At 35.5% G+C, this 144,179-nt stretch overlaps 6 protein-coding genes across 25 annotated transcripts; 4 read left to right on the top strand and 2 right to left on the bottom strand.

The window, feature by feature from the left end:
* Window positions 1–55,285: 55,285 nt before the first annotated feature.
* On the top strand, window positions 55,286–66,819 carry LOC118267657 (uncharacterized). The gene is made up of 6 exons (XM_035581765.2): window positions 55,286–55,467; window positions 62,073–62,227; window positions 63,124–63,340; window positions 63,844–63,971; window positions 65,038–65,218; window positions 65,489–66,819. The coding sequence occupies exons 1-6, from the start codon at window positions 55,425–55,427 to the stop codon at window positions 65,539–65,541; spliced, it is 777 nt and encodes a 258-aa protein (XP_035437658.2). The 5' UTR covers window positions 55,286–55,424; the 3' UTR covers window positions 65,542–66,819.
* Window positions 66,820–70,871: 4,052 nt separating this feature from the next.
* Window positions 70,872–93,473, bottom strand: LOC118267656 (F-actin-monooxygenase MICAL3). 2 transcript variants are annotated; one of them, XM_035581763.2, is made up of 22 exons: window positions 93,239–93,473; window positions 92,745–92,856; window positions 91,333–91,480; window positions 87,275–87,725; window positions 86,597–86,810; window positions 85,859–86,163; window positions 83,636–83,828; window positions 82,368–83,319; window positions 82,018–82,195; window positions 81,429–81,586; window positions 80,674–80,850; window positions 79,959–80,059; window positions 79,242–79,416; window positions 78,454–78,559; window positions 78,032–78,103; window positions 77,846–77,915; window positions 77,401–77,534; window positions 76,614–76,771; window positions 75,961–76,095; window positions 75,163–75,310; window positions 74,620–74,684; window positions 70,872–74,213 (listed from the first exon to the last, which is right to left on the bottom strand). In XM_035581763.2, the coding sequence occupies exons 1-22, from the start codon at window positions 93,297–93,299 to the stop codon at window positions 74,127–74,129; spliced, it is 4,200 nt and encodes a 1,399-aa protein (XP_035437656.2). In that variant the 5' UTR covers window positions 93,300–93,473; the 3' UTR covers window positions 70,872–74,126. The 2 variants fall into 2 exon arrangements, with proteins under 2 accessions (XP_035437656.2, XP_035437657.2); XM_035581764.2 differs by lacking the exon at window positions 75,961–76,095 and having other exon boundaries at window positions 70,873–74,213.
* A 379-nt stretch (window positions 93,474–93,852) lies between these two features.
* LOC118267800 (26S proteasome non-ATPase regulatory subunit 8-like) lies at window positions 93,853–95,745 on the top strand. The gene is made up of 5 exons (XM_035581993.2): window positions 93,853–94,040; window positions 94,125–94,300; window positions 94,597–94,804; window positions 95,143–95,313; window positions 95,547–95,745. Exons 1-5 carry the CDS (start codon window positions 93,933–93,935, stop codon window positions 95,688–95,690), a joined length of 807 nt encoding a protein of 268 aa, XP_035437886.1. The 5' UTR covers window positions 93,853–93,932; the 3' UTR covers window positions 95,691–95,745.
* Window positions 95,746–96,633: 888 nt separating this feature from the next.
* LOC118267429 (uncharacterized) lies at window positions 96,634–116,802 on the bottom strand. Of its 16 annotated transcripts, none has more exons than XM_035581412.2 (22): window positions 116,645–116,802; window positions 114,249–114,676; window positions 113,888–114,000; window positions 113,763–113,807; window positions 113,002–113,109; window positions 111,637–111,696; window positions 110,915–111,019; window positions 110,082–110,099; window positions 109,049–109,120; window positions 108,515–108,718; window positions 107,984–108,128; window positions 106,950–107,115; window positions 105,504–105,575; window positions 105,071–105,166; window positions 104,429–104,663; window positions 103,912–104,035; window positions 103,069–103,285; window positions 102,482–102,680; window positions 101,777–101,949; window positions 101,165–101,365; window positions 96,907–97,022; window positions 96,634–96,821 (listed from the first exon to the last, which is right to left on the bottom strand). In XM_035581412.2, the coding sequence occupies exons 2-22, from the start codon at window positions 114,419–114,421 to the stop codon at window positions 96,710–96,712; spliced, it is 2,754 nt and encodes a 917-aa protein (XP_035437305.2). In that variant the 5' UTR covers window positions 114,422–114,676; window positions 116,645–116,802; the 3' UTR covers window positions 96,634–96,709. The 16 variants fall into 16 exon arrangements, with proteins under 16 accessions (XP_035437305.2, XP_050550012.1, XP_050550011.1 ...); XM_050694055.1 differs by lacking the exon at window positions 116,645–116,802 and adding an exon at window positions 116,366–116,381; XM_050694054.1 differs by lacking the exon at window positions 116,645–116,802 and adding an exon at window positions 115,745–116,069.
* On the top strand, window positions 97,098–100,104 carry LOC118267430 (nuclear valosin-containing protein-like). The gene has a single exon (XM_035581424.2). The coding sequence runs from the start codon at window positions 97,207–97,209 to the stop codon at window positions 99,802–99,804; it is 2,598 nt and encodes an 865-aa protein (XP_035437317.1). The 5' UTR covers window positions 97,098–97,206; the 3' UTR covers window positions 99,805–100,104.
* Window positions 116,803–119,505: 2,703 nt separating the features above from the next.
* On the top strand, window positions 119,506–134,726 carry LOC118267515 (insulin-like receptor). 4 transcript variants are annotated; one of them, XM_035581556.2, is made up of 8 exons: window positions 119,506–119,672; window positions 123,886–124,098; window positions 127,550–127,772; window positions 128,060–128,200; window positions 130,335–130,555; window positions 131,577–131,723; window positions 132,064–132,232; window positions 132,509–134,726. In XM_035581556.2, exons 2-8 carry the CDS (start codon window positions 124,079–124,081, stop codon window positions 134,342–134,344), a joined length of 2,757 nt encoding a protein of 918 aa, XP_035437449.2. In that variant the 5' UTR covers window positions 119,506–119,672; window positions 123,886–124,078; the 3' UTR covers window positions 134,345–134,726. The 4 variants fall into 4 exon arrangements, with proteins under 4 accessions (XP_035437449.2, XP_035437453.2, XP_035437450.2 ...); XM_035581560.2 differs by having other exon boundaries at window positions 119,524–119,597; XM_035581557.2 differs by having other exon boundaries at window positions 119,630–119,793.
* The last annotated feature ends 9,453 nt before the right edge of the window (window positions 134,727–144,179 follow it).

Raw genomic sequence — 144,179 nt, 5'->3', positions numbered from 1 at the left:
CGTGCGCTTGTGAAACTTGATAACTTTTGTGGTATTGCTTGTTGGATTGTCAACTATTTTAATTAATTCGCACCGGATTGAATTAATTACTATGTGCAGATTTGTGTTGCGTTGTTTATTACGAGTACACAGCATTACGACTTTCATCCCCGAAGGGTAAAGAGTTTGTTGTTTTGGGTCTGGGTGCGATGTGTATGTGAAATTATGGGTTTATAATCGAACCCCTGACGCAAGAGTCTTAGGGTGCTTTTCTACCAGAGATGTGCTATGTAACTATGCTACAAAGATGTAATAGCTAAGCTGTGAAACTATGTGATCTTTTTCACTGATACTTAGCTATGTAGCTATGCGAGCGATGCCCAGCTCGAGTATACGATGTGTCGATAGTAGGAAAGTCATCCATAGCACACATCTTTCCATATAAAAAACATAGCTAAATCCGTTTCCACCAGTGCTAAGCTATGTGTACCAATAAATATGATTGGTGGAAACCAAACGCATCCACAGCAACGTAGCATAGCACATCTGGTGGAAAAGCACCCCCAAATGTGGAGCCACATTTTTTATGAAGTATTTTTCGGTTAAGTATAATATATAATAAATCATCTTAATTAAGGAATACTTAAACAGATCGTTTCAGTATAAAAATAATAGTTCATTCTACTCTGTTTACTATTAATAGGTCAGCAATATAGTTTACTAGCAACTAAGTTTATTGTAGCAACTGTACAACAAATAAAAATGAAACTAAACACTACTCGTAAGTGGTGCAATTCTTTCTCCAGAGAAAATATATTAAGAATGCAAGGAAAATATGAAAACAGATATCTCAAGTTACAACAACTCTATACAGTAAATAAAGATGTATTTTCATTACTTTATAATGTTGTATTGTAATTTTACGCCTTTATATGCCTCGAAAAGATAGTGTTTTATAAGTAGGTAGGGTACAACTGCGTAAAGTACGTAACACAATATTCACTTTTTTAACATAAGTAATTTTACTAACTAAAAATCACGGTACATTATTGGATAAATCTCTACTACTTTCGAGCCACAGAAGGACTCTTCAGTTCCGTATATGAGCAAATCGAGAGTAATTTTTAGTTAATTTTGACATTTTTACCAGTTATGAGTCCTATGCAATAGTTGGAAAATGTACTTCAATATATCGAACACATTTTCTAGGGATTAAAAAAAATTGGAATGCTGAAATCCATAGCACAATGCTTGAAATTTTTATCTCTCCACGGAAAAGTCAGTTAATGCGCAAAAACCCAAAATACGCTTTCAACCAATAACATGAAAAGTATTTTTGTTGGAACCTTCAAAAACTCTTGTAGCAAGTTCCTTATATTTTTATCTAATAGGTCACGTATCTGATAACGAAGGACCAATACTGTGATGTAAGAATTAAAGTGGATGTGGCAATATTGAAGTTTCTAAGCTTCCATAATACAGAAAAAAAACATCAAAGATTAATTATTTTACTTTAACTAGTAATGTAGCATAATTATCTTGCCTGTTGATGTTTAGAGAAGGATAGAGCTGTTTGTCGTTGGTTAAAATGAATACTGTATAGTAGTAACATTAATTCATAACTAGACGTGGACGGATAAAAATAGCCAGCTCTGCGATTTGTAGAACTATACGGTGTGTTGCATAGCTCAAACATTTAATTTAAACATATTATAGAAGCAATTATTTTTCAAATGAAACCTTTCCAAATCTGTTTAACATATCTCCATCAGTTCCCTAATCCATGACTTTATAGAGATATTGACTCACGTATGTCGCGGGCTTGACCGAGTTCCCTTTTGGCCCCTTGATGGATTTACGCACGTTTGTCTGTTGAGAGCGTCGATTTAAAACGTTTTTAGTATTCGTTACTGGCTGAGTTACGAGTTTCGACCCATAGCTTATGAACGAATGGCCATGCTATTCTGAAAATGGTATATATTCATCTCGCAAATCAGACTTTAAAAACATTTACAAAATGACAATATTACAATGCCCAAAAATATCAAAATTCTGGAGTTCTGTTTGAGAACAAATGAGCAAATATTCGCTAGATTACCTCATCTTACCTCTTACCTCATCATCATCATCAGCCGAGAGACGTCCACTGCTGAACAAAGGCCTCCCTTAGTCCTCCACGTAGAACGTTACTTTAGACTTCCTCCACGGAGAGACGTCTACTGGCCAAAGGCCTTTAATTCTTAAATTTATCCACGTAAAACGTCAAGAAATACGCCATCCTACATTTCCGCTAGGTTTCCATAAATTACATACCGGACGTGAATTCTAGTCACTTTTGTTGCATTACCTGGTGGCGCTAAAAACCAGTGAAAACCCAACAAATAACTTATTAATAAAAAAATGTAATCTCACCGCGTATTCAGATGCGATTTGACAAATTAAGCACTCGCAAGAATCAGAATAGCACGACTGGTACACATTTCGTACGTTACACAGTCAATCAATCAATTGCTTTACATTTATTCGCTGAAAGAATAGGTTTTTGGTCTTGTGTCACGTAAACACAGATGTGTTTTGAATATTTTATTTGTTTTCGATTCAAAAAGTAATTGTTTACTTTTTACAAGTTTCGAGCAAGCGACTTGTTTGGTTGGCGAATCAGAAAACTGTTGAAGGCAAATCCTCCGCTAACGTCGGTACACTGTTTGACCACCATTGATATTATTTTTTTCAATGTGTTAAGTAATCAAATTAATGGCTCTAAATGCTGAAGTTACTCTTTAAAATTCTTAGCAATAACATAATCTTTGGGATTTACCTAGATATTACATGGGACTAATAATATATAAAGTACAATAGGTCAAAACCAGACCAATGGGTCTGGTTAAGTGCTGTAGTTGCCGAACCATTGATCGCACTCTTCTTAATGGGCCTAAAACAACGAACCACAACAACAAGGTTTCATGAAACCAAATCACGGTATTATTTCCTTGGAAATATAATTCGTGGCTGCGTTGTTGTGTGAAGTAACAAGCAGCCAGTCAACACGAACATTAATCATCCCTAACGATTATACGTCACTGATACTAAACCTATGGAGGTTGTATGTCAGGGTCGTGCTGTGATTACTGTTTTGGCCATGGTGTACTTAGATTATAAAATCTGAAATTAATTTTTATTTACACAGTACTATTTTTATTAAAAGCTGTAACACATTTGAGAGTGCAAACGAATATGAACCATAAAATCGCTCCATATAACATTATTACCTTTTTAAGAATACGTTCAGTCATGACCAAACCAAAAGTTAGCTATCCGATAAGTTATGAAAGGTCAACTTATCAGAGGCCCACTTTTAAAACTAAAGTAACTAGCAGCTAACATACAGCAGCACCAATCCCATAGAACAGTTTTTTAAGTTCTGTGATTACTTTACTTTTACATCATCAAAATCATCCATTGTCTTCTCCCGGTTTGGGCGAAGAACGTCAAGGCAGTATCAGACTCTTACTGACTAAAAACCACCCCGTTAATTTCGAGCCGAAGCGCCGGTAAACCCGCTAGGCAGTCCGTAGCTTCGGATCAGGCATCAGACCTACTGGGCCCCATCTATGGTGGTCTGATGACTCCTTGAGGCAGCGCGGAACGCAACAAGCCGTGGTGCACGGGTATTTAAGCTTACACTAGGTAACAGACAAATGAATAATATCAAAATAGCACGATATTTACAAAAGTATACGTCCTCCAATTTTTACATCATCGAGAGAAACAAAGATAAGTCACTACAAATTAGTGTTCATAAATAAAATGAATAAACGAACAACATATAATCACTCATAATAATACTGTTAACAGACAAACACAAAGGAAATTCCCGAGCACTGTGTAACTAGCAGTCAAAAGTAACATTAATCATAACTAACGCTTACTCGTTTGTAACAACTTAGTAGTTTTAGTGAAACTCCCTGAGAACTTGGATATGTTAGCAGATGACGGATTATTTCGTTAGTGTAACACCTACTTTTTGTGCGCGTCTTGTGTTACTTTGGAACCTTCGAGAATATTCGAGAGTTGTTTTTTCTTTTGTTTTGTCTTAACTCGGACTTTTCTTATGGGGTTGCTTACTGTTCGAAGGATTGAAGGAGTAGTGTGATATTTTTACCCGACTGCGCCAGAAGGAGGGTTATGTTTTTCGAAAGTATGTATGTATGTATGTATGTATGTATGTATGTACATGTATGTATGTATGTATGTATGTATGTATGTATGTATGTATGTATAATTGTTTGGCACGCCCTGCAGCCTAAACGGCTTGATGGATTTTGGCTTGAGAGGTGTCGTTAGATTCGTATTTACTGTGAGAGTGACACTGGATATATCAAAATAATAAAAAAACAAAATGGCGGATTTTTGGCGCCAAATTCAAATATTTCTCACTCTCTAGCCTGAACGACTCGATGGATTTCTCGCTTGATAGGGGTCGTTTGATTCGTATTTACTGTGAGAGTGACACTAGATATGTATCAAAATATAAAAATAATAAAACTAAAAGACCATAAAATACTAAAAAGGTAATTTAAAAAACTAATAAACCCGACAACGTTTCTTTATAATATTTAAATGAAAAATCCCGAAAACAAGAAAGTCATCGTAATCATAACTGAACGCACTCGTTTGTACCAACTTATTCTAGAAAGCCAGCCCTCACTAAGTCTTCATATTTAGAATCGGTCCCGTTACTGCTAACAATTTTTGTGCGATGACTTTGGAACCTTCGAGAATATTCGAGAGTTGATTTTTCATTTAAATATTATAACTCGAAACGCTTATGGGGTTGCTTACTGTTTTAAATTGAAGGAGTTATTAGATAAGAGTTATGAATATTTTTGTTCTATCATCTATTTATGTATTGTTTTTATCTCAAGCTTCCATGGTCATCATAACCTCCTCTATATAAAGAGTTTTGAAAGATACAGATACAGATTTTCTATATATATTAGTTCTCCAGGGCCTTTAAGTCCGTGCCCTTGTCATACATTTGCCAATAAATATTTATAATATACCTGTTTACAATGAATGATACTTTCTGATTGATTGATTGATTTGTAATCTCTAACTATTCCGTAGATACCATGTGCCATTTTTTTACATACGTAATCGACACACGCTTTTTCTCATGAAGCCTTTAGGCAGAAACCACACAGTCTCAGTACAATCATCATTTAGTTAGATACGACAAAATATGTATAAACTTCCTACATCTTTAAACCTACGAGACTAGCTTAGGTCCAATCTAGGATAGTGGTCAGAGCGGCTCTTGTTAAAAATACATTTAATAGAGAAGGAATGAATGATTACAATAGTATCACGGTGCTTTCCCCCACTCAATGTGTTCAAGCTGGCAATATCTTAACATTTCATATCTGATCTCTGGATAGTACAGACAAATATACAGAAGGACCACTAGAAGAAATACACTACAAAAAAAACACTAGAAAATTTAAGCTATCGAAACAATGTAACCAAGAATTGTATTGTGAATCTGATTGAAAAAGTACTACCTATAGAGTTTTTTGGTCGTTCTTGAATCTACACTTTGGAACGATCAAATAGCTTCACTAGAGGACTGACCGACAGACCAATTTTGAGTTTGATTTTGAATAGAAGTTGGGTACTTTAACGAGTAACCAGTCAGTGCTTATTATATGTCCTGTCTATTTAGAAGCGATCCGTAAAAGATATAAGGTCATCCTTTGAGTGTATTTAAGAATTTGCTAATAAGAATTTACGAACAAAATACATATATTCGAACTAATACCAACATTATATGTACTACGAGATGAAAATAGGACATAATAGAGATTAACAAAAATGTATCTTATTTATATCTGACATATGGTTGACATTTACATACCTGTTTATTAATAATTACATTGGTAATTACAATTTTATTGTGCGTCAAAAATTAACACTTTTTATAAAAGCATATTTTCTATCTTACGTAGAATCACAAGCACACAAAAGAAAATACCTATTCAATACTCACATTTTCATTATTACTTTTCCACGAACTATCCCACCAATAGTATTAATAAATACTGTAAACATTACATGTCTGATATTATAAAAACCCGTAATATCACATCAAAGTTGAGGTTCCCCGAAAACAGAATTAATCATTCCTCTTTCTATCTGCGTCATTTGTATTACAATTTACAAGACCCCTATAATTGCCTTTGAAGATGAAAACCCAAAGACACTCACAACAGCAGCACTTATAACCACTTTTACTCATTTCCTTCCCAAAACAAACATAGTGCAAATAGACAAACACAGTCATGCATATCCATAACCTCATGCATAATCGTGCAAAACCATCATCATTTGCCGACTTGCACGCCGCCGCCGCTGTCGCCGCCATGACACATTTGTGTCACAAAATTCCGTGAAATCTCAACAAAACCTTTGCCACGTGTCCCGTTTGCATCATTATGTACCCTTAAGCACGTATAAGCTGCCCATTGTGTGGCTTCTACTAAAACTTCTGTTTCTCCATTTTTTAGTCAACTCTCTGTGAGACGAAAAGCGTTTAGTTTTTGAATTTCAACAGTACTGTTCTGTATTCTAGGGAACAATCTTTTTGCAAGATTGCCATTCATTGTGCGACTGTTTTACTGCCCCTGCATTCTTTATCCGGTGTTCTTGTATTAAAGTCTGGCTTTGTATTTGGATAGATGCACTGAGTATTGTGATGAATTCTGCATTGAAACTCGCTCGTCAAAATTGTGTAGTGGTTTTATTTTTTGTGTAGATAGATATATATGATATGATCGCATTTTTTAAACAATTTATTTTGATTAGATAATAGAAGTTAGTTACCACAAAGTTTACTACAACAGGCGACACGAGGTCTTTGGTTAGCAGTGGCCACTTATAAGCTGTTAATAATAACTACAAACTTTAAGAATTCATCACCTTACTTCAGCTAAATTATGTCTATGCTCACAAAATATGCAATGCCATCAATTATCCGGCCGTAATGGACCGGCTCGACCGGAGTGATACCACGGCCTCACAGAAAACTGACGTGAAACAACGCTTGCGTTGCGTTTCGTTGTATGAGTGAGGTTACCGAAGGCCCAATTATCCCCCTTCCCAATCCCCGATTCCCCAACAACCTTTAAATTCCTAACCCTCAAAAGGCGCAAAAAAAATATGTAAACACATATCTGTCTGTGTATGTGTATACATACACATATCTGTCACATTTCGACGAAATCTACACCGAACCAGTCTCACCACGAGCAGGCAGCTTTAAGCCATCTTGCTTCCGTCTCGAAATAATGAAGGCGCTTCATACAAACTGTTTTCTTATAAACACTGTGACAAACATTGTTGTGGAAAAATGGATTTTTTAAACTACCCCTGCCATAGCCCGTTGTCCTAAGATACTTATGAAATGGAAGCTGGGAAGCTGAATCTAGAAAGGCACTTGGAAAATGAGAAGTAAAGGGCTGTCCTCGTGGAATTGTAATTGAAAAATGTAACAAAGAAAGTTGGTGTTTCCTCATTATGTTATTGTTTGAGACGAAATGTCTGAGGCGACTTCCTCGAGCATTTCGTGGAATTTTTGCTTTCAACGTGCTTATGTTTACAAAAAGTCGAGTAAAAGATAAAGTAATGGTATTTTAAATGTTTACTCGTGGATTTTGGAGAATAGTGGCTAAATAAATATTAGATCCATTTTTATAATAACTATCGTGAGACATATTAAGTTAACTAAATAATCACGGTTTATGTGAGAACAGTTTTACAAGCAGAGTAGGCACGATGTCGCTGCGTCTGTGGACGCTGCTCATGATGAAGAGTTCCTCTGTGACTCGAAACTAGTAGAACATGAATGTACGTGAAAAAACCGATATTTTTTAGTTAATTTGATCCATTATTGAAAAATAATACGGATAAAAAATTTCGATGTTACTAAAACTTGTTACTATTCAGATTTTAACAAAAACATTGTAACGAAACAAATGCCAAAGACAATCTCATTAAAACGATTAAGATTTCATCAAGACTAATTCCTCCCAGTATTACCTATTGCTATTAGTAAACGAAGGAATCTTCTAAGAACCTAGAAATAGAAAATCATTGTTCATTCAAAAACAAATTTCGTTTCTGAAATTCGATATCCGTTTTTGCAAAAAGTCGTCTGTCTACTAAAAAGCGTTGTCTTATTTCATTTCATTGAAGGTCGTACAATCAATCATAGAGAAGAAAAAATTAAGACAGTAAGTATAAGATTATTTATATTACTTTTCCACAGACTAGCTTTGATATTGAATTGAATATGACAGCAGGAAAAAAATGAGATTCGAACTAAATTACATTCAAACTCAATATGACTATCGAATTGTTATCAATCATGTAAAATGTTCGTGAGGATTTACGATTTTTGCAATAACTATTATTTTGGAGTGACTCATAAGTGGCATAAGTGGTGATAACCGAGTGCTTTTACCCAAGACAGGACAGACGTACATTCATAATATTTTTTTCAGGACTCCCTCTGTTAATAAATTTCTTAAGTGACGTAACAATTTCATTTTACGATAATATTATTTACGTGTTGTTTCAAACAATAATTTGCCTCTGATCCTAATTGCATCCCGATCCATTCAGCCGTTTTAACGTAATTTAGTAAAAAACATACACGCAAGCACACATCATACTACTATTATACAAACGAAAGTTTAACGTCTAACAAGTTCTTCGAACACTGTAATTTAATTCTGGATTCTCCAATAACTCTAGTCAGGGATCAAGGTGAAGACGTTGGAAGCTGAGGTGCACTATTAATGCATGCAGCAAACATATTCGGCTTAGACAATCTGGTTCTGAGAAATACCTAGAATTTACTCAACAATTATTCTGCTACTGGTTGTTAACACACACATATACATTTGAGCTTGGGGCATAAGGAGGAAATATATCAAGTGTTTGTCAGTTAAATATACGGTGAATTTAATAAAATATTTTATTTTCCAATTACAAATATATTGAGGTGTAAAATTCTCAATTTTCGAGGACCGATAACCGACAGACGGACATTTTTTTTAAATATTATATTATGCAAATACTATATAAACGACGTTATTACGATTTGACGTTCAAAAGTGTTTTCCCAGTCTATTTGAAATAATTTTGTCTTTGACTTTGCTCGTAGTAGATTTTTCGTAAAAAATAAAAGTGATATAAAAATTTCTTCCCTGTGGGCGACCCTTGAAAATCCTTATTCCGTAACAGAAATCATAATACATTGTATGTAAGTACAATTCATTGACAAAGGAAATATCTTGCAAACTCACGACCGGTAGTGCCACTAAACATACACAATATCCCATTGCGGTTCCCCTTTACCACAAAATAATGCGACGACGATACAAATCTTTGATCAATACCTATTATATACCTACCACTCTTCAAAGACCTACCTCCCCTCCACACAACAGATGGGATTTGATAGCTTCAGTGGTAGGAGACAGGTCAAGTTATAACGGCAAGGTATAAAAGCCAGATTTCCTTTTTCAAGGGGGGCAGTAGATTGGGAACGAAATGTCCGGGACCAGATTTGACACTCACCCTACATCGTCACATTACACCCTTTTTACTTTTGAGGCTCGAAAGTGTGAAGCACGCTTTTTAGTACGTATGTGGAATATTTTTTGGACTTAAAATCTGAAAGGATTCTGGATCTAAATATAGAACTGAAAGTGTTTTACCTTTCTATATTCATTTGCATACGTAAAATGACGCTTGTTTTTCCAGAAAAGGATGAGTATTTTCATTTTTCCAGCCACGTTATTATTTTCTCTAGTACCTATTGGAAATTAAATTCTGTTTTACAAACATTTGAAACTTGTAGCCTTTTACCATTTTTTCAATATATATTTATTTAAAGTAGCATAACTACATTAGACCACTGATCGAACTCAAAAGTAAGTGGACAATCTATGGAGTAACAATCGTCAGCAGCGACGAAAAGACTAAAGACCTGAGCGCTTACTCAATTTCAAAACTATACAATCCCAAACATAGGTGTTAAAATAGCATTCAGACTATAAAGCTAAACTTAATACCATTTACTTCATTCAATATCCACGCAATACAGCTGCAATGGGCGCTAGTGTTGCAACTCAAGAGTACGAAATTTTACAATAACAATGTCAATCGATCGGAATTGGATTCAAGAATAAGCCCTCTGATTTTCAATATGCAATTTCTGATAGAGTGGTCTCAAATGCGACTTCCAAGCAGTAAAATTAATTACGTTATTCATTGTCACACATAGCAATATGTTGAAAAAGAACTGTCTATTACTTTCTTTTATATTATTTCACTCCATCCAAACACAACAGAACTAAGATGATAATAATCATCTTGCAAAGCTACTCTAACATCTATGTTCCACGACCTCAAGGGAAATCAGATATTTGCCATACAATATTTACTTTTGTATAAGATTGTCTGTATTACTAGTATTGTTATAATATGTTAACTTTTACTCTATACTGTCAGTTGAATAATGAAGTTTGAGTAAGAATTGAAGGCCAAGTACATTACTTTGATGGTATACTATAAAAGTGCAGTCAATGTAGGGATAAATAAGTGTTCATAAAAAAAGTATTTTTAACCCCCTCGTACACATACAAGTTCACGTACACGTGACACCCAGGCTATAAGCAACAATTTGTGGATCACACAAAGCGGTAATCGAAACCGCTACCCGTTGCACGGCAGCTAACAGCCCGTTGCACCCAAACACCACGTCAAGCATATATTAATATACCATTTTTTTATATTTCTGTTTGTTACTTAGTATTTACACTTAAAACAATAGCAACAAACATATCTTCTGATAGTAAGTGCTCAACTTAACATGTGTACAACATGCAACACCAGAGAATCATTCTAACCTTAAAAAGCACCATTTGACAGCTGTGACGTCACAAGATGGCGTCGTCCGTTAACATTCGAATCTCATTCTACGACAAGCTATCAATACACCATTAAAGAAGAGTAATTTATATAAAAAAATAAAATAAAAAAGACGTATTTACAGCCACAAAACTGTATATCAAGAGTCGTAGCGTGTACAAACGAAAAGTAAAAGCTATTTAATTAACAAACGAGAAACATTGTTAGCGAGAACTCTTTGTGTGTATAATGGAACGGAGCAGCACTATTGTCCGGTGTCCGACATGATTTATTTAGCTTACTACATGTCCTGACGTACGACAACGAAATAAAGGGTTCTTTTTACTACATTTTGTTGTTTTTTACGCGAATTTAACAACGTATTGAACGCTTTTTTGTTGTATTTTTTAGTGAAACGTGTGAGGCGATGCGAGTGGGACCCATTTTGCTAGGTTAATACATTTATGTAGTGTAAATACAATATAATAGAATAATGTACACATGAAAATGTATTTGCGAACAAAAAAATGAAACAAACAATACAAACTGGTAAAACATTTTTTGCTGTAGAAATAAAATAAGTTGTATTATCTTGATGTCAGAAAAAAATTAGACTAATACATTTTTATTATAACTATCGTGAGACATATTGAATTACCTAAAAATCACGGTTTACTAGAGACAGGTTGCGCTACGTCGCCGCGTCTGCGCACGCTACTCATGATGAAGAATCCCTCTGTGACTCGAAACTAGTAGAGCTTTTCTTCATTAATTTACTTGAGTAAATCGTGTTTTTTTTAATTTGATTAATACGCCTAAATATTAATTATTTGTTTTATAATTAGGGAAATGACGTTTGCGAAATATTTTACAATATCATTAGAACTTAAAACGTGATATTTACCATTTTTATTAGTTTTGTAAAAAAAAGTGTCTTACGTTATTTTTAATACAAATTACGCAACATTATGTAACTTAACTGGACTTCTAACTTTAAACACTATTTAATAAAAAATGATATTTTCCTAAAAAAAAACACCCAAGGTGATAAAACATTTGCACACTGTTGCTCAATATTTACAGAACGAAGCACGCACCAAGTCAAAACTGTGTACTATAAAAACAAAGTATAAAAATAAATTTGATATAAAGGAAACAAAAACATGATTGACGGAAAATGGAGTCACTTTAAAAACAAAAACACATCTTGTGTTTGCTCTTCTTTGGAAATAAAAACAATAATTGTCTAGTAATTTATTTCAATGAAACTTTTGGACGACAGAATATTGTTAATATTGTACAAAAAAAATACAATATTTCAGCTGCTTGTGGCTTTGCACGTGTTATAGATTTTTAGTTTCAGTGAGAGATTAGATTATAAGTAAATTAATTTGCTTAATTTACACATTGATATAATCAGCATTCAATAGCTAAAATACTTGTTTTTTTTCGGATATTCATGAGAATATTTACAAATAAGTTCATGCCTATTTGTAAAATTTTAAAACCCATTCAGTAGTTAATGACCATTCATCAAAAACAGAATTTTCCTCTTTATCACACTAGATAGACGAACCATATTAACCCTCAAAAGCCCACTCCATAATAACAACACAGAGGCTCTGCTTGTCGCCGTTGAAAAATCGACAGGTGCATGTGATAGCATTTTACCATCGCTATTCGCTTATTTATCGAACACCCTCTGTCGAGGCGAAGGCGGAAAAAGACAAGGCAGATATTGGAGGGACCTTTTCACACCAATTATACCGTGGATTCTGTTGGATTCGGCTAACAATTTACTGTGATGTAGGTCGGAGATCAAGTTCGATACAGTTGTCCCTTCAACTTGTTGGAAATATGATATGCGCTTTTTTGTTGGTTTTCTCTATATTTTTGTTAGGTTTGAGTTTGAAAATTTATTTTAACAAGGTCTAGGTTGATTAGGTATATTCTATATGTCGTTTAGTAATGCCCAGTTCGGCTTACTAATTTTGAATGAGTTACGCCATAGTTTTATGTATGTTTTTCTGCCTATCCATTTCTTGAGACATACTAGAACTAACGGTTTAGGTTGTGATGAAAATCTTAGGATCACAAAAACTATCGCAGTGGATATTATATCGATATTTTTTTCCAGAATCCAGAAACAGAAAAACATGGTATGTAGTGTGTAGGTACATAGGCATCATAGAAGCTTTTTAGTATCAAAACGGCAATTTTTAGTTCAACAAGGAAAAATACCAGGAATCCACGTTACCGGCAGTTACGTCCGCTATTTGAACGAAACACAAGTTTCAGACAAAAATACACAAACAAATACCTACGTAGGAGGAGAAATAAAAAGTATTTTTTGCTGTTGACATTTCTAGTTTCCATTTCAGAACCCAAACTAAACTTAGGTACCAAATAACAAACGAAAAAAGTCATACCGAAAATAAATCACACAATCCTGACTGCAATAACAAAATAAAAGGTAGAATTTTAACAACCGAAAATATTCGAGGAATTTATTTCCCATCAAAATACACGGGACCCTTATCAATACTGTCCTACATATCCAAATTGGGGAACAAAATACAAAATTGAGATTGACGGTAGGCAATTCTGCCATTTTTAATTAGTTACGTCAATGAAGACTCGCCTGAAATCCGAATCGTGTTTGCTTTCCGAAAACATTTATTTTTGTTGCTTAAAATATTGCCGGCCAGACAGGTCGGCTAGACTGCGCTAACAATGATCAAATGTCGAGTAAAATAATTAAATTAATGCCAATTCTGGCGCCTAGTGTAGCGTATTTAATTTTAATTGGTAAATAAATATATTTTGAATTTGTATTTTCATGGTGTGAAAACTCACACCAAATGGGAAAGATGGGAAAATCATTCCATAGTCCAGTTAAATAAGGTTAAATTAGGTAAGAATCTCGGAATGCGAGATATCCAGCTGTAATTTTGTATATACTTGTATATTGACCCCTAAAACTTGTCTCAAAACCTACATATGGTAGGGTGTAAGCAACCCTTAAAATTCAGGGTCAAAGGGCCCAAAAATCGATTTTTTGCGGTTTTTTCGAAATATCGTCATTTCCTATGGGTTTTTGGTAGTTGTATTCAATAGCAATATTGTGGCATACAAAATTAATACAACTTTTGTATAAACTTTTTTTATACGGTGAACCGTTTTCGAGATAGAGCGCGCGGTCACTGCATCTCTTCAAAAATTTTTTTTCGTCTCAATATCCGTGATGGTTGTCTATGGATAGGACATTAAAAAATACGTCATGGTTCCTAAAACCATTTTTCGTCAATATCAATCGTTTGAAAGATAGACGCTTCCAAAGTGGAAATATGAAGTCTATAGAATGTGTCCTGCCCTCTAACTTTTAAAATAAGTGAGTAAGAAAACTAAAAAAATATATGCGTAGATTTTAATGGAAACTTTCAATGAAAATTGGTTTGAACGAGATATCATAATTAGTTTTTAAGAATTGATTAAAAGAATTGAGAAAGTGGAAAATTAGGTGTGTTTTTATTAAAAATGTATCAATTCTTAAAAACTAATTATGATATCTCGTTCAAACTAAGTTTCGTTGAAAGTTTTCATTAAAATCTACAGCATATATTTTTTTAGTTTTCTTACTAACTTATTTTAAAAGTTAGGGGGCAGAACATTTTCGATAGACCTAATTTTTCCACTTTGGAAGCGTCTATCTTTCAAACGACTGATTTTGACGAAAAATAGTTTTAGAAACCATGACGTATTTTTTTATGTCCTATACATAGACAAAATCACGGATAGGTTAGACGAAAAAAAATTTTTTGAAGAGATGCAGTGACCGCGCGCTCTCCCCCTCTATCTCAAAACGGTTCACCGTATAAAAAAAAGTTTACACAAAAGTTGTAGAGAATTTTGTATGCCACAATATTGCTATTGAATACAACTACCAAAAACCCATAGGAAATGAGATATTTCGAAAAAACCGTAAAAAAAACGATTTTTGGGCCCTTTGACCCTGAATTTTAAGGGTTGCTTACACCCTACCAATGTAGGTTTTGAGACAAGTTTTAGGGGGTCAATATACAACTATATACAAAATTACAGCTGGGTATTAGAATCGAATTCCGAGGTGAATTCCTAAATTGACTGGACTATCCAAGACTTCTCCTGCCTTGAAGGAGGCGAGATGAAGTGTTAGACTCTTATTGACTAAAATCACCCCGTTCCTACTCCTGCATTTTGCCGGAACCTCGGTAACCCGCTAGGCAGTCCGCAGTTTGGCTATGTCGTTAATAAAGAGTTCAGCATTTTTTAATTAGAAACGTTCAGTCATAGAGTTCAATTTAGTATTTGTAATCATACTTATTGTATATTGGTTATAATATTACTTATCTATGAAAATTGATTATGATTAGAGTAAAACAAGCGTTAAGTAATATTATGTAAACACCGAGAGAGTAGAGGGAACAATATATAAAAGAAATGAAACAGTTGATTTGTTGGATAGGAGCAAAAGTAATTTTATCATAAACCATTTGCTTGACAACTGACAACTAGTACGCAACATAGACCAATCAAGCACCTTCGGCACAGCCTAGCTCAATTCCTTTGAACTAATTTTAGCGACAGCGTTCGTTAATCAAGTCCATTGTTAAAATTGTTACTGTAAAGCTTATTTGGCAATAAATTAACGGCACAGACGTGTAGCCGTCAGTCTCTTGTCTTGTCAACCCTGAAATGCTCGAAATAGGGAGTCCATTGTGCAGTACTAGCTATAGATACACAGCATCATCAATTATACTGAGTGGAATTGCGTTCTTTCGTTTCCTACTAAGATAATTCGGAAATTCTTAAGCAGTTTCAATTTCCGCGTTTATTTTAAGATTTCCGTTGTCTTTTTGTTTCGTTTTAGTACTTAATGTGTTTTTCTTTTTAAGAATAGGTACTACACTTTGTGTTGGGTTTTCCTCCTATGAAAAAGCAGTCGGATCATTAGTTCCTAAGTTAGATCAAGAAATAGAATTGAAACAATAATTAGTTGATCTTGGCACCATTAACTAATGAGGTAGTTCTAACTGAAATTCTATTCATAACAACAGATACGTACATAAATACACTACATCTTTTCCGATGCTGATACAAAACCAAACAATTTACCTCAAAAAAATAAATACCCTACTTTAGCAGCCATCATAATTGTCTTGTAGACAATCTAATCCACCCTTTAAAAGGTCCCAAAATAATAAGAAAAGGAAAGCAAAACCAACGAATTGAATCCTAAAGGTGCCCACAAATTGACAACAAGGAGCCTTTTCGGCTACATTGAGGACCCTAAACGCTAGCCTTTCTCAATAAGGGTCAGGCTATCTTTACGGGGCCCGAATGTGTAAACATAGCCTTTCAAATATACGACCGAATATTATTTGTAGATTTTGTTTGTCGTATAAATAGTTTTACCTTATTTCTTGTAGCTGAGTTGTTTGTGTTCTATTTGTGGTAATTCAAGGATAACAAATTGTAGTAATACCATTATATTAGTTTATTGGTTGTATAATGGTTTTTACATACATACATACAAATTTCAAGCCTTTAATCCCCGAAGGGGTAGGCATAGGTACTGGCACGTAATTCTGTATACACCCATTTTTCAAATTTATGTTGTAAGTCCCATGTAATAGGTGGTATGGTAAATACTATTCCGAAGATGCTTATGGTATATTTGGCTGCGATTATTAGGTTCGTCAAATTTTAAGTCTAAATTCTCCGTATTAGCACGGGGTCAAGACTAGTGGTATGGGTATAGGAATAGCGTTAAGTAACTCTTGTCTTCAATAGCAATGCAATGTAATGCCATGTTATAGACTTCTACTTTTGACTACAATGAAGAATACAGAAAACTTTTGAAGAATACCTACACCGCGTACAGAACCGCCTTCCCTCCAAACATTTGAATCCCTCCATCGTAAACTGCATTATCACTGATCGTTACGCGTCAATTGTACAATATATCATACTAACCCCTATCTCATAACGACCTCCTTGTTTCCTGATGTACCAAACTCAGCATAATGACTTTAACAACACCATTTTAACTTGACACGCGCCAAAAAAAGTAACTAACCTAAAAGTTACACAAATTTGACAGCTGTCACAACGACCAACGCCGCCATGACAGTTCAAGATATGTTTGGTAAAATGTAAACATGAAAAAAAAAACAGATTTTAAATGAACCACTTTACTTGTAAAATGTATGAATTTAAAAACGATAAAATGGGTGGAATTGCTTTTAGAAAGAATCTATTAGCAGTTAGGATAGCTCGCTGAAGCTACAGTACGGGTGCTCCAAGTAGGGTGGCCATCTTAAATAGATCTCATTACTGCGATCTGTTACAGCGATATATTCTGGCACGCCTCTTAAAAAGATAATAAAATTGAGTAAGAGATTGAAATTAGGACATTAGGCAACATTTATAGAAACGATATTTGATACTGTGTTAAATAACATGAAATTGTATTCTGCGTACCATTCTTATTTAAAGTTCATAATAATGTTTTTATAAAAAATCTTTGTTATGTATGTTAACTATTTCCTATGTCATTAAATATTGTGTCTTTTCTGACTTAAAACTAAATTGAATACATGTGTAACTAATTTAAGGCACATTTTTGTGTCTTTTCGCATTTTAGATTTCAATATTTAATAAAGCAGGTTTTAAAAAACCCATTAAAGTGATAAAATCGCATTTATAAAACCATATTATGTAAATGCAAATTAAAATTTCCAACAGCATGAAAAAGTAAATTAAAATAAAAACGGAAAGAATAAAACGGGACCAGCATTAACTGTAACTTAGTTCGAGATTACGATCAGAATATTCATGTATGGACCAAAAGCAGTTGCATCTAAAATGTCCCTCGCAGCTTCCCAGTACAGACACCCCACGTAGCCAAGATAAGCGTTATTTAATGAAGATTTATCTCGCTCAGTGCACACTGGATTTACTTCACCAATGAATATTCTACTCTCACTGATATCCCACTGATAAAATTGGCAGTTTAAACCGAATGCAATAAAATAAAACATTGAATATTAAATTGATAAGGCTTATTTATTATAGGGAAAGGGTGTTATATGTTTTACATGTTTTTATAAGTTAGGGGAAAGATAAGTGTGTTTGAAGGTTTTATTGTATTGCGTAGAGTACGGTTAAGGGTGAGATTTTAACTTGTTCAGGGCCGTATTTATTGTAAAACGTTGAGTCACTAACTGATAGAAAAACTTGTTTAAAACGATTTTGTAGTGCATAGTTTTTTTTTTTTGAGGTGGGAAAATCATCTCAAGACTTCTTCCACCTTGGGTGAGGCGAAATGAAGTGTCGGACTCTTACTGACTACAAACCACACTATTTCTACTCCTGCTTTTAGAGCCGGAGCCCTGGTAAACTCACTATGTAGATAGCAGCTTCAAAGTTGATAGTTAAATATGGCAACAATGCAACATGTATAATTTAAATTTATTTACCTTAAATTTATTGTTTTCTCTCTTTAGTCACCAAAACTCAACACATAGAACCAAACCAAACCCATTGAAACACGTCTTCATTTTATTACAAACTCACAAACATACGAACTAACTTTTACTCGTTCCATTTAAAAAATCGTTTCCCAACTACCTACGAAAAAACTTCACGTACCCGAATCCGTGAAAACTTCAACTTGGTGAGTAAAAAAGGGGTAAAAACGTTGGTAAAAAAGTGGTAAAACAAGGAAGGGGTAATAAGGTTAGGGAGCGTTCAAACTGTGTTACCGGCATCACGGTAACGAGCATAGAGTTTGTCTACGTACATGAACCCAATCTGACAGGAGTTTGAAAAATAGTTTTTTAGTTACCGGAATTCTGTGGAACTTTTATAACAGGTAACTGAGTAGTGAGTACGTTTGGCAAAACAAGTTGAACATCACGCCAACTTCTGTCGGTATGTGAAACTTTTTGAACATTTTTCGGGAGTTCTTTTTGCACCTGATTTTTCCTCGAAAGCCGCTAGTAGTGTCGTAAGGCCACTTTATATTGAGTTTGTTTATTAATTGTATTATAAGTTTAGTCTAGGTAAGTGCACGGTTGGTGCGGTGGCTGGGCAACTGGCTGCCGCGCAACGTGTAGCGGGTTCGATTCCCGCACGGAGCAACTCTTTGTGTGATCCACAAATTGTTGTTTCGGGTCTGGGTGACATGTGTATGTGAACTTATATATTTGTAAACGCACCCACGACACAGGAGAAAATCCTAATGTCGCAAAAAAAAAAAAATCTGTTAGTAGTACTTCTTTATATTATTGCGATAAAATGTAATTTTGATAATAATAATTTGGAACGACACTGATTAGACTTTTGTTTTGGAAACCCGCACACATTGCGTTTTTCCTTTTTGAATATGTCGAACACGGCGTCTGTAGCTGCTCGCACCCGGCACTGCTATTGACGAAGCCTGTCGTGCACAACGCACGCTTTCCACTAAATCGATGGTTTTAGCGAGAGTTAATTCTTAAGCAATAATAATAATCTTCAGCTTCAAATTTATTTACTTATTTTTTTTAATATAACGGGACAAAAACCAATTACACTTCTTAATAGTTATACATATGTATATAAGGTTGGCGGTATATTGCTTACCACCTACCTCAGATTTAATAAATAATTTTGTTTAAGATTTGTGACATTGACTTCTTAACATTCAGTGGGTGTTGTGGGTAAGTACTGAGTAGAATGAATACTTATTTTACACGTAATTTATTTTAATTCTTACTGTTCCGTGTTTACGGTTCAATTTACCTTGAACAAATTTTTATTCGTTATTTCTAGGACAGGTGAAATATTAAAATACTTCTATCATAACAAGACAGTATCTCCGAAGAACTTAGAATACCAAACTTATATAGGTAGGTACTTACAATCCTTGACCATTTATAAACACCTACTCCCGAAACTAAAATTAAACCCTTCCCAGTCTAATCACTAGGTACTAAATAATTAACTGGAGAGTCTTATCTTGATTCCATTCAACACCCACGCAGGCCACTCCTACATCCCTGTTCCAACATGTATTCTCAACAGAACATGGAAAATCAATCAGACTTGAATGCATCCTCGGGTTTACGTCACTGGAAATAGATACTAACTATACCTCTACTATGAGTTTAAAGCAATAGTATACTAGCTTAAGCCAACGGCTTGGTCTATGTTCCTATGAGATAAAATGTAGCCTATGTTTTAAGCCAGAGCATAATCGACCTTTCAACTGTTTTCACGTGATTAAGGAACAAACATACAAACAAACTCACTCACAAACTTTCGCATATTGGTGAGATTTGTCGATACCCGATAGCGACCACATATTTTGTTTTTGTATGGTAAAATTTGACAGCGCCTCTAGCGGTCACTCACGGAACTAAAACTTGTCGAACAAAAAATTTACGTCGTCACTATCGAGTATCGACAAATATTCTACTGTTGTATACCCATAGTAGAGGTAGTGGATATCTTGCAGAGAATAGCCGTTACAAGCCCTGCCTTAAGAGGTTTATTTCTGATATAATTATTTAAATGAAGACTGATGGTGGAAAGCTTTGTAGGAGGAATTGCTTGGGTGTTTCTGTAGTGCATCTATTTGAGAAGTAAGTCCTTTAGAATTCTTGGAAAATTTTCCAACTGTACTTAGCTTTACATAATAATAGATAGATATACACAGTTACATAATAATAGATAAATAATGATAGAATGATTGACTTCTAAGGATCGTCCTACGTGTTTAATTGTATGTAGGTGGATACCTATGAAGTGAGCATAATGCAGTTAATTTGATTCAATCTTTTAACGCAAAAAGATAATTCCGATATAATAGGGATGATATCGGGGTATGAAAATTAAAAATCTGATTAGTCAGTAACGTAATGAAAAAATATCTGATAAAACGAATCAAGTTTAGGGGTGGGAGGAAATACGTCAATTTAACGTAAAAAACGTACCTAAAAGTGATGTCACGCGAAATTTCGAATCAATATATCTCCGAAAGTATTTGTTTCCGTAAAAAAATCCTGTCTAGTGTTTTAAAATAAATGATCTACAAGACGGACATTAATTAAAAAAATAGACATCTACCTACCTTATTACAAGATTATTCTTAATATCGATAATATAATATTAACGTCACAAAAACAACAAAACCATTTAAAAACATGACCCTCCTTCTGGCGGGTAAAAAGGATTGTCTTCAAACCATTAGAATAAAAACTCAAATCATCATCAGTCCTCATCACCATACCAGCCACTGCTAAATATAGGCCTCCTCCATTAAGAAGCTTAAAGCAATCAGAGAATTGCTATCGGACTAAAGCAGAATGTTCCCATTCTAATATCAGCCAGACAACACAGATCTAACGGAGAGGTATCAGCTAAAATTAACTTCGAACCAATGAAGGGTGCGCTTTAGGTGTCTCCATTCGGTCGGACCGATAAACTGATTTCCATACTAGGCACCAATTTATACTAGAATATAGGCTAATCTTTGTCTAGTTCGATAAACATTCGGTTAAATAGGTTAGGTTACTATTTTACTTCTGTCTGAAAAAATATGTAGGTATAATAAAGATATTAATATATTTGCAGATACTTATCAATCAATTAATACTTTTCTAAATAACTAAGAATATAGTTTCACTTGTTCAACTTGACTGAACTTCAACTTGACTGCACGGTTGCTGCGGTGGCTGGGCAACTGGCTGCCGCGCAACGTGTAGCGGGTTCGATTCCCGCACGGAGCAACTTTTTGTGTGATCCACAAATTGTTGTTACGGGTCTGAGTGTGATGTACGTGTGAACTTGTATGTTTGTAAACGCACCCACGACACAGGAGGAAGTCCTAACGTAGGGCAACGTTTTTTCAAAAAGAAAAAGAAAGAAAAAATAATTAACCACTTTCAACTCACACAAAAACTAGTTAGACAACTCGTTACGAAAGCTACATTTAGATTTGACGAGGAACTATCGACACTGGATATCCATTTCATAGTTTATTAAAGACTTCATACGCTCGATCTAATCCAGTGACGTATCTAGACCAATATATTCTCGGGCAACCGTATTTATATACGAGGCTGGACAAAGTCGATAGATGGACGGACGTAGGACGGACAGACACTCAATGCAAATTCGTAAAGCGATGCTTTTAAGCAAACAACTAATATTGATACGTCATCAAATATTTGATACTCGTCCGTTGTAAATGGGAAATCAACTCGAATGGAGGTAGATGAAATGATTGATATTATTTGGATGCTATTTGCTTCGTGGATTGAGTGGTTGCGAATGCGAATTTGAAATGTGAGATTTCAATTCTGTTGCGTATTTTTGGATATTTTGTATTTATTTTGAGTTGGTAAGTGAATGCTCCGTTTTTCATAAACCTTCGGGGGTAAGGAAAGTAGAACTAAATATTTAAGTGGTAGGTCAGTACCTACCGGAGCTGCAGACTACCTAGCGGGTTTACCATGGTCCCGGCTTGAAAAGCAAGAGTAGGAACGGGGTGGTGTCAGTAAGTCTCACACTCCCTCTTGGCTCACCTAAGGCGGGAAAAGAGATTAGATGGCATTCCCCCTTAAAAAGGTCGGTACCGAGGTAACATGATTCTTCCCTAATAGATTGATAAGACATTTCTCTGATGTCTTCCTTTAAACATGTCACACCTCCGAGGCAGCACAAGCTAATTGGCCGCTTGATGGAAAATAGTCACCGAAGCCTTTAGCCATCTGCTACACATTAACATTATGATTTACTAAATATTGCAACTAGTAAAGCACATCCCACACATGATATCCCACACATCGTAATACCTAAATATAATTTCCAAAACATAGATTATGTATTTTGGTGCACAATAAGTTTTATATTTAGTTTACTATCACACTTATTCCATGCATTGTCGTAGGCGTAGTACACCTACCTCATTTCTCCCATTGTTATAGGTGGAGTATCTACTCCTACGTATCATGTAAAGGTATTAGGTTTACCTATAAAAGCGTATGTCATATACTAACATTTCCGCACGGATACACTCTTGCTCTGTTCTCTGTATGTCATAGCGTACATTAGGTAATCTATAACATTCTAGTAGAAATGCTACCGCACACTTTCACATTCAAAGAATGTTGGAATAGACTCACCCCTACAAATGGTGAAAAGTGGGTGTACATTGTATAGCGGCATTACGTGCCGTTTTGTGCACCACTGCCTACCCCTTCGGGGATAAAAGTCGTGAAGTTGTTTTCTTTACAACAATACAAGTGCCACATATAATTTGAAGTCTAACCTAAAAATTAACACAAAACACAATTTTCTTCTACATTTTCCCCTCAAATAAACAAGTGACTGCTATTAGGGCGACGACATACGTAATTATGTATCTAGGGCACACGTTATCAATATATCACATCATCAAAATACATCACACACGCTTCATGAAGACCTTTATAACAAAAACGTACTATTAAAACATTTGCCGATAAAAATGTGAAATAAGTTACTGTAAAGAAAGTACAGAAGGTTCTTTAACAAGTGTGGGAGAGACATGCTTCGGCACGAATGGGCCGGCTCGACCGGAGTGATACCATGGCCTCACCGAAAACCTTTGTGTTTCGTTGTATGAGTGAGGTTACCGGAGACCCAATTCCCACCTTCCCAATCTTCCCAATGACCGATTCCCCAACAACCCTTAAATTCCTAACCCCCAAAAGGCTGGTACGCACTTGTAACGCCTCTGGTGTTCCAAGCGTCCATGGACGGAGGCGATTCCTTACCATCAGATGATATGTATGCTCGATTAACGGCATGTTCCATAAAAAAAAAAAAACGTGTAGTATCAAATCTCCACAGTGGAAAGCAGCCAATTACTAATACATGTTTTTTTGATTGATGTTTATAAGTTTCCTGTCTAAGCAGTCTGGTCTGAAGAATGGTATGCCACTGAGATCCAACTCAAACGAATATGTCAAAGACATACAATACAGAACAGAGCAATAGATACTTCCGCAGTTTCAATGCAATGAGCCTTCTCAATTTCTTTCCTGGTCTCTTATGCCCCATGTCGCATGAAACGACTCCCGGCCGGCGCTCCTTTGATTTATTCCATACATTTGTCAGCGTTGATGTAGATATATATCATAATGTATGCATGTGGCTACTACATTTATTTTTTGCCAAAGAAAAATGTGATGGACTGTTTTATAGCACTTCAGTAATAGAGGTCAAGTTAGAATGATTGGCCTAAAAGATTTATTGACCGAAATTATTTTTGTTTGCCGTCCAATTATTTGATGGTTGAAGTGGTACTATTTTTTTGAAGTTTATGTATGTGAGGATATTTTTCTTAGGAGGCTTTGCTTTGTTTTAGAATGGAGAGGAGGGGTGGATTAATCGTGGCTTATGTATGCTCATGACTATGACTTATGACCGTAAGGGTTTTATCGCGGTCATACCCTTAAAAAAACTGTGTTCAAAATAAACAATATTCGTATAGCTTGACTTGTGCAGGATACCTCATATTGAAACAGCCATTTGCATTTTTATGCTCTATGATCTGACACACGTTACGCAATATTTTAAACGACAAAGTCCAAAACACACTCCTACCACCCCTTTAGACAATAAAAGACACAACCATTATTATCATTTCATCATTTGCAATCTCCTCACAATAAATACTATGCCTATAATACATACTCTTGATAAACCAACGTCCATCACAAACCACTACTCGAACAAGGAAACAAATACAAAAATACAGCCATAAAAACACTCTGAACTATAAAAAGAAATATCCTAACAACATAAGTGTACCTTATTGACCTTAGTAAAACAATTTTCAGTACAACCGTCTAATTAAGTAGATGTTAAAAAGTTTGGCGAAGCTCAAGGGCTTCCAAATTCCATAGCCCTGAGTCACGAGTTTTGGAAAAGCCACGCTTGTGTCGTGAGAATGGAACATTAAACCAAAAACAGGTTGTTTCTAACATTTTACACGCTAGCTGTATTCAATATGGAATAGCAAGCCGATTACTCATCAAATCTTTATGGAAGAGCTTGTTTGAAAAGTTTTTTAGCGCTTACCTTAACGCTTTAGTTATTTTTATTATACTAGAATATCAAGTTTTCATGTTACTTTTGGGGATATTTTTGTAGTATTTTTTTAAGTTGATAACGAAATCTTAACTGTTTTAAGTAAACTACTTAACTATTTAACACGAATTCTTAAGGATCGTAAATGTTTTAAAAGCCGGGTTTCGTGTTAGACAGTTTAAAAACACATTCAATAATAAGCGTACTTAGAATGCTTGCTGCTGAGTTATTTTCAATGTAGGTTAAGAGGCGAATATAACATGAGAATAGTGAAATGGTTGCATAATGTATCCTGTACAATAAATTAGATACATTTACCTATTCATATTAAAACCATCAATCCTACAAAACACTTTAAAAACCAAAAAAATTAAAAACAAATACCACATCCAGCCAACTAACTCTACAATCCCACATTCATATGCGAACCCCCGAATTCTTTTCCACAATGAAGTCACATACAAATGCTGATTCACTAATGCTTCCCATTTTCTCCTTTTAATTGGCCAAAGAACCATTATAAGGAACGGAATAGGAAATGAAACATTAGGAGGGCTAAGTATTGTGGCGAGTGGAACTGTGGAACTGAGGGCGTATTATGAGTTTGTTTTATGTTTAACGCGATCGACACGTGTGTGTCGTTCGGCGCTCTGATTGGTCTGCTCCAATGGGTTCTACCGTTTTTTGTACATCAGATAGTGCTAATTTAGCAAAAGGACAGTTTGTCCAATGACTGTAACTATAAAAAAATTATGACCAATATTGACTCTAGCTAATTCCCTCTTGGGGCTCCGGAGCAGGTCTACTAAGAGGACTTCGTGTTTGTGCTACCGTCAATACCTGTAGTATTGACGGTAACCACTACGGTGGTTTTAATGAAATAAAAATACCACACTCCCATAATAATCCAGTCATTTATCCCCAAAAAGCTACGGATTTTTGAAGATTTGCTCTCGTCACCAAAAAAGCTAATTCCCTATTGGACGAAAGAACGGAGAGATTTACACTAGTTCCAATAACTGAGCAAAACACAGTAACCCCCATTAAACAACCAATCAGAAATCGAAACGTAGTAACATTTCGATCGATTTTCGACAAGTACTAGGCCCTCAGAACTGAAGGTAGTCCCTAATTGACACGGATGATTTGTATGTTCCTTTGAACGCTGATGTGGGGATGATAAGAGGTTAATCTGTTAATATGATGGATTTTACCTGTGTGTGTGAAGCGTGTGTGGTGAATGGATAGAGGGGCGGACTTTGTATTGGATTTTATTGAGGTAGTGGGTGTATACTTATAGTGATGTGTTTTAAGGTGTTCGTTTTTAATGCGCTGTTGGAATTATACAGTGTGTTCGATTGCTTTTAAATTCGGTCATCATAGTTCATAGTTTTGTTTAAACTTAATATTTAAATGAACCCTGAATGTTGATTACTTTCTAGTACATACATTCATAACCTCATGCCTGTGTCCCATAGGGGTAGGCAGAGACAATGAAACGTTAATTGCTACGAATCTTACATACATCTTTTGAGTACTATAAAACAATTCATTAACTGCAAATAGAACAACCATAATACAAAATCAGCAGTCTGGATCTATTTCGAGATTCACCAAATACCTTTCTGACCTATTTAAAGACAGACATTACTCAATAACTTTCTCTGTCTATACGAAACTCCCACTCATCAACGCAAAGTAAACGTAAAACAACACAGACGAAATAATCTGTGAGTAGACACTAGTCTAGTTTCATACCCTTGAGGAGTACATGAGAAGGTTGTACATACATTAGACTTGATCTTATTACTCATGACCATTTGACTACTTACGAGTCCAATGTAATAAGATAATCGAACTTATCTTACTTGCCAAACAACCAACAATCCTTAAATTCCTAACCCCCAAAAGACCGGCAACGCACTTGTAACGCCTCTGGTGTTTCAAGTGTCCATGGGCGGCAGCGATTGCTTACCATCAGGTGATACGTCTGCTCGTTTCATAAAAAAAACAAACAGTATTCCAAAATACCACCAAAAAAATCTAATAACAAAACAAAACACAACCAAGATTACGCCTTGCATATTAGAAAAAAAAAACAAACAAACATCCACAGATAACCGCAACACCTAGTTTTTATTTCCCGCGCAAACAAAATGGCGCGGACGGCTCATATTCGACACTATTTCCCTCAGGATCGCGTTAGCTCCGTAAATATTGGCTCCCTGCCATCAGGAGAAACGTTGTACTGTATTCTTGTATATTTTACGCACTTTTACCTCAGTTATTCCTTAAGGTATACACTTGTATTATCGACTTGCATTATTGCAGTTGAATTAAATATTGAGTAGAGTGAAATGGGAGCGAATTTAGGGAGAAGCATTTAGCGTTTTGTGGATTAGGTATTGGCTATGTTAGGGGTTGTTATTTATTCAGAGGCAGAGATAGGCTCGGTGTTGTATTGTAGCTGCGCCGGACGAAGCTGTGTTAATACATGAATCATTAAAACTAGTTTCTGCAGTGCTATAATGCATATTGTTTATTAGTTTGCAAAGCTTATGTATCTACTAGCAACTATATTTTATGAACTGAATTGATTTAAGAGTAGATACCTTATTTAGGTATCTTAAAATTCTCAGTAATTAATATTAGTTTGGAATTTTCCTGAATTATACATAGGACTTATAACTCTGAAATAAATAAGTTAGTCATCACTATACCCACCTCTGCATAACCCTTAAAGAATAGTAATAATTGGCTAAACATACAAGTTTGCGTTCGCAAATAGGACCCTATATCCAACTAATATATTTATATTAGTATATACCTATATTCTTTACAGAAAGTTATCAATGTTAATTTTGATGCTGAATCATCGCTTTATAAAAAGCATTACATTAATAATTTTAACTTAACATCAATAAAAAATTATAATATATATATACGCTTAACAATAAAAACAAATATTGTATTACCGAAACTAACATATTCTGAGTTTCAAGTACCGCAGAGCGGTTTGCAAACAGCTTAGTTGCTTGTATGCAGCTTAGGTTCCCAAGTATACACAATGTACGTAGCTAACTTGGTTTTCGGACTGGTAAATACACTTCAATATCACCTCTGTGTGATGCTAACCATTAAAAAAGATAGTAAGAAGAGAAAGAAACATAGTGTATTGGAAATTACGAATTCATTTGCCTTTTTTTAATGTTTGGTCAACTCGACGATGTCATTAAATATTAGGTTGGGTAAGTTTACAAAACATCACAATATATAATTCATTTTCTATGAAAGTCAGAAGATGTGAATTTATGTTCTTCACGATTTGTCGATTTGCTATAGATCTAAAACCTATCAGGATGACGGTAATGGTCCTTTTGGCAACTAATGTGCACAATACTAAGTTTTTTTCTAGACCGACCTAGAACAATAAGTCGACTGTCTCGGAATAACAAATCATCGTAAAGTAGAAAGCCTCAGAAAAAAAAACAGCACAAAGTCTAATAAAGGATATAAAACATCTACTTAAACGACCCTTTTTAAATTAATCTTTATCTCCTAAACAAGCACTTAGTCGAAGCAGACGTGCAACTTAAAGTTGCCGTAATAGGCGATTTAGTTGCTATGTGGTAGCTACATATTGATCTCATTAAGCCGGTCAGAGTTCAACCAAGCTTAGTGGCGTACTGGATGGGCACGTTTTAAAAGCTCAATTGGTTTTGCTTATTACTGAATTTTAAGATTTCTATGTTCAATTTAATCATCATGGATTTGCATACTGTGTTGATAATCAACATGAAAAGCAAATGTTCTGTTACTGCAAACCTTCAATAGCCATACCATAGGTTTGGCGTTAGTTAAAAAAACTTTTTTCTTTATGAAAACAAATAACTTAAAAATAAAACGTTTTTCTCAAGTTACGTAATGTCCCTAAAACCTTCTCCTTAGTCTGGAAATACTGTGCTAAAAACCGCTTCAAAATAGTTGCAGCCAAACGAGCAATTATCACGCACAAACATACTTACGTACAGGTCAAACTGAGAACCTGCTTTTTTAAAGTCAGTAAAAAGCAACCGTACAATACATATTGACAATTGCTGTTTCAAGTTGCTCGTCTGCTTGAGACCTTAAAGTCATAATATTTAAGAGACATTTAAAATAGGTAGCGCACTCTTAATGAATCCGTACGCACGGTGCTCAAAACATTGGACGTAAAATACTTAATTGCGCATAAAAAATCCGGGGTTTACAGAATAAGTGGGAGCAGGTTCGTAGAAGAGATACTTAATTTTAGGTAAAAAATAGCACTAATAAATTGTGAAACAATGAAAATTAGCTTCTGCTAGCGGCTTTGCCTTCGTTTCTGCGGGAGAGAAAGTATCCTTTCACTCAAATCAAATCATACCCTGTTTGTATTCAATCAAAATCAAATCACTATAATGCATGCATACTGCATATGTATAGTGTGATCTACAATTTTAATACAGCAAAATGTCCTAATCCGTTTGTGTTGTCATCACAATTTCAGTGTGACTGACGGACAAACATCCAAAGAAAGAAAATTTCACATTAAATTTATAATATTAAGTGTGATAATTTATTCGTAGATACCATTTGTAGCTACAACTAATACTAAATACTTGACGTTTATTTACATCATACAAAGATTTAAATCTTCGCCATTATGAATTATAACACTATAGGTACTAAAATATTAAATTAAATCTGAGAACATCAAAGTGTTTCTAAGGGCGTAAAACTTGACGTTCTATATTTTTTTAATCTTTTACAAGGGTGCTTGGCGAGATTAAAATGCCTACGTAACAAAATTAGATACGGAATCTCCTCATCTAAAGATTGCCCAGAGAATTTTACCATGTACCTATATTAAAAGCTTATTGTTCATAATTAACAGTGTTTAGAATGGTATTGTGGCGACACATGAAAAGAGACAGATGACAAAAGTCGAACATAGACAATCGATAAACAGATTAACAGATGACGTTATGAAGCAAATGTGATATTTATTAGCGTCTGGTCAGAGGATCCTCCTTTTCTTAAAGAACTTTACCATCTGTTCTTCTACACTCTTACCTCTTTTGAAATTCTGAACTAAACGGAAAAGCAAGAGCCCTAGTTATGGTCTAGACTGACAAATTTCAATAAATAAGACAGTATTGCAGTCGTAGTGCAATCTTGATCCTAAATCCATGGATCAAACATATTTTTAGGCAGATTGGGGAATAATCATATATTTTACCTTATAAATGTGACTTTATTTTATGTCTATTAATAGCTGCACTAATTACTATAATATACATTCTATACCAACCAATATTTGTGCCACTTAAAAATAGTCCCTAACATTTATATACGCGGTTACAAAACGAGAGGAATTCTTAATAGAAGGCAAATGGTATGTGAAATGAAAAACAATAATACTCGTACTAGTAACTAAAGTCACGGAAACCAACAATCTTAATTAGAGAACCACAACGAAATAAACAAAACCATACATACATAATTATTGTACAGGGTGTAACGGAAACCATAGTTGTATTCTTAAGCATTAAAGAGCATGACTGATTGTACAAGGTTTCAAAATAAAATACATACTCTTAAAATTTTGTCATAACCGTCTTGGAAGATGGACTGATGTCCTGATACAAGATTCACTAGATTTAAATCAGTTCCAACTGGTCGATCTAGAAGTCCTTTGGGGAGGAAGATTACCTAATTGGGATCAGAGCAGTGGATGTCCAATGACTGACTAGATATTCCTGCTCAGTTTCAGCCGCTGCTCGGCTCCTATTGGTCACGGCGAGATATTTTATATCATATAACCTTCCTCAATAAATCCACTACCCAACACAAAAGTACTGTAACTATTCAAATCGGACCAGTACTTTTGAAGTACTTTGACCAGTACTTTTCATTGATTGAAAGGCTATTTCATTACCTGCCCTTGGTACAACGTACACCTTGTATATAATATAAAAACCTTCTGCAAATAAATAACACATTATCGCCGACAATTACATGTTTGTTGCGTGCGAATACAAATTGCGCTATGTTATTCAAATAAGGACCTTACGCCTTATGGCCCGTAAAATACGCCGTCATACATTAACATACATATAGGTGTAGCAACTGACTTAATTTTACGGTACTTATATGGCTTGTAGTTGGACGTGAAACCTTCAGTTTAATGAGTGGCCAATTTCATTTATACAAACCATTTGTTTTGCTCCTTTTGATGAAAGTGAAAGTCAACTAATACATCGTTGATCGAGTGGTCATAAGTGCGACTGCCGGGAAAGGGGTTTCAGATTCGATTCCTAGGTCGGGAATGGAATATTACTGGGCTTTTTTCAGTTTTTCGAAAATTTCTCATAAGTAGCACAAACCCTGGAATAGTGTCCAGTACATGGCAATAGGCTCACCCCCTATTACATGGAACTTAAAACACAAATGGTGAAAACTGGGTGTGCATTGTACAGGGGCATTACTGCCGTAATATGCACCTCTGCCTCCCATTTTTGTCACGTGTGTCAAAAGACCAGTGTGGAGCAAAGTTTAAAAATGCATGTTTTAGAAAACACTCACTAGGTATATATTTTCACCAGTCACTCTTTTACGTAATACACAGTGAAATCAAACGAAACGAGAGTCAGTACTCCAGCTCCACGACCTTCGCTTTATGATTGACAGCATTTCCAATTTCCACAACCAACGAGTCCGTCCATTGTTCCATTTTCCCTTCGAAATGTATTAATTTCTGTGGCATCCGTTTTTACATGACGAACAAAGGAATTTTATTTTTAAACTTTTATTTTATGTTTATCACATAAATTGACCATTACCTACATTTATGATTTATATTTTTGTGCTTTCATCTTTCGTGGGTGGATAAATTAAGTTAACTTCTGATGAATATCAGTCAAAATATATATGTTTATCAGTATATATGTATGATTGTATGTATTGTATGTATAGGGAAACTATATAGTCGGTCTCTTAGAATTATGAGGGAAAAAACTAGAGTTTCTATTTTAATTCATCACTAGTAGGTGATTGATCCGGGAATTGACATTAAACTTAGATACTACATTATATTTCCTGTGTGTTATTCCAGACCATAATCTACACCTGTTCCATGCTTCATTCCGATCCCCTCAGCCATTTTGACTCACAAACATCTAATGAGAAAAATCATCCAATGACTTCTCTCGCCAGGGCAAGGCGAGAGGGAGTGTCAGACTCTAACTGACTAAAAACCACCCCGTTCCTACTCCTGCTTGTCAAGCCGGAGCCCCGGTAAGCCCGCTAGGTAGTCCGCAGCTCCGAATAATTAAATGTATTATAGTGAATCAATATTACATTTTAGGCTAGTCTTGTACCTACAATAGCGACACACCTGTTTCAGACCTGTGTAGGTCTGAAATCCCGTTAATCCTTTCGGTCCTGATTGTAATAGAAACTAATAAGACTAACTGCCGTACGCAGAGACATTTAATGATTACTTAAACTATTCCTTAGCAACGATTTTATTCCCCAAACAATTACTAAGGACTGGGTTAAGTAACAATTAAATGACTCTGAGTACGGCGGTAAGGATTCAAACAGTACATGCCACTTTTAGAGTTTAAAAAATTTCCTACTATTTCATTATACTTATTTCATTATATCAGTTAATAATTTCGGGATATTTTAATTAATTACCAGCTTTCAGGTCGAATAGGGGAGCCCTCTTATATGGAATTTTCTATTTAGAAATCACGCAAGAAAGCACTCAATTTTTTGTTGTTGTATGTATCGTATGTTTTTTCATATGCATGTAGTAAAAAGCTGGACTGCGCGGTTGGCGTACTGGCTGGGCAACTGGCTGCCGTGCAACGTGTAGCGGGTTCGATTCCCGCACGGAGTAACTCTTTGTATGGCCCATAAGTGTCATGTACTTGTGAACTTATATACTTAGGTATTTGTAAACGCACCCAAGATGCAGGAGAAATTCCTATTGTGGGGAAATGTTAAAAATAAAATAATAGCAAGTATTTCAATACTACAAACAAACACACACTTATTATCCTAGATTAGTCTAGATTAAAGAATTAATTAAAGACTTGTCATCATATTAAGTGAATTTTCTAGTAAATGTATCTTTGTGCAAAGTCTTACAAATTAAAGCTATTTAGTTTTGCTTAATAAACTCTTTGTGTAGAATTAGATTGATGTCTGCAACACGTAAATTCAAAGCGAGTGGCTCACAGAGATGTTAATATGTGCAGTCGTGTACAGAAGTCACATCTGGACACTATTAAATTAATCTTTAATTATTTCATTTAACTATCTTGTATTAACTTTTTTTATTTACTTCATAACTTTAAATATTTGTAGTCTCCTGTCTCTGCCAAATAAACGTATTTTCTTTATTTATTTTTTTATACCACGACTGTGGCAATCAATATACATGGTCCACCTGATGGTAAGTGGTTACCGTGGCTTATAATTGGCTAATATTTGCTGGTAGTTGCTGGTAGTTGGTATGGCTTATGAATTTATTATATTTTTGTAATTTAACTAAACATAAATTGACATTACATCAGGAGTGGATAAATCCATAAAGATCTTTAGAAACTTCTTTAGCTACGTTCATCCATTATCTTCTACAAAAAAATCACCATATCGAGCATCAGATCTTAATTACGTTTTACGGGTTATTCGCGTATCCATTTGACTTGACTAGTTTCAAGCCACGCCCGGGTCTCATAGTCTAGGTGATTTTTTATAGAACATTGATTATACAATAAACGACGACGTGGGCGTAGCGTATCGCAAAATACTGCTTAATTATTCTTATTTAATTTCTAACGAATGTAAACTGTAATATCGAAACAAACTAATTTAAAAAGTCTATCAAAAGGACCCTTAAGACAAACAACGTCACCATTTGCTCTCGAACTCACTTATTAACACAACGCCCCCACAGCGAGATCATAATTTAACCAAAACCAAGAAACTTTACAAGCCTTTATTTTACGATTGGCATTGCCCATAATACAGGGTGAAGCTAGCACGAGCCACCTAAAATTAGAAACTTCGCTTAAATATTAACAGAGCAACAGTCTCCTTGGGGGTAATTGATAATTATTGCATTGGTAAATAATGGTGGGGGGAAACCGGTTTACCCCAATTTACCCCCAAGAGTTGACGAGGTTTATTATGACGTGGCCGGGGTAAAGGTTTGTATCACCTTGATGACGTCATTACGCCAGGTGTGAACGTAGATGGCAATTGCTTCCTGCAAATAAGTTTGAGTCGTTTGTTTTGAAATTATTGTTATTCTGTGTACTTAGTTTATGAGATTGTTATTAAGTGTATTATTATTGATAAGTTTTAAGTTACGTTATTGTTTGAAGTGATTTTGAAAAGTAACTTTTTTGTTGTAATTTTGTTAAACAATAATTGTTTTATTTGAGAAAATCAGATGTTAAAATGCTAAAAGTATTTTAATAGACAAAACGTTTTTAGACTAAAACCATAAAATCCAATATTCTCTGCCCCTAGTATTAATTAAAGTTCAATTGTTCATTATAATGAACAGCTAGCAATAACTTCGCCTATTACGTGGCTATGTCATTCCAGGAAAATAAAAAACCAACATTAATTTCACACCGACTTTTATTTGTTAAAAACAACACACAAATTATGTCATAAAATAAAAATAAAAAAGCAATCGTAAAAACATCACACTGTATATTATAAAGGCATATACACACTATCGTTAGAAAAAAAACATAAACTAAAAACTAAAGAAAATTAAAAAAAGGAATATCAGACTAATTATCGTGCGTATTTAAAATGGAGTCTACGATTTGTCGCTGCGACTGTACTTTGCGGATTTATGGGCGCGCGCCTTCCACCCGCAGTAACATTTTCATTTTATGTTTTTGCCGAGTAAAATAATGCTGGTTATACGTGTTGGCTGTTAATGTGCAATTGACACGAGAGCTATAGTGAGTCTTTACCTTTTTTGTTGGTTTACTAACCTCTTTTGTCTTTAATGAATTGTGTGATAACGGAATTACATTACTGCAATCTTTGATGCTAAGCAATGTGTCTGGAGTTCATTTCCAAAGTCAGGTAAAGTATATAGTAATGATAGGTAAAAGCACCCTTAACCGACCAGCATGCATGAAAAGACTAAAGACTGTCGATGAAGGTATGTAAGATTCTGTCAACCCCCGTGAGAGACAGGCGTGAGGTTGTGTATGTATAGATTTTGTTTTTTTCTTAAACTATCAGTAACGTACCAACCTACAAACAATTTTTCATTTCTTTATAATTAATATTAAAATTATATTTTTTTATCTTACATACTACACTAACGAATAAAAATATAATAAGCATACCTATATAAATAAAATAAAGCTGCAGTAATGCCCTATTTACAGAAATCACAGAAATGGAAATCAGGTGGCAACAAAATGTTCTAAAGTTAGTGTTATTTATTACACCAAAACTTTCCATGGCTGACATAATGAAAAATGAACCTATTATCATTATTAGTAAGTTATAAAATTGATAATCCAGTAAACGGAAATTAAACTCGTTAATCAATATTCACAATCTTGTTAAAAACAAGTTTACTAAGTTATTTATAGCACAAACAACACAATATAATGTCACGCCTCTTGGTTCCCTAAGGGGTAGGCAGAGTTCCACATTACAAGTACAATAAAAATTTAGAAAGCATGTAACATATTTACTTTTACGAAATTGTTATTATTCAGTACAAGAATTAATTGTTATTATTCAGTACAAGAACAAGCAATATCTAATTTGTTCTTAGATGTTAAGTTAACATCTAACATACAAGAATTCTTAGATGTTAAGTTAACATAACTTTTTGAGAATTTAATAATTTAAATTATTTCTAAAATGTTGCATTCAGGTAAAATGTACGAGAGACTTAAAATTTTTGTATCACCTAATAATCTGTACCTACATTCTTTGCAAATAAAGTATTCTATTCTATTATAATCTCCACTTTTCATCAGTTAAACCATGAGTTTCATGTAATAAGGTTGAATTTAGAACCATATTCTATTCATTACAGAATTTGTAGTGTTATTATAAGTTTTTTGAAAGAATGAATTACTTAACCAAACCCTAGTATAGACTTTTTTTTTGAGGGGGAAAATCACCCAATGACTTCTCCAGCCTTGGGCGAGGCGAGAGGGAGTGTCAGGCTCTTACTGACTAAAAACCACCCCGTTCCTACTCTTGCTTTTCGAGCCGGAGCCCCGGTAAACCCGCTAGGTAGTCCGCAGCTCCGGATCAGGCATCAGCCCTACTGGGCACCATCTGTGGTGGTCTGATGGCTCTTTGAGGCGCGCGCAGAACGCGACGCGCCGCACGCACGGGTATTATAGATACCCTTATAACCTAAATGGAACTCATATCATAACTAGTAATAAGTGAACGGGTGGAAGGCTAAGAATATCCAAAATGTTTAACAAAAATTTTAGCCCAAATCTTCTAAAACTAAACTAAGCCACATGCATTAGTTTCTGTGCGGAAAATTGAAATCTATTATTATTATAAACAACGCCAGTATTGTTCGTGTAGAATTAAATAAAATGCAGCCTACATTTTATGTGGGCCGTAAATATATGTGTCGTATGGAAAATCTGTGCTCCGAAACGCAAATGGGTCTCGTTGAAATATGTTTTAAAAATATTTCACACGGTCGTTTATAGTTTTCGAAAGTCATTTTGGTACTGGTATGACAAGTGATAGGTATTTGTCACCACTCCTAGTCTTTCTGCGGGTCTCGTAAAGTAAAGGTCAACTAAGGGACTACATATTCGACTTAAGGAGGGATAATCATCCAATGACTTCTTTCGCCTTGGGCGAGGCGAGAAGGCGTGTCAGACTCTTACTGACTAAAAACAACCCCGTTCCTACTCCTACTTTTTGAGCCGGAGCCCTGGTAAACCTGCTAAGCAGTCCGTGGGAGGGACTACACATATTCGACTTGCAACTTTGAAATTGGAATGTCTGTTTGTAATAACCGCTTTTTACTACATGCATAATTATGAATATAGATACGATACATATACCATTGTCTGTCTGTCCGTTTGTCTAATCTCTGAAATGGTTGGACCAATATTGGCAGGTAGCTGATGAACTAAGGATTAACTTAGGCTACTTTTATTTTAAATAATGAAGCCACAAAGTCAGCTGCTGTCATTCACGCCAAGCTGCGGGCATCAGGTAGTAAACCAATAAATTTAACAAAAAATATCTTAACAACAAAATGCCACCGACTTTCTTAATCTGCTGGTTAAATACGGGTATGTGTGAAAGTAGGTTAGTAGTTTAACTTACATTGTCTTCCTCCTTGCTCGCTTTCATCCTGTATTTATTGGCTTTTGCAATCAATGGATGTTATGGGTTTGTTCCCCCTAATTCGGGGATAAATAACTTAAACCCGACTCTGTACACCGATTAGTTATTCATTATATTAAAGTGTTGTTGCTAAAATAGAACGTTACATGTGTAACAGAGTAGACAATAATAGATGCTTCGGTAATGAAATCTATAATAGAAGCTAGCAGCTATAATTATGTTGCCATCATGCTCCTTTGTCGTGTCCAGGACATAAACTCTTAGAGCCACTTAAACAATATTTAGACTTAAACACATATCTAACTTAGTTTAATGGTAAACCAATTGGCTTGGTGTAATTAAAGGCAAATATTCTTGATCATCCTGCTAAAACCTAAACTTATTTAAAGTGCATCACAACGTGGCGCCGTCGATGGTTTAAAAAGCATGCAGAAATCTCTTTTATTATTGTGATAATTATTCTGATATTATGTTTTACGGCTTACTTACGTAATTGTCTGACGAGGAACACTAGAATGCTGCTCATGAATATGAGCCTCTAGAATGGCTTAAAAGTAGTTGAGTTCCTCGTTAAATATTACGTGAGTAACATCTCACGACAGTTATAACATAAACATTATTCAAATATATTAGAATTTTCGATAACCACAACTTACATAGTCACAAGAAAACCTCCAAAAAAATCATTATCATCAACCGGAAAACGTCCACTGCTAAACAAAAGCCTCTCCCTTAGTCCTCCACGTATAACGACAAATTATGATATAAAAAATCATATCATAACTTAATATTATATCCACAAAAAGAAAACAAGATTAAAATCGCATCGCAAACTTCTCAGCCAATTTAAAACATGGTACATCTTTATAACAAGGCTAAGTTTTTGCTTCAGACTTACCCTTGGGGTTGAACCGTGATAAAGTTTAACGTGCAAAGATCTCATTACCGTGCTTTGTTCATTACCGTTCCTGTGTACGTGATGGGCCGAGTTAGCAACTTAACATGACAAGGAAATCACTGTACACGTCGTGCGTCAAATTTTCTTCGTGATACTATTTTTTTGGAGTGTTTAGCATGATGATTTGTGTTTTATTTCATTTTTGTAAATAATCTGTCGCTTTATAAGATTTAAAAGAACTTGTAGCTACTATTTCTAGATTAAGTACTACAAGTCTACAAGTCACCATACAATTTTAATTCCACCAAGAAAGCTAAAGTAACGTTGATTATATTTGGAAGTAAATTTTAAGTTGACTACAGGGTTGGCGCAGTGGCAGGGCAGTCGGCTGCCACGCAACGTGTAGTCTGTTTCCCGCACGGCTCTTTGTGTGATCCACAAATTGATCTTTCGAGTCTGGGTGTCATGGGTATGTGAAAGTGTATGTTTGTAAACGCATCCACAGTACAGGGGAAAATACTATGTGGGGCAACGTATTTAAAAAAATGCACACTTTCCTATCATTTATACCATATATTATATTCATCTTTAAACTCAACTCGCATTTTAAACTATCCATATATCCGCATAAAGCTGCAGACTGCACGCCACCTTAATCTCGAATACCAAATCTCATTTCCTGCATTTTTCCTCGGACTACTTAAGTTTGCTTCCTTAACTTCTCGAGTCGTTTCGTTCAAAATCCCGAGGAATCGGAAAATCGATAGGATTGCCGTCTTAATTTTGCCTTTCCTTTACCGCAAAGAAACGTTTATCTTGAGAATTCAATTTTATTAGATCACGTAAGTAATCGCTAAGAATAGATTATACCGGATTTAAAAGTAACTTTTTCCCAACACCTGCCCCGATAGGCAGTTGCCACTTTAGAAGGGAAATGGACGAAGAAATAGGACGGTACCGAGATAAACCATTTTGACTCTCTAGGAAAGACTGGACTATAAATATTCTTTTTATCTTATACTATACCTAGCTTAAGAGTTTTGTGTTCTTAGTTTAGTGATTGTACGAGACTGTTTAGGCTTTATGTATCTAGTTCAACCCGAAATATGTCAACAAACGATAAAATTAATTAAGCTGTTTAAGCAGGTGTTAAAAAATAAATTGATATAACGTAGTAATAAATAATATTCTACCACAAAAAAAAGTAACATGAGTTCAAAAATAAATGTGGATTTATAAATAATTTCATAAACTCTATTCTTACATAGGTTAGGTTGGAAATAGCATGGTTATATTAATAGATAGTATGTAGGAGTTCTATCCTTTACAATATGACGTCAATTTTATCACAAATAGTCACTATGATAAAATGGGACCAAACAATTTGTCATAATGTGTCAGAATGAGGGTTCTGGATTTTCCGCTTGAGTTAACTCTATTTGGCTATTCTCATTTCTTATTATTAACTAGTAGAGATTAGAATAGAATTGAAAGTAATTTGAAAATGTTTAAGTAACGTTAAAGGGGATGTAGATACTAATATAAATAAACAAATAAATAAATCAATCAAATTATTTCTACAATGCAATTCACAAAATGGGAGATGAAAAGTTGGTTATAAGTAAAAGTAAAAACACCCTTGTTTACTCCTTTGGGTCAAAAAAGCATAGTGTTATGTATTATCAAAGTCTCGAAGGTGCTAAAAATGAAAATATCTTCCGAACTAGCACCGCAAAAGGGTCGTCATCCAATCAATATTCTCAAAAGGGACCTGTCCCAAAGTGGGCGATTACCGAAAAATACTAAACATTTCTTGGTAGTTCCTTTGTGCGTCCAACGAAAACATATAAAAGGCGTCCAAGACTTAATCTGAACGAATTTATTCTCGGCTCTTCGGGGATAAATCACTGTAGTTCTGGTCAAAGAAGTCTATGAGACGTAAAAGTGTGAAAGGCGAAGGGTGCCTCATTCTTTCGACAGAAAGGGCCCACCCGGCCTCAAACCGGAAAATTAACGTAGCATTTACTTTTGTTCGTTTATCGGCACCTAGAGTTTCATTTATACGCTTCTCTTTATTATTTTATCTTGAAAAATAGAGATAAACAGCCACCCTGAATGGAACTTTGCACCGTTCTTAATATTTGAAAGAGGATTTTTTCGAGATTTACAATTGCGCTTTCAAAAAAGATTATTTCGAAAATATTGCGTTGTAATTCTCATTTTTTGGCTTTAATTTTGGCTTTTGAAAGCGGTTTTTTCTTATTTGAATTTAATATACAATGAGATATGGAACGGTTTAACGAGTCTTTTGATAAAACTTAACAATGTGCTTAATTGCATCTGAAAATAAAATAGATTATATCAACACCATAATGAGGCTTATACCGCACCATTTTCCCCGTATAGATAAGCAGGGATCTACATCCCTGCACTGTAAACCAATGCACAGTATTTTGTATACAATTACAATTTTCAATATATCTTAAAAATTATACTGGCTCACAACCTGTATTAGTTTACAAAAGAGGAATGTCAGTAGAATTTCACGGGAAGATTAATTAGAGAGAGTTTGTCAATAACGTAAATGTCAGTACCTACAGGTTGAATGCTTTTAATGCACTGTCCAACGTGGGCTTGTAAAATACACATTTAATTAGGCCGATTGGGCGATAACACTCGACTATTAAAAATGCGAACAAATGAGAATCAATGAATAATAGGTATATTCAAAGCTGAAGCAAAGATTGTAGTAATTTTAAAGGTTTCATTATTATACCTAATTGGTAAGCCTATTTGAAAACCAACGACTAAATAAGTTGAAAACTGGTAATAGGCTATATTTCAGGATTTGAGAAACGATTCCAAAATCGAATAAGATTTTTTAAGCCCGACAACATATAAATTCGGTTTTGTATTGAAAAAATATATTCCATAAATAAAATTTAAAAATAAATGTATTCGCTCCAAGATAAAATTGGTCGCTGTCTTCTTAGAACAGCTAAAACCCAAAACGTAAAACTAATATCATAGAAGTCAAATACAGAAATAAGATACCGATTTATAAAAATATATTTTCTGCCTACAGCAGCTGTGCCTGACATTACCAAGTAAGCTCCTTACATACTCAACATACATCGTATTACATTCATATTAAATAATCATACGTATCACGTTTTCATTCCAAAAATCCTCGACATAGCGAACGTTTCATTAAAGCAATCTCGGATCCCCGATAGAAGTTCATAATCTCACACGCTTAGTACATAAAACAAAAAAGAGATGGCGCTGTTCTAATTTTTTTTTTAATACTACAAAGTTCGTTCGCAAAGGGGATCCTGTTCGAAAATCTCCTTATTCGAGTAAGGAGCTTACAGCTTAGGGTAAGTCTTTGACAATCGAATACGACGGTTCGGTCCCTGCCGTTGGAGCGTCGCAGTAAATTTAAATTTCCGCCGAAAATACCCGAGCAGACGTGGACGAATTAAAATGAGACTAAGTATGTAAATCTGACACCTTCGGAGTCTTGCTGAGACAGTTGTTCTGTCTAATTGTATTCGCATACTTACACTCTGCTTTATGGTGATAATATGCGTGATTAAGCAGATTGGTCCTGCAATGACAAGGATGATACGGGAATGATTCGGCATTCTGTTAAACCCGATTATCGTAAGTTGTCATATAGAAATTCTGATGGGACTTATATAACGTAATGGCACCAATGATCGACAAGCTCCAATGATCGACAACTTTTTTCTCTAATTAGAGAAAATAAGAGTTATAATACGATTTTTTAATATGGCTATACTGTGGCTCAGACAATACGCTTCCTGCTGTCATCCAGTGAGATTTGAAAGAAATCTTTTTTTTTACAAATGGCCGTGTGAGAACTTAGTTCGGCTAGTGTTCCTCATAAAATAACGGCATTTCTAAGCGGATTCTGTAAGAACGTAAGTACAAAATATGTTCATTATTTTCATATATTGAAACTTATATTAATTTGATGGTTTTTAAGCCGTATTATGGGAATGATAAGATCGATTTATGTTATAAAAAAAGTTAGGAGGTTATTTTTTTAACCTAAATTGCCGGTGTCGATTACTGGTCCTCAGAAATTGACTTGCTCCAATCATCGACGAGTGTCGATAATAATTTTATTAAAATTATTTTTGTGTAACCACGGAATATGGTTCTCTTTTCTTTGCAGAATTGTTAGATATTTAAATTAGGTTGATCAAAGTAGAGTTACCAGTATTCGACACGATGTCGATTAATGGGATTGAAATGTGTCCATAATTGGTTCATACAGATGTCTCCAAGAAAAAAACTACATTTAATAATGAACATACATTTTATAAACTAAATTTAGTAGGTATTTTATACATTAAATATATTACACTGATAATATTTTTTTCTGTTATAAAAATAAAATTTGTTTAACTGTGAAATAAATTATTTTTGGATTTGAATTTAAAATAATTGCTTAATTTTTTATGACTTAAGTACTTATATTGAATTTAAGTCAAAGGTCATGAATACTAGGTAAATACTTATCCATTTCGACACATTGCAATTCCATTAATTATTTGTTACATTTGACAAGAGAATACGGTGACCGACGGTCATCTTTTCTTTGCCGAATTGGTAGATATTTAAGTTACCAGTAATAGGTAATTGATTCTTACAGATGGCTCCGAGAAAAAACTACACTCTCGACCAGATTGAAAAAGCCGTTGAAGCTGTTAAGAATGGAGAAAAGATAGCGTTTTCGGAGTACCAAGAATTACTCTTCATGACGAAATAACACGAAGAACTTCCATTGGTTGTAGTATGGGGCCAAGTACTAAATAAAATTAATTAATTTTAATAAATATAACTACATATTGTTGATTTCCCTAATTTAATCTTATCAGAGTGTATAGTTTTATCAAAATAAAACAGTATTCAAGATTAAAGCTTATTTTGGTGAAGATTTTTAAAGTTTGTAGTCAGTGTTGTTAGACTTGACTTTATAAAAACAATGTATGCCTAAACATAAAAGAAAATAAATATACTTTAATTGTTCCTTTTGATACGGTCTAACTAATGTATCGAATAGTCTACTGTCTCATTGCGGGTAATAGTCGATAACTGGGTGTCGATAACTGGTAATTGTCGATAACTGGGTGTTGATTATTGGAGTTCTAGTGTCGAATATTGGGGATTTTATTAATATTTATTATTTTTGGTTTTAATACTAGTCCACATCATATTTAAAAATGAAAATATAGCCTATTCATATCTCCATGACATATTTTATCGTATACAACGTCACTTTTATTTTAAAACATAATAAAATACTCGTAATCTTAGAAACAAACACACCACCTTCTAAAACTGTCGATCATTGGTGCCATTACGTTACATGGTGAAAAGTAGGTGTACATTGGCATTATGTGCCGTAATGTGCAGGTGCACCTCTGCCTACCCCTTCGGGGATAAAAGGCGTAACGTTGTGTGTGTGTGTGTGTGTGTATGTGTAATATAGAATTTCCTACTGTGACATATAAGCTGAACCTTCATTTAAAAACAAAAAAATATTCCGTTAATAAAGTGTAGCAATTTTAAATGAAAAAGAAAGTTAATACAGGTTAAACGCGTTTAGTTCGGGCATAGGTCTAATTTGCATATTTCAACAATCATTTTGCCACCCAACTTTCACTAGCTTAAAACGTTTGCCTACATTTGCCTAGAAATAGTATTTTAGGTACCTTATTCGATACCTAGACTTGTTAGAATCGCCCTTAATTCTCAACAGAATATTCATAACAGACCTTCAATGGACATTGTTTTGGAATACAAAATACTAAAGCCTGCTACTCACTGCGAATAAAAATTGGGCCGTTCAGTTTTCTTGAGTCTGTACCTAAAGCTTGAAAAATTACATGTGACTTATTTTTTTAAACTTGGCACTATATAGTATTTTTTCCTGCGTCCTAGGTGCAAATAAATAATTCACAAACGATTACAGCCAGATTTGGAACAATAATTTGTTGATCGTTGCCCAGCCAGATGTCCAGCGAGTGCGCCAACCCTGCGTTCCTAAATAAAACTTGCGAAAACCTAATGTTCACCTGGGGCCATTTGCTACTTCGAGAAATAAAAAGTATCATTTTATTTTTATCACGTGATCCGACTGCTGGTTTGTCGGCCCATCCTATAAAAAAACCTGCCTATTTTTAGGTTGTGGGATAATCCAAATTCTATAGGCTATATACTAGGCTTATTATGCTATATGCTAGGCTTACTAGGCTATATTACTATGTGAGATATTCCAAATTCTATTGGCATATAAATACTTAGGTGCACTTCGTATAATGCGGGCTATAACAAATTATACATAGAAAATTAAGTGCACCATTTAATATCTAATAATAAATGCACCTCCTTTTACAGAATAACATCTGATACTCCTCAATACACCCATAACATTCACAATGGAAACAAAATTTCTCTTCACGTCTTTAAACATACATACAAACGCATATAAATACCAACAAAACAATCTCGAAGCACGTCTGATTGTCCTGACTAGTATCCGGAATCTATTTTATACTTCAAAAGCAACAAGTAAGCTTTGTACCATAACAATGACGGCATGTTCTGAATCTCAAATCTCCACAAAGGTAAACAAGGCACGCACTTCCCGTCAGAACAAGAAATAGTGCTCTAATAGTCTTGTAAAACTCCTGTTATGACTCATTAAGAGACTTGAACAGGAATTTATTGGCAGTGTCGGTTTTGTCTTCGGTTTTCGAGAAATTGTTTGAATTTCTACTTAGAAGAACGTAGGTATGTCCGTATGTTGTTTCTCGATGGGTATTGTGTAAATTGTGTTCTTCCAGTGGCTGTGGCTACTTAGTGGAGTATTTAGTAGCTCTCTCTCGCTTCGATTTTGGGGCAGTAGTGCGAACAAGGCATTGCATTTCTTGTATTAGATTTTTAGTTACCTGTATTTGTAGTGCTAATTAAAAGTATTGTCAAATTGGTATCAGGCACTATTACGATAATAAAAGTTCAACCGACAACTTCTACAAATCGTACTTGTTTAATGCACATTGATAAACAGAAAAAGGTATATAAATTTGTCTCTACCTAATAATGAACCACATAGGTGTTATCTTACATAACATATTATTATACATAGTGCTAGGTAACCACAAAGTAGTGGCAGTCGTTAGCTGACATTCTAAGGCTAAATAGCGTAAGCGATTTGAAAAGTATACATATGTTCAGAAGTGAATGAAAACAGTGCCCTTACTACAAGTTTGCGGTCTAATTGGCTGGCGCAAATGAATCAACCAATGAGACCGCCGAACGCGTTCGCGTTTCGCTTTCGATCAACATAAAGCAAAGTCGTACTAAGGGTACAGAACAAATAACTATAAAGACATCTCAATTCACCCCACGTGTATAACATTCCAATATTAAATGTACATTATATTCACTATTATACCTGTATGTAACCGAATTCACGGCTACAATAAATTACGTCAATATACGTCATAGTCACACACTTTCAATTTATGCTAACACCTACGCAAAATGCGTGGATCCTGCCACCGAACGATATAAAGAACATATCCTATCATTCTTCCGTCCCCTGCCGTTCACAATACAAACACAAATGGACGAAAATAAATCTATGTTTAAGTATATCGAGCAAAAATGTACCATGTGATTATAGTGCTTCGTTTTATTTTTCAACTAGCTCGCTTCTGTTAGTGGTTTCGCCTGTATTAACGGAAAAATTATCACATGTATTAATCCAAACTATATAGTATATGTCTTCACCAAGTTTCGTCCAAATCAGTCCAATAGTTATTTCATTAACTATTTAACCGCCTGTATCGCATATATGCGACATTTCCATGTTCCTGGCGCTTATGTAATGTACAGAGAACATGCATGATGATGTTCTCCCCTCAAAAAAAAAAAACACAAAAATAGCGTTTAAATGGTTAAAAAGTAACAAACATACATCCATAACATCCTCACAAAATTACGCATTATTAATAATATTAGGTAGTAGGATTATATTAAAACAGCGTGGGTGATTCCGATCGTACGATATCTTCTTTATTTTCGTGTGTTCATAAATCAGATGAGTAGGTTTCAGGTTGAAATGTTAAGGATTCTGTAATGCGAGGCTTTGAAAATGTGTGCAGGATCTGTGACCTTTGGGATATTGAGATTTTATATAGGTAAATACCTTTCCTCGAAAGGACTTGGACCCACTTGCGTATTAATTCATCAAGTTTCACATTTTTTCCTGGTAGCAAAAAGCATACGGCTCAAATGATGGTAAGTGGTGACCGTGACCTATGAACGCTTGCAACATTTAATTGAATTTGATCCGGAGGTGCAGACCTATAACTAGCGGGTTTACCAGGACTCCGTCCCGAAAAGCAGGAGTGCTCTATTGCCTCGCCCAAGGCGGGAGAAGGCATTAGATGATACTCCCCTCACAGTTGTAGGAACAACTACTGCTTCCAGACTTTATCTAGACGTCTTGACCAAATTTTTTTTAAAAAATAAGTTAATTTGTAGTGAACTTCTTCAAATATATTATTATATACCTACTTCAGTACAAATACCTGTCGTACAAATAACTACTTAAGTACGTGGAAGTCAGAATCTACAGTCGATACAACCATGAAAACACCGGAACACTGTCGACAACTGTCTTGTCGACAACGAAAGTTAACATAGAAACCATTCCTCATAGTAATTCCCTCATTTATTTCTATAGTAAACCGAATTACTAGTAATATACCAAACGACATACCAGTACCTATTATATACCAAGTATATAAGTATCTATCCTCGTCCTAATATCCGCTACAGACTAATCTGTGATACTTAATTCAATGACAGAAAATCCGTTGACTCGGCTCAGCGGATTAGAAGCTTCTATGTGATATATTCGTACTAAATAATCGAATATATAACGTGGCTTATGTACTATTTAGGTGCTCGTGTACCTAAGATAACGTATATAATGTTATATTACATTGTATATGAATTGTACTGGATTATAGTAGAGCGTTGTCGTTCATTTATTAATCGTAGATTTACCTAGTATTGGAACTCGTTTACTTCTAGTTCTAATACTAGTGTTCGAGTTCTAATACTAGTGTAAATGACCATGTCAGTTTAAAAACTTATATACCTAGTATTGTGTTTCGTTTCCATAGTTTTTCTCAACAGCCTGTGATATCTATTGCTGGAATATGTGCCTCCTATGCGTAAGAACCAGGTCCAGGTTTATCAGAGAGCGTTGCCGGTGCTGTCCGATCTCCGTCAAATGTACAGTCCATTAGTAAATTTTTACTAGTCCCAAGAGATGGCATGAAAGTGTTACTCTGCTGACTTGATGATCTTTAAATAACTTTTAAATCCTAAAATTACTCAATTAGGCAATATCCCACAAGTCATACCTAACTGCTAAAAGTTTGGGAAAATATTATATTGTACATATCTATAAAACAGTTATGCTGTACCCAGTACTTTTGCTTTGAAACCTTTGTCATATGATATAAACCCATTATACAAAGATTATAATTCAGTGTAATAAAAAAGTTCTTTAAGAATAATGCCGTACCAATTTCAACCCTAAAAACTAAGATTTCTTCTAAAACAAATACCTACTAAAGTATACATTAACCTACTTCCAAGTGACATTAAAATGATTTTCACACACGTATAGTGCTCATCGTTCAAAGATAGGCACCTTTTAGCTTTGAACGCGAAAGAGACTAGACTAGATGGAAAGTTATTACGACATCAAAGCCCTAAGAGACCTATGGCTCTGCAGCTAATCTCCTATAGGAATTTTCTTCCATAGACTTAGTTTACTGGAAGTGCGGAAAACAATCATTCAAAGTACCGTAATATTTCTGCTATGCTACTATTCCTTATAGATATTATAAATTAAAGCAAAGTTAATATCTTAAATTAAAAAAAGGCGCCACCTTCAGCATTTTGGAGCCTGTCTCATCGTCACGCCTTTTTATCCCCGAAGGGGTAAGCAGTAGCATTACTGCGCGTAATGCCACTGTACAATGTACACACTATTGTATGAATATGTGTGTTATAAGTATCACTTTTCACTATTTGTATTATAAGTCCCATGTACTTACGCCTTATGTAAATAATTTTGGAGCCTATACCCCCTAAGTAAATATTATTATTACCGACTCCCGAAAGAAATGGTAATTGGTATTAATTACCAGAAATGGTAATTGGTATTCAATGGATTTCAAATCTTATACACATACACATAAAAACTTTTTCAACCCGACAGCAATAGATAGATCACAACAACTACACCTATTTTCACACAACAGCCACATCCAGCAAAACTAACCCCACACCCATTCTACATACGTTTCACAAAGATTTTTCAATCGTCGTCGGATTTCCTTGGACTCTGAAGCATGAGGAATCTATTTTACCTTTTGCCTAGCTTCAGATGGAAATTGAGATTTCTATGAAATGAAAGGGTTGACTGAACATTCTGGTCTGTATTAGGGATGGTTTCACTTTGTGTTTTTTTTCTAAGAAAACTGATATATTCAATTCCGTCGCGTCAAATAGCCGTGGGATTCTTTTATTTCACGCTTGCTTATTTTTTTTTTTTTAGTCAATGTATTTTTTGTTTGAGACGTACAAACATGTTTTTTGAACTGGAATTTGTGTTTTTGTTATTGAATTAGTTTTTGTATTGAGTTATTTTTTGCAGTTTATTTGGAGCTGTTTCTTTGTGAAATGAGCCAACGATGGTAAGCGGTCAACGCTGCCTATGAATATTTAGCAACGTCACTGGATTTGAGCATAGTACCTTCGGCATTCCCACTCGTAAATACGACGAAACATAATGCGAGCGTTGTTTCACGCACGGTTTTCTGTGATGTCATCGTATCACTCCGGTTCAGCCCGTCAATTCGAAGAGAAGCATGGCTCTCCCAGGTGTTTTATACATTATCACACATCACATCAACAGCCTATAAGTGGCCACTGCTGACCAATGGCTTCTTCTAGCACGGAGAAGGTTTGAGCATTAATCACCACGCTTGCTCAATGCGGGTTGGCGATTTCAAACTTATAATTACAAATTATTAGCTCAGGTTTCATTACGTTGTTTTCCTCCACAGTTCCTCAGTGGTGTCTAAATAATGTTAGAAACTACATGTAACAAAAAAAAGTCACGCTGTTACTTGCCGTTGGTAGGTTTCGAACCCACATCTTCGTGCAAGAGAAGCGAGCGTCTTAAACCACCGGGCCAACACGACCTATATATACATTATACCTAAACTCCTACAAAATCGGTCAAAGTAGGAACTTACTCACCCAAAGTCTTGAAAAAAGTGCTAGTCTTCCTTATCTATTCCATCAACCAGTTTACAATAAAGATGTTAATGTTCTTTAAACGAAAGAAGCTTTAGGTCAGCCAAAACGCGAAGGCTTAAAACATTTTATGTAAATCTGTGTTCATTAAACCTAACGAACGTAACAGTTGGAGGATTACGCTTGGCTCATACACATCTATCCCTTTGCCTCAATTTTTCTTTTTTTTATAAATAAATTCTACAAATAAACGTGTTGTGTTCGGATATTCGTCTAAAACGAATGGCGTTCGAATTTCAAATACGTTTGGATTTTGCTTACGGAATTCGTTTTTTGAATGCGTGTCGAAAACAAAAGAATGGCAATTAGTATTTTTAGATTTTTTTTTTTTTTTGTTTTTCGTTGTAAGAATATGAATGAAGATTTTTTTACTAAAATCGTGATGCATAGTACGTATTCATAGCTGCCATATTGCTTTTTAGTAGAATAGGGAAATAAAATATACTAGTGGTGTCCTTTAATTTCTTTTTAGATACTCCTTTTTTAAGGAGGGAAAATCATCCAATGACTTTCCCCCTTCCACTTTCCCACTTCTCCGGCTTTGGGCGAGGCGCCAAAACCACCCCGTTCCTACTCCAGCTTTTTGAGCCCCGGAGCCCCGGTAAACCGACTAAGTAGTCCATAGCTCCGGACAGACTGAGGGTTGGCCATATTACGCAATCTTCGGGGCAAACAAACTACTATAATAATTTAAAATATACTATATTAACGCATTTTTATTATACCCCATCTTTTTAACAACTAGATACTTCTCTAAATCAGTGACTCTGTCCACTTCTCAACACCGACTCCAGTTCATCCAATTAAAAAAATTGAAGATGACTAACTCCATAAACAGGTTACTTGCCTCCTGAACACGGTAACAACTTATTTCCGTCGAGTTAACTTACAAATTGCTAACAGCTGATAATGTCAACTGACAACTTGTTTCTTTTTTTAGTTCAACGAGTATTAGTTAGCCAGTTAACCCTTATTGTCGTTGGAGAAATGATTAGATCAGATTCCATCTAATTATTGGCTAATTAATTGATGAAACTAGTTGTTTGTCATCTTGAGTAAGTACTTACTTAAAATTAAGTGTGGGCGAGCCATGCTTCGGCACGAATGGGTTGGCTCGACCGGAGTGATACCACGACCTCACAGAAAATCGACGTGAAACAACGCTTGCGTTGTGTTTTTTTGTATAAGTGAGGTTACCCGCAGCCCCGTTAAAACAAAGTACTTATTCAATTTAGATATTAATCGATTTTAACCTGGAAAGGTCAATCGACTGGATAGTAATTGGTAATCCATTCATCTCGATATTAAGTTTAAAAGATAGAGCTTAAAATAGAAAAGTAGAGATATATTTAAATACTATTTCAAGTGATAAGCTGGTACTTTCAAGAGACTAGTTGGTACTTTTAAGTGACATGTTCAAACAAACGATTTGATGATATAGATGGACAACACAAAAGCACAAAATCTACCATCACAAAACAAATTACCCCAAAAAACAAAACACGAACAAAATCAAACTCTTTTCAAACACCACTAAACCGCAATTTAGCTTGTCAACGAAAAAATAACCCCAAAATAATTCTATTTGACAACAGCGCTTAAACAAAAAGATTGCAACTAGGTAAAATTAAAATGTTCAAAGCAATTTCGTACTAATGGAGCACAGTGATTAATGTTACCGTCGACATTATTTTAATGAGGATAAATTGCATATTTAAGTGTCCCCACTAATAGCTTCCTCGATTCTTTCCCGCCTTTCTTAAGCTCGGATTAACTATCCGACCATTGAGGTCCCCGTTTGAATTTTTCGGTCCAGCAGCGATAAGTCTTTGCTTCTAAAAATAAATGTCTTGTTTTTAATTTTACGAGGTAAGGCAATGTTTACTTTGTTAATATTTCTTTTTTAACAGTGTTTCTTTGATCTAGTAATAGTAGTAGTATTAAAGGTGTTGTTGGCCACGATGATATTATTTTAGTTATGAGAGGTTATGTATATAAGTAGTTACTGAGAGGGTAATTTTAAGGCACGTTGAGTTATCCAAAGCTGCGGACTACCTAGCGGGCTCACCGCAGCTCCGGCCCGAAAAGCAGGTGTAGGAACGGGGTGATTTTTAGTCAGTAAGAGACTGACACTCCTTCTCCCCCCCTTGAAAAAAGTCACGTTGAGTTGAAGACAATGTTGACGATATTAAATTTAAATTCTCAATACCTACTAGTATGGGATCTAGAGTTTATAAGGCTTTTTATTTCCTTGGGGAACAAGCATGATATGAAATAATATTCGCAAGAGTAATTAACAAAAAAAAAGCCAACCTTCAAGTGGATCAAACCTTCTGAAACCAATTTTCAGTAAATTCCAAAACCTCATCTGGTAAAAATGTCCCATTTAAAAAAAACAATACTTACCTACACACATAAAGGTAATTCCCTAACAAACTGCTTCGAAGCCCTGAAACTTTGAGCGTAAAAAGTGACAAATTACAAGTTATTTAAAAAAGAAAGTTCCCGAAGAATGTCGGAACTTAATCACGGGGTCGATTAAAACTTTGTGATGTTGTTCAAACACCATGGGGACACTTTAGAAGTTTTTATTACTTATTGATTTACAAAGAGTTGCGTCTCAATCCCGAACTTAGTATTGAAGTATAGTTTTGTTAATTAAAACCTTGCTCGAGTTGTTGCTAGGCCAATACCAATTTTCCTCGCTGAAGGAATGAGATGCCTTTATTATTATTTTCGTAGGGATAGGTAAAGGTCCGGAACTGCGGACAACGTAAAAGGTTACCGGGGCTCCGGCTCAAAGCAGGAGAAGGAACGGGGTGGTTTTTAGTCAGTAAGAATCTGACACTCCCTCCGGAGAAGTCATTGGATGATTCTCTTTCCTCAAAAAAAAAGGATAGGTAAAGGTGTGCGTAGTTTTTGTATATTAATTTGGTCCCTAAGTATGTATTTTTTTTACTCCGGTTCTGACAACGTTCCTGAGATATGAGAGACTGGTTGTAAAGCGAGATGAATACTTTCATAATAATAAATTTATTTATTTTAATAAGTAACTAAGATGCACAAATGACAAAAAGCAATACAATGAGTTAGTACGTAAAATTAAGCAGGGACTTAGTCCGCTGCACTAATTTCCACATTGTTGGACAGTCATGCCTGTCAGCTATAGCACTTTAATGACTGATAACTCAAAATATATCATCAGATCCAAAAATTTTATCTAAAACTATAACTTTGTATTCTTCATGTCCATATCTCTAATCAGCATAACCATACAACAAGGCTTGTCTCGTTGTAATTTTACAGCGGTTTACTCATTCGGTTAATTTTGTGATTTAACTCATGATTAGCGTTGTAATAGCAATTCCGTCAGTGTGGTTTCAATCTATTTGTATATGTAGATAATGTTATGATGCATCCGACTGGCTCATTGCTATGTAAATTGTACACCAACCACTATATACCCACGAACATTAAACTCAATTTTCTCCTTGTTTATCTTACTAAGTCAAAGCTCTTGTAGACACAACCGATATCTTTAAGCCTTCTAAATCCAAATGAAAAAAGATTATCACCAAATCTAATTCGGTATCAAACCAAAAAAATCTGAAATTACTTAACGCAATTTTCACTTTAATTTATGTACAGAAAATCCTTAGATACTAATCCTTTAAATCCGTGTTCAGTAATACCGCACCGTCCGCAGACACGGAGGATTTAAAAAATATTTTTTCATAATTTTAATACCGGACGGAGCAAACGAAAATCCGTCCGGAAATATTGAGTATGAACCGAAATATGCGTCTGAGTTTGCAATTTGCATATTTTATAGTAACGGCCGAATGCAGTGTGTAAGCTCATAATCCAATTGAACTAAGTGGATTTTTGGTATTTATTTTCATATAAAAGTAAAGGTAAAAGGACTGAAAATGTTAAGTATTACAATGAAGAGGAAAATGCTTTTTTTACATAATTAACGATTCGTGCCGTGGCGGACATCGGGCGACCGATGCTTGCGGAGAAATTGCCTTTAACATTTTACGTCAAGCAGTTAATAAATGGAGCACTATTTTCTGTCAATTTCATTGAAAAGTGACTCGGAAAACCTGAAGTGTTGTATGTTCAATAAGTCAAACAATAAAAGAGTGAGATATTGTTTCTTTTATTACTTCAATACAGAGCTTGTGAAAATTAAACAAACAGATAGTTTAATTTTCAATGCCATTTTTATGGCCATGATATTAATACCCTGTCTGCATATTTAGTTACTTAAAGCGCCAAATCTACCGATAGGTTTATGTACATCTTACTCAATTTATGTAGTAATAAAAGAGGTTATATTAGCTCTTGTTCTAAAAGCATAATAAAATAATTCAAGTACATGTTCTTTCTAGTCCAATAGCTAATAAAACGTGCTTATTATATTTTGCATACAAAAGGACCAAACATGAACTTATAAAATTAAAATCAATGAGTTGGAAATCGTTTTGTAATGGCGTGAACGGCATCTATTAGAACGAAAATCATGTACGAGTGGCGGTTGATTACATCACGTTCATTCAATTAGTGGGCGTTCGTTATTAGAGCTATTATTTTAAAAGCATCGCCTGTTACTGCTTGAAACAATCGGGGCTTTAAATCTCTTTTTTTCTTTCTTCCATGACACGTCATTCACGTGAGGTTTTCAATGTTTTACATGTGTATGTATTATTACGTTGCAGTAAGACTGTTTAGATCTTTCATGCCGTGTAGACAAAAACTTTTGGATGGAGTGTAAGCGTAAGTGGAGCTGTCGTATGAAATACATAGTGTTATATACCTAATATTGCAATTACGTTTATCTTTTTATATTAATTTATTAATCTTGGTCAAATTTTTAATACTCTCTTTCAAAATCTCTTCTATATTTATTTTAACGTTGCGTCACACTAGGTTTGTCTCCTGTGTCATGGTTTCGTTGACAAACATACAAGTTCACGTACATATCACACCTATGACATGAAGTAACAATTTGATAATCATACCTACATAAAGATGCTCCGTCGCTTTTTGTTACAAAATTTAGTAGGTTTTTCGCACCGGTTTCGAACCACAGCTACCCCCAGTACAACCGTGCAGCCTACTTGTTTGTGTATAAAATGTAGTAAACGGGGTGGTTGTTAGTACAGTAAGACTCTGATTATCATTTTAGCTCAAGATGACAAGACGTCATCAGTTGTAATCATGAACCCAATTATGTCTTATCGAAAACAAAAAACCACACATGTTTGCTAAAGAAAAGAACCACCACCGACAATCCTGACATACTTCCAGCTTCGATCACACCAAACAATATCCATTACACAGAATTTTACATTTCGTGTACGCAAAGGCCGCTCCCTAATTCGTCGAACGAACAATAACTGGTCACAGTAAGCGCACGCGCTACTCATCTCAGTACACTCAAAACGATCGTGTCATGCGCACACACATTGTTACTTTGTTGTATAACAATAGTAGCTTTTAGTTAATTTTTTAATTGTGTTTTAGGTTTTTTGTTGTGACTGACAAAATGGATTCTAAAGTGTTTGTTCTGTGTTTTTGTGCGGTGTTCGGTAAGATTTTATGGTCCTTTTATGTCAAAATTTCTTTCTTTTTCTAATATGTAGATTTATTGCGGCTAATTATTTATTTATTAAAATTTTGTATGTGCTATTACGAAATTATTTAATTACTTTTTATCTCACTCTGTACTGATATTATAAAAAATAAATATTAATGCCTTGGACTCGCTGTGTAGACTAACCTTATTTTTGTGCAAGGAGTTTTAGGTTTAATTCCCAGACCAGGCAATGTGTTATTCGATTTTATTTGGTTTTGGAAGTTGGCTGTGTGGACTAACTTAATTTTTCTGCAAGGAGTCTCAGGTTTGATGAAATCAGGCAAAGTATTATTATTAAATTTTATTGTGAATATTTCTGCTATTTCCAGAATTCTAATATGATATGCGAGATTATGATATGTTATCATACACTACATTCCTATGAATTGTGTTTCTTAAATTATTAATATACGTAATTACCTGAGTCTACCTGAGTTTTTAGTATATTAATAACTTAAATAAAAGATAAATCATAAATAAATTGTTATGATGGTACACTAATTAAACTTTTCATTAGGAAGCATAATGCGAAAGCTTAGTATTTATTTAATTAACCAAAAATATATTAAAGCCAGTAATTTGTAGAGATTTTTAATTAGAACACTGTTATTCATTCAATTTTCATATTTTAACCGACTTCCAAAAAAAGGAGGTTCTCAATTAGACCGGAATTTTTTTTGTATGTATGTTAACACCGATTATCGTAGCTTGATTATGACTTAATTGTCTGTCTCGTCGTCGCAAGTGCGGCTGCAAGAGCTTAGGTTTCAGTTACCGGATCGGTCAAATTATTATTCAGATTTTCTAAAACTAATTCTTTAAATTCAATTAAAATAAACAATATAATTCTAAGTAGTTTGGAAATGTTGAAGACACGTCGTTTTCAGACAAAAAAAAACTTTTGAATTCTCCAAAGTCTATCTATCTTTTAATTTTACTTTCATAAGACAACAATAGATTATGTCGTCAACATTATTTCGAGAATTTTTAACTAAAACTTGTTTCGTCGTGCCACAGTTCGTTGTCCATTGTCAAAACAGATCCTGCTATGTAAAGAAAACTTTAACATACAAAAGCAATTTAATGAGAATTTTTACAACAAATTAATATAGATGTTGAAGCATGACTATCCCATGTTTGGGGCCGGAAGGGCCGGCTCGACCGGAGTGATACCACGGCCTCACAGAAAACCGACGTGAAATAACGCTTGCGTTGTGTTTCGTTGTGTAAGTGAGGTTAGTGGAGGCCCAATTCCCCTGTTCCCAATCTTCCCAATCTTGGCCCCAACAACCCTTAAATTTCTAACCCCCAAAAGGCCGGCAACGCACTTGTAATGCCTCTGGTGTTTCGAGTGTCCATAGGCGGCGGCGATTGCTTACCATCAGGTGATCCGTCAGCTCGTTTACCGGCTTATACATTAAAAAAATAAATATCTTTCATGACCCGAAAATCTAAGCAGAAGAAAATGAAAATCTGAGAAAATTAAATAACTTTATACACTTAATTTACAAAACAACTTTAAGTTTCGTGACAATCTTGCTCTTTAGTCTTCCAACCTTCAAACTTGATCGAAATAATGGACATTGACTCTGACAACAGAGACAAGTACTTGTATTCATCGGTAGACAGTAGTTATACGGTATTACAAAACAATCATGGTCAATCAGAGCGAGTCTCGTGGGTTGAACGTCTACAGTTTAGGTACTAGTGCGACTGTCGAACGAGGAAATCTCCTCTCCTCTGTATGAACTCTATAAACTTGTAATTTAACGACCTTCAAACTTTCAAGAACACCTTTTTAAAAGGCTGGCAACGCACTTTTTACTCCTCTGGTGTTGCGGGTGTCCATGGGCGGCGCTGATCGCTTACCATCAGGTGACTCGTCTGATCTTTTGCTACCTATTCCATAAAAAAAACTCTTTTGGTGTCATAGATGATGGTGATTTCTTACCATCAAAAAGATCCATGAATTCCATTGGCTCTTATTCCATGAAAAAGAATCAGGTCTCAGTTCTAGATGTACATTCGGTTTTAGAAATATTTCTACAGGGCCTGGAATTGTGCCCATAACATATAAGATAAAGATAAATTTATTTGTATAAACATGTGTAGATAACATTATGCATATAAATGCAAATGCAGATGGTTTTATGGAATTCTAAGTCTCAACATGTTATGCGTTATACATACCTAATTCGGTCATATTATGCGACGTACACAATGCACTTGTAACTGTCTTGGTGTTGCGGGTGTCCTTGGGCAGCACTCATCACTTCCTACCAAAGTGAATTGATTAGTTCACTCAATCCTATAAAAAACCTCTTAAAATAATTGACAAAAGGATATTCTCTACTACTACACTTTCTGAAAAAAGGCACGTAGCTATTATATCATAGTCCATCAACACATCGATATAATATGGCCATAAACCACTCAACCACGTGACTACAGTTTAAACTTCCAGAGATTAAGTGCCGTCTCCGATTGGTTGTAAAAACGAAAAGGGTTACCTTTACTGGTTCTCATAAATAACGACTAAACAAACTGTCACTGCTCTCCTATAAATCTTTTCAATACATTTTTCCAGTTAGGACGCTATTGATCTAGGCTAGGACGAAGAGGTTTACACAAACTTACCTACATATACATTGGTATAGTGTAGTATTTACCTACTTATTTTTTGTTTTGTTTTGGCATGGGATGCTTTCTAGGAAACCAAGCTCTTAAAGAAAGGTCTGGAAAATTCCATTTCATCAGTAACCTGTTTCCATTTTTAAAATTTTCTGATCCTGTATTGGCTCTTGTTCGGATTAGCAAACAATTTCTTTGTAACTGCAAAAATGCATTTGTGTATAGTGTTTTAAAGTTCATTATCAATTGAATAATATAATATATGAGATGGTGAAAGCAGAAAACATTATAGCATAAAATCCCGCATCACTAATGGACAGTTGCATATTTTTTCCCATCGCATCGCCCGGCGTCACCGCACATGTTTAATAAACGCCAATTAAAATCAATTATTTAATATCATACGAGGCAATGAAAGGACATTATGCCCGCTTTATGGCGTCCTTTATAAATACTGACGGATAAATACCGAGTACCTACTTAAACCAAAATGGAATGATGAATAAAATTTCTTTTCGCGTCAAAGTATTTTTTAAGTCGAAATGTCGAGGCCCTTTTTGTGAGGAGAAAGTCCGCTGCTCATTAGAAGCTTCCTTTTTCTAAGTGACTAGTTCTTTTATCCAAAATGAGACAAGATTTCGACCCTGCAAAGTACAATTTGATGTCTAACTCCCGTCGCAATTAGCGACATCTTTGCTATAGATAGCTGTTTACTCGTACGCAGTTTCCTATTTGAACAATGTCATTAGGAACGACTATATCACCCAGATTAAGTAGATCCCATATTGATACGAATATTCGTCTTTAAAATACATTTGTATTTGTGGTGATGTTTTACAAGTATACTCGTACCTACAGAAATCCTGGTTGATACAATGACTAAGCGATCAGCTGATTGACGAATTTGATTCCAATTTAAAGCAATTTTATTATTAGCATCCAATTCCGGATCGGACTGTTACTTGTGTTAGTTAAATAGTGTTGACAAAAGAACCCACAACAGAAAACCCGCATTATCTATTAACAAAAATGTTCCCCTAAAAGGTTAGAAGCTAAAAATTTCTCCTCCACGCATATCATGTTCCTTGTTCCAAATATGCTACATTACGCATTAGAGACGACCGTCCAATTGAGCGAATTAAGAGTCTCTTTAAGACCAAGCGGTTAGATAGCGTCCGTTTGTTTGCGACGCTCGTCGGCTTCAATTAGATAGTAAGTATTTTTAAATGATTCGGCTACACCCTTACTGATTATGAGTCGTTTAAAATGTTGTTAACACGCTGTTTGGTAGGTTACAGCTAGTTTATTGGACGTTTCTTTTTTAATTTTTTTTTTATCTTTTTATTTAAAAACTTTACCCCACACTAGGATTTTCTCCCGTGTCGTGGGTGCATTTACAAACATACAAGCTCAGATACATACGACACTCAGACCCGAAACAACAATTTGTTGATCACACAAAGAGTTGCCCCGCGCGGGAATCGAACCCATTACACTTTGCGCGGCAGCCGGTCCTCCAGCTACAGCACCAACCGTGCAGTCAATTAAATAGGTAGATATTATTAAATAGTAGCATAGGTATTCTGCTTAAATATCTACTAGGTATTCTAGAAATATTACTGCTATCTCGATGTGATTTTAGTAGTCTTTAACCTACTTTAAATTTGTTTGTTAGTCCTTTTTATATAATAAAAGGAGCCAGCTTTAGTTGTAAGAAATAAAATAGAAACACAATTAAACAGCAAAATATGCTTAAAACACTCAAGTACTTGTATCGTAGATGCTTGTATATCTATCAACATAGCATGTCAGCTTACGTGTTCAAAAACAAATGACTGACATAAACCAACACACGGTATTAATGAGAAAGTCCCCTCGACTTACAATAATTTGTTTAATTTAAAAAACACGAAAACATAACAAGGAATCCTTTGAATAGGGTGTTAAATTGTACCTTTTGAGGGCACAATAGAAATATTATCATTATACGGGCTAGATCGATTATGTTTATTGCATTTGACAGCTTAAATCAATACAATATTAAGACTAGTATCGCTTGTACTCAAGGTTATTTGTATTTTTTTTATTGTGAATAGGTAGTAAAGTATATTCAATTGATAAAAAGGTTATCTTGTATTAAAAAACAAAACATATTTTTGGTGGTTCTTACGTACAAATATTTTTGTTTTTGGTTTTATTATCCATTTATTTATTTACCTTACTTGATGATTACATTTTTAAATATTTAATTAGAAAAAAAAGTTAAAGTTAGTTTTATTATAATTAGGTACCTATGACAAGACTGCAAAAAATAAATAATTGTAGATGAGCTATTAAGTACGTTGACTCTTCTACACTACACATTTGATAGAGACAGTGCAGTAGCGCTGTCTGATAGACCTGAATCTTAAACTGCGATCTCCAACTCGCCTGCTTTGCGGGTCTGCGGACGGCGAGCAAGGTTATAACCAGATAACCAGATATCCCGTGCGTACGGCGCGTCGCGTTTTGCGCGCGCCTCAATGAGCCATCAGACAACTACAGATGGGGCCCAGTAGGGCTGATGCCGACCTGGTGTTGTGGACTACCTAGTGCGTGCGGGCTCTGGCTTGAAAACAGGAGTAAGAACGGTGCGGTATTTAGTCAGTAAGAGTCTGAACTTCCCTCTCGCCTCGCCGTGGTGAAGTAGTCATTAAACGACTTTCCAACCCAAAAAAAAGCGTGGAGATTACGGCAAATCGGAGTGAGTTAATAAATATGTAGGGCCCATAATGCAACACAATATTGTCACGGGCTGTTGACGATGATCACATTGAAAACATCCATTAAAACATAATAGGTATCTTAACAAAACCGAAAATGTAATGGAATTTTAAAACACATTAATATAATATACGAAGTAAGAGGTAGACACATTATAGGAATTAGGTAGGAACGAAAAGTTTTAGGTACTGAACACAACATTGTTCACCCAAACATCCTTTGGTCTTGTTCATTCGAACAAAACTTTATCAGAATAAAATAGAACGTTCGTGAGACGTTAAAAAACTTGAACGAGCTGTGGTAAATATTGGGTTTCTAAAATTTAAAAAAATATCTAAAGGAATATATGAACTGGGCATTGAGGTACCCGACGAATATATCATTGATGTACCTATATCGCAAAGAAATTTTAAAGTAACATGCAATATAAAATATGCGCCCTAACACTTCTAGTGAAATAAAAGTTTCGTAGAAATTTTAACAAAGCAATTTTCTAACATATTATTTATATTTGGTTCGCAAACTGAATTTAGTCACAGTGCGACTGTTATTATCACGTGTTCAATCTCGCATTTAAATAATGCCGTGCGTGACTCCAAACTTTAAAATTGCTGGCCATGCATTCGAGCTGATTAATTGTTTAATTTACTCGGGAATATGGAATAATTTTCTCGTTCATAGCTACACAGAAAAGGTTGGGAAAGGTGAAACGTTTTTGCAAGAAAATAAATGTAATGTTGGTACCTACATTCATACCGTTTCATTTTCAATTTAACTTTTTACCAAACTTCTGAGAAGGTCACGCTTTCCACGTAAGTAGCTGATTTTTTGTATAGAGGTAAATGTTCGATATTTCTGTGACGTGGGTTGGTAAATAATAAACACGACTTCAATGCTATGTGGTTAGAAGTTTACTATTTACGAGGAAAATACGTTTCAGAAGCAGTTTAGCAGGTACTTTAATAGGTTTTAGATGGTAAGAGCCAGTGAATGTACCTGTTCTATGTATATGTCCTATTCCTAACTAGAAAGTAAACGGTGTTTTTAAGTCTTTGGCTGCCAATAGAAAACTGTTGAAGGCAAATCCTCCGCTGACGTCGGTCACCGGTGACCACTACGGCGTTCAATGTGTTAAATTATAATATTTACTCAAACTTGTTCCAGTTGCTGCTGAAGCTATAGAAATGAACTTAACGAACGAGTGGAAACAAGACATTGGTTGGGAGATCTACTGCTCGTGGAGGATTCCAAATGGCGACTCTCTACAGTCAGTGCGGTTGCACCAAAACAACCAGCAGTTCCTGATATTTAGACCTGAGGTAAATTCTATGAGACTATTGGATGGAACAAACTATATACATCAAAAACTTCACACATTTTAATCTAATTTAAACTCCGTGCTAACAAATCTTCTAAAATCCTAATGAGTACCCCAAAAATCTTTGCTCTTTGCTCAAATTGGGAATCCAATCCAAGTTTTTTTTGCGGTTATTCTACCAATGAGGCATGCCGGTGAAACAACAAACACTATTAATGGAACCAAATTCGTTTAAAAACGCGGTTAACAAAACGTTTCAGTATAGGTACATCAGGTACCGCATTAGAGGGAATTATCTCATCCTTCCGGCCCTAAACGGATCAAAATGATTAAATTTTTGTTTACAAAAGGCAAAAGGTCAACCACCAAACATCCTGTAACAGTCCTCTTTGTTAGATGGTTTACAATTGCAGGGAATTAAACTGTTTTGTAGTAATCTTCTTAAATATTTAGGTAGACATTGTGAGAATTGTAGATGTCAATGTTCATAGACTAGAACACATTTTTTCGTCACTTCTGCTGTATGCCGTAAGTGCGGGTCTACGGATGGCGAGCACTGGCAGGTCGCGTTCCGCGCGCACCTCAAAGAACCATCAGACTAGCACAAATGGGGCCCAGTAAGGCTGATGTTCGTCCCGGAGCTGCGAACTATCTAGCGGTTTAACTGGGCGCCGGCTCGCACAGCAAGAATAGGAACGGGTGGTTTTTAGTCAGTAAGAGTCTGACACTCCCTCTCGCCTCAGCCAAGGCGGTAGAAGTCATTGAATGATTTTCCTACCTCAAAAAACCCTTGACCTTGACTTGTTTCATTGAAGAAAAGTTATAAATCTCTAGATAATATCAATTTTTGGAGTTTACTTCGTGTGTTTGAACCAATATTATTTTCTTTACTTACAGACTGATGGAGACAGTCGCGTTTTAGTGACCAGACGTCTTACAGATGTTTTAACAACAAACTGTGCATTATCCAAAGAAGACAGACAAATGGGAACTTGCGTGCTAACATTTGAACTGTACCAGCCTCAGAAACAGGGCTTCATGATAACCTGTGAGGTGTCAGGAGAACGGCCATATTTCAGGATGGAAAACAAAACTATTTACGTTGACAAGTACGGTAAGTTATTTCTGTTTTTATGGAATATGGAGCAAACTAGCAGACGGGTCACCTGATGGTAAGCAATCAGCGTCGCGTATGGACACCCGAAATAACAGACGAGTCATACATGTGTTGCCAGCCTTAAAAAAGGAATTCGCTATTAATCACATGAACTATTCGAGTAAAACTCTATTATAAACTAAATGCCCGTGACCCAGACCTTCGTTATATTATAAAAGTCGATAGCTCTCGCTCTACTAGTTTCAAGTCGAACCGGAATTCATAAGATGCGTTGTTTGAGCGTTAAATTATGAAAACCTTCTCATGCGGACGCCCAGTTTTGCACCGAGCATTATATTGTAGTTATTAAGGTATCAATGTCGATTAGTTAGTAGGTACTAACACTTGGACCAACATATTGACAAAATAAATATAGGTACAATTAATATATCTAATCGTGAATTATCATGTACTGTTGATGGAAAAGTATTAACCTAATTATAATTGTTTTTATTCCACAGTTCCATCTACAGATGCCGCGCTAAGGGTGGTATCCCAAAATAAAGATACCGGTCGGGTGACTCTCAACTGCACCTCTAGTGGTGTACCGGGTCCTAATTTGACGTGGACTATTCTCGGTCAACAAAAGGTATGAACCATTTTTCAAATTGTATTCAAAATCCCCGATTACCCAACAACCCTTAAATTCCCAACCCCCAAAAGGCCGGCAACGCACTTGTAACGCCTCTGGTGTTTCAAGTGTCCATGGGCGGTGGCGATTGCTTACCATCAGGTAATACGTCTGCTCGAATACAGGCGTGGTCCATAAAAAACAAATTGTTACCCTTGTCAAGTGAAAGGCAATTTCGGCACAAACGCACGATTTTTTAGGAGATGTCACTAAATGTTGTTGTAAGTGGGATATGACCCAACTCTATTTTCTGTACTCAGCTCTCTCAACTCTCTAACTCTATACTCAAGAGAAAATTCAAATATTAAGAATTAGTTCAGTATCACAAATAAACAATAAAAACAGTCATCAAGTACTAGAGTATTACATATAGTCCCCTTACTTATTAGTCAGGTACCTAAATACAAAATTAGTTACATCAAAACTAGTTTGATCATTTACTTAGTAGTATGAACTAGTTTATGTTTTGATGTAGAAATTTAATGCAGCGTACTCATATGAACTACTGTCAAAAAGTTTAGACTCAAGTCCTACCACTAAATTAGAGCCGCTCATTAGGTGTAATTAAACTAAATTTTTAATTATCTACTTAGTTGTTTTTGTTTATCCGGAGCTGCGGACAAACGTAACAGGTTACCGGGGCTCCGGCTCAAAGCAGGAGAAGGAACGGGGTGGTTTTTAGTCAGTAAGAGTCTGACACTCCCTCTCGCCTCACCCAAGGCGGGAGAAGTCCGGAAAAGAAAAAGTGGATGATTTTCCCCCCTCAAAAAAAAATGATTTAAAAATTATGACTGCCTTCAATTTATTAACAAACAATGAATTAAATATGGGTAGTCTTAAATCACCACTTCCAATTGCACACAACATCAATATTTTTTAAACAACACCGGCGGAGGCGCGGTGAAGATACTGAGAATAAATCAATTTAAAATAAACCTTAACTACTAAAGCATACGGACGAAATCGGCATACATGCCTCCGCCGGTGTGCGCTGGGTCTAAATCACCGAAAATAACTATTTCAGATCCCTCACGACTTCACCGGTGTCAGTTGGAACGCGACATCCAAACTATGGGATGCGTGGTCCGTCCTAACTTACACGTCGAACGCAGATACCACAGCAGTTTGCACGCCAGAGGTCAGCACTGCAGGCAGACTAGTGAAGGGAAAATCTGCTGAATATAATTCTGCAGAATGTAGCAGAGGTAAGGCTTTCTTTTTATCATTTATTTATATCTACGCTGATTAGTTGACCAGTCGTTAGCTGAGATTGCAGTGCAAAGGGTATCTCGGGTTTGATATTATGCGAGTCGAACAAAGTTATTACTTATTAGGCTTTTTATTCAGAAATTTTCTATAACAATCTGCATAGAACAGTTATTAAAAATTAAGACTTTATAATATTCATGTACTAAGCTATACTAAGCTAAGACAAAAAAGTATAGAAATTGTGACTTTTATCATTTCTTTTTCAGGACTGGTAGCACTAATCGTGAGCGCAGCACTATACCTGGTACTTGTAAGATGACCAACATAGGAGTAAACGGCGAATACTTAATGAAACCATAAACTTTGATTTGTTCAATTTTATTTTATTTCCGCTGAGTATCGTTGTAAACGATTGATTATTATAGTTTCCAAGCTGGAGTTACAATATGTAAGTCAAACATTATCAAAATAATCTAGGAACATTTTGATTTTATAAAAGAAAATGGCGGATTGACGTATTCAACTGTCAAATTGACAATATCTTCTTGTTAATCTAACAGTTGCATACGTCAGAAATAATAAATCTAAGTATTAATATTGTTACGTCATAAAATTAAGACTGAAATATGTTTTTCTGATTTTTTTTTAATAGATATTGATGCCGTTATTTAAGAAAATATTTTGTTTCCGTATGACGGAATAGATGCATATTTCATAAGCCGGGACAATTTTCCAATATTTCAAAAGACTTGCATATTGTAATTTCAGCTTTATTTTATACATATTTTGGCTCTTTTTAGAGATTCTTACATGTTTTACATTTTATTATGTAGGTTACCATTATATTAATTTTCTATTACAGATAATAATTGAAATTCATAGTATATTATAATATGCACTTAAAAAACCTACTTATTAAATGAGAGGAAGACCTTTGCCATTTATGTAATGTAATATAATTATTATTATAACATGACAAGGTAAAGAAATGGTAAAAGTCCCCCGCAATGAATGTTACGTGCATTTCACAATATTTTTATTAATAAAATCGTGACTATACAATTGTAAATAAATTTTGGACGTAATACTTCATCAAATTGAAGGAAAGTTTTTTAAGAAAATAATAATTTTAGCACCTCAGAGGCACTGGAAGGATATATAAGGAATAAAAATACGTAAAAAATATTGTGACTAGGTCAAAGACATTTCACTTGCTTGCAAAAGAAACAGCGCCTTTTATTTTAATTTTTATAATACATTAATAAATTACTCTCTAGACTGGCTTTCTTTTATTAATTTTGGCATATTTTTCATATAAATATTGTGTGAATTTTGCAAGCAAGTTTGCATAAAGAAAATATATTTGTAAGCAAAGATCTGTAGGTAGGAACGTAATTGGTAGTTGATATTATCGAATGACAGTGTAGTTTATATTATAGTACAGATTTATAAGTGTTTATAATTAAAGATTTACATGCGAATATTGAAATAATTGTGAATTTTTTTGTTTGTCAACACACTGTTATTACTATTATAATCATACATTTTAAATGAACGGATTTGAGATTATTGAACAATAAATAATGAAACCTTTTTATTCATATTTTATTTTACTAATTTCGTCAATGTTTATCTGAGTTTACATAATTATTGTGTGAACTTGAGTTGAAAATCTTGAAGATAATTTATACTACAGTACCCTTAGTGCGAGTTTGCTTAATAATCAAAACGAGAGCGCATTCGGCGCTTTGATTAGTTGGTTTATTCGAGCCGGTCAATCAGGGCCCAACGCGCTCTCGTTTCGATTACTTTAAATGTAAAGCAAACTCGTACTAAGAGTACAGGTACCTTATCAAATATTTCTCAAAGTTGTCGAAGGTTTACGACTAACAAGTAGGCTCTTGATTGTAATATGAATTAATACAACATGTTACAATGAATGACTGATAAATCACGACCATATTTCCTAACGATGAATATTATCACAGTGCCATCATTCTTTGTCATAGACACCTCACTATACTCAAAGTTCAAACGTATATTGTTAAAATAAATATTGTAGTATGTCGGTCAACCTCCATGTATGGATTCGACATGCTAGTAAACGTGAAGCCAATTTCAGAGAATATAAGGAATTATGGATAAAGTTGAGCAAAGGCACGGCTCATTTCACAACTTATTGCATCTGAAGATATCGATCTAATTTTAACGATTCATAAGTTATGAGGAATTTTTGTTGTCTTCAGTAATATTTACGCTCGTTGCGCTTTACATAAAATTCATAAGGGGTCATTCTAGTCATTAAGGGGAGGCCCATATCGAGCAATGGGCGGTTTAAGATTGATGTAATGATTGACTTCACGATTGGCGCAGTGCCTTGGCAACTGGCTGCCGGGCAACACGCCGGTTTGATTCCGCACGGAGCAACTCAACAACAAATTGTTGATTAGGGTCTAGGTGTCATATGCATGTTAAATTGTATGTTTTTAAACGCACCCACGACACAGGAGTAAATCCTAGTGTGGGGGCAACGTTTTAAAACGATAATTCACAATACCCCTTTACAGGTAAGCCATTTTGACCGATGTACTTACAAAAAGGTGAAACATCCGTCTAATACCAGTCACTTTGAACATTTGAATATAGTGATATGGCCACGCCATACAAACACGTCGGTATCTCTCAGTCGCCCCGCCTAGCGAGGGTATACAATAGTACCTAACTACACGAAGTTACAATGGAGGCCAAGATAAGACACTACATAGTACATACAATTTTACATTAATACTTTATGTTGTAATCAAATGATATGAAGAAATACGTTTGTTATTTTAATGCACATTGTGTTGAAATACTTTAATGGTTTTTCTAATCAAGGGCCGGATTAACTAATCAGGAACCTTAGTACGAGTTTTCGGTTAACGAGAGCGCGTTCGGTGATATGATTGGTTGGCTCATTGGAGCCACCTAATCACAGCGCCGAACGCGCATTCATTGCGATCTCGTTAAACGTAAAGTAAACTCATACTAAGGCCCCAGTATCGCATATGAATTTCAGAAACACTATACCCTTTGCGCTGTAACAAGGTGCGGCTGACAGATTCAGTAACGTTTCGTATCACTCTTGAAAGTTGCTGCGATTTAAAAATTATGCCTTAGTATTTTAACTGTATCACATTCGTATTATGTTATATCATTCGGAAGTGTAGTTAATTACATTAAATCCAACCGGAATGTTCTAGTCTTTAAATAAAATCTAATAAAATCAAAAATAAAGTACAGTGTTATGCGTATAACGTAAATCCATAGTCGTGTTTAGTGATGGGATGTACTGCTACGATGGATAGGTAGTCGATGTTTTTTTTAGAATATAAAACGAAAATCATGCGTCGTTCAATTATCACTCTTAAAAAATCTTTAATTATGTGGGTAAATCTACTGTAGACGCGGCTCTCTCTGCCCGAACCACAGTGACTTTATCAGAGCACAAATATATAGTAGACATTTCCGGCGCCTTTGATAATGCGTGGTGATACTTAATCTGAAAGATCGTGGTTGCTTTAGTAACATATACAAACTAATATACACTTATATTCTTCACGGTTCTGTAAAACTGAAACTCTGAAACACCTCAGGGCTCGGTCATAAAATATTTATTTTGACAAGTATATACACGTAGTTACACTGCACAACTAAATAACACACACATTTAATAAAAAAATTAAAGAGAATTAAATGTATGCTGCGAGTATCGATAGCGATAAAAAAAGATTTTTCTAATGTCCATCCCTAAAGAGAGACGTCAACGTCATACTGGCATCTGTCAGCCGCACCTTGTTATAGCGCAAAGGGTATAGAAGTTACCACAGAACAGAGAAAAAGAAGTAGAAGTAGTATGTAGGCGGGGCACGCGTAGCCCCTGATAAGTACGGATATGCTTATGTCTGTCATTTAGGCGTTTGTACGCATATCAGTCTCGCTGGACTGTAATAACGTCAACTCGACATGTAAAAAATCGTCGAAAATCGTAAAAAAATATAAAAATGAAGAAATGTGCTATTTTATAGTGAAAAGATGAAAGTCATAACCAAAATGTGCCTAGTAGTGGTATATCGTACCATCGGTAAGTGCTATTTTATTTTATTTAAATTTATATTTAGCTTGAAACTAGTGACATATATTTTGTTTAATCTACAAACTAAATATAAATTTATGTCTAAGATGATAGAGTCTACTTTCTTTCAAACCCAAACCTGCTGTTCTAGAAGATTTCATTCGTGACATCTAAAATTTTGCTACTCGTTTAGGGATTGACATTATCGATAACAAGCTGTCGATATAATTAAAACTTTTTATTACGAATACAGATAAATAAAAAAAAATGGATAATAAGTAACTATTAATCATTAATTATGTTGTTTTAGATTTCCGAAGGATCCAGAAATAAAAGGAAAATGATCGAGATGACTGGAAGACAAAATTGGTTTCCTGCCACTAACTAGGACAATTTGTTTGGACCATGTTGTACAACAAGATATTATATTATGAGTATAACCGAAAAAAATGCGCAATTTTTGACTATAAATAATCAGTTACATTTCCAGATTGTGCAGGCAGAAATACCTAATAACGTTATGTAATATTGGCCACCATCTGAAGGGAAGTAACTTTGTTTAATGTTCAGTTTTATTTTCTATTTTTTGTAACATACGACCGTAATAAAAAAATACTTTATACAATGTGATAGGCGTCGGACTTCTAACCCGTTAAGGTTGAGTACTACATCCAATTTTATGACAAAAAATAATAATATTGGGGGTTGAACCCCCACTTGAAAATATTGAAAAATAGCGATGTTTTCGGTAAAAATAATTCAGAAATGATTTTTTTTCTCACCAAAACATTATCAAACAAATGAAAAGAGTAATGAATTAGTTAGCTAAGATTATTAGCTACCGTTTGTCGTTTTTTTTATGTTTCTACGACGCATACAACCTTTGATATCAAAAAAAGTAAAAAAAATATTAAAATAGCCATAACTTTTAGGGGGAGGGGATTCGACCACTTCGACCCCCGACTTTTGTCGATAGAATTAGGTGTAGAACTCAGCCTTAACGGGTTAGAAGTCTCGCCCCTATCACATTGTATATAAAGTGTGATTTTTTTTTTTGCAATACAAATTTTGTTAGAATACTACGAACGGCATGTGACTCTTTCCGAGTTATATGTACTTAACTAAGATCATTAAGACACCACTGACAAATGGTGAAGGAAAACATCGTGAGGAAACCTGGGCTTATTATTTTCTAATTACCTATTATAAGTTTGAAATCGACAACCCGCATTTGGCAAGCGTGGTGATCAATGCTCAAACTTTCTCCAGGCCTTTGGTCAGCAGTGGCCACTTATAGGCTATTGATGATGATGATAGATAGATAGATAGATACTACTTCTTTTTCAGTCCAGTTTCAGTTTGCTGCGCCCGATGTGACTTGAAACTAGTACACCTTTTCTACATTAGTTCATCAGAGGACGCTGCTTACTTCAAATACATGTATACTTACTTTATTATTCTGTGTAGGTACTAACAAACCTAAAACCTTAAATTATTATGTCTTTAAAATAATAGTCCAGAAAAGAAAAAAATATATACATATATTTACAGTTTTACAAGGAAAGATGTTTATTCCTATAGAAATCTGATAAAATAATATAATGTATACGAGTATTAAAATGTGTTGAACATTTTAATTATATCGATAAGTAAGCTTTCGATATCGGAACATCACTAGAGAAAATACAAGCGATAAAGTAGCTCGTTAAACAAATGTCAACTTTAACATGATAGCAATACAGCGTAATTGAATGCATTTATGATAGTGACATCTAGCGTCGAGTAGCAGAACTTGTTAGTGAAATTATGTTGCATTGAAAAAGAAGATTCTTTATTTTAAAATTAGTAGACAAGAGTCAACTCTATTTATATGTAATTAATGTGTTTTTTTCAAAGTGGTGACGGCTGATTTAAAGGCCATTTAACACGGACCAGTCACAGAATGTTTTTGCTAGTGTGACATATTATGATTATCCTGGAGATGTGTTAATTTGGGCGTGGCTTCAGAAAAATTGCCACGCTGGTTCTGATACTAACACATGCGGTATACTATTTCTATCTCTTCTTCTCTATTCTGTGGAAGTTACAAATGTTTTTTTTAAGTCCGTAGTAGCTAAGATCTTATTAGCCGAATTAGCCATCATAATACAAGAGGCACTGAAGTACCCCAGGATCCCCCAAATATTTGCTATATAATTTTTACGTTATTTTAATTCTATACAAGGTCTGTATATTTTCCAACACTGATTAGGATATGGCACTGAATAAACCGTGTTGCACTTAATTTTCTCCACAAAAGTAATTCAAAACATTGTGCACTATTGTTAGATCATTACAAACATGCAAACTGTCACGTCAAAATAATGTGACTATCCCGCACAACTTGCATAAGTGTGAGCGAGAGATCTGATAAAAATTACTTATGACAGTTCGCACGTTTGTAACGGCCCAATTATAACAAAAGTATAGACAGTTCTACTACATATGTGTACAAATTATTCCATCAAGGTCACTTATAAATAAACACAATATAACTAGACACACATTTATACAAAAATAACAAAATTAACCACTAACAAATGCAGTGTAAATCTGGCACAGAATTATAATCAATAAATGCATTAAAATTCTTAACAGGTAAGTATTTAATTATTAATATTTAATTTAATTATTATAATAAATATAATTAAACTACTCTCACTTGGCCTGGAATGTTTTGTGCGAAAGAAGTCGATATTTATTATTACCAATTATTTTTAAAAGGATTTTTGCGTTAGTAGTGGCGCTAGTGTCGTTTAAGATCCCCTTTCCTCTCTAAGAACCAATAGACTTATTGCTTAATAACAAGTTCTTTGACAATTATCTTCAGACTGATAAGGGTATTGTATCTTGAATCCTATACCACACCAGTGTCAACTAGCGAGCACAATAACCTCTCTTTATTTGAATTTACTAATACTATTATACTTTTTAAATATTATACATTTATGAAGGTGGGTATTAATAATTTCATGTATGTTGTTATGTTGGCTACAAAATTACTATTGGTCCAGGGTGAGTGCTGAATCATTTACTTGGTTAATTTGACAAACAAATTGTCATAGTTTCAGGCAATAATTTTCGGTACATTAGTTGATTACGATCTGTTGACCAATATAAAATTTTCTAATGTCACCTCATTAGTCGCTGTAGCCAGTTAATTTGTGATAGCTAAGCTGATTGGGTTTAAAAGACCTTGTGATTTAATCGAAACCCTTGATATAATGCAATTACGCAATGATGCGATTTTTTAACAAATACTTTTAAGTTTCTAACCAACATATCAACATACACCTTTTACAGACAATTTTTAATGATTGTTATCTATCTCTACACCAGAATAACACCCAACGATATAATCAAACAGAAAAGTCTGTTCTCGTCCCTTTACTCACCCATTCCTTCCTACAATTTATTACGAATACATTTTCCGTCCTTTAAAAAGGACAACCATACATTTCCTGGCCAGTAAACTTTTATTTTATCGATTATTATATACTTTAAAGTCATAACTAGCACATTTCAACACATCTATGAGTGATATTGACTAGAAGTAACTACTTATATCTAAAAATTTTATTATTTGGCTAATTATTATAAAGATTCATTTAATTTTATTCAAGTCACTACTATTCAGATCACACAAATACACATAATCTGAACAAACGTCTTTTTATTTGAGAAAAAACCTTAATCTTATTTATTGTATACTTTTTCGTGGCCGAATGTGTATTGTACATTCAATATACTAAAAGCTTTAATTGTTCAAAATGTATAGAAGAACAATACGATCTTTATTGTTGCGTTCCTAAGGTTGGTTTTAGCTTGGACCTATGTTCTTAGGGTATCTACTCACAAGCGAATGTTACATATAATATACAGGGTGTCTTTGAGATCAGTGATGACACAATTATTTTGTGTAAGACTAACTGTAGGAATGTTTGTGGTATATTAGCAAAAATTTCTAAATATACTGATTTTAAACGTTATTATAATTAATATTTTTCTACAGTAAAAACGTCGAACATTTCACAAATCTACGTATACTGGATGGAAAAGTAATGAACAACATAAATGTTGATATTTTAATGCATATTTTTTGTGCGAACACCTTCGGGTATTTTGAATTGTACGTATCCTGAAATCCGAAAATGCTTTATGAGTCTCGAAGTATTTAAACATTACAAACAACAAAACTGATTTATATTTCATGCATCATAACTGAAATTATATATTTACGACTCGTCAAGTTCAAACAGTACTACAAGTCAAGTTCAAACACTACTACATAATATGTAAGTGGAATTAAATAATCACTAGAGTCTTTCAGTACTAACTGTTGGGATTTTTGTGACATAGAGGATAACAAAACGAGTCGAAATTACATGTCAGATAGTCTACCAATGGTGTATCATCGAATCATATCATAAATTCAATAGGTCATCGAAAATCTGACGGAAAAAAAATCGAATTCTGTAACCTTAGTACGAGAGCGCTTTCGAAGCTTTGCTTGGCTGGCTCAATAAACCAACCAATAAGAGCGCCAGCTGCGCTTTCGTTTCGATTACTTTAAGCGTAAAGCAAATTCATACTAAGGGTACAAAAATGAGCATTAAAGATTTGTTTTTCCCCACTTGACAAATAGGTAATTATCCATACTTCAAAACCCATAAAGAATGTTCTAGAATTATTTAACTACTAAGTCACTAGTTGTTTTCTTTACAATGCATATTATGTCGTGGTACCTGGACCTAAGGTGCAGTTTGTAACCAAGCTCGGAGACCGCGAGCCCGTTCTGCGACACCGCCGTCTGAATTATCTTGTAATACTGGTTCTGGCTGTAAGAGGAAAATAAATGAGGTGAAAATATAATTAAAAAAACAATGCTCGAGTTGAAAGTAAATAAAATGCAAATTGTAATGTTTATATGGAAAATATAATATTTATTTTTATAACTTCACGCCCGTTTACCCCGAAGGGGTTAGAGGTGCACATTATGGCACTGTAATACGTGCAGCCACTTTTCACAATTTATACTATAGGTCCTATGTAATAGGGGGTGAGCCTATTGCCATATACCGGTCAGATATCCAGACTCCATGCTACTACTGAGAAATTTTCGAAAAGCTGAATAGCCCAGCAATACTTTACTCGACCCGGGAATCGAATCCGAGACCCCTTGCCGTCCATAGAAAATATTTAGTAATAAATAAATAAGAAAACAAATTATTATTGACTACTTACAGCTGATAACGTCATACGAGTCTGCGACGTGGTGGCTGCGTTGCATGAGCTCGTCTCTGGTGAAGCTGTGAAATTACATTTTTATTACGATTAATTACATTCGATAATAACTTTCGTGAGATGTACTAATTACTATGTTATCGACTTACACACGTAACTGTTTGACGAGGAACTCGACTAGTTTCATGCCATGCTTGAGGCTTATAAGTAGCAGCGCGACAGTCGTTCACGTCGTATGTTGCGGAATGCTGCTCATGAATATCAGTCTTTAGCATGGCTAGTCGAGTTACGTGAGTAATCCGATAGCATAATAATTAGTTCCATTTGATGTAAACATTACACATTCATAAAATTTTAACTACTAAAATTCTATTCTAAGTATTAATTTTATAATAATATCAAAGTAAAAAGGTGAGTGTCCTTGAAATTGATTATAGGAGTGAGTTTGTCATGAGTAACTTGAATATATTACTGTAAGAGCAGTTCATCAATGTAAATGTTTATCTACACAAATATTATGTATTAGTACAATGTATGCCGTACCAGTATGCGGGCGGCGCGCGTCGAGTGCCCGCCAGATGTCGCGCACGTCTGCGTGCAGCGCGCGCAGCGAGCGCAGCACGGCGCCGCCCGACGCCGGCGCCGCGCCCGCTGAACTCGCCGACGACGCCGAGCTCGTCGTGCCCTCCGGCTGCATGTACATACCGTCTTACTTGGAGACTTCACAGTTACATTTCTAGTACAATCAAAGCGTTTTTGGGCTTTGTAGATGGCGTTAGTGATGTTTTAAGTCTTGTTTATTTGTTTTGTAGTTTTTGATCGTTGATTTTCGTAATGTTTTGAAAGTATCAGGTAGGATACACTAGAGATTATATGCGAAAGTTGCCACTACGATTCATGATGTTCGACTGCGAAAATCTTCAGTCAGAAGTGTATATTTTTATCCCTATACAAATAATACAATAGGTTGGCCCAATGACATTTCCAGTACAATCCTTGTGTCGAATCACAAGTAATAAAAACTATAATGACTTTCTAATGAAAGCTAAAAACACAAAATCAGCTCAAATCATAATTTCAGCTAGACCACAGAACAAAAACGAACATCGATAGCAAATCAAAACATTTAATTAAACCTGAAAACAAAAACCAATCGAAACACGTCGAGCAAATAATATCGAACAGCACGACAACCAAAAATAACGTCTACCTAAAACGAAATAAAGACGAAAATTATTTGACGACAACTTAAGAAAGCAAACAATGTTGGTTAATGAAACATCTAGGTTGAACTGAAATGAGCGTTATGCGGTAGACAATAAGGTCTATGTCGTCGTGAACCTGTATGAGTGGTGGGTGGGTGTCGGCCAGTCTGCGTAGAGCTCGCTCGATATGTCGCAGCCTGATCTCTTTCTCCCCGAGCAGAGCCCGCGCGCGATGCAATGCCACTTCTAGTTCTGTGACCTCGCGTTCTTCCTGTTTCATACAGGCGGACGCATGATACCCTTTCTATACTTATTATTATTATAACGGCCTGTATTCTATAAAGGGGCACAGTAAGTGTTTTCCTAACTATACATTACTATACTTATACGTATGTAAATAAGAGTAAATTAATTAATAAACCCTACAAGTTATAATGTGAACACAAAATCTGCGTATCAGATTATTTTTATTGCCTTCATAAGAGCCTATGTGACATGTTAAAATAAAATGAAACTGGTCAAAAGAGACCAAATGTTTATCGATAGCTTAATTAGGTACCTATGTTTAGACTATAGCAAACGTTGCTAAACCTATGTAATACATACAAACATAAACGTGTTACTTTATTAAACTACAATAGATTTTCAATATTATATTACTTCTCAATGAACTTGGAAAGCTGGAAAAAGTGTGTCTACAAAAATCTAATCTTTACCTAAGACTTAGAAAAGGAAACGCGACTATATCCGTACATTTTTCACACAACTTTTTATACATTTATAACTTACCGAAGGCGCCCTATGCGGCGACAGCGAAGCCCTAGTTTCCCTGAGCGCCGCCTTCCTCCGTTTGAGCGCGGCGCGGGCGCGACGCATACCTTCCCGCTCGACTAGTGCGCGGTGACGGACAAACTCCAACTCTGGAGTGTCTGCTGTAGTTACTGGACCTGGGAAGTACATATATTTATTGGTGACAATTTTGAAATTTAAAAAGGCCCTTGTTGGACGAGAAATAATGCCTTCCTCAAAAGGGTGCGGTTCCACGGACGCGGAGCGGGGCGGAGAGGAGCTCGATTGACCAATCACTATGCTCGAAATCTCCGCTCCGCTTCAAAAAAAAAGTAAGTATAGATACAATTTCCACCAATAAGAAGTGTATTTAGAAACTGAACAAGAGTTAATTGGAACGAGCACCCAAAAGCGTTGGTTAGCACCCGAAATGTATTATACTTTTTATAGTCACGATTCTCGTGAAATTTATGGTAAACCCTCTTATGTACAAAACCTTTACATTAAGAATATCATAACGTCATGCCTTTTACCTAGTTGGTTGAGTGGTCGCAAGTGCGACTGCATATTGTATAGTGACATTACGTGCCATAATATGCACCTGTGCCTACCCCTTCGTGAATAAAAGGCGTGACGATTACAAATATTTAAATGGGTGAATAAATTTGTTTATGATCTCTTTTAACTACTCAATCAATCTTCTTGAAATTACGCAATGTATCGTCGGGAGTGCAAAGAATCACGTGGAAATTAGACAAAACCGCGGTACAAAAAATGTAGAACTTACCTAATTCAGAAAATGGGTACCGAAGACTATAAGCCGGTTGACAAGCTAGGTCTGGGAACTGATCTTCTAAATCGTCTAGTTTTCTCAACTGCTGCCGTAGAGATTCTAATGGACTGGACCAACCTTCGCCGCGTCTAAGAAACAAAGTAAATGTATTTGTACACAACAATTCTCGGTTCGTTTATTCTGAATATCATTGTGTTACTGGTGTAGGTAGGAACAGATGACAGAAGTGGCACATAGACGATAGATGAAGAAATCAACGGATGGCGCCATAAATCCAACACCGCACATACTCGTATGAAGTTTAGATGCGAATAAACAAAGATAGAAGTCACAATCACCTCGCATGGTTGGTGGATCTTCCTACTTTCCTGGATATTGTACCCTAAAATATTTTTTCTAAGAATCAAAATTGCGTAAATTAATTTTATTGTATTCTTACTTTGGTGAATAATTGAGACGCGATGTGGAAGCAGATTTTAATCTTGTAAAACATCTGCGCCGGCCGTGTCCTGTAACAGTTAAAAATTATTGATTTAAAATCTGACGTATCTTTAAGAAACTACATATCAAACGTTACACACGCTATTAATAGTATTAAAAAAGTAATAGGTATGAGTTTATTTACCATTTACATTTTCTTTAGGTTTTTCATCGGCTGTGGTTGCATCTGAGGAATCTTGGCAGTCAGTTGTAGCACCTAGTAACAAAACATAAGCTTCGCTTCAATAACCAATTGCAGAAAACTATATCTTAAAACAAAATAGATTCGAATCATTAGAAATGTAAATACCTAGCACTACTAATTGAAAAATAAAGTTATTTCAGAACATAACAAACTAATTTAAATGCAACTCAATACAACATTTAATTTACTTAATAATTTTAACAAATCAAATCATACCACAAAAGAAAATAACTAATAATAAGTTTCAACATAACTACATTAAAATTACCAACAATTCATATACATAAACTCAATAAGTATCTCTTGTAAGAAAATAATAAAAAATAAAGAAGCAAACACATCGTACTTATATCATGGGTCACCTGTATCTCTGTCGTCGCGGCGGCGCGGCGGCTCGCGGAAGGCCACCGCCGTCCGACCGCGGGCACGCTTCACTGACGTCTGACTAGGCTCCGCTGGCGGCACCGACTTTGGAAACAGAAAAATATATTAAATACTAGCTACTTCCGCGCGGTTTCACCCGCTCTGCTCAGCTCCTATTGGTCATAGCGTGATGTTTAATAGCCTATAACCTTCCTCGATAAATGCACTATCCAACACAAAAAGAATTTTTCAAATCGGACCAGTAGTTCCGGAGATTAGCGCGTTCAAACAAACAAACAATCAAACAAACTCTTCAGCTTTATAATATTAGTATAGTATTAGTATAGATAGGGTGATGACGGGGTATGACAATTAAAAATCTATTTAGTCCGTCAGTTTAGTAATGAAGAAATGTTAGTATGCCTGTCTGTCTAAATGAATGTGATATTAAACTAAAAACTGCAGGACGGATTTTTGTAGCCTCGTTGGCCGAGTGGTAGCAAGTGCGACTGCCAGGGTCTCGGGTTCGATTCCCGGGTCAGGCAAAGTATTACTAGGTTTTATTTTCGGTTTTTCCAAAATATTTCAGTAGTAGCACGGAGTCTGCAATTATGATTTGGGTGAAGCCACATGTGGCTTGTAATGTAATTTTTTTATGGAATTGGTGGCAAACGAGCTTACTGGTCACCTGATGGTAAGCGATCAGTGCCGCTCATGGATACCCGCAACACCAGGGAGTCACAGGTGCGATGCCGGCCTTTTAAAAATATAAGAAAGCTGTACTCACATTATCCCTTCTAAGTTTCCAGTCTTCATTATTATTGTCGATCGGTTTGTGCGCGTTACTCTCCGAGTAGGAAGTCTCATTGTCGTTGTACTTCACGCTCGGGTTGTTGTTGATACGAGTGCGAGGTTCTGGCTCCACTACTGCACTCACTGACGTCTCGTTTACTTCTTTACATCTGTAGAGCAATTTTATATAAGTAAAGTACTCTCAACGGATCTTGGCAGTTCTGAACTACGTGCAGAAGGCTGCGCAATAAGTATTTTTTAGAACTAAATGGTGGCATGAGGCGAGGTGCGGGGGCGGCGATCTAGGCTAGAGATTGACCATTTCTAAATACAATTGACCCTTTACACTTATTGCGCAGCCTTCTGCACGTAGTTCAGACCTGCCAAGATCCGTTCAGAGTTGTAACCAATACAACAAAATGTAGCGCGCGCGGGCTTTCGCATGATCAACGGTTAGCAGCGAAGCGCCCGCACCCCAGTTATATTTAGGTACATTACGCGCGCATGTTAAAGCATTTTTGTTGTCTTGTTATTGTGATAAAATTAATATTAATGAGTATACAAAAAAGTTTCTTTGGGAAAGTTGTTTGTAATCATGAGAACAATCAAGTGTTTACATATCGTTCACTAATTACCAGTCACCATATACCCTATATAGGCTACTTGTGATTCTGGTATCGCTGGCAGAAGCTAGTAGTATTGATAATTTTACCTTTCTAAAGATTGGTTGGCTTTGTGCGAGTTAGATTTCTCGGTCTCGGAGCCCGTAGTCATACTCATCTCACGTCTTTTGTTGCGACGCTCTATTGACATCTGGAACAATAATTTTAATTAGCCTATAGTATATATAGTTATAACATATGTATTTAGAACACCAGAAATATAATAATTATTTCATTCATATATTATTAGGCATGTATTAAAATTGTTAAATGGGCCTCTATGAGTAGTCTTCGGGCCGTCGGCTTACGAGGCGTTAAAAAGTATGTAAACAGAATGAACTTGTTGTCTCGTGAATAGACATGGATAAACATAATACTCGTAACACCGTAGTTTGCTACTTTTACTTTTTTATCGAAATGTTAAAAACATTTTTCTATGATTTTTTTTATGAAATACTCTATCATGACGTCATCAGATTGTTACGTTAAATAGCATACTTATTTCTCTAAAATTTGTTAGAAAAAATTAATAAATAAGTATATCATCAAATTAATGAATGAAAGTACGATTATTTTGGGATGTTTTATTACATTGAAATATCAAAATAATTTATTTTTGTACTAGGAAACTACCCAATTGAAATCGTGAATGAGTTTGTATGAATAAATGTTTGATATAGATTGTTATTTTTACCTTTAAGAACATCTATGTACATACATTGTGGAAAGCAAATAAATGAATTTGAATATCGCTGTATACCGTACCTTGACGTCGTGCTTGAGTCGCACGTACTTCTCCTTGAGACAGCGGTACTTGTCGTGCAGCGCGCGGTCGCTGCGGTCTGGGTGGCGGGCGGCGGCGGCGGCCGCGGCCCGCTCGCTGGCCAGCCGCGCGCGGACCTCCTCCACGTGGCACGCGTGCACGCTGCGGAGGCGCTCGATCTACGGGGGGGGGACACTTTCACTTTGGTTTACTATTCATTACGGGGTTTCCAGCAGAGTCAAACTAGCCAGAACCTGCCCCAGTTATACAATTTCCTTAAATTCATATAAGATTAATAACTAAGTATTTCAATCGTAGGCAAAAAATATTTTGTAGGACTTTTCAGGACCTCGAAAATTGTAATAAGTAAAGATATCATTTATGCCTTGCGGCCAAAAGAGGATAAGCAAATTATACACAATTATTAGAACTTGAGACGGGATATTTACCATGTTTATTTATTTCCGATATAAATTACACGCATCATTCATCGAGAAAAATTAGCTGATTACGCATATGTATACAACTCAAAATCACAAAAAAATACCCTCTTTGGCCAAAAGACATCGATATATTATTATGATCACTAGCAGTGTATAAGGTGGTCCCAACAAGAAAATTTAAAGCTGTTTCAAGATTACCTTACTTGTTCTTACAAGTAACCCTACGGTAATCTTGGTCTCTTCTTCAGAGAAATAATGGTAAAAAAGTTGTCTTCTCTAACACTTAATTTCAAAAGATTTTTAAAAATACATACCTCAGCTCTATAATCGTGCCTAAGGTCAGTAACTTTAGTAGTATGTTCTTCTCTGAGCGACTCTATAGTAGCTCTGTTCTCTTCTATCATACGCGCGCGCTCCTTGCTCAGGTTCGCTTGTAATTGCTCCCGCAGCTCACATAGGGCGCGTTCGTTTTCTGTAATAAGAAAAAAATATTTATTAATATTTTTGTATTGGTTTTTGGCACTGGACATTTCACAGAAACTGGGAACGGCGGTAATAACCCGAGCTTTTTAAACTACGATCTCCAACCCGTCTACCATTAATGGTGGTTGTAGCGCCCATAGACCTGTGATAGGTATAATATCATGCCTCAAGAAGCTTACTGTGATTTTAAACCCTTTTCTGAATAATATTTAAAAAAATTAACATACCTACTTAAGATATGAAAATAGAGAAAATTTAAATAAAGACAGGTAAACTAAAATCGATTTTTTTAAGTTTGGTCGCTATCTCGCCTGAAGTGATGATGTGGCCTACGATGGAGCCTGTCTGCCCATAAGTGACCTATCTCGGGCTATTTGGAGATATGTAATGGCTAAAATAAGTTGTGAAAGTATTTGTTACCTATTTCCAACTGCCGTTGTTGTTCAATCAGCTTGTCTCTGTACTGTTGGTGTAACCTGTTCATATTGTCTGAATGTTTTCTCTCCGCTAGTTCTATGTCCTGCTGGTTGCGTTCTTCCAGTTCTAATGTAGCTTGTTCTAGAGTCTGTCTGTGCGTCTGTTCAGCTGATGTTAGAGCCTAGAATAAATATTAATTTTTTAAGAGTACCGTTCAAGCTCAGCATATATCTCCCACATTTCCAAATGTTCTGCAGTCCACAATCAAATTGACAGCATTGATGATAATGGCAAATCCTCTTTAAGTCTCGGCTGATATTAAATACATATAAAAACAATAGTCTAAGTCTTACCTCATCCATCTCCCTCTTATGTCTCTCAGCCTGCTCACTCAATCTCATTCTCTTCTCAGCTAAAAACCTATCTTCTGCCTCCCTTAACTCTTCTAACAACTCTCCTCTTAACTTCCTCTCCCTAACCGACCATTCTAGTCTAATACTCTCCAACTCCTTCTGTAAAGCTAACTCCAGTCTTCTCCTCTCATCTGCTTTGTTCCTCTCCATTAAATCTCTTGTTCCCATATCAGGAATTAAGGGGGACTTTATAGGCTTTGGGAAAGACTCTTCTTGAGTCTCAAATTGGTATACGACTACTACATTGTCTGAGCTGGACTTTCCTTGGGATAGTATGACTCCGTCTAGTCTTGGACTTGTTAAACCTTTCCCGATACTTGAGGCTGAATCTGAGGTTTTGATCTGAGGTGATAATACTGACTTGTTTAGTGGTTTGAACGTTGATAACGGACTCCAAGGTTTAGAATAATCCAGTCTTGGCGATCTCATCTCTGTACCCAGGCTTGGTGTCGGCGATACCTTTATTTGAGGTGACTTCATATTAGAAAGCTCGTGGGATTTTGATTTAGAATCTTCTTCGCGAATCGAACTCTTCTTCGAGTCATCAGAGTCTGATGGGATGGCTTTCGAAAAGTCTAATATAGGAACTTTGATTTGAGGTATTGGTATGTTTTCGTTTGAACGATTTCTCTCTAAACTTATTGACTTTTTATCCGAACTTATCGACCTTTTGTCTGAACTGATAGATTTCTTCTCCGAAACATCTTCAGATTTTGTTAAATCTTTCTCTATTTCTTTTTCGTTGCTATTCTTTTGATTCTCGTTAGATTCGTCCAAGTCATTAAGGTCTAAATTAGCAAACTCTCTATCCGGGGAATCTATTGAGGTTTCCGATTCTATACTCTCCATTAGATTAATTGAAATTTTACTTTTTTGAGGTATCATTGGTGATCTGTAAAGTGCATACTTAAAATGTTACCAATCAATATATTATGTCTGAGTATATAAAAAATAACAAATAAAACTAAGTTTAGTTAGACTAGAGTACACCAAGTAATTACTAACTCCAATAGAGTTTGAATCTTAATACTCTGTGATAAAGTTTAAAAACGTAAAATAATTCAGATAGTGTCTGGTGTATTAAGCTTGAACGTAATAACATAACATCTATTATACAGATAATGACAAACTCAGCATTTATTGATACTTTCAATTAAAAAAAAAAAAAACATCAGTCAATAATAAAATTAATATTTACTACTACATACCTAGGCCTAGTTTCCTTCTCAGATTGCCCCGGCTCCTCCAGACTAACAGGCAATGTGTCTATGTCTCCCGGTCTGACTAAATCAGATATCTTTTGGAAATTCTTCTGAAATAGATCTGGCTTGATGTAGTCTCCGGGCGGTGGTCTTAGAACGCGGCGACGAGGTGACGTACCGCGAGCATGGCTTTCGCTGTCTGAAAGTTGAAATGTATAAGGTATGAAGGATTAATAATAAAAGTGTTCGTATTTGTCAATAAGGAAAAACACTTAGTTCATTAAAAGGTAAAAAATGGGAGATCTTAGTTTATGAAACTAGGTAATTCTAAACTGAAAATTAATTTAAAAATCAATCTATGTAATTCATTAGTCAAACATGTTAAGCATTCATGAAATGAACTGACACTACTCCGATTTTTCAGAATTAAATTCTGTACCCTTAGTTTAAAGTAATCGAAAAGAGAACGCGGTCGGCGATCTGATTGGCTGGTTTATTCGAGCCGGCCAATCAGAGAGCCGAACGCGCTCTGCGTTCAACGTAAAGCGAACTCGTACTAGGGGAACCGAAGTGTTAAGATTATAACAAAATTATGAGTAAGTAGTCAACTCGGACCACATGCCTACGGCCCATTTGGGACGAGTTGCAGAAAATAAAATAAAATAATATTTTTAGTGGTCAACTCGTCCCACTTCACTACCACAATGAGATAAGGTACAGTCAGTAGCAAAAGGGTTAGTGTGGAAATAATAAAGTTCTATTACTTTGTTGAAAACAAAAGATTTTCTAAGAACTTCATTCAATCTATGTTATCATTTACTTCATATGGTCATGACCGCCATGACCATTGTTTAAGCCACACATGTTTACTATTCTTAGGCGATCTGATTGGTTGGTTTATTCGAGCCGGCCAATCGTTTTCGTTCAACGTAAAGCCAACTCACTAAAAATTTAATTTATTTTTAATTTCCCCACGAAGGGTACTGGAGTGTGATTATAACAAAAGTATAAGAGTCTTTCCAATTATCTTGGCTAATTGACAACCTAAATTCGTCAAATAGAAGTAATAGTTAAACTCGTAAATGTATCATTTACCGTCAGAATCACTTGCATCAGTCAAATCTTTCCGTTTATTCAACATTGGTAGGGGATCAGGTCTTGGTACCAGTGGAGTTAAGAACCTTGGGTTCTTTGGTACAGGAAGGGATGATAAAGGTACATCTGGATGACTCGGGAGTTTAGGGGGATCAGGATCTAGGATAGGAAAAGATAGAATCATAATTATTGATATAGGATCGTAGGTATTAGTCTCAGAGTCGTAAATACAACTCAAGGCAAGGTGTAATTATGACTAAGTTAATACCTATTTTTCAGCTTACATTTAGGTTGTTCAAGATCGTAATTCTCAGTAGTACGCGCTAAATTGTGGTGGGATTTCAAAGTAAAAAAGACTAAAAAACATTTATTCCATTCGCTAAATAAACCAGTGACATGTACAGTTTACTCAAATATTTGGAAAGTCGATATTACCGATATGAAGGCATCTTCATGTGATATGGTTTTAATCAATTTTATAATCCTAACAAACCTTTGAAATCAAATAACTTCACCCTAATACATATAGCATGCTTAAAAATGTTGAAATGTGCAGTTTAATTATTACTGTGCTATCGATTATACCCATCAGACAAGGGTATTGAATGTCAGACAGTAGTAAAACCGCTTTGATGGCATGTCATCATTGTATCAACATTGCAGTCGATATTCAAGGTAAACTAAAACATAATATTTTATTTCTATGTCTGCTTATAATATTTAAGTAATATAATTTTATTACTAGGTTCAATGTTGAGGTAGACAATGGATTATAATAGTTCTATTTTCCTAGTTGTCGTATAGTCTAGATTTGCTAGCCAGCCAGAGTTTTACTTATATTTAGATTTCAGGTCTAATCGTCCCACTACAGGGCAAAGGCCTCCCTACCCTCCTTCCACTTATCTCTGTTTAAAGCCATTTCACGAAAATCAAATTTAATTAATACATTTACGACACCAAATTCATTAACACTACGTCACAAATAATTATTAATAGTTACGCCATTTAAAAATAAACCTTCTGTAGTTAATTTTAAGGAACAAATTGCATTAACACAATCTATATCAATACACAACAAACATGTAAAACTATGTACACAGGAGAAATCTAGAACAATAACAAGGAAAAACTCACCAACAGAATCTCGTTCGGAACCAGACAAGCTCTTCGTATCCCTTGGACTTTCATTAGGCCTCGGCGGCAAAGGTGGTCGTGTGGACAGAGGGGTCAACACAATCTGGTTGAGGGGCACTTGAGATGGTGACATCACCGGCGATGAAACGAACGGAGATGGTGATAATGGTGATGATGGGATGATAGGTGATGGTATTGCGGGGTGTGGTGGGGCTGAAATGATTGAGCTTTGACCATCGTTTTGTTCTGATGAGCTGTTTGATCCCGGACTAACTGTCGGTTCTGGCAGGTTTTCGAGTTTGAATCTGTAAAGGATTTTATTAGTGGTCAATATTTTAAACGTAGGTACTAAGTCAAAGTCAAATGTATTTCAATTAATCCTTATAATTAAGCATTTTTGAAATGTCAAATTGAATTGTCCCTCAGTGTATCTGTCAGGTGCTCGTTCCAAAGTGTAGCTTACAAAATTAGTTGATTATAAAATTATCTTTGAAATACTTATCTTATATCTTTTATAGAGAAAAAATAATAACAAAACCAGTATTATGGTATCGTTTTGATGTAAATAAAAACATCGGTAGTATAGTTAGGCAGTAGCCAGCCCAGATAACCACAGATCATAGTAGGATGCTCCATCTTTTTTTTGTATATGAGGAATATAATAATCTTTCACCTAAACTCACAAACCTTAAAAATTTTGTTACCATTTCCAAGAAAAATATTGACTTCACAAATTACCTGACACTCTTCCGATCTTCTTCAAAACTGACTGGCTGCTTCTGTCTCCCTAAGAACATATTATCCACCTTCTTATAGAAAGGATCCGACATTTTCTCCCTCAGTATACCTTTGGGCGGATCACTCTTAGTAACCGAGTCTATAGGCAACGATTTATCCGTGTCCGGGCTTGGGAGATCCGATTTTGATACTTTGAGAAACATGTTGCCTTTGCCTGAAAAGAATACACCGGAATTGAGAACCTGCTCCTTTTTGAGGTCGGTTATTAAATTATACCTTCTATTATTCTTCTCGCGACGTGGCTTGATAGGCTCAATAAAAGAACAAAGCGTAAAATGTCAATTCAATATACAAGTGTACATTTGCACCAATGATGGCACTTAGTGCCGGTATACAATGTACACCCACATTTCACCATTTGTTTTATAATTCTCTATAAGTAATAGAAGGTGAGCCTGTTGCCATATGCTGGTTGCATTGCACCAATGATGACAATAATATTACATTAATAATCCCTTTCTCCTTAGTAGGCCAATCCCGACATCAAAAGATAATAAAAATTCTTACACCTCCTCAATAGATTTTCAAATCTTACTTAATGATTAAGTTGAAAATCTGTTAATGTTAATGGCATTTAAAACCTTACAATTCAAATAACGATATTTAAGTTAGATTTACCTGTCAATGGAAATCCCCGATCAACTTTAGAAGCCATCAGCAACGGACTGAAGTTCTCTTCCTCAGGACTATTCAACACATGCATCTTCAGATCTATAATCTCAGATTGTTGCTTAAACAAGAGCTTCGGTCTTTCTGCTCCGAACGTAGAACGACTGAGCAAATCCCTATCTGAAGTGTTCCTCATGAGATTCGGTTTGCCGGAAAGTGCACCATCCACGCTGCGTCTTAGGGGTGATATTCGAGTGTCTGAGAGTTTCTTGTCGAGCCTGGTGAGGGGAGATGGTGGGGGTCTGCCTAATGGTGTTAGGCGTCGAGGTCCAGTCAGCGTCGGGTTTTCTCTGACGTCAGACGCATGGTTCTCACTGTCCGTACTGAGTTCCTCATCGCTTTCGACCTTCGTTTCAACCCGCTCTAAGTTTTTCGTGTTCTCCTCCGATGTTAGGAGTTCCTGTGTGGAAATTAAAATGACTAATGAATCTTTAGTTATTACCTACTTTTCCTCAATAAGGTTTTTCAGGAGAGGTTAATATATTAGTATCCCAAACAAACAACTCATTTGTCATGTTCGACATTAAAAACCTACAAGATCGACCTTTCTTCTCCATTTCACCAGATTTTTATTTACCAGAGTCCATAGTCTTAAACCACCGTAAATACGCTAAGTGACATACCAAGAAAAGCGTCCTCACCGCATTTCACTACATGATAAAAAAAAAACAAACGACATGCAAGCATACAAACGAACATAGGTAGCACTTCACAAAACATAGGGTTGACACACAACACAAAGACTAGAAGCCACGTTCAATTAGTTGAATGAAATTTTTAATGTTTACAGAAATATTGCGTCGTAAAGACATCATGGAGTATTGGTGTGAACTGACAACCTTGGGCATGCAACGGTAGCGACTGGCGACAAGTCTTAATGTGGAAATCGATAAGCCAAAGTAGATATTTACTTGCTTGTACGTTTCGATTGATGGATATGATGGTACGGAAATTAATTTCAGCTAAAGGTTGAATAGTACAGTAATTGTCCTGAATGAAGTCGGAAATTAACATTTATTCCTAGAGACATAAGGATTACAATGATTAGAGAAATTTCGATAGCGAAATCTTTATTTAGACTAATAACATTGTAAGAAGCAAATTTTCGCTCACCGCAGTTAAAACAACTTTCCTTAGAAAAGAAAATAAAATAGAGCTCCAACGCTACTAATTGCTCATCTGGTGAACGTACCAAAGTACCTATTAACTGCTAAATACCCTACACGAGCTTTTTGTGTACACATTAATCTCTTTGAAACGCAACATTTAAAAAAGAAGCCGGTACGCCAATATTTCATTAAATTCTTTTACCAAGTTCCTAAACAAACACGGAACCTTTGCGAAAACCTACAAATTACCTCGAGTATTTGAAATATTGGCTGAGGTATTAGGGTCGTAAATAAAGAGAGGCAATTATCGCCTATTTACTCAAGCCCACGCACAATTATACGGGTACACGCGTCAGTGATTGGGCTTCCTACACACGGCCGAATGAACAACTAATTTAATTAATTTCTTAATAACGTCAGCCAGGTAGGTTTACTTATAGGTAGGTACCTTTTGCTGAAGGGTTATAGTAAAGCCAGATTATGTTATATTTGGCGGGTTTTACTTTTCAGTACCCTTAGTATGAGTTTGCTTTACGTTTATAGTAATCGAAACGAGAACGCGTTCGGCTCTCTGATTGGCCAGCTCGTTGTGTGAGTGAAGTTATCGGAAGCCCAATTACCCGCCTTCCCGATCTTCCCAATCCCTGATTCCCCAACAACCCATAAATTCCTAACCCTCAAAAGGCCGGTAAGGTACTTGTAACGCATCTGGTATTTCAAGTATCCATGGGCGGCAGCGATTGCTTACCATTAGGTGATCCGTCTGCTCGTTTACCGAGTTAATCCATAAAAAAATGAATTAAAAACCAAAAGACCAAAATCCTGCCTCTTAACACCAACCTTATACAAATAAAACGTCCATAAAAAACCTTACAGTCATGTCGCCTAATTAAATAGTCTAGTGTATGTAAGTGCCCTTAGTGACACACCTTGATTAGCTATAATCAACACACTTACACAGCTGTGTAAGTACTAAAACTAATTACCAACTTGATTAGTGTGCTGACTACGGCGACGTACTATGAATTCGGTATAAGTATAATAGCGTGTTTACGCACGCGATGAAACGACCATTAATATTATAATAGCTTTAGCTCTTAGTAAGAGGTTACAGCTAATAATCAAGATTAGGACTATGAAGTCTTTAAACTTTTCTCACAGCTTTTTGTTACTTAGTAACTATTTATTTTATACAATAAAAAGGTCAGCGATTAAAAAATAAATAAAATATCCTCACAGATTTCAATGTATGAGTAAGGTCAATGTTATCGGAGACACTATCCCCATAATCTTCCCAATCGAATTTATAAATAAAAAAGGTAATTTAAAAAACTAAAAAACCCGACTGCGTTTCTTTATAATATGAAAATGAAAAAAAACCCTAAAACAAGAAAGTCATCGTAAAATTGAAGCAGTCGGGACCCATTCTAAATATGAAGACTTAGTGAGGGCTTGCTAGAATGGGTCCCGACTGCTTCAATTTTACGATGACTTTCTTGTTTTAGGGTTTTTTTTTCATTTTCATATTATAAAGAAACGCAGTCGGGTTTTTTAGTTTTTTAAATTACCTTTTTTATTTTATTTTCTTTTAGTTTTATTATTTCAACCCCCAAGCCCCCCCCCCCTTGGAGGTAAATACGTTTCTATGAAAAATCTTATTCCTTGGGTTTATAAACTTGAAACTTGGCATGAACACGTACATAGGCAAGTTAATATGTTTGACATTATAAGTTTTTTCAAACTACCCTCCAATCGTGATTTAGGGGGTGCGATTGGGTGACTGATTTATTAACGCACAGCCGAAACCGCTCGGTATAGGAGTCTGAGATTTTGAACATAGGTTCCTTTAGTAACATAAGTGAGCACTAAGAAGGGATTTTTGAAATGTCAACCTCCAAGGGGGGAAACGGGATAAACTGAGCCGGGGCTGCGGGAAAGTTCTAACGAGATACCGTGGCCCCGGAACGCAAAGGGCAACTGAAGGAACGAGGTGGGTTTTAGTCAGTAAAAGTCTGACACTCCCTTCCGTTCCACCCAGAGCGGGAGAGGTCATTTGATGATTTCCCATCCTTAAAAAAAAGACTTTGTATGACAACTTTCAGTCGTCTCTTTAACATACATAATAACATACATAATTATGTACATACATGCATAACATTAATAACATCACGCCTTTAAATCCCTATTTTTTGTTAACACTACCCATACAAACAGCTAAAAGGAAACAAGTGAAGAGACGAAAATTGTCCGCATCCATTTTCACCTAAATTCTTAACGTTAATGAGATTTACTTTTTATTATCAGGTCAACCTAATAGCCTCACATGTACGTATAACTTCGTAAGAATTTTCTTTCAACTCCTAACCGTTGAGGAGTTGTACCTTCCATCATCAGCTCATTCACATGGGATGATGACTATCAGACGCAAATACTTAAACAGATCTATGAAATTGTCAAAAACGTAATTGCCTGTAAATTTGAGGTTTGCCCTTGATTTTCCTGGAATACCATCATCAGATCCTGACTAGGTAACAACGGGACCAACTTGAAAGTATACTCTACCGAACAAAAAAAGAATCACGTAAATCGGTCCATAAATCTCGACGTAATCGGTATGCATTACACGGACCGAATTACACGTGGGCGAAGCCGCGGGCGGAAAGCTAGTAGTACATAAAAAATAAACAGAAAACCGACGTGAAACAACACTTGCGTTGTGTTTTGCCAACTGTCTCCCATATCCCCAAATTCCTTTGAAAGGCCGGCAACGCACGTGTAACTCCTCTGGTGTTGAGGACCGGGTGTCTATAAGCGGTGCCGATTGCTTATCATCAGGTGATCCTTCTGCTTGTTTGCCGACCTACCCAGGCAGTGAATAAACTAGTTACAAAAGCCTACCTGAACAGAGGCGCAGGTATCATCTTGCATAGACGCATCCCTTGCTTTCTTCACCAGTTCCCGGTAGACATTGTCGAGTGGGTGCTCCCATTGTGTTCTCTTCGTGTCTTCATTGTAGTAGTAATGCGATTGTATTTTGTCGTCATAACTGTCGAGAAATACGTTATTTTAGGTACTGTGAGTTGTGTATATTTACGAATGGATATCCATCAGTTCATAATTTGACGGTATCACTTTTTGGCCGGTGCGGGAATCGAAACCGCGACACGTTGCACAGTAGGCGGTCGCCCAACCACTGTGCCAAGCGTGCAGCGACATATACATAGACTGATACACTGTATCCTAATTTTAACTGACAGCCAACATACAGCTAAAATTATTGGTAGATTCTTTGATACACAAGCTCTAAAAAATTCGCAGGAATTCGCGTTTTATTTATTCTTTATTTATCGCTACATAAAGATTAACCTACCTAATTATTTTTTACTAATTAAAATCATACTAGTTGTACTCTACAAATACTAGAACTAAAGCACTTGCATAAATTAATTTCAGTTAGTATATTTGACTTCATAAGTCATGTTCAAACTAAATAAAAATTCAATGAATGCTGATAAAAATCTAGGTCACCCTGTGTATATTCTAGGATCAATAAAATAGACTATAACGCAAGTGTAGCATAATTTAGGTTTTTTTATACCAGTTTTTACTCTTTACCTGACCAAAAACTGAGGTCAAGGCTTCTCAAATATGAGGGTGCGGGTATAAAACCAGATAAGTAAAAACATGAGTTTTCCCAAGTTGTATGCATTTTCCGAGTTTATTTCAACACCACTGACATTGTAAATTTGACTGCATGATTGGTGCAGTGACTGGGCAACCGGCTGCCGCGCAATGTGGAGCAGATTCGATTCCCGCATGGAGCACCTCTGTGTGATACATTTTTGTTTCGGTTTTGGTTGTCATGTGTATGTTAACTTGTATTTCTGTAAACGCACAGGAGAAAATAGTACTGAGGGTAGAAGTTTAAAAAAAAAATGGGACCTATTGGACATACAACTGGGTATAAGTCTAAAATCGCTAATCCACTCTGAGCAAGTTCGAGGCTTGTCCTTTCAGTAAGGGAGGCTTTTGTCTAGGACTGCATAGTAGCTATACAAACAGGCTTATTTTTCACATGACTTTGATTTCTCTTCTCGAACAAACCGAAAAAAGTACAAATTATTATTTAGACTATTTTACAGCTTGATTGAGGAAATGATTTGTAATCTTAATAACACTTTCTTTTTTCCACATTTTCACTCATATCTTAAAAGTAATATTACAAAGCTTGCACAGATACAATATAACAGAGATGATTTACAAATGAGGTTCTAATAAGAAATATTTTCCCAATAAGATTTTATACTTACTAGGCTTTCCAAGGAGGTGGTAGTGCTTGCATAAGTCCATCTTTGGCCAATGGCAGGAGATGACTCTCACTTTCAGGATCAATGCCCAGTTGCTGAGCATAGTCAGATATTTCTACAAATATTATAAAGGTGTTTTAATGCTATTTGTAATTAATCTAACTAATTATGGAGCCCATGAATTTTGAATTGAGTGTTGTAGGTACAAACATAAAATCAATAATGTTTTGTAGACCAGATATGAAGTCTTTTTTAGTAATTTTACTGTACAAAATTTTATTTTATTGTAAATAGCTATTACTGAGGATGACATAGAATATTAGACCAAAAAACTCCAGAACTCAATTTGATCAATAATAAGCAAAAATTAATGAAATGTATCACTAGATTGAGTGCTTCCAAGTTTATAAACAGGTCTGATAAACAAAGAAGATTACATTTTATTGCTCAAACAACAATATTTATGTTTAATACTTATAAAATTTTAATGTACAAACCCTCGGCCGATGGTTGACTGTTTTCATCGAATATTTCACGACACACCACGGGCGACGACATTGTGCGACCGTATCATTATTTTATATTATATACTAATAACTCGCCATGGCACTCGCGGAAATTGTTTCTTTCTATAAATCTCATAATTAATTACAATTTTAAAATTCGGCAAAAAAATCCTGTTCCGCACACAGAAAATTCTGTCAGATTGTTTTTTTTTTAGCCTGATAATTGCCATGCCAATGCACACAGACCAAACAGACTCATTGCCAGATAAGAAATCAATAACATAACTGTGTATCCGAACGTACGTGAATGGGACAGCGACACACCACAACGGTCCACTTGTAAATTATTGTAACTAGCAACATTTATAATTCGACTTTGACATGTCATGATGGTGCGTTCAAAACCTATGATTAGAAAATAAAGTAAGAAAACAATTAATTAAAATTATTCAGATAGGCATACAACACCCAATGTAAAAACGATATAAAATAAACATTAAATAACAGTTTTTGTTTATGCATTGATAATATATAAATCTTTTTAAATTAATTTAATAAATTAAACACTTTTGGTATAACATGTTAGAACACAGCGTTTTTACAGTTACAGTCTTCTGAACGCAAGTTAGCAAAACAACCTCAATCAGTGTAGTCGGATTTTTCGTTCCACAAAATAAAATAAACCATGGCTTCAGTAAAAGACGTTGCAACATTATATCAAAATCTAAAAACAGAGTGGGCTAAGAAGCCACGCAAACTCGACAAATGTGGTGAACTGCTAAACAAAATAAAGGTATGTATCGAATGATGACTTGACACTTATCATTGTTTCGATTGGTTTTGTAGAAATTATTATGAAAATATTTTTATTTTGCAGATAGCATTAACACAGTTAACTTTCCTCCCGAGTAACAATGCTGCCGCTAATCAGAAAGAGTTGATTTTGGCTCGTGATGTTTTGGAAATTGGTGCCCAATGGGCAGTTGCTGCAAAGGACGTGAAAGCTTTCGAGCGTTTCATGTCTCAACTGAAATGCTATTATTTTGACTACAAGTAAGTTCAACTAATGCAAAAAATACAGATATCATAACATTAATGTTATTGACAAATTTTAGTTAACTATACAAATAAGGATGCTTTTCCTATGCCATGTAGCTATGCTACGAAGATGTAATAGCTAAGCAGTGAAACAATGTAACAGTTTCCACTGTTACCACTATTTATTAGTGTTATAATTAATTTTACTATACATACTTACAAGGAGAAAAACATTAGTATTGATATATAACTAGCCTTTATTGGACTACTTATTGCCAAATATTTATCATATATCTTTATCCAACTTTCAGAGACCATCTACCAGAATCAGCATTCATGTATCAACTTCTGGGACTCAATTTGCTGTTCCTGCTCTCCCAGAACCGTGTTGCAGAGTTCCATACTGAGTTGGAACGCCTTTCAGTGGATGTTATTAGGGCTGACCCGTACATCAGACACCCGCTAGCTTTGGAACAGTATTTGATGGAGGGCAGCTACAATAAGATATTTTTGGCTAAGGTAAATATAACTTTTGTTTTACAAGACAGTTGTAGTGATTGATGATTTTATGTGTATTATTTTCTCACTTTGTTTTCACTAAAATTGACAAATTACTACAGCAACTTATGGTTGAATAATGTGCGCCAAAACCTTAAAAGTATTTTTTAGTAGAATTTTAATGGTTCGGAAATTTCTCAGAAGTATCAATGTGTCTGAAATTGTGAATACTGGATACTTATACATTGTACAGTGGCATTATGTGCAATGTGTACCTATGCCTATCCCTTTAGGGATAAGAGGTGTGATGATTTATCTCTTTATCTGTCTCATTTTAATAGTATTGTATTTGGTTTTAGGACAATGTACCAGCTGAAAGCTACACCCTTTTCATGGACACTCTCCTGGATACTGTCCGAGGAGAGATTGCTGCATGCATCGAGAAGGCCTACCTTTGCATTTCATGTGCTGAAGCTGCACGCAGACTGAATTTACCTTCTCAACAAGCTGTGCATGAATATGGCAAGAAGGTAAACCTATTTCATTTACCAATTTTTTTATTTTCAAATGCTTTTTTTAACAGTATCTAAAAATGCTTTTTATAAATCTAAAGAAGACCATACACTATGTTTGTTTAATTTTGTATCATTAAATGATTGTGTGAAATAATGCTTTTACATTGCATAACATTTCTGGGTAATGTTATTTATTAATATATTTACAAGTGCTTTTTAACAAACTATTTTATTTTTATTTTTTCTAGCGCAACTGGGTTCTTGGCCCAGACAACTGCTATCATTTCAATGCTGCTGAAGAGACGTGCGCCGCCGCCGCTGGAACGCTGCCCTCTCCCGAACTCGCTGGCCAAATCATCGAATATGCTAGACATCTTGAGATGATTGTGTAGAATAATTAAAATTTATGTATACTTAATATGTCGTAATTAAATTTCTTTCGTAATATCGGTTGTTTTATTTTACAATAGTTTAATACCTGTGGCTTCACCGGTTATTTGTGTGTAACTTTTATACAATGTGATAGGCGTGGGACTTCTAACCCGTTAAGGCTGAGTACTACATCTAATTTTATCGACAAAAACAATAATATGGGGGGTTGAACCCCTAATTGAAAATATTGGAAAATAGTGATTTTTTCGGTAAAAATAATTCACAAATGATTTTTTTTCTCACCAAAACATTATCAAACATATGAAAAAAGTAATGAATTAGTTAGCCAAGGTTATTAGCTACCGTTTGTAGTTTTTTTTGTTTCTACGACGCATACAACCTTTGATATCAAAAAAGTAAAAAAAATATTAAAATAGCCATAATTTTTAGGGGGAGGGGATTCGACCCCTTCGACCCCGACTTTTGTCGATAAAATTAGATGTAGTACTCAGCCTTAACGGGTTAGAAGTCTCGCCCCTATCACATTGTATAAGTACCGAAAAGAAGTAGGCTATTCGTGAGGCTAATGACTATGTTACCCTAGCTTAGCTCCTAGCGTTCCCATTGAAAGATTTTTCAGATGTGTCTGATAGTTTCAGTCTTTTCAATGCAATCGAATAATTAGAGCTATATTTAGGTGTAATCTTTTTTTCTCTCTAGAATAAAAACCGAGTCTTCAATACAATGTTATCGACAATAATGCCAATGTTGAGTCTGCACTGTTGTCGACTATACTGCCAGTGTAGAGTTTCTTAAATTACTGTCTTTATTAAAAATGTCGTTAGTTGCAAATTATTAGCTTCAAAATATTTTCAATCTGTAATCCTAGCCATTCATCCACACCAGTTACTATTTGTACCTGGTTTACTTTTGTAAATGACAAAATAAAATAAAAGGTGCAAAGAAATTGCTTTTCATTTATTACTGAATAAACTATATTTCTTTTTCCTCTCATCTTGGTTGTTCTGTAATAATACTTTTAGCTGGAAGTAGTTTGTTCCTGTGTTAATGATGCCAAATTGTTGCTCTTCAATAGTTTTGTAAAATGCTCGAGGGCGAGTTTAAAATTCCAATCATTTTTTTCTAAACACCTGAAAATAATAAAATATGAAGTCATTAGTATTATAAAAAATTACAGTCGTTTTCCATAATGATAAATTAGTTAAACTTGGTTACCTTTCACTAATTTTTTTATCCATTGTTGTAAATTTCATAAAGATTTGAAGATATTGATCCCGCAGATCTTCATCAGTTGTTGATTCTATTTTTAGATTTATTTGCCTATTTGGACCCTGTAAAAATTACCACATTAAAATTTATTGCAATTTCCATGAATAGGTATCTTTATGCGTGCAATTTTATTTTTTAACATGGCAAGTTTTCCATCGATTCAACGACGCCGCTGTCAAACATTGCGTTTTACGAGAAGTAGTATCCACTGAATTAAATTTAATAAAATTCTTATTTTCGTACAACATGAAGAAACATCAAACAAGGCAAAAGACTTTAAATGATCCTGTGATTGTGTCACGTGTGAAAAATTACCTCGCCGAGAATGTCGATAAGACTTTCGTTGATGTTAGCCAAATGGCGCGTTCATTGAAAGAGCGCTACCGCGAGTACAACAACAGAAGCGACAGCGCCTTCTGTCAGATGGTTGAAAGTGCTTATAAAGTCGTATTGCAGAGTTACGGTCTTGACGGCGCGTCTACATCGGACGGGTCTGAAGAAGAATCCGATTTAGAGCTCCTAGACGAAAACAACAGTGCGTTGAACGACCGCCTGCTCGCCATGTACAAAATGCAGGATAAAAAACGTCCAACAAACAACAGGCGTAACACAGACAAGTCGGGCGAGCCTATAGATATTTTAAGCAGCGACGAAGATGGCACAACAGCGCCGAAACTACCGAAAATCAATGACCAAATTACCATAACCCCCCACATACCTAACCGGAACGCTAATAGCACAGCGACTGAGAGTGCACATAAAGCTCAACAAAATGACCATGTAAACGATAAAAAGAGGAAAGCAGATTCCAATAAAAGTGGACCACCAAAGAAAAAGCTTGATATTGGAAATGTCAAAACTGTTAAGGTTAGTTTTGAGGACATAGGGGGCATTTCTGAAATTATCACTCAGATCTGCGATTTAATATTACATATGAAGCATCCAGAGGTTTACACACAATTAGGTATAAAAGCTCCGAGAGGTGCATTGTTACATGGGCCTCCGGGGACTGGAAAGACTTTGCTAGCTCATGCTATTGCGGGAAAACTTCAATTGCCCATGGTTGCCATTACTGGCACACAACTAGTGGGTGGAATGTCTGGGGAATCAGAAGAGAGAATTAGAGAGCTATTTGAGAGAGCAGTATCTGTTGCCCCAAGTGTGTTGTTCATTGATGAGATTGATGCAGTTTGTGGTAACAGAATCCATGCACAGAAAGATATGGAAAAGAGAATGGTTGCCCAGTTGTTGGCTTCCTTAGATACATTGACTGATACTAATGCGTCCGTTCTTATACTTGCTGCTACAAACAATCCAGATGCCTTAGATCCTGCCCTTAGAAGGGCTGGTCGCCTTGAACAGGAAATCACTTTAGGTATACCGTCATTACAAGCTAGGAAAGAGATTATTTCTATTCTTTGTAAGAATATTACTCTAGGTGAGGATGTGAATATGCATGTCTTAGCTCAAATAACACCTGGTTTTGTTGGCGCTGATTTACAAGCACTTGTAAATAAGGCCAGCACTTATGCTGTAAAGAGAATATTTAAAGAAATTCAAGAATCTAAAGCTAAAAAGGAGGTAGAACCTACTGTTCAATTGTCTCCTCCTAATGATGATGTAGCTGTAATACCAAATGGGGACAAAGAAAGTGAAGTCATTGCTGAGAGTGCAGGTGATGCACCTGAAAGTGTTCCTGAGCCTTCAACATTACCAATACCGGAAGCACCTGAAGCAATAGTTGAACCAGTTGCTAGCACAGAAGTTGAAAATCATGTCACTGAACCTGTTAAGAAAGTGGACCCTGTTGATGAGGTGTTAAGTCTCCTTGAGGTCATGCCTTACACTCGGGAAGAACTAAGTGGTCTCGCAATTAGACATGAAGACTTTGTTAAAGCTCTGAAGACTACCAAACCATGTGCTGTCAGAGAAGGTATTGTAACTGTACCCGATGTAACATGGGATGATGTTGGATCTTTAAATCAAGTGCGTAAAGAACTACAGTTGGCAGTTCTGGCTCCAGTGAAATATCCTGATCAGTTAGCTAAGCTTGGATTATCAGCCCCCAGTGGTATATTACTCTGTGGACCACCTGGTTGTGGTAAAACGTTACTAGCAAAGGCTGTTGCAAATGAAGCCGGTGTCAACTTTATTTCAGTTAAGGGCCCTGAATTATTGAACATGTATGTTGGTGAGAGTGAAAGAGCTGTTCGTACGTGTTTTAGACGTGCGCGAAATTCAGCACCTTGTGTCATATTTTTCGACGAATTCGACTCACTATGTCCACGTCGTACGTCACAAGATAACAATGGCGCCGCTCGGGTTGTCAACCAGTTGCTAACTGAAATGGACGGTATAGAGAGCCGTGAAGGTGTTTTCGTGCTGGCAGCTTCAAATCGACCGGATATCATTGACCCGGCGGTGCTGAGACCGGGTCGATTGGACCGTGTCATGTACGTTGGAATGCCAGCCAGCGAAGATCGTTTTGATATCTTGCAAAAACTTACTAAAAATGGCACAAAGCCGCAATTGGGACCTGACGTAGATTTAAAAGTTATTGCGAATATAACGGACGGATACACAGGAGCAGATCTGGCGGGGCTGGTGAGAGCTGCTGCTACGAATACATTGACGAATCACATTGCGAGTGGTAGTCTAGAAGGTGACATTTTTGTTACTTTCGAAGACTTTAGAACTGCTCTCGCGAAATGTAAGCCGTCAGTGTCGACGAAAGAACAGCTACATTATGAGAAGCTGAGATTGAAGTATGCGTCGGGAGCTGACGATAGAGATATGGAAATGGAAACAGAACCTCTAAATGAAGAATCTATGGACACCGTATGAGAATCAATCCGATGGGTACAGACTACATGTTATGTCTGAAAATCGCGACCCTTATTATAAGTGTATTTCATACCATATAGTGCCAAGTTGTTCCTTTTAAAGCAAATTTTATTGTTTATTTTTAAGTCCATAACATGCACATGAGAACAATAATTAATGAGTGGACAATTAACAAGATACCAATGTGAGTTGATTTTTTTTGTGAATAAATGATTAGATATAATACAGGTAGATCCATAATACATTTATATGCAGCACATTTTCAAATTTAAGGACATGAATAAAGATAAGTATTTTTACTATGACTGTTTTAATTGCCCTCACACATACACACACATCATACACATATACCTATCCTTTCTTAATTCAATATTCAACACAAAAATAATATGAATATCTTTAACTTCAAATACATACAAAAGACTCAAATAACTTTCTGACTAAAGTTCATACATAACACATGGCATTTGCTTTCATAAACCCCACATGTCAATACTATTATTGGAATACGTAGTATTGAATCGTGTAGAAAAATTCAAAACATGCCTTATGTTTTGGTATGACGCTCACGGCGATGACGTTAAATTCAACGCATGACATGCGCATGCATTTCTTAAACATTTACATGATTTTAATTCTCAGAAGTGGAGATCTAGAAGTGTAAGTTGTTCACATTTCACCTTTAAGATGAGCTATGTTTTCTATTAGAAATTCTACAAAAAATATCCTAAACTGTACGATTTTACTCTTCTGTTATAAATGCTTTGACAAAGACTGTCCCGCCCATCTATTCAAACATGCAATAGGTACCTATTTATTTATCAATTGATAGAAACTAGTACCTAAGTACTTATAGCTCAACAATAATATGACATCACTGCTAGTAGGTACCTACTGAAAAACTACTCAATAGCAATTATTACCTATTTATTTATTATAGAATTCAGTCTAATCAATTAAACTATCGAGAATTTCAGCATTGAAAAACAAAATGAATAAGAATGCCTGTTCACAATAAAAGCGTGATCATTTGAACAACGAGCATTACGCTTCGTACAGAGAGTAAAAAAGGAGCCACAGGCGTTTCTTTTTTAAATTAAAGAACACTCTTTGCCTTTAACAAACTTGTCGTGTAGGTATTACGAGTATTTTGACAGGTAACTGGTCGCAAAAATTAGCAAGGCTTTCTATAATATAATTTTTTAAACTATGTTTTGAACTAGTAAGAGGAACTTACTGGCGAAAACTTTCACATAATATTTACCAACACACACACACACACATAACATCACACCTTTTATTCATCAGACAGGCAGACACTACATAACAATTATGTAAGAAAATAAAATAAATTACTTACATTACTGACTCGGAAAGCGGACCTAGCACTCGCAGCAGTCGGTTCGTCCCAGTAGACCATTTCATTATGTATCTTGTATTCATCCCCGTCTTCACAATTTAGGACTACTGTCCTTGAAAACGCTAGAAGGTGCTCGTCATCAGGTACCGATTCTGCTGACAGTTTCAACATGCCGCTCACTCGGAGTATTGTTGTTGATGGCTGTGTGAACAGAATATGATTGGGTTAATAATGAGATTTGTATTATTATTATTTCAGCGGCAAGGTGTGCTTTTTGGAACGATTCGATTTTTCGTAATAATATTTTATATCGAATCAAGAAAAGTGTAGGAGTGCCATGCTTCGGCATGAATGGGTTGGTTGATACCACGGCTCACAAAAACTGACGTGAAACAACGCTTGCGTTGTGTTTCGTTGTATAAGTAAGGTTACCGGAGGTCCAATTACTCCCCTTCCCAATCTTTTTAATCCCCGATTCCTCAATAACCTTTAAATTCCTAACCTAAGGTCCTACGAGTGTCCACGCGCGGCGTCGATTGCTTTCTATCAGGTGATCCGTCTGCTCATTTACAGCTTATAACATAAATAATAGTCTATTTTATTTCCACTCACCGTATGAGACATAACATCGACACAAAAGGAGTAGGGATCGTGTTCAGTCTGTGGCCATCTGTTCACCAGCTTGGTGATAGCCATAGCGCCAGTCACCGAGTCAACCTCGCCCTCATCGAGGAACCGAGCGTAGAGGAACAGGTTCCTAAATAGCCTGTATGTTGGGCTGTAGCCTGTAACAAAATAAAATCATAATTTTAGTATACTACCTTTGTTTATCAAAAATAACCTCCTATATAAAGTCAACATTTTTGGTGGACGAATTTTCCTAAAATTATAACCCGATTTTAACGATTGTTTTATACAGATATTAATTAAACAATTAGAAAAAACTAGATGCATATATAAACCACCCATGTGTATAATCTTTATTCGTTTAAGTAGCTAGAAATCGTTCTAAGAATAAATTCCATACCATTGACTTTACTCGACAATCCAACTTGGCAATGATGTCTTTTTTAATGACGTCGCTAAACTAACTAACTAAAAATAAACCTTCAAAAGTCGCCTAGCTTTTTGGGGATAAAAGACTAGGGAGTGTGGGATATTTTTTATATCACTAAAACCACCCCGGTATCCACCTGTATGAGCACCGAGTCCTCTAAATAGACCTGCTCCGGAGCCCCTACGGTGCAACGTCTGTTACGGCACGTCTATAGGAATCCAGTTAAAAATAAGATTACAATGTGCTCAAAAAACACTCACGCAACTTATAACAGTAGGTAATAGTCAGCGTAGCATCATCTTCGTACATGCCCTGCATCAAGGACCTTTGTTCCGGGCCCGCGTCTAACAAAGGGAAGTATATTTCTAGAAACTTCTCCACAACCGGCTTGGCTTCGTCTGGACAGTAGTTCCTTTTGAATTCTGGCATATCGCCGCTACGGTGTATTGGTACGCCGTCCTGGAAGATGTACAGAATATTATAATAATTATGATTTTGACTGAATATTTTATGAAATTGAAATAGGAGTTGGAATTCTGGGTATAGAAAATTAATTCTTAATAAGTTTCTTGTCGTTCTTCGCGGAGGATTAAGGGGGAGGCCTTTGTTCAGCAGTGGACGTCTCTCGGCTGATGAAAATGATGATGATGAAGTTTCTTTTAAGCACCCTGTTGATCGAAGCCGAGTTGACAAGCACAACTTCCGAGTAAGGGGCCTCAGATTTAACTACCCGGTCAAGCAGTGATACTGTTTTTTTTTTAATAAGGAATAGGGCGATCAGTAACCTCACTCAAGCTTTATTTCATTAATGTCATATGCATAGATAAATGATATTATTTTAACTTACAATTTCAGCAATAGCTGGGAATATCATACGTAGTACTTTGATGTAGTGTTGCGGATCGATATAGTCCAAACATAGGGGGTTTCCTTCCAAATGTATAGACTTTAGAGGTAAAGACCTGTAGTTTATTAGCACCGTGATCTTGTCTAGATAATTGTGTGATAGATTCAGATGTTTTAACTTTGGTGTCACGTTGTGTAGATCGAAGCCTGATATGTCCCTGAAAGAGAATTATTATTATTTAGTTGGTAAATATAAACTGTGTGTGTTTTTTGTGAGAGTGATTGTTTGGTTGGATAAAATATTATTGGCGTTCTATAGTCTCTGCCTACTGTATATTTTCGCCTGTATTTTTGCTTACATTATCCTGAATAGTGTTTCAGCAATATGGAGTAATAAATTCTGAGACAACTAAAAATTTAAAAATTAAGATTTGCAACAAGAGTCAAAAGACTGGCACAGGGTGTACTTTTTCGTGGGGAACACATAAGTCACTGTAATTTAAAAACTTTAGAACTTAATTTTTTTATATTTTTCTGATAACAGTTGGAACCTTGCACCTGGTGCTACTTGAACGTCGAATTCAGGAACCCTGTATATGTTAAACTAGCTACTTCCGCGCGGTTTCACCCGCTCTGCTTGACTGCTATAGGTCATAGCGTGATGTTTTATAGCCTATAGCCTTCCTCGATAAATGCACTATTCAACACAAAAAGAATTATTCAAATCGGACCAGTAGTTCCGGAGATTAGCGCGTTCAAACAAACAAACAATCAAACAAACAAACTCTTCAGCTTTATAATATTAGTATAGATGTATATAAAATGATAATGATAATGTACTTACGTTAATCTATTATGTGAGATATCTAACGCAGTCAGATGTTCCCATTCGATGACGCTCTGCAGTTGCACGAACTCTCTCTGGTTACACAGCCGGTTCAGCGGGAAGTATAAGAAGTGGCTTATATCTAGAACAAAACTTTAAATATTGAATTATTTGTCCTTGTAACAAAGAACATAGGCAAAATTAATTTTCAATGAAAATAATTACACTGTCAGTTCACGGAGATTTCAAATAAGGACTTAAACGATAACATAAATTGTTGTGTTAATATAAAATTAATGTTTTTTTTAAAGAGGTAATATCATCACATATCTACCTTCTCCCGCCTAGGGTGAAGCGAGACGGGAGGGTCAAACTCTTATTGACCAAAAACCACCCTGTTACTATCCTTGCTTTTCGAGGCGGAGTATATTAATACTACGGAGTATATTAATACTCCGCCTCGATTAAATAAGTTATATTAATTCGCATAAATTAAATAAGTTAAAATAAGTGTAGGTAATATTATTCAACTCACCATCTTGCAAAGTAAACGCGCTAACATTAAGTTTTTTCTCCAAGTAGCCCATAGCCATTCGTTTCCTCAAAATGATCCTCGGAATGAAATCGATCTGATTAAGGGTTAGATCAGTTAGAGATATGGTGACGGTCAATTCGACCCCGTCCTTGTGTAGGTAGAAACCGGTCTTATGTAGGACTACGAGAGCCGAACGCGTGCGCAGGGTTAAGAACTTGCATTCGTGTTGATAGAACTGAAATTGGAGAATATTAAAACGGTATTAATAACTATGTAATGAATATAATGAATCAGTCGATGAGAGATATCAAAAAGTTACATGTAGTTATTTATTTAGAAAAATCAATATCGAATCGGGAACAAGGTTTGCAGAACATACAAATAAATATTGTTCCGTGCGTGCATCGAAGCCAAAATATACTGCGCGGTGGCCGACAGCTATATGCATTATGCAGGCAAGACGTACGATGTATGATAACTATCGATAACGATCGAGTAGAACAAAAATAGTCAAGTATTTTATTTCATTCATTACTTACCCCTCTTTAAACCTTATAACTAGAAGTTCGCCTTTTGCAAAACAAGATTGTAATACTGAGCTAGTATCATAATATAATTATGTATTTGAAAAAAAAGCGTTACCTCAACAAAGCAGGGTATAAGGCTGTATTCCTTCACACTGTCCAGTACAGTATCTAGTACTTGTTCCTTTGTCCATGATGACGGATAGCCTTTGACCTGCAAAATCATACACATTTTTATGATGAAATGCCACTGACGACAGCTCATTCCACAGTTTTGCTGTGCGAGGCAGAAAGTTTCGAGAGAAGTGCACGGTTGTGGCCTGCCAACCTGTATATGATAGGGATGGAACTACTGTCGTGTAGGTCGATGGCGAAAAGAGAATAGGTACAATATCAGATAATCAAATCGATTTTGATTTTGTTTTTCCAACGGCAGATAATTTTACCGAAGGAATCATTTAGATTTATGAACTATTATTCTACACAATTGTAGGGAAATCAAGCATCCATTATGAATATAATAATGAAAACAATGTATAAAAAGATTTTACCGCAATTTGAATGAATGTGTTATCTTTTTCATACGCCTCTTCCATCTGCTCTTGTTCTATCAACATGGCGGTCTGTAACAAGTAATTCAATAAGTTAAAAATAACATCAATTAATTTTATTATAACTTTCATGAGACACACTTATAATTATTTATTATGTTATCGGAAACTGTGTGACAAAGAATTAGCGGCTACTGCAACAGCTACAGCTACAGTAACAGCTACAGCAACAGCTACAGTAACGGCTACAGTAACAGCTACAGTAACAGCTACAGTAACGGCTACTGCAACAGCTACAGTAACGGCTACTGCAACAGCTACAGTAACGGCTACTGCAGCAGCTACAGTAACGGCTACTGCAACAGCTACAGTAACAGCTACTGCAACAGCTACAGTAACGGCTAGTGCAACAGCTACTGCAACAGCTACAGTAACGGCTACTGCAACAGCTACAGTAACAGCTACTGCAGCAGCTATTGCAACAGCTACAGTAACGGCTACTGCAACAGCTACAGTAACAGCTACAGTAACGGCTACTGCAACAGCTACAGTAACGGCTACTGCAACAGCTACAGTAACAGCTACTGCAACGGCTACAGCAACAGCTACAGTAACGGCTACTGCAACAGCTACAGTAACGGCTACAGCAGCAGCTACAGTAACGGCTACTGCAACAGCTACAGTAACGGCTACAGTAACGGCTACTGCAACAGCTACAGTAACAGCTACAGTAACGGCTACTGCAACAGCTACAGTAACGGCTACTGCAACAGCTACAGTAACGGCTACTGCAACAGCTACTGCAACAGCTACAGTAACGGCTACTGCAACAGCTACAGCAGCAGCTACAGCAACAGCTACAGTAACGGCTACAGCAACAGCTACTGCAACGGCTACAGCAACATCTACAGCAGCAGCTACAGTAACGGCTACTGCAACAGCTACTGCAACTGTTACTGCAACAGTTACAGCAAGAGTTACAGCAACAGCTACAGTGACAGCTACAGTAACGGCTACTGTAACAGCTACTGCAACGGCTACTGCAACGGCTACAGCAGCGGCTATAGTAACGGCTACTGCAACGGCTACAGCAGCGGCTATAGTAACGGCTACAGTAACGGCTACTGCAGCAGCTACAGTAACGGCTACTGCAACAGCTACAGCAGCAGCTACAGTAACGGCTACTGCAACAGCTACAGCAGCAGCTACAGCAACAGCTACTGCAGCAGCTACAGACACAGTTGCAGCAACAGCGATATAATAAATATGAGACTCTCTAGCATGGCTTGAAACTAGTCGAGTTTCATCATTTTCGTATTGGATAGTCCATTTATCGAGGAAAGCTGTAAAATATCGGCTATAATCAATAGGAGCCGAGCAGCAGGTGAAACCGGGCGAATATATAATTATGTAGCTAGTTAATAAAAAAAAAGAATAATACTTTACCCTAGACTTCCTAGCGGTAACACTCTTCCTGATGCCAACATTCTTCCTCCAAGGCCAGAAAGTGAGGAACTTCATGACCGTGTCGTCGGTGCTCGCTATAATGTTCTTACGAAGGTGCGTGGGAGTGTACTTGTCGGGGTCATCGTTCGTGTCGTCTACTACTTCCCTGTAAATGTGGAGAGAGATTAGATTATTGGGTTACTGCAAATAATCAAAACTGCAAATCAAACTAACGGTAAAACGGGGTGAATAGAATTCGAGGGGTGAATAAATGTTGGGAAAATATTCTAACATCTATTCACCTCATTCTTGTGTCCTCCTCTCACCCTTTGAATTCTATTCACCTTGTTTTACCGTTAGTTTGATTTACACTTTGGATTACTTCAAGAGTAGGAGTCATGTTTCGGCGCGAATGGGCCAGCTTGACTGAAATAATACAGCATCCTCACAGAAAACTGGTGTGAAAACAAACCCGTGGAGGTCGATTTCACTCCACCAAAAGGCAGGTAACGTACTTTTATTAGAACTTATAACGGGATATTTACCATGTTTATTCATTTTAGCGAGTTTCCGATATTTCGTAGTCACCTTCTGTAGTCACCTCACTCACCAACCGCGCATATGATTTATGCGATGTGTCGAGAATTAAGCCGAGTTACAAGTGACAATGGTAGAGGTATTACCGGTGTCAGCAAAAAACGAACGAGAAAGCGGGCAGGCCTATTTGTCTGCTCTTAAACATCCACCAGCATTCACTCCAGTTAATCCGTGATCATGGCGCTTGCAACAGTGCCGAAATATCGGAAACTCGCTAAAATGAATAAACATGGTAAATATCCCGTTATAAGTTCTAATAATAGTGTTAGTGACCATGTCAGTTTAAAAACTTATAGATAACGTACTTGTCACGTCTCTGGTGATGCGATTATGAGCGTCACCAATTGCTAACCATCAGGTGACCCACTGGACAAAGGAGAGTCAATTACGATGCTTTTAAAAAAAATACATTGTTACTTAACATCTTTCTTCCATACCTTACAGGCTGATCTTTATTCAGGTTCAAATTGATGGTAAGCTTAGGTTTCTTCGGTTGGGAGACTGGTCCCAATCTGTGGAAGGCACTCAAACGTTTCTGATTGGTCTGGTTACCTTCTGACGGTTCTGTCTCTTCAACTGGCTCTGGAAATTGGACGATGATATATTTATTATGAACCCTTCTTTATATTATGGCCAAAATCAAATCTGATCTTAATCTGTATCGACCTTAATATTTGACCGAAACTCTAAAATCGATCTTTATACACAGACTAGCAAACCCGGCGAACTCCGTTTCGCCACCAATGATTTTCCCTGTTTTCCTGCTTGTCTCTTGAATTTTCTTTGCTATAAACCTCACGGAGCCCGAGACCTTTCCAACGAATACAAAACCGTATTTTTTATATAATAGAAGATTTCGGATTCATATTGTTCTTTAAATTAGAATATACATTAAGTCTAATTTCTGTTTCCGTACGTGGTTTAGGTGGTCGTGTAAACGGCCATACATGAAAAAAAAATTAACTCACCAGAATTAGCATTATCCGCATAAATATCAGAAGGTGAATACGGTTGTTGTATCGAATCAGCGTCAGTTTCATCAAATATTGGTGATGTGACAGGATTCGTCTCGTCGGGCATGTCGGCCATGGAAGGTTGGGCCAATGTTGGTGATGTTTGGTTGGGCGCTGTTACTGGTGACGATGTTGGCCATATTGGCATGTCGGCGGTAGCTGGAATTTAATAATAATTATGTGTTAGTTTTGTGATAAAAATAAAACTAATGAGTATACAAAAAAGTTTCTTTGTGAAAGTTGATTGTAATCGTAAGTACAATCACGTGTTTAAATATCATTCACTAATTTCCAATCACCCAAAATAACATATTTTGTCTGTCCATCTGTTTGTTTGTTCTGGCTAATCTCTGAAATGGCTTGACCGATTTCAACGGGACTTTACTACGGTACTAAGGAGTAACTTAGACTACTTTTATTAGTCACAAACTTTGAGCTGACTTTGAGCTGCGGACATGAGCTAGTTCAAAACATGTAAAAAAAACTTACTTGACTGTCCACCCGTTTCCTGTGTGTTCATTTGTGCTTGTATTTGATTCACGAGAAAACTTCTCGGGATTCCTGCGAAAATGTATTTCAAGTTATCATGCAAATACTAAATACAAAAATATACCTTGCCATTCCCATTAAGGTGAATTTGCCACCTTTAGCTAGTGCTACCAGAGACATGCTATGTAGCTTAGCTATGAAACTGTGTGACCGTTTCCACTGATACTAAGCTATGTAGCTGTGCGAGTAAGATGCAAATATGAATATGAAAACCGATGAAACCTAGGTATCACCAATATTTGAAACATAAAAATGTGTTAAAACTTATTGGACAACAGAGACATCACAATATGACGGAACCTTCGTTCAATTCTAAGCTGAACTGCATGAATTTGAATTAATACTTTTTAAACCCAGTTTTTACAGGGCGCAATTTCAGACTCCGTTCTACTACTGAGAAATTTTATAAAAGCCGAAAAAGGCCAGCAATGCGTTGACCAACCCAGGAATCGAACCTGAGAGTTCTTGCTCAGCAGTCGTACTTGTACTCACTCGACTAACGAGGCAGTCAGATAGATTATAGTCTGGAATATGTTAGGTCACTCATCCCAAAACCAAAATGTGGGTGAATCCGCTGGTAGAATATAGTATATACTAAATTCCTGAGTAATCTAGATTTTTAAAGGCCTGGTAGATATGAGGACTACAGTATCCTTAGTAGAAGTTTGGATTACGTTGAACGAAAACGAAACGCGCGTTCGCCGCTCTGATTGGCCGGCTCGAATGAACCAACCTTTCGTTCAACGTAATACAAACACGTACTAAACTGTGTGTAAATGATTATAATATCTTGATGATAAAATAAATACAAATATTATACATTGCATATAATAAGAACATATTTGATGTTATAAGTACATGTGCATAATGTGCTATCTAAAGTGCAATTGGATATATATGTGCATATAAGCTGTACGTGTACTTGCATATAGTAATGTTTTGTATAATCTAATAGTTTAAATGTGAAACATACCTTTTGGAGTTTTATAACCTAAAACAAAAAATGTATAATTATAATAATTAAATTATATTCAACGGCTTTGAATGACTGTTTAGCAAGATGACTCGACTAGTTTCAAGGCACAATAGGGGCTCATATTTATGAGCAGCAATGTGCATACACGACGCGTCGTGTCTCAAACTAGACGAGTTTCTCATTCGGCTTTCTTATGTTTAGTACATACATGTATTGTGATGCTTCATAGCAAGCCACTTTGAATTTTTTTCTTCTCAAGTAGAATTTCTTCAATAGATTTTCGACTCAATTACAGAAAGTGGTAAAGTAGAAAGTGCTGGTAGGTATCTGTTAAATCTGGTTGTGGAATGAGCTACCTACGGAACCAAGTCGGAGAGCCTTAAACAACAGTCTTTAAACTCAGACTATAGTACCCTTAGTATGAATTTGCTTTACGTTTAAAGTGTTCGGCGCTCTGATTAGCGTGTTCCAATGAACCAACAAACTTGTACCAGGCCCTCTGAACAGAGTTTAGATGTACAATGGTGGTCACATGCGCCTGACCACCACTAACTTAATGTTTGCTTGCACCTGATGAGATGCCCTATCTAGCCCCGCCCCATGACCTTGAATTGACGAATGAAGCGGATCATATAAACCAATTTATTCGAGCCAGCCAATTGGAGCGTCGAACGCGCTCTCGTTTCGATTACTTTAAACATAAAGCAAGCTCGTACTAAGGGTATAAATTATAAGTTACTTAACGGAAAAAATATCGTTTTTACTAACGCCGTATTAAAGAAAATACCTTAGTTAACCAGTAGCATAAATAAAGAAAATAATTATATTACCAAGATTGTCCAACATTCTACGTTGTTGTTGAAACTGTGATTGCACTGACGTCTTGAAGAAACTACCGGCTGTACTCCTCGCGCTGGTTTGAAGTACTACTGGAGCTGGAGATCAATAAGAAATAAACAAATAAAATATTGATTAATAATAATAATAAGGCTTATTTTTGCTAGTTTTGAGCCACACCGGACCTCACGGTCAGTACAGCTTCATTGGTTTACATACGAGTATTATTTATTTATTTATTTATTTTCAGCCATGGTCGTCCCACTGCAGGGCAAAGGCCTCCCTACCCTTCTTTCACTTGTTTCTTTGTAGAGCTTTCTGTAGCCAATATTTTCATAGACATCGAGTTCATTAGTTTACATAAAAAAGCCACATTTATATTTCAATTTATGTGATTTTTTTGTTGAACAGTGTACGAGTCATGTATCGTACAGGGCACGTGCGCATTCACATCAGTACTTTTACATCGCTTTACTCAAATCACTGTATAAAGCGCCAGTACACGTTGAGCACTTATATACATCAGTACTCACTACATCAACATAGATAGAATTAGTTATTTAGTAGCGAAGTATGTATATAATAGACGGATATTCTTTGATAACAGTGATTTCTTCCTATCTAAAAGTTATGTGCGCCACACTCAGCAGCGCATACAAACAGTGACCAGTAGAAGACAATGTTTTAAATTCCTGTGAATAACAATTTAATTTACCTAGATTAGACGGGGGTCCAGGAGCAGCGACCATATTGGGTGGCATTCCCGGATTTCCAGCTTTAATAGAATATGAAAATTTTATTAATATCTACTCATACTACTACATATCCATTTTAGGGATAACTACAAATATTATAAATTAAACAAAAAAAATCTACACTTATTCGTGCATTATTAACGATGATCAATGCTCTCTTGACGTCCGCACCCGAGTGTGATTTGTTCGCAGCGAGATGGAAGGATGTATGTCGTGAATTTTTAAGATTTTGTGAGAAGATGAATGGCCGACGAATTAGTTTAAAGTACATATTTAAAATTATTGTCTTTTAAATAGGTAATTACAAAATATGACGTTGTTTAATATCACGTTAATTGGATAATGTAATATCTTAATCTGTAAAACTATGCATGTTTTTTAAATGAATATATGAACCTTAAAGCCAATATACTTTCCCTATATCTACAAAATTCTCGTTTACCGTCCTATCCCATAAAAATATTACAAATTATATTCCAAGTATAAGTAAATAATAGTTACTACTACAAACTATAGGCAGAGATGCGAATATTCCCAACTCTATAGGGCCCAGTGCGAGTTTATTTTCACATTAACGCAATGGAAACGTTACTGCGTTTGTTCTGATTGGTTGGTTTTACTTGGAGCAGCCAATCAAAACTCGCCTTAGGCCCGCAATTAAATTATGAGCTACATAATACGAGGCGAGTCTACTGTCATGCAGTATAGAGAAACCTCTTATGACTTAATTTAAACCACATATTTGTTGTCATAGGCGTAGCCAGGTTTTACTTTCGGGAGGGGTTCAAGAAAGTCGAGCCATGAAATGTGTGACCAAAAAAATAAAAAAATAAACAGATTCATAGGTAGTCATATATAGAGACCTTTGCCAAACAGGGGATGTACTATGCTAACTACAAAAATTACGCTCTGTAATGTCTAGGTACGCATTTCATTTCGGGGGGGGTTTGAACCCCCAAACCCCCCTGGCTACGCCTATGTTTGTTATCATCTTGGCTGACAATATACGAAAAAAGGGTGAAATAGACCCAGTAGTTAAGCCAAAAAATTGCATTATTATATTTGAGGTAATTTGAACACTCTTCACAAATACGCCATTATAACTCTTATGTGGTCAAGGAAGCTGATCCCACTGAATTTAATACTTGATTTATTTCACTATTTATTTTGTTTGAAAATTTCAATTTTTAAATCTTCGGTTATCGTTGAAATATTTAGTTTTATTATGCTTCTGTGGACGAGTGCTACTTTTAGTTTCATTTAAATCATATGAGTGATCTCCATACTGTATTTGGGGTACTATGGCAAAACATAACATGTCTCACCAGGTTGATCCGGTTTTATCCAGTTGAGTCTTTGTTTCATCATCTCTTGTTTAAGACTGATCTTTGTTTTAACGTTAACATGGCTACTGTTCTCCAATGTCGGTATTGCTGGAAATAACAGATACTAAATAAGTACCTATTGATTTTCCAAGAAACGAGGGTATCAAAGCGCTCCCGCTTTCCATTATAGTAACTTAGTCTAAGACCGATGTGAAATTATTGTGACTAACCCATAAGAACTATTCCTTCGCGAACGTAGCCGAACAACATCAAACGCATTACCAACTAAGGGATCATACGTGTTGCATCACTAAGCTGCGACGTTATCGCTTTTTATTAGATGAGACATTTATGGGGTATGGCTTAATGTTTTTGCTAGGTTCAAGCAATAAAATTTTAAAGTGATCAAGCGGATCTGTCCTCTACAGTACAATCTACAACCTAATTTATACGCCAAGATAGACAAACTGGAAAGGTAAAATAAGATTTGGCCGCACCAAATAATACTACCTAGTCTGCGCTAATATTATATCTGAATTTAATTACTGTTAGAGAAAGTCTGAGGCATTGACTCCGCCTGTATGTATTTCTGTATTTTAAGTCTTAATAAATAATGCTCCAAATAAAAAAATCAAGGACCAATGCCGAAGGATGCTTTGGAATCAATCGTCTCATTGGTACCAATTGACCAATGAGGTAAAACTATTTATATCTAGTTACAATAATTTAAATAATTATAACAAGCATAATATTCATATCACCTGATCCAGTAATTTGAGCTTGACCTTCCCTTTGTTCCTGTGTGCCTGCAAATGTATTTGATATAGCAAAAAGAAATATTTAAACATATAATTAGAACCTATAGTATAATAAAATAATATTTTACCTGAAGCATTGCTAGTGCCCGCACCAGGCTGACCGGCACTCATTTTGTTCACTTTTTTATATTTTTTCTTGTCAAATTTAAAGAATTTATTCTTCTTATTTTTTGGGTTATTTCTGAAAAATAAAACATTACATTGATAAGTAAACGATTTACTTCACTCCTAAAAGCGATATACTACTACTACTACTTTATTTAGTATAACTCACCCTCTAGTACATTGGAGTCATACTATAAAATGGTGAAATGTGGATGTTAGGTTAATGTATATGCAGGTCAGAATACCCCTTTACTGATTAATAAGCGGATGAAGTGAGACATGTCTGCATATGAATGTATGCATTAGAGTTTAAAAGTAACTTACGGTAAACTATTTACTGTATTCTTGGGCTTACGGGTTTTCGGGTTACCACCTGGTTTATGTTCAACTACGTCCTCTTGACTAAAATGTGTAACACCTACACTAAAGTCGTCTTGGCTAAAATCCATATCGTCTTCTTGATAATTTTGTTGAATTTGTTCATAATTATCAGCCATGCTTGCTGTTCTCCTTACAATTGTTTTTTTTTTGTTTATTTTAATGCTATTAATTTTATTCCGACATTTATGGAAATGATCCAGTAATTGTTTAAGTGTAAATATTTTGTGTGTTTTTGTTGGTCAGGTACCATAAAACCGAGGGAGGCTTTAAAGATTATCTTTGATATCCCCACTTTTCTCTTTTTGTGTGAATTTCTTTACTTCTGCTTATGAGTTATGATTTTCAATCTACTGTAACACCTGCTTTCTTTACTGTAACACATAAAGATTGGTTTTACTTTAATATAATCTTGTAGGACAAAATATAATTAGGAATTTTGATTTGTAAATTGACAAAAGTAGGATTAATTAAACAAACCAAAGAAAATAATTATTATGTTTTTCGGCTTACTCACATAACTATTTGATAAGGAACTCTACAAGTTTCAAGTCAAACTAGAGGCTCATATTCATGACTAGCAACATTAGCAGCGCAACAGCTGCTGCGTCATGGTGTATAGAAAGCTTCTCGTCAAATAGTTATGTAAGCCGAAAAACAGAATAATCAATTAGTATGTCTTACAAAAGTTATAATATAAACAGACTATAATATGAGCAGCAGTGCACTGGTAAAATGCATGAGAGTGATGTCTGTTGATGAAGCAAAAGGTATGTAAGATTTGTATCAATTGGTGTTCCAGTCTCTGCCTACCCAAAGGGAAACAGGCATAGGGTTATTTATGTATGGCTGTGTGTATGCTAATTGTATTTAATTTAAAGTTGGAATTAATAGTGTGGCGACACATTAACAAGTGACAATTGACAGATGACAGAAGTCGCACATAGACTATCGACGAGCAAATCAATGGATGACGTCACAAATATCCTGCATCGCACATATGAAGTTTACATGCGAATTAACACGGATAGAAAATCCCAACGAACAATAGTTGGGCAGAAAGCCCGCCAGGCTGATCACCTCGCCTGGTCGGAGGATCCTCCTTTTCTTAGGGAACTTTACTCTCTGTTCCCTAAAGTGGTGACCCCCGACGTGATTGAAACCAACCTTCACGGAGCAGATCAGCAACGTCATCCTCATCGCCATCTCCCTCACCCATCACTTCTCCGCTGAGCGGTAATCAAGTCGCAGCCAACCAGCATCCTCGGCCTCATCAGGGACCACCACACGCTACATCGAAGATATGCAGCCTGGTTCTTCCCTACGGCCTCATCAGCGTCTAGGCACAGCACTCTGCACACGGTCTGAGGACGCCTTCCTGCCGTCAACGCAGACGCCAGCCACTACGCACCTACCCTCGCAGCATCTATTCCCCGACTCACCGTGGGACACTGCGATCTTCACTACTCCGACTCACTGGAGTATCACCCTGCACCGCTCACCCGACTCACTGGGCATTCAGCGGCACAGTTCCGACTCACTGGAACTAGGGAATTTCTACACTGGCTCTGGCACCGCTCATCTCAAGCATCGACAGCCGTCTCAACAGGATCGACCTCCGGTCTTGGGGGGGAGTGATGTGGCGACACATTGACAAGTGACAAGTGACAGATGACAGAAGTCGCACATAGACTATCGACGAGCAAATCAATGGATGACGTCACAAATATCCTGCATCGCACATATGAAGTTAACATGTGAATCAACATGGATAGAAAATCCGAACAAACAAAAGTTGGGCAGACAGCCCGCCAGGCTGATCACCTCGCCTGGTCGGAGGATCCTCCTTTTCTTAGGGAACTTTACTCGCTGTTCCCTAAAATAGTATTCTGGCATTACCTATAATAATTCACATGAAGAAACTCTTTCTTTCTAAATGTCAATAATGGTATCACTACATAATCTGCATAATAGAGTTAAAAAATATGTACGGAATGTTCAAGATGGTACATATATTTTCTTTTAAAGAAATATTATGGAGAATAATGATGAAAACTACTTACATTAGTACATAAATCCTCATGAAAGCATGAAACCAATATGGTTACGTTATTAAACAGATTATTTTGTATCGGAAACGACGCAAATATAATTTAACTTAATCTCTACTGAAACTAAGTTAGATATGTTTATAGAACATCATTTTATTGTAATATTTTATAGTTCTTTAGACAAAATACCGCTACAACATACCATTGTTTATGTTTTGATGTTATGAAGTTGTTTACAAACTACTTTTGCATTGAATACATCTAGATAGCATTAAACTTATATTGACTTACCTTGACACACAAATTAAATAATATTCGCCTTGTTTTTGGCGTTCTTTTATCACCAAAACACTCGACTCGAAATATTGTTTCACAGAGAAAACGTTTCAGTTCTTTGTTGAGGTTGAATTTCAAACTGCGATTAACCAACCCACAGAAAGAGATAGTACTATACTCTCTATAATAAGAGGAAAAGAGACAAAGGAAACGTGGAATGCTTTAAATTCCATATTCACAATTAGTGTCTCATATGACAGTGACATCTAAGACGCCATAAGTGACAATCTGTCAATCTGTCTGACTTTGATTTTTTTTGATTTTTTTTTGTAAATGGACCAAGGTTAGTATTGTAAAGCCTTGTTTTAAAAACTTGTATTAAAAGTTAATGCCACTTTAAAAACATCTACTTATTATTATTCGGTATGATTTCACAAGTGATTTAATCTAACATTAGACTTTTAAATATTTCACAACAACTGGCAGATCTGAAAACCATTGGCCTGGCTATAATGTAAATAATACAAATAATAAAGAATTAAATAATCCATTGGCGGTTAGGGATATACTTTGTTCTGCATTTTGGCTGATAGGATTATGAATGATAAAGTCAAAAAAAAATACTACGTTTAAATACTAAAAGATGTTGTGTGTACCTGAACTGTACTACTTACATCTTACATATAGGTATACTGGTAATACCCGGGCCAATAAAAACACAGCAGTTTACAATAGGTACCTGATCTGTCCAACCTGCGACCCTTTGCGCAGGAGACGGTCGCGTACCGCACTAACAATGAAGCCTTAGGTACCTAGGTAAGTTACGTTTTCATTAGATAGGTAAGTACCTAGGTACCTACACCATAAATCCAGACACAAAACCTTCAAAATTCCCCAATATTTTTTATGTCATACCGTGAGTGAATCAAAGGACACGATCGCCCATCCATTGATTGCGCCAACTATACCATACCATGACTCTTAGTTAAAGTCAAAGCAGTAAGCAGTTAGATCTACAACAATTTCGTTGTAAAATACACAATACACGTATTTATTCCTCCGTTGCAAATTGAACCTACGTAATACAACCCAGAAGTGCCAAATTCAGTAAAGCGATACGCGACTGAAGTTACGAAGTAGCAAGTGTAGGCACAGTGTACATGACTCCACAGACACGCCGCAGTTCGCTACAACAAATTGTCTCCTACAGGAGTGGCAACTTGTTGAATCAGTGTATAATAATATCTGCATCATAAGCACAGAACGGCAACGGAGTAAACGGAAGCCAAGCGCCGTCCATTGCAGTAGAACAGCCTTATTTTTTCCATATTTACAAATAAATCTAGGTTTTCTCCTGTGTTGTCGGGTGTGTATGTGTGTACCTACGTGTGTGCATACAATAGGGATGATGATGGGGTATTAAAATAAAAAAAAAAAACTATTTAGTCCGTCAGATAGGTAATGAAAACAATTATATACAATTATTTTTTTTTGTCATATAAGATAACAATACTTAGATAAAACGAATCAAAGTTAGGGATGGTAGTGGGAGCCAGTACGTAATTTCTACGTATAAAACGTACCTATGTAGAAGTGACGTCACGCGACATTGCAAATCAGTACTGTATAGAAAGTTTTGTTTCGAAAGAAAGAAAATAAAAAATACGTATCTAATGTTTTAAAATAATCTACATGACGGAAAAATAAAATATAAATTAGTCATCTACCCTATTTCCTACTTAAACGTGTCACTCTGACCTGGAACATCAATTTGTGGATCACACAAAGAGGTGTTCTGTGCGGAATCAGAACTCGCAATACGTTGCGCAGCAGCCAGTTGCCGAGCCATCGCACCAACCTACATTCTCATTTTTAATAAGAGCCCGATCGAATCGAACCATATTTCAAAAAGAAGAGCATCGACAAAGCGGTTTACTGGGCAAAGGTATGGCTATCAGACTATCTAATTTTATTTTATAACAAGATTTATTCGTGTAATATCGTACACGTAAGTACGTCAAGCAATATCATAGCGCATGCACCCGGCTTGAACGTTACAAAATGCAATATTGCTCGTTAAACCCACTTGACCCGCGGGTCCCCGTATACACAGGGCGTTTCATTACTCCAACCACTGTTATGAACGGTGACTTGGAAAAATGTTGAGTTTAAAAAATGTTTTTCAACAGCGCAAATTAATTTTCTGTTTGAATTTATGTTTATGTTTATACTTATATTGTTTTTAATTAACGGAAATGGGTTTCGGATTGCGCTTTGATGGAAGGATTGTTTGATGGTTCGTTATAAGAGGATTTTTAACTTCTTGCTTAAGGATTAGATTTTGTTTTTCTTTGAAGTTTGATCTCGGATTCTGGGATAATGAATATTATCCCTTTTCCTTATGTAGGTGCTTTTTCAATCGAACAGAATATTAATAGACATCAAAATCTATTTCTGGTTTTAAATCTGAGGATCGCTACAAAAATGCTAAGTATTAGGTACTTTATTGCATAATAATAAATAAGTTTCGTTAAACATTTATCTGCAGCAGATGCAGTTTATCTGATCACTCAAACTCGATCCAATGTTAAATAATATTTATTTACTTTGTCTCTCAAACTTCTGGGTCCAGGAATTATATAATTTACAAATCTATTTAACAGAGGTCATTGTCGTACAGTTTGTACAATTAATAATATTACGGAAACTTAACGTTTAATGTAATAAGGAATTACGTAATTAAATCTTGGGGCGAGAGCGTTCATTCGACCTCAATAACAATTGGAAATATAAATTGCAAAGACAAACCATGCTGTAGATACTTGACCTTTGTTGAGGTCGCGATCAAATACGCTTACATTTTATTATCACCCATCGAAATCATCACGGTCATAATTAGACAATTTGTTAACAATTCAAAATTATAACATGACTTCTCGGCTCCAGTCGTAGCCAACACGCGATTAATGTCAGACTTTATCGAGTACCCGAGTCTCTCAGTCAATTTTTCCTCATTTAATATTAATAATCCATTACAATAAGTGTTAGTTTTCAATAATAGTGAGCGTAATAAGTGGTGTTTTGTGGTGTAAACTAATCCTTTGTCGTACAATTTTCATATAAATAATGTTTTGTTCGATTGTCCATGTATCTGTCATAATCAGGTACTAATTAATCATTAGGATTTAATTTAATCCGACACTATCATTGGATTTTGGTGTTCATTCATGAATGAATGTGTTTTATAATTAGGTTGTTTATAGTAATTAGTAAATACTGTGTCCGATTGAGATTATTGTGACGTAAAAATATAAAGTTTAATGAGGCGTACATAATAATTTGTTGGTAGTTGTCACCCATTAATACCTTATTATCTTTTGTTTATTTATGCAAGTGTTATACAATATTTGCTTTCATAAGTAGGTAGCTAGCAATGTTTGCATAGACTTTTTTACATATCAATATTTTTATTTTGTGTTTGTAGTTCTCGCACGTTTTTAATTTTCCTGTACCTACCTCAAATGCGTTAAGTAGGTACGTACCTAATTAAACAATAAAAAGTTTTCGATAGTATTATCAAATCGAACACGCACATAATTTTTTCCTTGACACTTACCATTTTGATCTTAATTATATTCGTTTTTAATTCCTCTATAATTTTTACTTTTTTCTTATAGCTAATTACATACATAAAATCACCTAAACAACAATTTTGTATTCCCAATTGCATTTTTACCAACAAGCTGATAAACCAGAAACACCATTATGTCTTCGTACATAGACTTCAAAATGGCTTTCAAAGTAATTTCTTCCACAATCCTTGATATTCTTCGGTCCTCATACAGTCTGCTAGCATTGTCGGGACGCTACTTACATGACTCATTGCCTCGCAACGGTCCCTTTATAAGTAACGAGAGGTTTATTTTGATATCAAGAACATCTTGTTATGCCGTTTAATTGAGCTATTTGCAATAATAGATAACTTGGAATTATGTTAGGGTTGCCTTTGTGAGGTATGGTGGAACTGTTTATAATGATTCATAGTTTGAATGTTACTAATGGAAAATGCACTGCTTTGAGGTATGCCAGCAACTGTTAAAATAGTACCTATGCCTACAATACATATATATCAATGCATATAGATATTAGATATATGTATATAGATATTAGATCTACGTATATAGATATTAGAAGAATAATGAAATCAAGATTTAACTCTCCTCTTTGCGAGGTAGGTATATGTGTCGCAATCTAAAGAAATCGTGTGGTTTTGTGCCGAATTAATATACTACTTGGAGCATAGAGCATTGATATAGTATCCCGATTGCTATTACCTATAATATATACCTATCTACTATTCATCTAGAAACTCAATCTAGAAAGAAAATTACTAATCTAGAAGACCCCCATTTTTAACCAACTTGAAATTTTCTTGCACCCGTCCTCCATCGTCACATTCCCTTTTAAGAACAAAACAGTTTATTGAATTTGATTCATCATTCATTGTTTTTCTTTCGGTTGACGGTTTAGCCACCCATTTCTGGACACTGGCCCCTACTACGTCATATTGTCCTGAGTCATATTGATTGATACTTATTAGGTCCTTGAACCTTTTATTGGAAATAATGATTTGTTCTTCTGTCATGCCGTGTGGGGTAATTTGATATGGAGTCTGTTCATTTAGGGTCCTTTAATTGTAAAGGAATAAAATGCGGTGCAGAATAGATGGGGTCTTTAGGATAGATATTATGGTCTTCTTTGACTTGGTGTAAATTCAAAATCTGTTGCATGACGAGAAATATTTTCTACTGCAAGTTCAAGTAGATTGTGTTGCTGTGTTATCACCTCGATAGTCGTATGTGTCCGTTTTATCTAACAAAGTAGTAGAGTAAAGTGAAATTGATTTAGACCTGCGTCTACCACATTGTACTTCTTCATTTTGTCATTCTACTTCTACAAAAATGTTTGCTAATAATAATATTGTTCACCTGTGTTTAAGGCAGATAATAGGGAGGAAATTGATAGTTGCCATGTTATATTTTTACCCGACTGCGCCAGAAGGAGGGTTATGTTTTTCGAGTGTATGTATGTATGTATGTATGTATGTATGTATGTATAATTGTTTGGCACGCTCTGCAGCCTAAACGGCTTGATGGATTTTGACTTGAGAGGTGTCGTTAGATTCGTATTTACTGTGAGAGTGACACTGGATATATCAAAATTTAAAAAAAAACAAAATGGCGGATTTTTGGCGCCAAATTCGAATATTTCTCACTCTCTAGCCTAAACGGCTTGACGGATTTTGACTTGAGAGGTGTCGTTAGATTCGTATTTACTGTGAGAGTGACACTGGATATATAAAAATAAAAAAAAAACAAAATGGCGGATTTTTGGCGCCAAATTCGAATATTGCTCACTCTCTAGCCTGAACGACTCGATAGATTTCCGCTTTATAGGGGTCGTTTGATTCGTATTTACTGTCAGAGTGACACTAGATATATCAAAATGAAAAAATAATAAAACTAAAAATAAATAAATAAAAAAAGTAATTTAAAAAACTAAAAAACCCGACTGCGTTTCTTTATAATATTAAAATGAAAAAAGTAAAACAAGAAAGTAATCGTAAAATTTAAGCAGTCGGGACCCATTCTAGAAAGCAAGCCGTATGTGCCCTCACAAAGTCTTTATATTTAGAATGGGTCCCGACTGCTTAAATTTTACGATTACTTTCTTGTTTTAGGGTTTTTTTAATTTTAATATTATAAAGAAACGCAGTCGGGTTTTTAGTTTTAAATTACTTTTTATTCTGAAAGTTTCCAATATTTATTTTGCTGATGTAAATAATCCAGTTTACTTACGGCACTTAGGTATACTTAGTTTTTATACGTACACAAAAACTTAAAAACAAAATTACATAACCAATGATAATGAGGCTAATTAAAACAGTGTCCTATATTGTCAAAAGCAGAAATTAGAAAGCAAAACACATTGTATAAATAGTTCATGATCCGTGTAAACAAAAGCTTGTCACGGTATCATGGGTAAATTGAAATAATGAACTCAATAATGACGTCATCATTACGTACCGTACCGTACATATATTATGTGTCATTACAATACCACGGTAATATTAACTGAAATGATTAAATCCGAGTTGCTTAGGGATCATTTTTATTTAGTGAAACTTTGGAGATATTTTTTCTGTAGTCTGTTAAGTTAATTTGTATGTATGTTTGTATGTTTACATTGCCCGAAAATAGTTTAGTCGGGAGAATATCAAACAACGCTTTAGAGATGTACTTAGCCTTGCTATATTTTTATAATAACTATAGTGAGACATACCTACCTTATTAACTAACTACTAGCCAGGAGGCTGCGTGAAATCACCACGTCTGCGCTCGCTGCATGAGGAAGAGTCCTTCTGTCACTCGAAATTAGTGTTATGATATGATTTGGAACAGTTCACGTATAAGTATACTTTCATAAAAAACTTGGAACTCCGCAGTCTCATTTGCAATCCAATCAGTCATCTAAAGAGTTATTCAGTAATTAGCACCTTTCATAGTGATGTTATCTTGATTGTACTTGGTGCATCTAGGGTCAGGGCCTGTTAATCAATTTATTCATTAACATGTGCAGTATGTTATTAGTAAAGTATATTATGTTATTTTAATCACTATTTATAGATATTTAATATCGAACTTCTCATGTAATAAATGTAACATACACTTTTTAGAAATTTTGCTAATGTTTATTACTCTAGAGAAAATTTTGAAAATTGCTAATTAGAACATAGACTGCCTCATTTTACTAGCGATCACAAACATGTTCCTTTGTCTGCTGAGCTTAGTATTCGATTTTTGACTCGGGCAAATACTGTTGTGTGTTTTTAGATTTTATTAATGATCAGCTAGGTAATGTATTATTTACACGACACTCGTAGAGATGGCTTCATAATGGGTGTTATGTGCATCTGTTTACCTCTTAATAGGGGATAAAAGACGTCATGTAATATCACAGTATGTAACACAGTAAACAGAGCTGTGTACAACTATTTATCTAAGTATAACATCTATTAGCTACGGTTCACGAGCACAAAATTAAAACAAATAAAGTACCCACCTACCTAATTGACAACTTCAGTCAATAAACTCCACTTATTACGCTGTCCTGCTCACTCGAGCTTTTAACCTTACAAAAGAAAGAGACGACTATGTTTCAAACAAGTTTTTAATAGATTTCTTTGTTGTTAATAGTTTAGAAATTGATCCAGACAATAGCTAAAATCCCATGATCAATATAGGGCCATGGGAAACGAAACACAATGTGTTTTCCCATAAATGTAAGGTACCTACACTTGAGGCTGTTCAGTCGTTTCGTACTGAGGAAGCGGTTAGCTGCGCGCTCGCAGAAAAAGTATAAAAAGTTCGGAGGCAAACTCAAAGTGTCATGGCGAAAGCGGTGATATGGTAATTTTGATTTTATATTTATTAGATTAAGCTTTATTGTTCTTTATGCATGTTTCTTTTACTTATTACCTTTTTATTACTTGCATGGTTTGTTGTTTAGTTAAAAAGTCTTTTTCAGTTTGGCAGAAAGGTTTGTAAATATGTTTTGTCTCTTTCACACGTTGTCCTTGACTTGGTAAGTAAAGTTCCAGTTGTTGCTACATTCAATATTTATTTATTTAGTAAAATATTTTAAGGTAAAAGTTTTAAGTATCGTTGTTGTGATAAACAGCAACTTTGTAAACACATTTTAAACTACTTTTTGCTTGTTTTATGTTGTTATTTTTTCAAAGTTATTAGACTTGATGTTTTACGCCTCTCTGCCTCACTCAGAGACTTTTAATGATTACTTAAACTATTTCCTTACTAACGATATTGTTCCGAAAACAATTGCAAAGGACTGGGTTAAGTAACCATTAAATGACTCTGAGAATAGCGGTTATTTTTATATTGACATCGTACCATCATCATTCAAATTGGTCATTTGGTCATAATTATCTCATTTGTTTTATGTTTCGAATTAATGGTCAGTGTGTTGACATTATGTATGAACATTATTAAGATGCCATTGCGAATTTACGATAAGAGAAGTATTTCTCTTAAATAAAAATATACTTAAAGTTCCTAAAATAAAAAGGCTTTGATTGCTCTACTGAGAGCCAAAATAAACCGTTTAAGAATCGATCTTAAAATATTTATTTGTGTAGGCATATCAAACCTTATCAAAATATGTTAAGCTATTTTATATTCAGGAGCGATAACATAATAATTAAAGCTAGGAAGAGGATATAAACATGTTTTTAGCTAGGAATAGTATAGTACGCAGTTTGATAGGTATGATAAATAATTAATATTGTTGTTAATTCAAAGAAACATTATTTAATAAAATAACAAACATCTATGTGCTCTGTAAATCTAATAATATGCTATATTTGGCGCGTATTTTTTTGCGTGTGGTCCAATGTGTGATCAAAATAAATGCAGCTATAGAAGCTCGCAATTCAAGCTACCCGTATGCGTATCTCTCTTTTATTTTCAACTTTATTATTTTGCAATAAAGTCGATAATTGAACTAGGGTACCTTGAAGTGCTAGTCTGTACAAGAATATACAATTACTGCAGATTGCTTCTAGATAATAATGGATGTCCCACGCGTGTAGAGTAAAAACTCGTTTCGGATTCAACTGTGCATGATAGCTACACTTACCGTATCGTTGTATTTAATAAAAACTATAGCTTCTTGTTGCTACGGGCAAGTAACTGCAATTATATTGGTTCACACCTTTTGTTCCTCGAAGTCGTAAACAGTACCACTATTATGTAAAATACGTACGTACCTTTTTATGAAATTACCCTAATATTTAGCCTTGAACTTCACCTTACTGAGTTGGGGGTCAGTATTCAATTGAATTCCTCATTTCTTACGGAATCAAATTAGAGAGAAACAAAACGCAACGTCACTGAGAAATTTTCGAAAAACCGAAAAAAGCCCAGTGATACTTTGCCCGACCTGGGAATCGAACCCGAGACCCCTTGTCCAGCAGTTGCACTTGCGACCACTTGACCAATGAGGCTGTCAGTTAGAGAGAGATAGAACTATTATAAAGCCAAAAATTGTATTAAATTATTAAATTACTTTAATTAAACGATAAACACAGGAAGTGTTGAACTAAGTTCTTAAAAGTTATCAATGTTATAATGATCCAGAGAAATAATGAGTTAAAAATATTAATTAATAATTTCCTATTAATTATAACGTTATCGATTAGCGTATAATTATAATACCTACTAGAATCTAGAGTTATTAACTGCTAGATAACAATGTTTACTTAGGAAAATTTTACATGTTCAATCTATTTTCCTTATTGACGTGTTTTAATAGAAAATTTTAATTAACTGCCTCATTGGTCAAGTGGTCGCAAGTGCGACTGCCGGATAAAGGGTCTCGGTTCGATTCCCGGGTCGGTCATAGTATTGCTGGTTTTTTTAAATTTTCGAAAATTTCTCAGTAGTAGGATGGAGTCTGGAAATGTAATACCTACTAGAATCTAGAGTTATTAACTGCTAGATAACAATGTTTACTTAGGAAAATTTTACATGTTCAATCTATTTTCCTTATTGACGTGTTTTAGACTAGAAAATAAATTAACTGCTTCATTGGTCAAGTGGTCGCAAGTGCGACTGCCGGATAAAGGGTCTCGGTTCGATTCCCGGGTCGGTCATAGTATTGCTGGTTTTTTTCGGATTTTCGAAAATTTCTCAGTAGTAGGATGGAGTCTGGAAATGTGCCCGGTATATGGCAATAGGTTCACCAAACTAATTTATCTAAAACTATAAAAGTATAACTAGATTGGCGATATATTCAGCAAGGACCAAATTAAAAGTACCCTTAACCGACGAGTATGCATGAAAAGACTGATGACTGTTGATAAAGAGATATGTAAGATTCGTAGCAATTGGCGTTCCATTGTTTCTGCCCACCCCCACGGGAGACAGGTGTGCATGTATATATAACAGTATTTCATAACAGTGTGCAGAGGTGCCTTTAAAGATAGTTTTTGTGGTGGAGTGTGTGGAGTCTCCTCATTCTATCAAATTGTTAAGTAATCCTATCGCCATACATTGGACACAATTCCAGACTCCGTCAGGGACAGGGCTTTAGTTAAGGAAAATATGTATTAAAACGTTACACTTGAAATTAACGTTCAAAAGAAATTATACAAAATAACATACGTACAATGCTAAAAAATATAAAATTTGCTAAACATAAGAAACCGACTCTTATTACAACTAAAATAAAATACAAAATTGCTTAAAAATGTTCATTGAAATACAAATTTTAATACGACTTAATCCCCGTACGAGTAATTTAGGACCCACTTCACAGACTAAAAGGGTCTAAGTACTGAATAGTTAGAAGTTTAACCACATTAAAGGGCATTACCTATCTAGAACCTCACTTAGGGCTAATAGAAAAAGGACAAGAAAATATGTTTATTTTATTTAAACAAACCTAAATTAACTTAAAATATAATTTTGTAATCTACTTGTCTCTTTGCCATAATTACCTATGTTAACAAACATGTCCACGCCTGTCGCTAGAAACCATCTAGAAACATTCCGGGTGTCGGGGATCGCGGATGACGGCAACCAAGGATAGCTCGCCCACCGACCGGAACCAGACCGCCACAAAGAACCAGACCATCACAGATGCGGCCCAGAAGGGCTGATGCCCGATCCGGAGCTACCGAATACCTAGCGGGTTTACCAGGGCTCCGCTTTAAAGCAGGAGTGGGAACGTTGTGGTTTTCAGTCTGCTCGTTTGCTCTGCTCATAAGAAATAGTTCTTTTTATGTAACAAAAATAATCGTTTGTCAGCAGCATTGTATAGGTGAAACATTATTGGTTCCAGGTTACTAATCCAGTTCCTCTACATTGGAAGCATATCACCACAAATATTGGAGGTCAAATACACGAACAGCTCAGGAATATGTAAAGGGAATCGACTCTTCAAAACTGTTGCAGATCTGAAGAATTTGGAAGGATGTGTGGTCATCGTGGGCAGTTTGGAGATCTTCATAGAGATATCGCAGGAAGAGAGTTTTACTAACATGACATTTTGGGATCTTAGAGAGGTAGAGTATTTAGTTTAGTTTGTTTTTGTAATGATACTTGAAGTGGTTTAAAAAAAATATGACCGTATCGTCTTGTGTCTTAAGTTTTGAATGACTACTCGGTTAGCGCAAGCGGCTGCTGCGCAATGTGTCTTGGATTCCATTCCCGTTCGGACAGATTTTCTGTTTGTAAACGCACTCACAACCCAGGAAAGATACCTGGTACAGGCCAATCGCCAGCATCATTTTACTCAGGAATGACCACTACTATAAAATTTAACATTATAAAATCCTATATTATGTTTCAGATCACTGAATATCTGCTTATTTATCGAGTAAACGGCTTGGAGTCTGTCGGTAAACTGTTCCCGAACCTCGCCAGAATAAGAGGGCTAAGGTTGCTGAACAATTTCGCTTTGATTGTATACGATAATCCAAAGCTCACAGAGGTAAATAAATGCATTTTTCTATAGTATTTACGTTGTACATTGGTCCGTGTCTTATTTGTATAAAGATGATATAAAATACCGTTTCGTTTTTGTTTTGGAAACAATACAAAAAGGATGCAAGCGCGTGGCAGTGCGCTTACCACCTTTTTATATTGACGTTATAAAACATATCATACGACATACTATTTAAAGTTCAAATTTAAATGACAATAGACTGCACGGTTAGTGAGGTGGCTGAGCAACTGGCTGCCGCGCAACGGGTAGCGCCTAATGTGGGGCAACGTTAAACAAAAAAAAAAATACAATTCTAAGTTGGAGTAGTGCTTGTTAGGTATATTATGTCCTGAAAATATAAATATCACACTCCCATCATTCGTCTTTCTCTCTTCAAATTCACACAGAGACTGACAAAATATAAGAGTAAAACTCGACTACATTTCATCAAGTTGTCGGGAGCAGATTTCACAGAATAATACAGCTGTTCTGTACACACGGTGACACATAGTGCTATACAAATCCAGTTTATCTTGGTCTTGCTTTGTACGATCCTTTCGCACAGTCGACGGTCAGTTTATACTGGTTTTGTATACCTCTACTTGTCCTTTGTACTAATGAATGTGGACTCTGAATCTAGCGAAGCGAATATCGCGTTTGTAACTGAACGAACCATAAAACTGGCCAATTAAAGCCAATATCTATGATTCGATAGTCAATTTTTCGCCACTGAATGACAAAAAGGTATTTGCATTTAGATAGCTTTAATGGAATTTCGTAAATACAAACAATAGCTGTGTATGTGTATGGGTATTTGTTTATTTAAACGAATATTTCAAATGGACTATGAATATTTGACGGGTTGTTTGTTAAATAAAACTAACACTTTCTCCGTATTTTTTGTTTGAATATTGTTTTTTTATTTATTTTATAAGCCGGTAAACGAGCTGACGGATCACCTGATGGTAAGCAATCGCCGCCGCCCATGGACATCAGAAACACCAGAGGCGTTACAAGTACGTTGCCGGCCTTTTGTGGGTTAGGAATTTAAGGGTTGTTGGGAAATCAGGGATTGGGAAGATTTGGAAGAGGGGTAATTGGTCTTCCGGTAACCTCACTTATCGCAAGCGTTGTTTCATGTCAGTTTTTTTGTGAGGCCGTGGTATCATACCGGTCGAGCCGGCCCTTTCGTGCCGAAGCATAAAATTACAGACTTTTACTAATATAAGTAAAGACTTTGATCTAATATTAACTACCCGGTTTATTGTTGTTCTATTGTAAAATAATATTTTTAAGTCTTATTTCTAGTTACCCGGGGCTCCGGCTGTTACCGGGGCTCCGGCTCAAAACAGGAGAAGTCATTACATGATTTTCTCCCCTCAAAAAAATCCTATTTCTAACTTGAATAAAATAAAAACACCTACTAATCCTACGAATACATGCATATATTTTTAAACGGCAAACAAACTCGTGTTTTCTATTGGCAACAGAGATTTACCATGGTGAAATCCTTTGACTATTTAACGAACTCACAGCACTACGGTGAAGGAATTAGTTCCCAATGGAGCGAACCTAACCTCATTTGTGAAGCGTTCCTATCCGCACTCGTAACTGAGGTTTCTAACAAATGTTTGTAAAATATTTAACATTGCATCAATAGTTTAATATCCTATAGTAAGTATAGACTTTAGTATATAGCGAATTATGGTACGCGTGCTATTGATGGAAGCACAATATTTTGGGAACGTCATTAGTCACAAAATCTGTCCTATGTTTGTCGCTACTTTCAGATATGAATAAGATTAAAAATTCAGAGTTAGATAAATGACTCCAGTTAAGCAATTCTATAATTTCCGCCATGTCATTTGTTGTGAGAATAATCTCGACCCGTGTCAGGCGAGAATGCGATCGAGCTCACTTCTAATATTTTGAATTGATAATAAAAGAATAGCCTAGCAGTCTAGCACGAATTTTGCTTAACCCGTCGTATGCCGCAGCAGATCCGCGCGAGACACAGTGTGTTTTCTATTATTGTCTTATATACAAGAGGTTAATAAACTGTAAAAAATTATTACTTTGATGGTACATGTAGCACATAAAAAAATCTTTAGAAATAAATACATTGATTTCTTGTTCACAGATTGGACTCTTCAGCCTTATAAAAATTGACAGAGGAGGGGTAACAATGTGGGCGTTACCACAAGCCTGCTTCGTTGACACCATTGACTGGAAAGTGCTGGCCCCTAGGGCTCGGCATGTGATCAGCCCTCCCTTAATAGATATCCCCATGAGGCAGATCCAGTGCAGCGTCCCTTGTTCTTGCTCAAGTAATGCTGCTACAAATCGGTGTTGGAATAATAGGTGAGTGTATTTTATTCTTTATCCACTTTGAAAATAGTGTCATAATTGCTTCACTTCGTTCTTAAATGTGGCAGTGGATTTTGAAATGAGTCTGCAAAGTGCAATAATAAAAATGATGGTTAATTTAATCAATGTAATCTAAAAGAATCCTTTTAATGAAGTTATGTCGTAGTCTCATAAAAATCAATCAATCAAAGCTTGCATAGTGTTACGTATAAGTGAGTTTGTCGAAGTAGAGAGGCCTTTATATTGCGGGTGTCCATGGGTAACTGATGGTTTTTCAAGTAGATGATATGTGTGTTGTTACCGACTTCACAAAAAGGAGGAGGTATTATGTTCGGCTGTTTGTCATCGAATACTCCGTCAATTGTCGACGGATTTTCAAAATTGTTTTTCGAAAGTAGATAGTTCTGAGGTGGTCCCATTGTTACCAAGTTAGGATCTGATGATGGGATCTTAGAGAAATCGGGGAACTCCTCAAATATTATAGGGAACTATATAGTGATTTTGGTATATTCATCTAGAATTGAACCATTTACAGTCAAAAAGTAACCTTTGAAGAGGTGGAACTGATGAAGAAGACCAGAAATGGCCAATGGAACTTCATACTCACATAGAAATCACAATAAAGTTAATTAAGTGACTGTGACAATACAAATAAATAAAGTAGTTATTGAGATAGAGAATTTTAACCGACTTTTTTAGTTGCGATACTGAGTATCTGAGTAAAAAGTGGTACAGAAAATACTTTTTACAAAAAAATAAACCGACAGACTAAAAAAGTTAAAAATAACTTTAATTTCGGAAGTCGATGTTTCTCGGTATTATTTGTTTGTTACACCGACTGCCGAAATTAAAGTTATTTTTAACTTTAGGAAGTCGGTTTATTTTAAATGGATTAAGTAATCTATCAGAGACTTCTTATTCGTTCTTTTCCATTCGAAGCTAGACTTTGGAAATACCACCATCAATAAAATGTGTGTTAAAAATGTATAAAATAATATTTACTTTCATATTTCAGACGATGTCAGATATTCCTGGACGGACCGGAGGCTGATAAATGCAACGATCAGTGTCTTGGATGCCGTAAGACAAACAAGGATGCTTGCTTCGTGTGCCGCAACTTTACGTATAAGGGAAAATGTTTGCCAGAATGTCCGCCTCACACGTGAGTTTCTTTGAAATATGTTCTATAGAAATGATAACGTGACATCTATTTAGTACGTCACTAGTAATGTAAGTAATGAAAAAATATATATATGATGATAAAAATACATGTCATAATATGACGTCACGCTATATTTCAAATCAGCATATCTTCCAAAGTTTTGTCTTCCAAAGCTTATTTTGTTTCAGAAAATAAAAAATACTTGTCTATTATAAAAAAAAATAAGAGAAAGACGAGAGGATGTAACTTTTACCTTACTAAAATTAGTAAATTAAAACCTTATAACAACGAGGTAAAAGTCCATTTTAAAATATATTATCAAAATTATTTCGTATTACAGGATCCTTCTTCCTGACAATCAGTATTGCATCTCAATAGAAGAGTGCTTCGAGCTAGATCGATGGGTGTTCAACAATACCTGCGTCTCCGAGTGTCCTATGGACTATAAAATTAGAAATGGTAACAGAAAAAGACCCACCACCTGTGTACCTTGTACTCATTGTGAAATTGTAAGTATATTTTGAATTATTATAAAGTCATATTACAGTAAAAATAATGAATGATTTCACACATTAGTATCATGTAATGGCCAATAGATGGCGTTACGATTACATTTATGCAAGGTTATTTCATTTTGTTATCAATGACAGTAAGTTTAGCGTTAATATGCCGTTTATAATCCACTTCTAACTTAAATAATCCCCTAATGTTGGATTTAAAGTTAGTTAGATTTTAAAAGTAAAGTTTAATTATAATTAAGTATGTATAAAAATTTTCTGTTTCAGACTTGTGGTAGCCTAAAAATTCAATCTCTAAGTTCAATCCAAAGTGCAGAGAAATGTGTTTATGTGAAGGGATTTTTGTATATACACGTAAGAGCAATACCTGGAGTACTCGGAGAATTGAGAATGTATCTCGGTCACATCCAAGAAGTATCAGAATACATATCAATTGAAGGATCCGATATAACAACACTCGATTTTCTGTCATCATTACGCAAAATTAAAGGCCAACGTCTAAAAGATGACAAATATAGTCTTAATTTCTATCGTAACAGTAATCTCCAGACATTATTCTCTGCATCTGTAACCAAAAACCTAACAATCGAAGCTGGAACAGCGAGATTTGATCACAACCCAGTACTTTGTATGTCCAAAATAGATGAATTGAAAACACGGCTGCCGGTAGAACCCAATCCCCTAGATATTCCAGAAGGTTCTAATGGAGATCAGGGAGCATGTGCGGAAGTTATATTTGACTTCGAAATAACACTAACGGGAAAATCTACTGCATTGCTACAGTTTTCACCAATCTTTGATGATAATAGTACGCATTGTGTGCTGTATGTGCGTCTACCGCCTGGAGTCAACACTACGGTGGTCCCTGAAACTTGTAGCGAGTTTGAATGGCATTCTTTGGACATTCCTATAATATCTGATAACAAATATGGTGTCGTGGAACTCAATGGTTTACATGCTGCATCATCTTACGCTCTCTGTATCGAATTATACAATGCTGAGAAGGGACGTTTGGTCAGAAGTAATATCTTCAACTTTACAACGCCTGTTGGGATCCCAGAGCCACCATTCATTGTGGAGTTAGTTGCATCTGCATCCGACGTCGTTGTGTTAAGATGGGTCGACCACAAAGATTATGTTATTCATATCGACTATTATGAGTTAGATGTGACCCTGATCGACAATTATTCCAGGACATCAAAGGTGGTAGATTATTGTCGTTATAAAGAAGATTTATTTGACGCCGACTATACTCGTCATGCATTAGTTCGCAGGCCACCTCCAGAATATGCGAGAGGCTGTGAGTCAATGTGTGGCATATTATCGTCGGTCACTCCTGGTGCGATGGTAGAGGAGTACTTCGACGTTTGTGATGATTCTAATTTCGATTGTAATAATCAAGAAAGCATAATATCAAGTAATTCAAGTTTTGGCAACTATGTACGCACATTAGTATTGTTAAATATAAGCAGCCCGAGAAACGACTTTCAAGTTGGCGGGCTAGCACCCTTTAGTGATTATAAGTTTAGGTTAAGAGCATGCTCCGGTGGTCAATGCAGTAGATCAGCGAGAGGTGTTGTCAGAACATTCAGCTTAAAAAATGCTGACATACCCTCTATCACCTACTTGCATGCAAACCAATTTGGTCATATTTTTGTAAGGTGGAACCCACCAAATGTTACGAATGGACCAATATTATCCTACTCAGTAGAAGTATTACCTAGAATTAATATAAATGACCTGATGCCCCAAGTTTGGTGCGTGGCGGCTGAGGAAACAAGGATCTTCGTTCAATCTGTGATAGTCTCCAAATATTTAGTTAGGGTGTGTGTTAAAACACTCGCATCCAGTAATTCTTGTAGTGATTGGATAAAAATTACCAGTGTTACCGAATCGAAGACGATTTTGCTGTGGATCGGCGTGACTTGTGGGATTTTGATATACATCGCTTCGTTTATAGTGGGATGGCTCAAGAAAAGATTGAGGCATCGCAGCGAAGTAGTGCCATTAGTCGATAGTTCGTCTTCGTTACGTGTCGAGAGCGAGCCGCCGGCCATGATGCTATCAGATTTCGTGCCATTTCATACGATACCTTTAGATTAATGCTGTATTGTGATACCGACGTAGCAGTTATGGAAAAATATATGAATATATGCACTAGTCTTATTTCCTGGAAAAAGTGTGTTGTTAGTTGGTTCCATCCCAAATGTTTTGCTAACAATTCGTGACATCTGATAGGGCACGTTGTCAAAAGAGTTAATATTCGCTAAAACGTCCATTTTATTTCGACGCTAATGGTTTTAATTAAATTGGTTTCATGTTATGTGCGGAACACTCGCGTGTGTCACTTTAACAAAGCCTTTGTGTAAGGATTTTTTTTGGGCTTTGAAGCCCTGCCTGCAATTGTGTATTTTTTTATAAAATAAAGTTGTATCTTTTTCAATAAAACTGTATGTTGTTGTTATTGGAATAAATAAGGTTGATATTATGGTGTATGCTATGGTAACAAAATCTTCTTCGAATCAATCGAAGAAGATTTTGTTTAGTATACAGAGTTAGTTTGGATATTCAAGGTGTCGTGTTCTAATAAATGATTTGATTCTATGAATGCAATGAATGATTTAAATTATTATTATTATTTATCCTTGTATTGCCTTAGTCTTAAAGTGTACATAGTGTACTTATTTACTTCATCTGTTTGTTAGTTACTATATAAAAAATGGTGCAGCAAAAATACAATACCACCATTTTGAAAGGAAATTACGTTGATTCTTATTATTATACTAAGTTATACAAACTTTTTCACTTACGAACTTTTTTCTATTTTCTTGTATAACTGGATTTATTATTAGGTCCTTCAAAATAAACTTATTGTGGCAGTTTCTTGATGGGCTTAGCAATGACTTCTAGATTTAATTTGTGTTTTATAATAACCATACGCTCTTCATTGTGTATTTTATTAATATAATATGAAATAGCAAAAAAGAAAATTATAACACGATAATATAATTTGAACATCACTGTATCGATGTTTTAGTAGTTTGGCTGTAGATCTTGGTTTACATGGAAAAGTGAGAAATGATTAACGAAACAATACATTCGCTATATATTTTTTATAATGGTTCTTTAATGCCTACGCGGTGCTACGAAATGTCTACGCAGCTCCTACGAAATTACTACGCAGTCGTCATAGTAACTACGCGGGTGCTACAAAAGGTCTACGAAAAAATTATTAAGTAGCTACAACCAAACAATCTATTCACTATCTGCTGTATGCAACACTTATAAAATCGCCAGCTCTAGCAACAATTGAATAAAAACCCCACATAAGTAACAAATGGTTTGTAAAACGATAGCAAATTGGGCACAAACGTTTGACCACACACATTGGCCATTGTAGAACCCGACTCTCAAAAGATTAGAGGCCCATAAAAGTCGTCGACTTGTCAGTTGATACTGCGAGTAATACGGGAACTCTCGTCGATCGATAACCTTTTAAGAATTTTGGTATATTGGTATTAGAGGTACATTGGTCGGGCTTGGTGCCAATAATCGGATGGTATCGTTTGCATAATAATTTCCAATAACGTACTGTACCTTGTACGATGGATTAGAGTAAAAAATTATGCATGCAAGAGCGTTAATGCGCATTTATGAAGCTGGGGAAATTAAACACGCTGTATAGTAATATAGGGTGTTTAATTTCCATGTAGCTTTAAATCGTTGTAGTTCATAATATTCACTAGGATACAAATATTTTAAAGGAAAAAAGAAATAAACAATAGCGCCTGTCGTACAACAGCGCCTGTCATTTTATTATTAATACCAAGTTGTGCTGCTGAGAAATTACTGTAAATAAACTTGAAGTGCATTTAGAAACCTATGACAATATGTACGTGTAATGAAAAAGAGTCATGGAGCCGAATAAAAACAAAAAAGTACCCTATAGTTAGCATTATTTTAAATCATCTTAGAGATAAAGACAGAAAATGTCAATCTACAACCCTCTCAACGATTCAATGAAGCGATAAAAACGTATATTAACGGTGCAAATAACCAACAAAACAAATACAACATTGTGTTGTAATTAATTAATGTAAAGTACGACTTAATGAGTAAGTAAAATAACCATCACCCATTAGTGTTCTGAGTGGAAAATCATTATCGGATGCAATGCGGTCTCTGTAAATTAGTGTTGGGACGTCGGCCATTGTGTATTTTGTCGTATTGTCGTTGCGTGGAAAATTCACTAACTCTTTCCGACTTTTCGTATTACGTTGAGGTTTTATGAACCAATTTGTTTCGCGGTTTAGTAAGTTGTGTTGCGATGTTTTTGGTGTTAATTTGGATGATGTGATGAACATGGATATGATATAACTAAGTAGGTACATAGACTTCAATAATTTGATACCTAATGCACTTGGGTATTGTATGTGCCGACTGGGAGACGACGGGAATTTTTTGAAATGAGACTAGATGGAAGACGATAAATTGAAAAGAGACCCTTAAACTAAACTTTTCAACCTAACGCATGTCTTAAAGTCTGAATACATATATTTCACATAGTTAAAAACTAATTTCCCAAACGCAAACTTAGTAAAGAATTATACGAAGCAGATGCCTCGTCACTAGTTAATAGTACTCATTCATGGACCATTAATGTAACGTAAACAATATTGAGTTACGTATTCTCTTGACTAATTTCGACGAAAACTCGATTAGTTTCAAGCCATACTAGAGGCTCATATTAATGAACAGTATTCCACGTTATACGACGCGGCAACTATCGCGTTGCTATTGCAGTCAGTAGCTCCTCGTCAAACACTTATGTGAGTAAGCCGAAAAACATAATTATCTAATTCATTTATTTTTCTTTCTTTTATAGTTTTAAGTCTAGTGTTATTTTTTTTGTTACCTACATTAAAACTAATATTTTACTTGATCCGATAGTTAATTCCACGAACACTCGACCAACGAGGCAGTAATAGTGCGTGGGTGATCAGTAATGAGGAATTTAGTTATTACCGTTATTAGATATCAGATACAAACTCACCTCAAAACATATTAATTCCGAATCTGATTGAAAGGGATCGACGGAAATACTTAATTAATATCGTTGTTACATGATCGTGTTTATACTTGACGATACGATAACGAGACGATCTTTTGATTTTCTATAGCTAACCAGACACTTTTTTTGACTATTTGTAAAATTTTAACATGACAAATTCCAGCACTTCGCCATTTATAAACGACTAAAAATTGACCAATACGGAACTCTTAAAAGAAAATTTAACATTAACATGATATGAAACTAAAACATATCGTCACGCCTTTATTCCCCGAAGGGGTAGGCAGAGGTGCACCTGCACATTATGGCACGTAATGCTACTGTACAATGTACACCCACTTTTCACTATTTATGAGTCCCATGTAATAGGTGGTGAGGTGAATGAAACTAAAAATAGATCCAAAATCCAAGTCCTTTAGATAGAAATTGAATTGAGCTCACCCATGTTTTAGCTTGGCAATGGTACATACGATTATCAAGCTAATAGTAAAGGCATCGTTCTCGTCAGGTATAAAACACACAACGTTAATAATAGACGAGCATAAAATTTAATAATATTAATCTTAAATAAACATAATATTGAAGTTTGACTGTTTGTATAGCCATTTACCGTGATTAAATTATGTAGCAATTATCATTTTGAAGGCCATTTTACATTGACAGAGGTATTATAGACTTTCGGGTAATTTTAATAAGGTGCAATTTCAAATTAATTAAGCAGTGTTTGCTCTCTTGTTTCAGTGTTAATTATAATTTATGGGAGTAAAATTGTTTCATAGTAGACTATAACGATCGGCGAGGTGGTCCATTGATTGCAAGTATGATAAAAATTACATACAAAAAATAACGTCAATTTAACCCCTGTAAGGCTATCTGAAAATCCGGTGTTGCGGATTACCTGACAGGTTATCGGGGTTCCGGCTCAAAGTAGGAGTAGGAACGGGGTGGTTTTTAGTCAGTAAGAGTCTGACATTCTCTCTTGCCTCACCCAAGAAGGGAAAAGTCATTGGATGATTTTCCATCGTCAAAAAAAACTTTTGAAATGTACAATTGTTTATGATGTTATGTACCTATTTCAGATTTCAGACAGCGTGCGTCTGTTTTTTTTTTTTAGAAAAATCAAACACGCTTTCAGACTACGTGCTTCTAATGATATTTTCATTAGAAAAATTGAAGTCTCCTGATGGTGCTTTACCTCACCTGAGACCTCTTGTCCATCGTTGAGACAATATTGAGCGAAAAAATAATCTTTTATGTCTAGCTAAAACAAAAACCTAGTTATCTCTTTCTCTTTCTGTAATACAATAATCTCCCTTGTACAATATTCTACGCAGCTACACTCTCCAAGGATTGAGTTTCAAAAACTTTTCTAATAACATTATTTTGACATGAGTTTCGTATTTTTGGGCGGCGATGTATAACTGATAACGTCAAGTCGGGTGTGAATCGTCAAGAGACAAGGGTCAATGTCTTATTTATCACCTGAACTAGACTTTGATAGGATTTTTTTGGGTTATTATAAGTTTTTTTGTCAATAAATTCGATATTCCTATGACTGAGGAAAATGTATTGGGCGTATAAAGGAACTTTCGAATTATTTACGATTAGTATTGAAATTGCAAATAGATGTATGATATAAGTCGAAAATAAGGTAAACTTTTCCTTCATTCAGTTAATATATCATCTATACATATAATAAAATCGTAGAAAAGTGCTGTCTGTACATTGAAAATAAAAATAAAAAAAATAGCAGGGGTTATTGTTATGTCGATGTCGAACCCAAAAATGTAATTAACTTTTTTTTTGTCTGTTTGTCTGTTTGTCTGTGTGTCTATGCGCGCTAATCTCAGAAACGGCTGATCCGAGTTGGATGCGGTTTTCGACGAATATATTGTGGTATGCTTCAATTTATATTTCGACACCAGCAATTTATACTGCGCTAACTCAAAAAGCGTACTTTACAGTAGAGGCGTTTAAAGGGAAAAACGTGATAACTTTTACATTAGTTAAGATACTTTTTTGAAATTTGGTATACTTAATATTTAATTTATTCATTGTAATATCTCATATTTATATTTTCTTAATTATTTCTATTTTTTGATTTAGCGCAAGTTAGCCGAATATAAACGTAATTCATCAAAAAAAAATTACATCTTATACACGTCTAACTTATGTTAGCGTAGTGTATAATACGGGACGTCGTAGTGCATGATCAATCATCTGATGCATATTTCAATATTTTATAAAGAACATGTACTTACTTACAAAAAGAATAGTCAGCGTACCATTAATAAACTAATTAATACGTTAACACATAAGTATTTACTATGTAAAAGTCGCTAAGTCGTTCATTTTACAAACGAACAAGTATACACACGAACGCACTAAACTACGCTAACTATGAGTTAGCGCAGTGTTGCACAGATTTTGACCAAAGTGATCCCCGCGCACACTCCGCTAATAATAGTTGGCGTAATATAAATCGAGTGATTTCAAAAAGTACCTTTACTTAGCGTTTTATAAGATTTGTAACTTTCTTATTTTTGCATATTTCTTCTCAATTTTTTTATGACGTATGTAAACACACATTTTAAGCAACTTGGCATAAAAAAAGTTTTTTCCAAATTTCGAGTTAGCGTAGTATAAATTGCTGGTGTCGATTTAGTGTTTGTTTCATGTCAATCGGTTCATAAATAAAAAAGTTATGTCAAATTAAAGAATCACGTCGAACACTATTCTATGCTTATACCATTAATCTCCGCAACTATTTGACGGATTTGGTTGAAATTTGGTACAGATATAGTTTAGAACCTTAGAAAGGACATAGGATAGTTACATTCATTTGGTTGGGTATCGGCCGAGCGCTTCAGTACTATCGTAAAAGAAGTGTTTATCAGTCGTATGATTATTTGTTTGTAGTGGTCCTGCTGTTTCGTATACCTATTCTAAATAAATTGGTTTCGTTGTATTTGTCAATTAATAAGTTTATTTGTTGGGTTTTCCTGGTTTTCTGGTTAAATTATTTAACGTAGGTTTAGTTTGATATCGATTATTAGTAGTTACTGTAGTTAGTTTTTTTAATAAAATTGTAAGTCTAATTTATTAATTAATTAGATAGATTAGATTTAAGTCGTTTCTTTTAAATTATTTAGTTTAAGCTTGGTTATTATAGCATAGAGGATAGTTATAGCATAGAGGATAGGTTGTAATATAATTTCTTTTTTAATTGTTATAAATTCGTAATTCGTAGCTTTCTTTAGTTTTAAGTTAGTTTTCATCTTAAGTTCGGAAAGATTATAATATTTCTTTAGTTTAAGTCCGTTTTTAAACTATTTTTTTCAATGCCCTAAGTGAGTATACATCTATTAAATTCAAACGCAGAGCTCATTATGTTGATTTTTGAAGAGTTCCCTGGAATATCTTCTACATCTCATTTTTGAAGAGATTCCGCGAGATCGGGAACTATGTGGTTAAAACCAAAAATTTGCCGGAAGTCACTATTCCACGCGAACGAAGTCGCGGGCAAAAGCTAGTATGTAAATATATCCAGAGCTGCGCACAACATAATGGGTTACCGGGGCTCCGGCTCAAAGCAGGAGTAGGCTGCCTCTCGCCTCACCCAAGGTGGGAGAAGTCATTGGACGATGTGCGTGCCTTAAAAAACATATAAATATATCAATATTATCATTTATATTGATTCTAGACTACCTACTACGCTATTCTACTCAGAACTCTCAGTGGTAAGTAAGTAGTCTGTATTAAGGCCTAAGTCTAGTTCTTTGATCTAAAATATATATCAAACAACCCTTTCTAGCTGTGAATCAGATAAAAGATAAAAGGAAAGTTAAATCAAAATTTAAAATTACCCGCAACAGCTCACAGCTATTACATTAAAACCATGAGCCAAATCATTTCCCAAAGGTATGTATATAAAGAAAAAAAAAACAAAAAACGCTTACTTAAGTACGTACTTCGGGCAAACAAAAAATTACCGTCTCCCAGTTTAATGTATAATATTCGTGGAAGTATACACTTCTGAGTTTTTGAGGGCTGCTTGAAAAGTCAATTTACAGCCACTCAATAAAGATTACAAAAGAGCACCTAAAACTTAAGTGTTGTGTGATAAGTTTTTCGTCTCTTTCCCTCACAAAGGTCTTCGGTTAGAGGGGAAAGTTCGGATGTCGGTATACTAGATGCGCCATGAGCGTAGTTCACACTATCGTTAGTGTGTTGTGTAAATGATAAATGATATTTATTTCTGTAAATAGATTATAAAATAACACTTTTACACGTCAATATTTCAAATAACGAGATGAGGCCGGCATTTCCTATCCGAGTGTAGTTTTTGCTGTTGTTTGTCGAACTAAAAGTCAATTTGGGAATTTTAAATGGGTATCGGTTTTGACGCAAATGCCTGTGTGGATATTTATTTAGAAACTGTGAATTTACACCATTTTTCCGTTAAAAGTTTAACTAGAAGAGTATTGTATGTGAATCAATTTTTGCGAGAAAAATGGGTTTAGTACAAAAAACTGAAAAATTTTCAAAGTCTGGAGTAAATATTGTTTATTAAATGGTGTGGTGATTAAGTGGTTACGTTTTTAAGTTGAAGTATTTTATATATTCTGAAAGTTAAATTACATATATTAGGAATTATATTACCATTCAATAGAGTCTTTACTATCTATTTTAAACTAACAACGATTTTCATTAAACAAAAGTTCACCATTAATGTTTTAGCTAAACTACAATTTTAGTTAAGACACTACCACTAAATTACAAAGTAAAGCAGGCTATAAATTCTTTTTTATAAGGCTCTCGTCTCAATTTCATTTATTCTACGCCTAAAAACCATGCTACATTTCGAACAATACAATAGCAGACTTTATTGTTATTTATACCTTTTGTTCTGCAGTTTTCTTACTTTGTATATCATTCTCATTTCTTTTAGGCTTCTTGTATTGAAGAAAGATATTTCTTTTTTAAAAAATCCGATTATATTTTCCCTCTATTATTGTTGGGACGCTTCATTGAAAGGAGCGTGGGTGTTATACTTAATGAAGCATAGTCTCTTTAGAAAATTATGTTCTCGACACGTGTGTATGAGATTTATTTGATAGAGGTGGGATTAAATTAATAGATTATTGTAGTTTTTATTGTTTTCTTAAATGTCATTAGTTTGACTATAGATGTGTATTTTGGTCTGACTTTGTATAAGATAAAATAATTTACAACAACGTTACGCTTTTTATCCCTGAAGGGGTAGGCAGAGAGAGATGCTCATTACGACACGTAATGCCGTGCCGCTATACAAGGTACAGCAACTTTTCATAATTTGTGTTAAAAGTGTTAAAATGTAATAGGAGGTGAGCTTATTATTAAATACAGTGCACAATTCTAATTGTATTCATAAATCAAATGTATTTTTTCCAGTGAAATACCTGAAAATTCTTTCCAATTACTTTCAACCACTTACCGTTTCTTAGCACATCCATTGACTTGGCATCTTCGTCCAACGTCGAGTAATCGACATTCTGTGTTCTTCACGCATAAATATTGTATGAGATGGAAACAGATAAGATGTGGCCGGCGGAATATTCTATTTTAAGATAAAGCTTCAATGGACCTGGGTAGGATGGGCTGTGGGAGTCCACAGCTGGGAAACTGACTAATAATGCTAATGTTACGTTAAATATAGACCGTTTTACTGGATTAAGTTTTGTGAAGTTTATGAGTTGGGGCAGTTTTTGATACATAAAGTACTTTATTATAGCTTTTTAGGCTACTTTTATAACAGTGTTTTTTTTTTGTTTTGAAATGTTGAGTATATTCTAAGTGGAAAGACGGAGCATATTCAGTAAATGACAGTTCAATGAAAACTTCCAATATTATATACCAAACTATTCCTTTATCTAACTACATCTATGTCAAAAATAATCGACAAGAAAGAGCATAAAACTCGTCATTTCCCGTCCCGCTACACGAGTTACAATATAATGACGTCATAAGGCAGGTAACGACAATGCATGTGCATAAAATATGCGCAGGTGCTCCGACTACAAAGAACAATAACTGTCTAACTAGAAGTGTCTTTACGAAACGAGAGATGAGGGTGCAACTTTGAATATTCGTGGTACCATACGACATGATGATATAATTGTGATATAGTATAATTCTAGTAGTTCGCTAGCATTGATGTATTAGTGTTCATGATGCTTGCGTACGTATATTAAATTATGTCTTTGGCATTTTGTTACAATATGGGAACAATTCTGTTCACCTCTCTGAGGTGTATATTTTTTATATTGTAAGCCGGTAAACGAGTTGACGGATCACCTGATGGAAAGCAATCGCTGAAACACCAGGGGCGTTATAAGTGCGTTGTCAACCTTTTGAGGGAGCGGAATTTAAAGGTTGTTGTGGAATCGGGGATTGAAAAGATGGGGAATAGGGAGGGGGGACTAATAAAACTGTAATTTTCCTTCACAATACATTGAAATTACATAACGCCTTCAATTATCGTCGTGTGAATTACAACTTGTGAATATGATTTCGCTAATTATTTTGTCAGGAAAATAAATTGTCGCCCGCAAACACGATTTAAATAACTTATAGGTCGCTTATATGTACTTAGATATATGTATAGAGATATATGTTTCCTGTAAAGTGGGACAAAAATATGAAGTAACTTTATGCCATTTTTGTCTTTTTGCCTAGTATGTTTAACGATGTATTTCCCTAACGTTTTTCCAAAGCCTTTATTGATTGACTTTTCGATGTTTGGACTACCTTTTTTTTTGAGGTGGTAAAATCATTCAAATACTTCCCCCGCCTAGGTTAAGGCGAGAGAGTGTCAGACTCTTACTA

The sequence above is a fragment of the Spodoptera frugiperda genome, chromosome 6 (genome assembly GCF_023101765.2).
Source record: "Spodoptera frugiperda isolate SF20-4 chromosome 6, AGI-APGP_CSIRO_Sfru_2.0, whole genome shotgun sequence".
NCBI lineage: Eukaryota > Metazoa > Arthropoda > Insecta > Lepidoptera > Noctuidae > Spodoptera > Spodoptera frugiperda.
This window is presented reverse-complemented; position numbering and strand designations above follow the sequence as displayed.

Coding starts and splice junctions, on each gene's coding strand:
- LOC118267656 (XM_035581763.2), bottom strand. CDS start 93,299: ATGTCGTCGCCCGTGGTGTGTCGTGAAATATTCGATGAAAACAGTCAA. Junction 83,320..83,635: donor GAGAAGGAAACTAGGCCTAG/GTATGTAGTAGT, acceptor TGCACTTTACAG/ATCACCAATGATACCTCAAA. Junction 75,311..75,960: donor CCCACCCACCACTCATACAG/GTTCACGACGAC, acceptor ATGTACATGCAG/CCGGAGGGCACGACGAGCTC.
- LOC118267657 (XM_035581765.2), top strand. CDS start 55,425: ATGGATTCTAAAGTGTTTGTTCTGTGTTTTTGTGCGGTGTTCG. Junction 55,468..62,072: donor GTGTTTTTGTGCGGTGTTCG/GTAAGATTTTAT, acceptor AACTTGTTCCAG/TTGCTGCTGAAGCTATAGAA. Junction 63,341..63,843: donor TATTTACGTTGACAAGTACG/GTAAGTTATTTC, acceptor TTTATTCCACAG/TTCCATCTACAGATGCCGCG.
- LOC118267515 (XM_035581556.2), top strand. CDS start 124,079: ATGGCGAAAGCGGTGATATG. Junction 124,099..127,549: donor ATGGCGAAAGCGGTGATATG/GTAATTTTGATT, acceptor TATTGGTTCCAG/GTTACTAATCCAGTTCCTCT. Junction 127,773..128,059: donor CATTTTGGGATCTTAGAGAG/GTAGAGTATTTA, acceptor ATTATGTTTCAG/ATCACTGAATATCTGCTTAT.
- LOC118267430 (XM_035581424.2), top strand. CDS start 97,207: ATGAAGAAACATCAAACAAGGCAAAAGACTTTAAATGATCCTGTGATT.
- LOC118267429 (XM_035581412.2), bottom strand. CDS start 114,421: ATGGCTGATAATTATGAACAAATTCAACAAAATTATCAAGAAGACGAT. Junction 111,697..113,001: donor GATAAAACCGGATCAACCTG/GTGAGACATGTT, acceptor ATTCTATTAAAG/CTGGAAATCCGGGAATGCCA. Junction 108,129..108,514: donor TGCGGATAATGCTAATTCTG/GTGAGTTAATTT, acceptor TCCAATTTCCAG/AGCCAGTTGAAGAGACAGAA.
- LOC118267800 (XM_035581993.2), top strand. CDS start 93,933: ATGGCTTCAGTAAAAGACGTTGCAACATTATATCAAAATCTAAAAACA. Junction 94,041..94,124: donor AACTGCTAAACAAAATAAAG/GTATGTATCGAA, acceptor TTTATTTTGCAG/ATAGCATTAACACAGTTAAC. Junction 95,314..95,546: donor TGCATGAATATGGCAAGAAG/GTAAACCTATTT, acceptor TATTTTTTCTAG/CGCAACTGGGTTCTTGGCCC.